Below are 121,896 nucleotides of genomic sequence, written 5' to 3'. Positions count from 1 at the left end.
CTGGAGAAAATAAATGTGGAAGATCATTGCGAAGAAGCCGGGGTACTATCTAGTATCTACAACCAATTTTAGAGCGACACCAAGTGATATTGATAGATGGACCATCTCAACCAAAACCTTAAGGTGATGGTTAAAGTCCAACTATTATAATTATTCCTCCCTCACTCAAATGCCCATTGTGCTTGAAGAATGGTTAGTTGTGCACTCGCTCCCCCGTACGGCCGTACCATGTGCTGAATGTCCACTTATTAAGTTTTTGAGGTTGTTAGGATTCGAACTTGTGACCAAAGGTCACGATGACTCTTATCAAATACCGAGATCACAAATTATCATTTAAGACTGGTATATCTGTTTTAATCTTTAAGCCTGAGTAAGTCTCCCGAGAGACGGTCTCTCAATAAGTTTATTGAAAGACCATTTTACAATTTCAAGAAAAAATGGTACTAAAGATAATAAAATAGATATACAAATCATGATTACAAATAAAACAGGTACATTATTATGTAAAATAGGTACGAGGTTACAATATCACGATCGATAATAAAAGGGTCACGAAAAGCAGGTAAATTGGTACAAAAAATTAGTCTCTCAATAATTTAGTAAGAGATCGTATCTCCCAAGTTTTAGTAAATCTTTAAGAACAAGTCAAATAAGAGTTAGTTTTATTTATTTATTTATTTATTTTCTTTCGAAATGAAAATACAAGTTGGTTGAAATTCACTTAAATCCAAATTTATTACTCCGTATGTTGGTTGAAATTCAGTTAAATACAAGTTGAGCATTTCCCAGTTCTCAAACTCAATTCTTTTCTTTCGAAATGAAAATTTAATTTAAAATTTCCACAACTTCATTCAAAAACTTCATCCCCTTTACTTCCCCCACAAAACTCGTGTAAAACGGTTTTATACAAGAATTGTTGTGTACTTCGAAGTTTTACATTTACAGAGTGCAGTCTACCTGTTCGACGAAATTCCTCAGAGAAAATGATACCCGATTGCAAGAAATCAAAACCTGGGCAGTTGAATTCTAAAAAAATTTATCCCATGTTTTCAGATTTAGGGTGTGCACACCATCTGTTCGACGGAATTCCTGAGTGAAAATGATACCTGATTCCAAGAAATGAAAACCTGGGTAGTTCAATTCTAGGGATAGGCTCGCAGATTTGCCGGATTTAATTATACATCATATCATTTCTCATCTGGGTACGAAAGAGGCGTATAGAACAGCGTCTTGTCGAGAAGATGGACTCAAATTTCGGCTACTAGCCCAGTTCTAGAATTTCATCATGATAATTTTTCTAATGGTGATACTGCGAAACTTTTGGAATATATAGATGCTAGAATGCAAAGGTACTCGAAAGAAAACCCGTGTATATTGACGCTCAAACTTGAATTCCCAACTACTGATTTAGAATTGGCTTGCAAATTCGATGAGTGGCTAGAGATGGCCTCGCGGAACCAAATTGCGAAATTTGATTTCACCGGTCCTGCTAACAGTAACTACAAAGTGCCATAAATTCTGTTTTCTGCTAAGTCGTTAAGACGTCTTGATTGTTCTAAAGTTAAGATACCCTACTATGAAGCCGTGGAACATATGTCTCTCGAGTATTTGGGTTTAAGTAATGTCGTTGTAGACGAGTGTATGCTGTTTCATATGGTTAGTTCCTGTCTTTTACTGACAGAATTGAGCATCTCAGATTGCTCTGGCTTTAAAAATTTAGTGATTCCACGGTTTAGTAAACTGGAGTTCTCGATATTGATGGAACCCTACCTGTAGACGGAATAGTCATTCTCGAGACTTCTAGTCTTGGGAATTTTCAGTGTTTTGGGCTGTCACATGCTCGAATCATCATCACCTGAGGTATCGCAATTCGCAAATAAGCTGCATATAATTGTTTAGACTGAGTTGATGTTTACATTAGCTTTGCTAACAAACTCTTATGATTGTGTTCTTGAAGTCCATAGGTGATGATATCGAATTTGAAGACGATGAAAGCGGAAATGCTGATCTTGGACCCCCTTGTTATACCAGAGAGCCGAAGTTAAACCTGTTGTAGTGGGACTTCTCAATTTCCTCGCTTTCAGCTTTGGTAAATGGTTTATTCTAGACTTGCCACTCTTATATAATTTCTTTACGAGTTGATTTTGGCCGCCATAATTTGACAATTGAGGTATGCTCATGTTTTTGCTTTGTGTGTTACTTTCAGTCTTTGTTTCCGGGGCCTGTATGCTAGGAGCTTTTCTTTTCCGTGATCTCTTTAGTATGCCCAATTCAATACACATTCAAATATTACGGAAATCTTAAGCGTTTGGGGCTGTATATCTCTACTTGCAGAATACGATTGAAAACTACTGCATACCTATATTCGTGATTCAATTTATAAATTTCTACGTCTCAAATCATATTTAAATTTATAAATTTCTACGTCTCATATAATCTTCGTGATTTAATTGTTGTCCTCCAAGACCAATTGAAAGGTAAGTTAAATGAAACAGCGGAAGTAAATTTTAACCGCAACAGCGAAAGGAATTTTTGAAATTGACTCGGCTTGGTTTAAACTCGTAAACTTTATAACGAATTTACCTTTTTCAGTCTCGGGTAAAATTGAAATCAGCTAGTTTCCATATCTTGTGCGGAGATGATGAGAATCCTACCTAGCTTCCATATCTTGTTTTTAGATATTATTTCCAATTCACTTTCCTATTTTAATTGTAATCACTTTCCTTATTCTAGAATTCTTGTATCTTATAACTATAGTATATTTTTGCTCAACCCTAATTGACTCCCCTATATATATTTACCTCTTCTTTCATTGAATACACACATTCAATCATCTTCTTCAACTCTTAGTCTCGAGTTTTTGTTTGAAGTTTTACACTCTACCCGTTCGACGAAATTCCTCAGAGAATATGATGAAGGATTGCAATAACCCGAAAGACGGGCGGTTTAATTCTACGGATAGGCTCTCAGATTTACCGGATTCTATTAGACGTCGTATTGTTTCTTATCTAGATACGAAAGAGGCATATAGAACTAGTGTCTTGTCGAAAAGATGGAATCAAGTCTGCGTTACGAACCCAAATCTGGATTTTTATCGTCCAAAATTTACAGTGGAATATATAGATGCTAGAATGCAAAGATATTCGAAAGAAAACCTGCCTATAACGACGTTCACACTTGATCATCCAGCTACTGATTTACCGTTGGGTTGCAAAGTTGATGAGTGGCTTGAGATAGCTGTGCGTAACCAAGTTGCGGAAATTAATCTTGGAGGTCTTGCTGATTACAAATTACCCCGTTTTCTGTTTTGTGCTAACTCGTTAAGACACCTTCATTTTTCTAATGTCGAGATACCCTACTATGAAGCTGTGGATCTGGTGTCTCTCGAGACTTTGGTTTTAGGTCAAGTCGTAGTAGAGGAACGTATGCTATTTCATATTGTTAGTTCCTGTCTGAACCTGAAAGACTTGCGTCTCTCATTTTGCCCTGGCATAAAAAGTTTAGTGATTCCACGTCATAGTAAACTGGAGTATCTCTATATTGATGGAGACGTACCTCTAGACGGGGGAGTCATTCTCGAGACTTCTAGTCTTAGGTCATTTCTGTACAATATCCAGGACGAGAACCCATGGCCGATTATCTCAAATCATGGTTTATTGAGAAATTTGAGGCATTTGCTTGTAACTTGTCTTTCTATTACGGCCGAGGCTCTTGCTGAACTACTACTTGAACTCACCTCGCTAGAGAAATTGGTGTTTATTGGCTGTGATATGCTGACGAGTATCAAAATATCGCATACCCAATTAAAACATATTGGCTTTTATGATTGCGACAATTTGTTAAATGTTGTGATTGATGCTCCAAATTTGAAGAAGTTCAAATTTCATGGCGAAATAGTCCCGCCCTTATCTATCACCATTCATAGTCAAGCTAATTGTACCATCCATGTCCATACAATGGCTCGCTATTTTGATACGGACGGATTTTTCATATTGAAGAAGCTCTTGAAAGGACTAAACAGCTGCAATGTTTTGAAAATCATGTTGGACGGCGAACAATTTGAGGTATGGGAAATGAGCTGCGTATAATTGTTTAGATTAGAATATGAGTTTATGTTTTCATTAACTTTGCCAACAAACTCTTATGATTGTGGTCTTGTAGTTTGATCATGATGGTGCCGACGAAGAAGAAGAAGAAAGCGGAAATGCTGAACTTGGACCCCCTTGTGATATCGGAGAGCTGAAGTTAAACCTGTCATATTGCGAATTCTCAAGCTCCTCGGTTTCAGCTTTTTTAAATGGTTTATTCTGGACTTGCCGCCCTACTATAATTTCTTTGCGAGTTAAGTCTGACCATCATAAATTGAAAGTTGAGGTATGTTATGTTTTTGCTTTGTGTTACTTCAGTCTAATTAGGGGCTGATTTTCCTTTATGCAAATTGTTTTGGCACTAGTCATGGTAACGAGTGAGTCTCGAGGACTCACCAAACACAGATTCTTTGTTTTGATGAAGAGATTCGGTAGAGAAGGGATGGTCATGGGAGTAACTGTTCTGTTAGTCTCGTCCCTTCTTAATGTGTATCCTTTGCTTTCGTTACAAGGTTAATAAACGAATGTCGAACATTTATAAGTTCACACAGTAGCATTGTAATATCCAACCTTCAGAATCGTCACAAACTAACTTCTAATTTGAGTTTGTTAGACATTGATCAGCGAAGGAAATTTGGGTCAATATATATATGCTTGGTAACGGGTTTTACAATAAACTGTGTATTTGACTCTATCTCTGTTATTGAACTCCCGGTTGTTGTTTTGCAGCCTTTGCTGAATAAGCTGGCGGATATGGTCAAATGTTTGGAACATCCTTTGAAACAGATTGAAGTTGAAGAGACTAATAATGACTCTCAGTACCTCGACGTACAGTTGAGACTATGTTGGTGAAGAATTACAGTCTCTCAGTCTCGAGTTGCTGGCGTTGTTTCGACCAGGATATTCCTATTCAAGACACAGTTTGGAAGGCTATTTGATTTGTTATTTTTTTTTTGTTTTAAGGTTATTTGTCAAATTATTTATCGTTTTGTTACACGTCTGAAACTAATTGTCGTCAATGGGTCTATATTAGTTTGATATTTATCATTTAGTTTGATAAACTCTCACTCCGATAAGTTCACTTAAGATTGCCGCGGTTGTTGGTTGGTGAATGTGTTATCCTTTGTTGCCTATGTATGCTTTTCGTTTGGTTTTCAGGCTACCAGATTTTCTTTCTACCTGTTTGTACCCTTTTTGGTGAATATTGTTGTCGACAAAACGAAATATATGTCTAGTTTTAGTTTCCTGAAAAACAAAATGGAGACATTATAGTTGCGGACAACAACACGGGTGTCCGCATCACCAAGGTCTCTACTATTCCAATACATTTAAGTCGTAAATTTCAACATTAGTATATCAAATGCCTCCCAGGCAGCCATTACTTGCAGTCTTACAGAGTTCAAGTCATCGACCGAAGATCAAATTCTAAACCTGGTGGCAACAAAAGACTTAAAGTTAAGACGGTTTTAAACAAGATTAACTATGACTTCGATAGACAAAAACTCATACAAGACTATGTCGTTATACTTGGTGTCGGTGACTACTAAGACAACCTGAGCCTAAGCTGGAGCTCAGACGAATATGAAAGTAATCAAGGGGATTCAATGCTCTTCAAAGGATCCTTCCAACAATCAACTTTTTTCCCGAGGATGCTCAAGATCGACTAACAAAAAAAAAAGCGGGAAAATTAGGGTTTCAAGGAGCTCAAGGTTTTGTACTACTGTACTAGAGAAGAAAAATTCAACACAGTCTGCAATGAGTATATAACCCCATATCCTCAATCTCTAAGGGCAACAACAAAGTTTACATAACATAGCCATCTTTAAGATATTTATACATTTGATCAGACCGAGATTATTAGCATGAATTACTCATATGTCTCAGAAATATGCTTATATCACACTGAGGTATCCAGGTTTGAATGACTCGGTAAATCGACAAGGCAAGAAGTACACTCATTCCAGCTAGGTCACACATATCACCTATAGATACAATCTATATAAACGAGAAGACCAACAAGTTTTGAGACACATACAAGTGTACTCGGATCCAAAAGGCGGAATTGTGGAGATAATGGTCGTAGAAACATGCGAGACTCCATCTAGGAACATCTAGGTATGTTTGATTTCTGTTTAGTCATTTGGATTCGAGTAAGTTACGAGTGATTTTGGTCATACAACTAATACCACAGCCATAAAACTATGCAATATAGCATACCTTAGTAGCCGAAATCTCTGAATTAGTTGTAATTGACAGCACATCAGGGTGGCAACACCAAAACAGTGCATCCAGAAAGGTCGTAAGTGAAGATTCCATATACAGCGTAGAGTCCCAAAGGCATGTTTCAACCAGCTTTAGCTCACTGAGTTTGTATGGTCGGCCAGTATTAAAACTTCTCAGTTGGTCCTCTTCTACCACAATCTACATGGATACAAACATACTCTTCATTATTTACATCCATAGTTCCGTTAGTAGGTAAGAACGCATGACCCCAACAGAAAATACACAACCACGGAACATCTACGTAAACATAATAACAAAATCATGAAAGGGAATACATTCATACCGGATCAACATGCCACAAGTTCATCTCTAGAGATTTGAATAACTTTGTATCCTTGAGAAACTGTTTTAGCTCAACAAACCAATCAGTGGTTAAAATATCAATATCAAACATGAATGGACTGAATTGAGCATTACAACGATCTAGCACTCTGATCAACGACAAGGAGGTCTCCACTTTACAATTGTACTTAAACTCAAGCAAGTTAGGGGTGTCAAGTGTAACCTCTAGTAATTCAGCCATGAAGTCTGGGGAATCGTGAATTTGAAAATCCTTCAACGAAAGGCTTGAGATCTTAACGTATTTCAGCCGTACGCATGAATTCAATGCTAACTTTTCAAGCGATATAAGCTCATAAACAATGTCATCTGTAATAGTCGCACAACTAATCTCTACCGTCTTCAAGTTTTTCAATGGCATAGCATTCATTTTCCATGGCCATGGCAAATATACACGATTACTACAAAAAACAAACTTTTGAAGGGGAGATTCTTGGAGGTTGGATTGCATTGTTCCACTACCACAGCCTTCGACTCTTCCATCAACTTTTCTCATCCAAGGAAGTGAAACTTCATCAAGGTATTCATGTGTGATATCTAATTCAACCAAAGGGCAGTAAGAGATAATTCTTTGAAGCATATCCTCATCTACAGATATCGGCTCTAAAGTTAAATGTGTAAGAGAGACAAGCTCCATTATCTCATAATACGGTAGCTCAATGCGACGACATTTCAAAACTTTTAGCGATTTTGCACAAAACAGAAACTCAGGCAGCACGTAGTCAATATTACCATGAATCTGGATTTCTAATTCCTCGATTTGGTTTAGCACAGCGATCTTTATCCATGTATCAACCAAATTTACTAGCTCTTCATCAACTATCAGAACCTCTAGATACATCTTTCTTATTTTAAACTCGAGAATGGAATATCTTAGCATGGTCCCATCCACAAACTTCACAAAACGTTGAAGTTTATCTTTATCATCCTCGCTCTCATCATTACGAGCTTTACACACGTCTATCTTAAAGTATCGAGGCTGAAAAACCAGAACCGGAATGGAAGACCAAGCTCTATACCACCTCTTAGACAATACACTAGTGCGACCCGCCTCTTTGGTATCGAGGATTAAGAGAATGTCATGTAGGATAAAATCCGGAAGGTCCGAAATTCTATCAACATTACCCCTTTGCATCTCTGCTGTCTTTTTCCCAACATTCATGATTTTTTCTCAGAGTAATTTCATCAAACACTTGGCATGCACAACTAAATTTCTAATCTTTCGCAAATATAACAAATACCCAATTCACATAATCACCATTCCAGTTTATATTCATGCTACAAACTATAATTCAATCAATTATGTACCAAATTTACGCAACATAATTATAAAAAAAAAAAAAAATCGGAGATGGAAAACAGGGAGAGTATACCGCAAGGATTTGAATCAATTGAGCCAATAACTTCCAGAATTGAACTGTTGCAGTTTCTGGGAAAATACACTCAATTCACTCGATTCCCTCCATATTTTCTGGGTAAATTTGCAGTTTTGGAAATGTTGAGCAGTAATTGTATTTTTTTGGCGCCAAAAACTGTGTTCATTACCTTTCTTTGGGTAAGATTATTGGTAGTCTTGAAACAAGATTTTGGTAAATTGTAGGACAAAAGTCACTCAAAATTACCAATAATCTACTAAAGTCTTAACAAAGTCTTTAAGTTGAGTCTTGGAATCGAAGACTGAACTTAAGACTTTTGTTGAGTCTACTCTTGACCCCACCGTAAAGTAAAATTAACTAATGAGTGAATCCTATGTGTTATTTACTTTTTGTGAAAAAAAAAGAGTAAAGTGGAAAAGTAGAGTCTGAGATGAGTCTACGGATAATGTATAAAGTATGAGCTGAGTTTGAGGTGGGTCTGAATAATAAAAAAATAATAAAAGTTAGTGGAAAGTTGATGTAGCAGAGTCTTAAGATTCGGGAGAATCTTACTGATAATAGTTTAAAACGGATTCGAATACAATTTTATAAGTGGGTAAACCCGTAAAAGTAATTATTATGAGAAACTATTAGCATATAAAAATATTGTGTGTATATTTTTGTAATTATTCTGTTTCCTATGATTTTGTAATTGATTATTCTTCCCATATATTTAGGCCACAATCAAGGCAATCAGCTAGCCTGATTGATGTACTGATAAGTTGTATATATACGTTTGAGAAGCAAGGATAATGCAAGCAATTAAGTTCTTTCATGGTATCAGGTTCAAAGATCCTATAACCACCTTGCTTCAATCTTCTCCTTCTTCTTCTTCCCTATTGTTTTGATTCCCACCATGGCTCCCACAAATGAAACTCCAAAAACCACACCTTTCCACCCTGCTTTCTCTGTTTCTAATATCAAAAATTATGTGCAAATCACCTTAGAAACTGAGCATGTCCATTATGCGTCATGGGCCGAATTGTTCTTGAACACGGCTCGTGCCTTCGATGTCGCTGATCATGTCGCCCCTCCCAAGGGCGCTGTCCTCAAGAAAGACGATCAGTGGAATCGCCTCGACGCCATTGTCAAACAATGGATCTATAGCACAATTTCTCTTGATCTCCTTCATACTATTTTGGAACCCGGAGCCACGGCTCAGGCCGCGTGGGATCGTCTCAAAGATATCTTCACCGACAATCAGAACTCAAGGGCTGTGTTTCTCGAACAACAGTTCGCTCAAACACACATGGATAACTACCCTAATGTCTCTTCTTATTGTCAGGCATTGAAGATGATTGCTGATCAGTTAGCCAATGTCGGTGCTACGGTATCGAATAATAGGCTTGTTCTCCAATTGGTTGCTGGACTCTCCGATGGGTATGATGGTGTCACTACAAAAAAAACGCGGCTTACTGACGGCCCTACCGACGGAAAAAAGAGGCCGTCAGAAAACACGGGTTACTGACGGATGTGTGACGGAATTTCCGTCAGTAAAGTTTCCTGACGGATATCCCGTCAAGTATATATTGGCGCGTTGACCCGATCAAAGGCGCAAAAAAGAATGTGGACGGAAATTCCGTCAGAAACGTTATCCGACGGAAAATCCGTCAATGCTCTTTTGCGCGTTAAAGTGGATGACAATTTGGAAAACATCGATTTACCCGTCGACGGAATATCGTCGTTTTTCAAAAATCGACGGAATATCCGCTCACTTGGTCAATTATTAGTGGGTGGTGGTGTGTGACAGGGTGTCACAATAATTGACCTAGTGACGGATATTCCGTCAGTTTTTTGAAAAAACTGACGGATATTCCGTCAGGAGTATTACTTTAACTGACGTGTACAGTCCTTGCATTATTTTTCTGATAAAGTGAGCAGTGACGGATTTTCCGTCAGTTTAATGAGAATACTGACGGGATTTCCGTCAGGATTTCTATTTAACTGACGGAATTTCCGTCAGTGGTTTCTATTAACTGCAACACGCGATAATTTCCTCCTTCACTTTACTAAAATTCCCCAAATCAATTAAAATCGCCTCAACCCCTTACCTCCATAAAACCCGACACCACCACCACCCTCCTCCACTTCCGGCGCCACCACCACCACCACCAACACCACCACGCCGTCGCCATCACTATAAGGTAATTAACTTTATCTTTTTTTTCTATTTTCTTTATCTTTTTCCTTCTCCTTCATCCTTTTCCTTCTCCTTTTCTTATTTATCTTTTTTTTTTTTTTGTTAATAGTAGGCCGCCGCCGTCGCCCGCCGCCGCCCCGCCCCGCCGCCGCCGCCCACCCCGCAGCCGCCACCACCGCACTTCCTTTTTCATTTTTTTTGGTCAAGTTAATTAGGTATTACTCCTTTTAATTAGTTTAATTAATTTAGATTATTAGTTATTGTTTTAATCCCTCGAGGTTTCTATCGACGGATATTCCGTTAATTGTGAAAAACTCGACGGATATTACTCTTTTTAATTTTTTAATTAGTTTAATTAATTTAGATTATTAGTTATTATTTTAATTGTTGTTGAAAAATGGTTGGTGTTGATGCATGTTGACTTAGGATAGAAGCCAATGTTGTGACGGATGTATGTTGTTAATGTATGTTGTTAATTTAGATTATTAGTTATAATTTTTTTTTTATTTAATGTATGCATGTTGAGTTAAGATAGATATTTAATTTTATTATTAAAAATTAGATTATTGTTAAATGTTAATTAGAATAGATATGAATTAGACTAGATATGTAAAATGAAAAGTAAATCATGTTAGTTTTTGTTAATTGAAAAAGTAGTCATTGTTGTATGTTTTGTTTTTAATATTGTTAAAATTATTGTTCATATTGACCTAGTACCCGTTCAAAAATTACTCACTAGGAGTAATTTTTGAATAGTCCCCGTTTTGGGACTGTCTTTGTACGTTTTAAGTCACTTAGGTAGTAAACATGTGCTTGTGATTTGTTAATGAGAAAAGAGTTTGGTAACAATTCCTTTAATGTTCTCTAAATGCATATGTAGAGTAATTATTTATTCTATATTGTGTATTTGGAGAACGGATGGGAATTGCTTTGCGAATTTTTTTCTCATTAATAAATCACAAGTACATGTTTGCTAGTGACTTAAAACGTACATTGATGGGTTTAGGTTGGAGTGATAAGGACCCAATTCAAAGAAATACAATATTTATATTGGTTAAAATGTTAAATTATTGTTTATTATGCTTGATTTTGATTATTGTTAGGTTATTATCTTTTTTAATGATATATATAAATGTGTAGATATATAATAACATGATGTTCATGAAGACGAAGAAAAATAAGAAGGGCGAGTGGGTTAACCCTCGAGCGGCTGATGTTGAGGTAAATTCTTGAATTTAATTTAATATTTATTTTTATTACAAAGAACGATAATCTCTTTCTTATAAAGATAGGTATATATATATATCATTTCTGACGATTTTCTATTTTTTCAGCGTGATTTCCAAGAGGAGATGAGGCAGCCATTGCCACCTGGACAGTCTCCCGACGAGATTCAGGCCTACTACAAGGTTTGTAGGAGGATTTGATGAGAAGAACCAGGATGTTTGGGACGGGACCTACGGGGGCCCAAATATGGTATGATCTTCCTCCTAACAAAGCTGGCCGACGGTCTTTATCTTATGCTCCTAGCATAATTTCTGACTTTCCACCCAAATGAATGATGAGCGATCCGCTCGAGTTGCTCTTGAAAGACAGGTTCGTGAACAGGCTGAAGAAATGGCGGCAATGAGAAAGGCTTGGGCTGATTTGCAAGCATCTCAACCCCCAAACACGTGTTCACAATTTACTCCACATAGACGGGATGACTTTGGGGGTGGTGATGACGGGTTTGGAGGTATTGGTGGTAGTTTTATTGACCCTATAAACTCTTAGAGCCTTTAAGTTAGAGCCTTTAGGTTAGAGCCTTTAGGTTAGAACTTTAGTTTAGTTAGTATTGTCGTCTAGTAAGTATGAAAGACATGGTAAAACAATTCTCTGTTTAATTTGTAAGACAATGTACAAATTTGACTATGTTTTTATGTAAAACAATTTGCGTCCCCTTCTCTTTTGTTGTGTATTGATTCCCGCATTAGCGGTCGACGTGAAAATGGATTCCCGCTTGGCGGTCGACGATTGGATGTGTTTTGCAGGTTTTGTTTATATTGGAAACGATGCAAATAGGCATCGGTCGGGCCGGGCAAAGAAGTCAGTATTTGAAACGATGCAAAAACGCATCGTGGGGGCAAAGCAGCAAATTCTCTTGTTTCTGGTCTCGTTATTTAATACTACCGACGGAAATTCCGTCAGTAATATCAAAATACCGACGGAATTTCCGTCACTGCGTTTCCCTCCCCATTTTCCAGATTTAACTAGAAACTGCCACGTGTCCCATACACTGACGGAATTTCCGTCAGTAAACGAAAAAAACTGACGGAAATTCCGTCACTACCCTCTGTTAATGTGATTTCAGAAACCTACGTGGAATGCCACGTGTCAGAAATAACTGACGGAAATTCCGTCAGTAATGCTAAACACTGACGGAAATTCCGTCACTATTGGCCTATAAAAAAGGACGGATTTTCCGTCACATATCCGTCAGTTTTTTAGAAGACTGACGGAATTTCCGTCAGTACAGGTTTTTTACTGACGAAATAAGCTGACCCCTGGTTACTGACTGAATTTCCGTCAGGAAAGGGAAATACCGACGGAAAAACCGTCAGTATAGGCTTTATTTTTCCGTCAGTTTCCCGCGTTTTTCCTGTAGTGTGTGGCCACTATCATCCAACAATCAGACCCACTCCCTCCGTTCTACAAGGCTCGATCGATGCTTACGCTCGAAGAGTCTCGTCGGGCAAAGGCTTCTTCAACATCCACTGAATCTGCCATGGTTGCTTCCCAAAACGACTCTCCTGGTGACAATAATTCTCGATCTACTGGGTCGAATAATAGTCGCAATAATAATAATAATAACAGCAATAACAACAGAGGTAATTATAAAGGGAAAGGAGGTCGTTATCGAGGCAATTACAAAGGCAAAAACAATGGTAATGGAGGATCCAACAGCAGGAATGGAGGAGGCAATGAGCAGCAACAGGTACAAGGGCAACGGGCTTGGACTTGGGTCCCCTTCTCCCCATGGCAGAATCAGCAGGGGTGGACCGCTCCCCCTTGCCCTTATCCAACAGCAGCATGGACTGCACCTGCAAACAGTCGTGGGGCAGGAGTACTTGGGCCTCGACCCCAGCAGGCCCCACAGGCTTTTATCGCTCAACAACCAACCATCGGGACACCACAAGGGGCGTTCGTGCCCACTGATATTGCAGCTGCGATGCAGACGATGACGCTGCAACCTCCTGATGACAATTGGTATTTGGACACTGGTGCCTCCTCTCACATGACGTCGTCACAAGGTAACCTTTCGTCCTATTTTAATTTGAGCGGAAATCGAAATATTGTAGTCGGAAATGGTACCGAGATTCCAATTCTTGGCTGTGGTGTCAAAACCTTATCGCCTCCCCATCCCCCTCTTATTTTACGTAATGTCCTTCATGCACCCAATTTAATCAAAAACCTTGTGTCTGTCAGAAAACTAACCACCGATAATAATGTTTCTGTCGAGTTTGACCCATTTGGTTTTACTGTGAAGGATTTACAGACGGGGACGCGCCTAATGAGATGCAGTAGTTCGGGTGATCTTTATCCTATTTTACCCACATCAAAATCTGCCTCTCCTCAACAACATGCTTTTGTCACCACCTCTTCCCCTACATGGCACGGACGTCTTGCACACCCGGGCCACGCCATTTTTAATGTTTTATGTCGTAATAAATTTATCAATTGTTCCCGTTTGAAGGACTCTTTTATTTGTCAATCGTGTCAATTAGGCAAGCATATTAAACTCTCTTTTTCGTCTTCTAATTCCAGTACGTTATTACCGTTTGATATTGTGCATAGTGACTTGTGGACGTCACCCGTTTTAAGCTCTATGGGTCATAGGTATTACGTGCTATTCCTAGATGACAACACAAATTTTCTATGGACTTATCCTCTCACTAATAAAACTCAAGTTTATTCTATCTTCCTAAAATTTTACAACCTAATTAAAACACAATTTGACAAAACAATAAAAAGCCTTCAATGCGATAACGGCCGCGAGTATGATAACTCCAATTTTCACGACTTATTCACTAAAAATGGCATTATTTTTCGTTTTTCTTGTCCACATACCTCTCCCCAAAATGGTAAGGCGGAAAGAAAAATTCGAACCATTAACAATATGGTTCGAACTCTTCTCATACACGCCAATATGCCTCCCTCTATGTGGCACCATGCTCTTGAAATGGCTACCTATATACATAACATCTTACCAAGTAAAGCTAACAATCTGATCTCTCCAACTTCTAGCTTGTACCATCGCATTCCGTCCTACGGTCACTTACGAACATTCGGTTGTCTATGCTATCCACATTTCCCGTCTTCCTCCGGTCATAAACTTGCTGCCCGTACTACTGCTTGTGTATTTTTGGGTTACCCGTCGAACCATCGAGGATATAAATGCCTTGATATTACTTCACGTAAAATCTATATTGCTCGACATGTTACATTCGACGAATCGGTCTTTCCTTACGCCAAAAACCCATGTAACACACCCTCCTCCTATTCCTTTCTTGAGTCAGACACAACCAGTATGTCTCCCTATATATCCAATCAAATACATGGCCAGCAACTTGACCCGACCACCACAACGACAACCCCCCAACCAGTGAGTCCTAGGACTCCAGCGGCTACCTCTCCACAAACAAACAGCCCTGTGTCCTCCCCTCCCTCGACACCACAGTCTTCTCAAAACAGTCCCGTGACTTCCCCTGAAACCACGGCCTCCCCTGCCACCACTGCTGCCCGACCATCTCCCTCACCCCAGATGGCAACACGAGCTCAACACGGTATATTTAAGCCCAAACCGTTATTCGACCTCAATGTCACTACTACGGCTAAGCTTTCCCCTATACCAAAATCACCAATTACCGCACTCCAAGACCCGAATTGGAAACTCGCCATGACTGATGAAATTGATGCTCTAATTAAAAATAAGACGTGGGTCCTTGTACCTCGTCCCCCAAATACTAATGTCACTCGGTGTATATGGCTTTTTAAACACAAATTCAAGTCTAATGGTGATTTAGAGCGATACAAAGCTCGTTTGGTTGTTAATGGCAGGTCTCAACAGGTGGGTATCGACTGCGATGAGACTTTTAGTCCCGTTGTTAAACCAGCTACTATCCGTACCGTACTTAGCCTGGCCGTTTCCAAAAAATGGTCAATTCATCAACTCGACGTGAAGAATGCTTTCCTCCATGGTAATCTTGCTGAAACCGTCTACATGTATCAGCCACCCGGATTTCGTGACACAAAATTTCCGGACCATGTATGCCTTCTTCAAAAGTCATTGTACGGCCTCAAGCAAGCTCCGAGAGCATGGTACCAACGGTTTGCTTCTTTTGTCTCTACTATTGGTTTTCATCATAGCAAGTCGGATAATTCGCTATTTATATTACGAAATGGTAATAACATTGCATATCTTTTATTATACGTCGATGATATCATCTTGGCTACTTCATCTGACAACTTGCGAAATACCATTATTGATAAGCTACGTTCCGAATTTGCTATGACCGACCTCGGTCCATTACATTATTTTCTTGGTGTCTCTGCCATTCGACACCCTCATGGGCTCTTTCTTCACCAAAAGAAATATGCAAGTGAAATAATTGCCCGTGCCAATATGTCATCATGTAAACCTGCCCAAACACCGGTTGACACAAAATCAAAACTCGGTGCCAATTCCGGTAAACCAGTAGCTGATCCGTCACTTTATCGGAGTTTAGCGGGTGCTCTTCAATATTTAACCTTTACACGCCCCGATATTTCATACGCCGTGCAACAAGTCTGCCTATATATGCATGATCCTCGGGAAGCCCATTTTAGTGCTCTCAAGAGAATTATTCGATACATACAGGGGACATCACATTTCGGCCTTCACATCACCTCCTCGTCCACCAATACTTTAACCGCTTATACCGACGCCGATTGGGGTGGGTGCCCAGATACACGACGCTCAACTTCTGGATATTGTGTGTATTTAGGTGATAATTTAATCTCTTGGTCCTCTAAGCGACAAGCCACTATATCACGCTCAAGTGCCGAGGCAGAATATCGCGGCGTTGCCAACGTAGTTGCCGAGTCTTGTTGGCTTCGCAACTTACTTCTTGAACTTGAATGTCCGCTGTCCAAAGCCACTATCGTCTATTGTGACAATATCAGTGCTATCTACCTCTCCGGGAATCCAGTAAATCATCAACGTACCAAACACATTGAGATGGATATCCATTTTGTTCGAGAAAAAGTCGCACTCGGTCAAGTTCAAGTCCTTCACGTCCCATCAAGATACCAATATGCTGATGTTTTTACTAAAGGGTTGCCTAAAGCCCTCTTCGACGACTTCCGCTCCAGTCTCTGCATACGTCCTCCTCCCGCTTCGACTGAGGGGGTGTATTAGCATATAAAAATATTGTGTGTATATTTTTGTAATTATTCTGTTTCCTATGATTTTGTAATTGATTATTCTTCCCATATATTTAGGCCACAATCAAGGCAATCAGCTAGCCTGATTGATGTACTGATAAGTTGTATATATACGTTTGAGAAGCAAGGATAATGCAAGCAATTAAGTTCTTTCAGAAACCATTTTACAATAGACTTGTGTATAACCGCCTTACACAAATATTTGTATTTCTAATAGGAAAATGAGAGATTTAAACAATTAAGTATCTTTTTTTTTTATTAGGTAAGAAAACTAGGTTGATCCTCTAGGGTATGACCAACATATCTCATCCATTCGAATGAGGGAGGTAAATTGAAGCAACCGGCTATCAAACCACCTCGAAAGAGTTGGACATGAGTGTCCAATAGAAGTCATGAAGTCAGCAACCTTGTTAGCTTCACGAAAGTAATGTTTAATTATCACTTCATCAAAAAAAATGAAGGTCTAATTTCACATCCTTGACAATACTAGAAATTTCCCAAGGAATTTGTCAAGTATCTCCAATTGAGTTAATAACACATAAATTATCAACCTCCACAATTAACTTTGAGATTCCTAAGTGTTTAGCTTCTAAAATACCTTCTTTTAAAGCGAGAGCTTCCGCAACAAGGATACTATTGGATCCGCACTTTTTTGCTCCCAACAAAACGACTTTACCATTTTGATCTCTTATAGAATATCCTAAAGCAGTTTTATTACCTTCTATTCTCGACCCGTCAAAATTTAGCTTTAGGAAACCGTTTGTAGGTTTTCCCCACCAAATCTCTTCCTTACTAGAGTTGTTTCTAGCTGACTCTTCTATTCCGGGATTGTTGAAATCCTTAAATCTAGTCACCTTCCAGGTCTTAGTGCTATTATTACATAATGTAATAAGTTTGCTGATACTTAAATTAACATTATTAAAGATAATATCATTTCTATGAAACCATGCATTCCACCAAATAAAAATAATCTTAATGAAATCATCTTTTGGGATTAAATCTTTGAGATAATTAAGTTTCGTTAGAAAATTTTGGCTTGTAATATTATCATAATTTGACAAAACTCGTTGAACTATTAATGTTCAGGTCTTGGATGACAGACCAAATCAAGGGACATTCGTAAAAGAAATGATCTTTACTTTCAATAGAATTGTTGCACAAAACACAATGAGGTGGGACATCAATATGACTCTTAAACAGTCTACTTTTCGTTGGAAGGCCATCAACACAGACTTTCCAAAGAAAAAATTTCAATTTTGGAGGAATATTCAATTTCCAAATCCACATTTGTCAAGAGCTTGATCGAACAAACCTTGCGCTAACCAAGTTGCTGTTTTGGTAGAGAAATTTTCATCTACGGACAACCCTCAAAAGAGGGTATCCGGTGGTCCAATTTCCGTGTCCCCTCACATCTCCGCCGTTTTGTACTCCCTCCTATTCACCATTTTCTTCTCTATTTCCTTAAACGGATTATTCAGGTTTTCTTCCCATTTCCTTTTTTGGAAAACCTTTACTCTTATTTTATTCATTCATCTCTCCTATCACCTGTAACACCCCGGTTTATGGAGGAGCCTTTAGCAAGACATTCCCTAATAAACCGGACTGTTACCATCTCGGTTTCCCGAGGTAGTGAATAACAAAGTACAACAATACCAAAGTACTTTAATTAAACTTAACGATTACGTGTTTATTACAAATTGTCCAACTAATACTTAATATAAGATGAATACAACCCGCAGCGGAAAATAAGTTAAGTGATAAAATCTTCTATGTGGTCTAGACTTCTAGGTAGATTGGCCAAGTCCTCACGCATCCCATAGCTCCCAAGTCAGCTAATCCTTAGTACCTGTCAAATCTGCTCCCCATTATGGTTCATCACAGGTGTTCACGAATACACAGGGTCAACCACGAGGTTGAGTAGGGAAAACAATGAAACAATAAATATGATATGCATGCTCCTCCGTCACCTCCATCTCCATCTCAACTCATATCTCATATCTCATATCTCATACCCCGGACAACCCAGCCATACCGATCCCCGGTAGACTATATATATATCGACCGTAGCCGATCTGCCAGCTCGCAGCTGAGGACACCAGGGCAAGTCCTGCAGAACCCGCCTGGGCCTTATCACAACATCACATCGTATCTCAACATCGTCACCACCACATCCTCCTCCAACTCCAATGCATATGAAATGCTCAACAGTAATTAATGCAATGCAATATGTATATAAATCACTGAACTGATAAATCATAAAATCATGCCAGTTACCCGATGTTGTGATATCATACTCAATACGATCAAATCAGTCAATCACCTTTCCGAATATAAATGATAACGTAAATCAACAACCAGGAATCAAGTCAACACAATTCAACTATGACGATAATAGGACAAGTGTATTTCCCTACCTCAAAGTGCCAGCAAATCCAATTAAGCAGTTAAGCAGTCCAGAAATAAAGCAATGAATTTGATTATCGATCCTTCACGAATTCGTCACCTAAAACAATTATAATAATTATAATTACTAACTACTAAATATAGTAATTTCCCAAAATAGAAGCTTTCCCGAAATATAATCCCGACACCAACTTATGCCCCACTGATAACTAAAATAACCCGATTAGAATCTGACCCAATTTCCCAAAATAGAAAGTTATTACAATAGAATTTCTTAAAATGGAAACTTTCCCGATATAGTAACTTTTCTCTTTTAACAAACCCGACTCAAAATCCGACTTGAATTATTGAACTGGTTCGGGAATTAAATTGGATAACCAATATGATAATTAAACGAATTATATGATTAAGAAAACCCGAATCAAACATTGAACAACTCAACAATCCCGACTCAAACCCGTCTCTAATTATATTAATTAATTCGGGAATTAATTTGAATAATTTATTTAAAAGACTCGGAACTTACATTAATTAACTAAGAATAAGATAAATTAACGAGTTCTAGCGATTACACTATGACCAAAACCCGTTTCAAAACTAAAACAACTCGACATCGACCACCGACCCTTCACACTCACTCACGCACCCCCACGCACCACCTCACCACCGTGTCAACCACCAGACCCAACCCCCAACTTGACCCAGCCACCAGCGACCACCCCCACTAGGGTCGACCGTCGCCGGCGAGTCCAACCACGGCCGCCATTTGGCCTGGTTCACCACCACGGCTCACCAAACACTCCCTTTCCTCGACTCACCACCACCGCAACACTCACCAAACCTCTGTAAAACCACCATGGTTCTGCTCGCCGCCAAACACCATACCCAGGTGATGTGGCGCCGCCGGTTCGACCTCCCCCGAGTCCACGGTGGCGCCACCCCAAAACCTAGCATTCAAACCCCCCTGAAAACCGTAACCAATACCTGTTTTGTCCTCTTAATCGATTCTGCCTACCCCTGCCACCCTAGCCGCCTACAACCACCACTACAGCCACCACGTCACTCGCCACACACCCCACTACCCATATACCCCGTCAACCACCACCATCAACATCCCTATAAGACACGAAATAACCACCAATAACTCGACAGAAAGATAAAAACAGAGGGAAGGGATTGACTCTTACCTTTTTACGCCACCACAACCGCCACCAGGGCCACCCACGGCCGTCGACACTCATCCCTATCTCTTCCTTGCAGTGCCGCCAACCACCCACTGCCACTCTCTCTCTCTCTCTATGCGGATTCGTGATGATTGGTGTGGATGAAGGAGGGAGGCGGGTTGAGGGAGGCGGGATGAGGGAGGCTGTTTTGGGTAGGTTACTATTAGGGTTAGGGTTATTGGGGTTTAGGGTTAATTGGGCTTTAGGTTTAATGGGCTGAACATATATTGGGCCAACTTAAATGGGTCAGTTCACAATTCGTATATCTTATAAACCCGTCTTAATTAACTTACGATAGATTAATGTAATTATCGACTCAAATATTTTCCCGACATATTTGCAATATAAAATGTATAATAATTAATATAAAATAATATCCGTTTAATTAATTATATTATATAAAAATACGGGGTATTACAATCTTCCCCCCTTAAAATGAACTTCGTCCCGAAGTTCGCTCCCGTACTCGAACAACAGAAGGGTATTGTATATCGTACTTACAGACGTCACGCATTTCTAACTTGGTTAGCACGCCACTTTTGACACATCAATTAAACATAACAAATACGAAATGTTACATTCTGCCCTCCTAAAAATAAACTTCGTCCCGAAGTTTAACTCATCTTCACATAACCCAACTAACTACAACTAATAACTACCTGAGAACACAAATGTATAACAACTAAATAATCATCTGCATCTAAATTCCGATCTCGAACTCAAGTAACTCAATAACCATGGTCTCACTGGACCGTAAACGTAACTCGGCACAAAGGCCCCCACAGCTCAATACTAGTGGCCAATCTCAAACTCAATATCAATAGTTTAACTACACTCTCTTTTTACACATCCACCAACTAACAGAAGTAGGAACAAAACATATAGAACTCATTTGCATAGGTACCCCACAACGAGACATCAACTTGATCAAACTACAATCTACAACAAGTGCAATTTAAGCATTAAGATTTTACAATCCTACCCGACTAGAAACATGGTTACGTCCCCGTAACCTCTTTTCAATTTTCATATACATATGCAACAAAATCATTATCAACCACATGTGACAGGAAGAACATATGATAACAGATTGCGCATTAACGTTAAGGTCGAAACAAGGTTCTATTATGGAATTAACTGATTGTCAACAAGTAACATTTATTACTTAGCTCATGTTTAACTTAAAACACAACATCAAACTAAAAGAACAACAAGAAAGGAACCAAGGTTTACACGGTTTCACAACTAAACAAATTTGATGATCAATTACAGACCATGAACGAGCGAGAGTAAAATCAACAAAACAATTTAGGAACTTCTCACATTTGTGAACATATCACCGAAAATAGATCTACCACTACCATCCATCACACTCACATGATCTTGTTGACATGTCCGTACAACCATTTACTCACTCACTGGTTTAGGTCACGAATTGGGTCGATTTAATTTAAGCAATCAACAACGGACTCATAATTCCTATTTTAAATTATAAACATTGTTTGCACGATATCAATTCTGAAACATATTTCCCAATAAAAGTAACTACATATGATCTATGACAACAACAACATCACTTTCATATCCCACGTATGTTTCACACTTTAGCAATCAGATCTTTCAATTGTGTCTAGCAACTTAGTATACTCATTTTCAGCAAAACAAAAGATATCGTATAAATAACTTAGACATATACATTTGCCATCATATACTTTGTAGAACACTAGCTATGAAAAAAAAAGTTAGCAATTTGAACAACTTCTCTGATTTGCACGATTTGAAAAATTAGGCAACTCGTAGGCTCACTTAAACGTAACTATAACGACTATCATTTAAACCAATGCATATCATGTGAATCATCCCATTATAATTGCCAACATAGTTATCATAAACAATCTTTATTAGAATATAATTGATAGTAACGACTCGAGAATATAGATATGTCAGATGTCGTGTTACGATTGCAAGAATCACCTTAGCATTTTATGACAATATAATAACGAACATATCCAATAAGAAATAACTCACTGTTTATTATCATGTTATAGGTGTAGGTCCAACTGAAATAATTTAATGCGATGAAGGTAATAAATATAATTATGGGCACCCAACTCATATAAAAGACATTAGAACTCAGATGCATCCTACATATGTGAACATTTAGACATACTCATTACTACCATCTATGTGTAAACATTTAGACATAATTATTATAATCATTCATGCGAGTATATTAGAACAATTACCTTAGCTTTTAACGCCATCAATTTTACTTAAGTATGACAATATAGTTTTATTATTCATATATATCCGACCACTATGCAAATATGATATAAAATATTACAACATGCCAAATGTATATAAAATACGCAAACAACTGGACTCGTATAACATATTTCACCCTTGATTAGGAATCAATTTAAGCTTATTCAATTTTTACTCATACTATCATGCCAACAATGTTATCAACTAAGTTTTAATTTTATCACTTGTTAAGATACATAACTACTGAACATGCGTGCTACTATCGTCATATAAAACATTATAAATTCACCTTACTGAGGCTCTTAATTTAATCAAACAATCGTATGAAAATTCAACATAGACGCACATTTTAAATGTTTTGATTCACGTTGTAATTTCCAAAGACCACGAACAAATAACCGTTCGATTAAAACTTGATTCATATTATTTTTATAAAACATGGTGAGTTCAAAATACATGGGAAAAAGAATTAGGTCTAAAGCACAAGAATTCCATTTTTAAAGAATTTTACAACTCAGCTGGTCCAAACAAACATGTGACAGCAATTGGTCCGAAACTTGGGTCAGTTTGCAAAACTTACCATTTAATATAGAGACATCAAGAATTTTCGTGGCTCATCAATTTGGGAACATATGCGAATCTTCTGATCGATGGAGTTGTAATTATGCAAGAATTATTAATACCATTTAAATGAGGATTTTTACAAAATTGTTGGTCAACCGTCACTGCACAGGAACCTCCTAACCACGACTCACTTAAAATATTTATTACTCCTAGTCTGTATATCCTATAAGCGTGAAACAAACGCCAAACGATCACTAACTCTCAAGACTATCTCTCATAAAATTTTCATCCATAGGGGGTTAACAGAAAAGAAATGACAGCAAGATCACTTAGGGAGTAAAATCAAACAAACGTGTTTCAGCACTAGGTCATTCATCTACTATGTTCCAAGCTCTTACAACCACACTATCGATACCGACTCATCCTAACTTAAATCTCACACTGTATACCTTCGTAACATCTACCCCATAGAATCCCGTTGCATCTCGATCTACTCCTTAAATCTAATCACGATTGCTATGACTAGAAACATGCAATTCAATAGTGTTTCTTATTACTATCACAAGACTATACTAGCATGGCTTTGGGATCACATAACCGCATATCACTAGACATAATAGTACTATCAGCACATCATTCAACATCCACCTAGGTAAATATCATAATTCGTAATTATTTTCACACTCACGATTACCACATTCCAACACTTCATTGATTATCAATCTGAACACGAAGATTTATTTCTCATTTCCACAACATCATATGATCACATCATCATTCATACAAAATACTTACCGTAACGTTGTCCTGTAGAATGGTTAGAACATATGGGTCTCAAGGTGTACATCCACTCGATTATATTCAAGGTTTTCCTTCTAACTACCCATTCACTCAATTTCTCTCGGGTTACCTGGTTCAAAGCTGAGAGGGCAAAAGAGCACGTATTAAGGGCGCCTTCTTAACCGCACTGTGAGCTCCTAACAGTTTATTCCCAGGGGTTCATTTTATTTAGACACATCCTACGTTCATTGGGTTCATTGGTTTAGGCCTGAGGATCGTTCGCTCTGATACCACTTTGTAACACCCCGGTTTATGGAGGAGCCTTTAGCAAGACATTCCCTAATAAACCGGACTGTTACCATCTCGGTTTCCCGAGGTAGTGAATAACAAAGTACAACAATACCAAAGTACTTTAATTAAACTTAACGATTACGTGTTTATTACAAATTGTCCAACTAATACTTAATATAAGATGAATACAACCCGCAGCGGAAAATAAGTTAAGTGATAAAATCTTCTATGTGGTCTAGACTTCTAGGTAGATTGGCCAAGTCCTCACGCATCCCATAGCTCCCAAGTCGCCTAATCCTTAGTACTGTCAAATCTGCTCCCCATTATGGTTCATCACGGTGTTCACGAATACACGGGGTCAACCACGAGGTTGAGTAGGGAAAACAATGAAACAATAAATATGATATGCATGCTCCTCCGTCACCTCCATCTCCATCTCAACTCATATCTCATATCTCATATCTCATACCCCGGACAACCCAGCCATACCGATCCCCGGTAGACTATATATATATCGACCGTAGCCGATCGCTCCTTGTTGAGGACACCAGGGCAAGTCTGCAGAACCCGCCCGGGCCTTATCACAACATCACATCGTATCTCAACATCGTCACCACCACATCCTCCTCCAACTCCAATGCATATGAAATGCTCAACAATAATTAATGCAATGCAATATGTATATAAATCATCGAACCGATAAATCATAAAATCATGCCGATTACCCGATGTTGTGATATCATACTCAATACGATCAAATCGGTCAATCACCTTTCCGAATATAAATGATAACGTAAATCAACAACCAGGAATCAAGTCAACACAATTCAACTATGACGATAATAGGACAAGTGTATTTCCCTACCTCAAAGTGCCAGCAAATCCAATTAAGCGATTAAGCGGTCGAGTAAATAAAGCAATGAATTTGATTATCGATCCTTCATTTAATTCGTCACCTAAAACAATTATAATAATTATAATTACTAACTACTAAATATAGTAATTTCCCAAAATAGAAGCTTTCCCGAAATATAATCCCGACACCAACTTATGCCCCACTGATAACTAAAATAACCCGATTAGAATCTGACCCAATTTCCCAAAATAGAAAGTTATTACAATAGAATTTCTTAAAATGGAAACTTTCCCGATATAGTAACTTTTCTCTTTTAACAAACCCGACTCAAAATCCGACTTGAATTATTGAACTGGTTCGGGAATTAAATTGGATAACCAATATGATAATTAAACGAATTATATGATTAAGAAAACCCGAATCAAACATTGAACAACTCAACAATCCCGACTCAAACCCGTCTCTAATTATATTAATTAATTCGGGAATTAATTTGAATAATTTATTTAAAAGACTCGGAACTTACATTAATTAACTAAGAATAAGATAAATTAACGAGTTCTAGCGATTACACTATGACCAAAACCCGTTTCAAAACTAAAACAACTCGACATCGACCACCGACCCTTCACACTCACTCACGCACCCCCACGCACCACCTCACCACCGTGTCAACCACCAGACCCAACCCCCAACTTGACCCAGCCACCAGCGACCACCCCCACTAGGGTCGACCGTCGCCGGCGAGTCCAACCACGGCCGCCATTTGGCCTGGTTCACCACCACGGCTCACCAAACACTCCCTTTCCTCGACTCACCACCACCGCAACACTCACCAAACCTCTGTAAAACCACCATGGTTCTGCTCGCCGCCAAACACCATACCCAGGTGATGTGGCGCCGCCGGTTCGACCTCCCCCGAGTCCACGGTGGCGCCACCCCAAAACCTAGCATTCAAACCCCCCTGAAAACCGTAACCAATACCTGTTTTGTCCTCTTAATCGATTCTGCCTACCCCTGCCACCCTAGCCGCCTACAACCACCACTACAGCCACCACGTCACTCGCCACACACCCCACTACCCATATACCCCGTCAACCACCACCATCAACATCCCTATAAGACACGAAATAACCACCAATAACTCGACAGAAAGATAAAAACAGAGGGAAGGGATTGACTCTTACCTTTTTACGCCACCACAACCGCCACCAGGGCCACCCACGGCCGTCGACACTCATCCCTATCTCTTCCTTGCAGTGCCGCCAACCACCCACTGCCACTCTCTCTCTCTCTCTATGCGGATTCGTGATGATTGGTGTGGATGAAGGAGGGAGGCGGGTTGAGGGAGGCGGGATGAGGGAGGCTGTTTTGGGTAGGTTACTATTAGGGTTAGGGTTATTGGGGTTTAGGGTTAATTGGGCTTTAGGTTTAATGGGCTGAACATATATTGGGCCAACTTAAATGGGTCAGTTCACAATTCGTATATCTTATAAACCCGTCTTAATTAACTTACGATAGATTAATGTAATTATCGACTCAAATATTTTCCCGACATATTTGCAATATAAAATGTATAATAATTAATATAAAATAATATCCGTTTAATTAATTATATTATATAAAAATACGGGGTATTACATCACCAATCCCCACTCAACTCACAATTCCTTATTTAATTCTTATTTATTCATTCCTCTCTCCTATTACCAAACCCCACCTAACTCACAATTCCTTATTTAATTCTTATTTATTCATTCATCTCTCCTATCAGAGCATCCACAATGGTAAGCTAGTTGCTACTAGCTTACCTTTGCCACATCAACTTTTTAAGCCACAACAATTTCAAGCTATAATTTGCTCCAATGGTTAAGCTAATTTACTAGTAGCTTAATTGAACCCACTTAACACACCCTCTATTTTTCTATTGGTTACATTCTTCTTGTAGGACCATTTGAGCTACTAGCTCCATGGAGCTACTAGCTCAATTTAAGCTAGTTTATGTAGAGTGCTCCAATGGTTAAGCAAATAGCTTGAAATCTTTTTTATTTGCAAGCAAGTCCTTTTAGGTAACCATTGGAGATGCTCTCACTAAACCCACCAAACTTACACAATTCATATTTTATTCTCCTCCTAAAATCTTGTGCCCACAACAAATGGGAACAAAATGGAGAATAGGAGGGAGTATTAATTGTAGGTCATTTCGAGTTTGTTGGTATCAAGTTATTTAGGAATACGGGTCATAATTACCCGACACATATAGCGTTGAAGTACGAGTCAAAAATAGTTTTGCCATATTCCAACTTTAATCTGACCCATAAGCCATAGGTATATAGCCCAATCATATTCTACCTGCCCGTCAAGATCTGACCTCCCAGATCCATTTGACAGATATACGGCGTCTAACTACTGTAGATGTACAAGAATTTTAAGGTCGTTGTATATCAATGGCGTTTTTATTAGGCTTTGTTAATTTTGGAATTTCTGAAAGAACTTCCCAATCTCGGATATATGAGGTAAATTAATCAGAAAATAAATCAACTCAAGTCGATTAAAATCTCCAATCACCAATAATCACTATAAGCGAGTACGTAGATCAATAGCATACAGAATACAGAAATGCATACAATATAATTCCATAGTCAGGTACAGACTACTATTAATACAGGATAACACGATGCCAGTTTTATACGGAATGCTTGGACAACGTCAGTCCAATCGCAAAACAAGCCAACCACTTACATCAAAAGGGAAACGGGCGATTTAGTTGGTTTTAATTATGGCATCATTAGATACATTTAGTTTCCTGGACAAACAAAATGGAGACATTGTAGTTGCGGAAACCATTTCAGATATGGAAAAACAAGGGTGTCCGCATCACCAAGGTCCCTACTATTCCAACATATAGTCTTCATTTTCCACTCGGTGGCGAGTTCACCACAGGAGCACGCATGAATCCAGGACTAGATACACATATTTAAGACTTTCTTCTGTAAGCTAAACTTGGCACCAGGATAGTCTAAACCTGGTCTCAATTTTTGATGGTTCTGGGAGTAAGCTAAACTTGGCACCAGGATAGTCTAAACCTGGTCTCATTTTTTGATGGTTCTGGGAGTAAGCTAGAGCAATCCGCACCTTCAACTTCGATGCTTGTCAGGGGATGCTTATAGCAATGCACTTTGCTCTTCAGGACATTCAAAATCAACTGTAAAAACAAAGTAGGGAAACATAAGAGGGTCTGAATGATACGATCCAGTCCAGAAAAAGATGCATTATATGGTGGAAAATGGAAATTATGTGTCAGGTACTTGAATTTGCCTAATACTTTCACGATTCAAGCTTGCTGAATAACCCAGAATATTATAAATGCACTAAGACAATCTCTTGGTATTTACTACTCGATAGATATGTAAAGCAAAAGGTACCTCAGAATCCGAATTCTGTAAACTTGTCGTTATTGACAGCACATCAGGGTGGCAACACCAAAACAATGCATCCAGAAAGGCCGCAACTGAAAATCCTGTAAGATTCAAAGCACTTATCCCACACAGGCAATACAGCTTTAACTCACTGAGTTTGTATGGTAGGCCAGTACCAGTATTCCTCAGTACGTCCTCATCGACCAGAATCTGTATAGATGCCAACATAGTCGCCATTACTATCATCAGACAATTCAGTACACTAGGTAATAATGTATGATCCCGTGCTAAAAAAAAATACAGAATCGCGATACAACTGTACATGGTCATTAGTGGATAAGAAAATTACACCTAATAAAGAAATCATGAAATGTACTTTATATAAATTCATACCTTATGAGGGATAGGCAACTCAATCACTAGAGATTTGAAGAAGTTTGTTTCTACAAGAAACTTCTTTAGCTCAACAAGCCAAACAGTGGTGAGAGGATCCGGTTCCACTGGAAGGAATTGGGCATTACAATGATCTGGAACCCTAACTAACGACAGGGAGGTCTCTATTTCAGTGTTGTATGAAAACTCGAGCAATTTAGGGGCATCAATCGTTACCTCAATGAAATGTAATTCATTGGCAATTCGAAGTTGCTTAAGTGAATTGCTTGAGATCTTAATGCATTTCAGATTTAAGCACTGCAATAGTACTAAACTTTCTAAAGCTACAAGCCCACATGCCAGCTCAGAAACAATATCATCAGTAATAGAAGCAAAACCGAACTCCAATTTTCTTAAATTTTTCAATGCAACTATATTCATATTCCATGGCCACGGCATATAGGGACCAAGACAACTGTAAACAAACTTTTGAAGCGGAGATTCTTGAAGTTTGGATTGCATTTTTCCACTAGTAGTACATTTGTCTCCTCCATTACCTTTTTCCATCCAAGGCAGTGAAATATTTACAAGGGAGTAGCCACGTTTAATATCTAACTCAACCAAGGGGGAGGAAGAGATAATTCTTTGGAGCATATCCTCATCAACAGTGTCCAAGTAAATAGTTAAGTATTCGAGAGAGACGAGCTCCATAGTCTCATAATATGGCAATTTGACGCGCTCACATTTCAAAACTTTAAGCGATTTTGCACTAAATAGAATCTCGGGCAGCCTGTAGTTAAGAACCCTGATTTCGAAATTCTCGATTTGATTTTGCACAGCGATCAATATCCATTTGTCAATCAAAGACACTAGCTTTTCATCAATCTTAGGAAGCCTAAGGTGCATTTTTGTTATTCTATACTTCTGCATAGAGTATCTTTGCATCGTCTTATCTATGAATCCCACAAACCGTTCCAGTGTATTGACACTACAGTTATAGAGAGAATCCCCATATTTCTGGAAGTACCGAAGCTTAAATTCCAAAACCGGAACAGAAGACCAAGCTCCATACCATCTCTTAGACAATACACTAGCGCGACACACCTCTTTAGTATCAAGCATTGAGAGAATAATATGCAGAATAAATTCCGGAAGCTCCGAAATTCTATCAATTGTACCCCTTTGCATCGTTGCTACATTTTCCCCAAACCCCATTATTTTCTCACAGGAATTTCGTCGAACAGTTGGCGTGCACTATCTAAATTCTTAATCTTTAACTAAACTAACAAATACCCAATTCACAGTTTATGTTCATATCTTTACTGCTAATTAAAATTCAGAAAAACCCAACTCAAATTACTAGATACCAACTACCATAGTTATGCAACATGCTAATTAAATAAATAGAAGAAAAGAAAACATATACCCGGTAAATTCAGTTGGATCCCTTCATAATTTCTGGGTCAATTTTGCAGAAAATAGTTACTTATTTGCTTGAACAATGGGTAGACCTAATAAATTGGGGATAAATTGTGGAGTACAGCAGTTTTTTTTGGCGCCAAAAATTGAGTAGACAGGTAAATAAGACATGTCACGTGTGTACTGTGTAGACGTGCAGTGGATATACTTTGGGTTAAATTATAGACTTGACAAACTGGTCAATTGGATTGGTTCGGTTTGAGTCTGGTCAGTCGAATGTCATATTATCGGGACGGGTTGTTTTCGGTTTCGGCTGTTTTTCTGGTATGTAGGTCGGTTTATTTTCGAGTCAAGCTGGTCAGGTTATTTTGCGCCGGGACATTTTTGGATCAATGATTAAGAAGGAAAAAAAAGTGGGTTGATTAGTTCGGGTGTGGATCCGTTTAGGGTTTGCTAGGTACTAGATTGACATATGAGGCATTTGGGTTGGGTTCGGGTTTTGTCACTTCAGGTCAAATAATTATCGAATCGAGTCACTTCAGGTTAAATAATCATTGGGGTCATTTTCGGAACGGTCATTAAGATTAGGGTCGGGTCGTTTTGAGTCGTTTAGATAGTTTCGGGTCAGGATTTTACCTTAAAACTTAAGGGGACCCGTAAGTTGTACTTCGGTTTTTAAAATCGTTTTAATCTTTATTCTCGATCTAAATTCTATGTTTTTATAAAAGAATTATGGACTTCGATTTTAAAACCTATAAGTTTATCTTGATTTTTGTATTATGTTTCACCCCCTTTTGTTTTTCAATTTTCCTTTTCTATCATTTCGCATTTTGAGGTGTGCGTTCACACATGGACGGTTCTAAATGATGATTCATGTCAGCCGACCCCAAATCATTTTGAGATTAAGGCTATGTTGTTGTTGTTATTCATTTTGGTCATTTCGGGATTGAGTCGGGTTGAGTCTATCAGATCACAATTTTTGAATCATTACTAGGCCACTTTGTGAGGTTTAGTTAGTGCTAATGTGCTCTGTCAATCTGTTGTCATTAAATTACATAGAGTTAATAACGAGTATTCCTTGAGGTTTGTCAATTGGCTTATAGTGGCTCAATTTCGAGATCAATGGGCTTGACGGGGAAATAGAGGAAACAATATAATACTCCCTCCATTCAACTTCACAAGCCCCTTTTCTTTTTTCCATTCATATGTCAAAGGGGTATAAATGTGCTATCGAGCTTTTTTTTTTTCAATTTTCGAAATAGTTCAGCTTCATGTAAAAAGATAAAATTTGTGTAAAATCGCTTTTACATAAGTTGTTATAACAGAGGTAAGAAAGAACAAATAAAAAATAAAACGCACAGATATATGTGGTTCAGTAATGGTATGTTAACTACGTCCACATGGCAGAAGGGAGAGAGTTTTATTAATATGTGGGGAGTTTTCAGATTACAGATTTAGACGGTATGATAAGCATGACTGCTAGGTAGAGACTTCCGCATAGTCGTTTGAAGCGGCGACTAACAGAATCAAGGCACAAATTCAACACAAGTATTTACAATAAAGGTAAAAATATGTGTACAATATGTCAATATGCAATGAAGAGAAGTTAAAAGGTAAAAAGAAATGATGGTTTACTATACATACAAAAATTTGAAAAAATAATCTAGTTTTCATTTTCTAGTCGAAATTGTTTTGGGTGATCGGAATTCATATTTGAAATATTTTTTCAAACGGACCCAAATTTACAATTTTATCTTTTTTGAAAAAAATAAGGTAGACATTGGTTTTGTAAAGAATCATTGTCCGAATCAATGATTCATGGGTTTAAATATTAACTAGATCATTTATTCGCAAAAAAATAATTGATCCTATTTAACAACATTAACTCACAGCCTCAATGTCTCTCGCAATTTACGTGGTAAAGATCAAGGAGAGTTGGATGTACCGCAGGCCGCAACCTAACCCTTGTTATAACAACCCAACACTGAAGCTTAACAACTTATCTAAAGTATCTATGCCAAAATTCGGGCATAAAAGTTCAAAATAGACCATCGTAATATGTCGTCAAGACGGTTTCATATATATAAACTAACAGCGATACAACTATGCTTACCCTATTTTTTTAGACTGAAATTGTCTTAACTGAACTGAAATAATAATAATAATAAGGGATAATTCACGTGGTGCCCCTGAGGTTTGGCTTAATTCACGTGGTACCCCTGTCTTTAAGAATGTGCACATGGTGCCCCTGAACTTTCAGTTTAGTGCACCATCTACCCTTATTTATTTTTCTGTTTTTTTTTTTGGTGCGAATATTCAATATTTATTTTTCTGTTATAACGGTGTTAAGTTCCTTGCCTTTCCCCTCATATCCTTACCTTTCCCTCTTATTTCCCTCATAAACTAATAAACTAAATACAACTCTACCACTTCCTCATATAAAGACAAAACAAAACTACAATGATTATTCAATCCATTCCAAATCGCCCCTGAAGAACAATTAAATCGCTTTCGTTGTCAATTTCCTATTTTAATTTGTACACTTTCCTTTTTCTATAGTTCTTCTATCTCTATTGGCTCTACTATATAACAAAATCATATTGTATTTTTTTTACTCAGCCCTAATTTTTATTTTACTATTTATTTACCTCTTTATTATTCATTAATGAAATATACACATTCAATCAACTTTATATAGAAGTTTTACAATCTGTTTTGGCGGAATTCCTCGGAGAAAATGATGAGCGATTGCAATAACCCAAAACATGGGGAGTTTAATTCTACGGATAGGCTCTCAGATTTGCCGGATTTTATCATACATCATATAATTTCTTATTTGGATACGGAACAGGCGTATAGAACTAGCGTCTTGTCTAAAAGATGGAATCAAGTCTTCGCTACGAATCCAATTCTCGATTTTGATCATTATTATAACTATAAGTTTCCTATGGAAACGCTTCCAAGACTTTTGGAATATATAGATACTCGAATGCAAAAAATTTCAAAACAAAACCTCCGTATAACGAAGTTCATACTTGCACTTCCGGCTAATGATTTACTGTTGCCTTCCAAAGTTGATGAGTGGCTTCAGATAGCCGTGCGTAACCAAGTTACGGAAATTTTCCTTAGAGGTCCGGCTAACTACAAATTACCCAGTTTTCTGTTTTGTGCTAAGTCATTAAGAGATCTTGATTGTGGTAAAGTCGAAATACCCTACTATGAAGCTTTGGAACTTGTGTCTCTCAAGATTTTGCTTTTATATGATAATGTCGTTTTAGAGGAGCGTATGCTATTTCATATTATTAGTTCATGTCCGAACCTGAAAAAATTGGTTCTCTCATTTTGGCCTGGCTTCAAAAATTTGGTGATTCCACGTCATAGTAAACTGGAGGATCTCTGTATTGATGGAGATGTACATGTAGACAGCGGGAAAGTCATTCTCGAGACTTCTAGTCTTACGACTTTCGAGTACAATTCCGATGGCGTGAACGACGACCCTTGGCCGATTATTGCAAATCGGGGTTTATTGAGAAATTTGAGGCATGTGCTTGTAAGTGGTCTTTCTATTACAGGTGAGGATCTTGCTAAACTACTACCGGAACTAACCTCGCTAGAGAAATTGAAGTTTAGTGGCTGTCAGATGCCGACGAATACCAAAATATCGAATACCCAACTAAAAATAATTTGTTTTTCTAAATGCGACAATAATTTGTTAAATGTTGTGATTGATGCTCCAAATTTGAAGAAATTCAAATTTCGTGGCGACACAGACCGGTCCTTATCTATCACCATTCGTAGTCAAGCCAATTGTAACATCCATATCCACACGTACGCTTTGTATTTTGACACGTACGGATTTTTCAAATTGAAGAAGCTCTTGAAAGGACTAAATAGTTGCAATATTTTGAAAATAATTTTGCGCCTCGAATCACCTAAGGTACCCGCCACTACTGATGGTGATGGCGATGAAGATGGTGAAAAAAGCGGAAATGCTGGACTTGGACCCCCTTGTGATATCGGAGAGCTGAAGATTAACATGTACTCATATGGGGAACTATCAAGCTCGCCGCTTTCAGCCTTTTTAAATGGTTTATTCTGGACTTGCCACCCTCGTATAATTTCTTTACGAGTTGAGTCTCGCTATCGTAAATTGGCAGTTGAGGTATGGTCTTGTTTTTGCTTTGTGTTACTTTCAGTCGAATTTGGGGCTGAAATGGCGTCACAAATTAACTTATTGAACTAATGTTGTTGTTTTGCAGCCTTTGCTGAATAAATTGGTGGATATGGACAAATATTTGAGACATCCTTTGAAACGGATTGAAGTTGAAGAGACTACTAGTGGCTTTGATTTCCTCGACGTACAGATGAGACTGTGTTGGTGAAGAAATCCAGCCTCTCCGTCTGTAGTTGATGGCGCTGCAAGTGTGATGGACATAGCAGTACGACAGAACATTATTGATTTCATGCAGTACGACATTGACAATCATTTGACAGGCTGACAGAACGTTGATTTCAAGCACACTATTTTTCTAACTGTATCTATACGCACTATATCAGTTCGGTTTTTCTTGATTTCTTTTGATACCGGAAATATTCTTAATCTGGTAAACGCCCAAATTAACGCCGTGTGTGTTTACTAAGAGCAATTGCTTATATATTTGCACTAATTGTTTTCATTGGTTTGTTCAAACCAAAAAGAAAAAACTGTTTATTATTTTTTTCTGCACATACGCCCAAATTAACATCGTGTGTGTTTATTAAGAGCAACTCGGCTCTATCTATCCAAATTAGTAGTCAAGCGAGTTGCGATATCTCTCTGCACATACGACCTTTTAATCTTGATACTGAAGGATTTTTGAAGCTGCAACGTTTTGAAAATCTTATTACTCGATCAGTTTAATCAGGTACCGTGTATGGGGTACTGGTTTTGACATTGAGTGTGAATCTTTGACTATAGTATCTATTTTGCATTATCGTCCTCTCATACAAAGTTTGCTACGGACTGCTTTAGTTTGATGCTTTAAGGACCCATGTCGTCCTGCAAACCGGAGTTTCTTACCTAGTTTTGCCCAAAATGCAGTGACGTTTATCTTTGAAACCCTCACAAATCGGTCTTAATTTTCTTAATTTCTTGTGATACCATATGACATTTACTTCGTACAAAATATCCAAATTCCAAGTCAATTGTAAAAAAATCAGGCATAAAAAGTTAAAATACACGAAACACGAAACACGAGCTCACAAAAACCGAACGCGTGTTAGAGTAGAGGCTTAGAAAGTGATAACCTGATAAAATAAGTCACATGTTCGAATTCAACCGAAAATAAAAATACAGTATATAAATACTAAAAATTATGGTTAAAATACCGCATTGAAAACGGGAGAAAATAAATGTGGAAGATCATTTCGAAGAAGCCGGAGTACTATCTAGTATCTACAGCCAATTTTAAAGGGACACCAAGTGATATCGAGTTCATAAATTATCATTTAATACGGGTATATCTCTTTTAACCTTTTAAGGACAGGTCAAATAAGAGTTAGATTTATTTATTTATTTATTTTCCGAAAATCCAAATTTAATACTTCGTATGTTGGTTGAAATTCAGTTAAATACAAGTTGAGCATTTCCTCCCAGTTCTCAAACTCAATTCTTTTCTTACTATTAACCATATCGACTCAACTAAGGAAAAGATTATTCCTCAAGATCCTGCCTTATTCTCCAAGACAAAGATTAAGTAAATATTGTACCTTTGGAAAGTGTATATTTCTTATATCTCTATAATTAGGTCAAGTTCTCCTCATTGTAATACATATAAATACATGTATCGATCTTTCGTAAATAATACATTCGATTAACAATCAAACCTAAGTCTTATATGGTATCTAAAGGCCATCGATCCAACCTCCTTCTTCGTCCACGCCGAGCAACATTCAAACGCTCCACCACCTTATCTTCCGCCATCACCATGACTGCACCACACACCGACACCAATGTTCCCAACCCACACGAAAACACCAAACCCTTAACCTCTCTCAACCTCAACCATTGTGTCAAATTGAACCCTCTTAACTACACCGCTTGGCGCTTTCAACTACTCAATATCCTCTTCGGCTTTAGTCTCCTTGGCTTTGTCGATGGAACCGAATCTCCACCACCACCAACAATCACCACTGCCGACAAAAAAGACCAACCCAACCCGGCCTACTTGACTTGGCTTAAGCAAGATGGTCTAATCCTTGGTGCCCTCATGGGTACCCTCACCTCTGCCATCCAACCCTTAATTGTTCGCGCCAAAACCGCACGTGAGGCATGGGACCTCCTTGCCCAAACATACGCTAACCCCTCGAGAGCTCACATAATGCAATTAAAACAACGCTTTGATTCTCTCGCGAAAACAACCGATCAAACCATCTCTGAATACATGAATTCTATCAAAATTTGTGTCGACCAACTAGCGCTCATGGGTAAAACCATCGACCCTGAGGACGTTATTGCACAAGTACTCAAAGGTCTCGATTACGAGTCCTACAAACCTGTCATAACTAATGTCCGAGCTCGAGACACACCAATTACCTTCGAGGCTCTTCACGAAAAACTCCTCCAACATGAGATTCTAATGAAACATGAACCCACCTCGAATCACTTTGCTCCATCCGCCAACCCCGCCTATTGCCACAACCAAACCTACACCCGTGGCCAGCAGCGTCCCAACACCACACCCCCTACTCTTATAACTCCAACCAACCCAATCCCGCCAATACTGCTGCCCCTCACCCTTTTAAAGGCCGATGTCAGTGGTGTCGCGAAACCGGTCATGTAATCTCTAACTGCCCTCTCTTTCGCAAGCTATTCCCAAACCTCGTGTTTCCCGAACCCGCCTATCGCCAACCCCAAAACCAGCCTCACGCTCATCTCGCCAACTATGGCAACCCCCACCCCAACCAAAATTTTCTACTAGACAGTGGTGCCTCCCATCACCTTACCCATGATCTCGACACCTTGGCCTTTCATTCACCTTATGACGGCCTCGATGACTTAGTTATTGGTGACGGCTCCACTCTCAACATTGCTAATACAGGTTCTTTTACTCTTCATAATCTCAATTTTTACAACGTTCTTCATGTGCCAAAAATTTCGCGCAATATTATCTCAATTTCCAAATTATGCAACGACAATAATGCTTATGTTTTATTTACCCACAATTCGTTTTTTGTAAAGGGCCTGCAAACCGGGAAGCTTCTCCTTCAGGGCCGAGCAAGTCAGGGGACGTATGAATGGTGTCCCCCCCAACCCGTGAATCTCGCGGCTATCAAAAAAGGAACCACGCAAAAATCGTGCCATCATAAGTTAGGGCATCCCTCAAACATGTACTCAAACTTATCAATAAAAAATTATTTTCGCAAACGAATGATTTAGATTACTGTCATGCTTGTTGTATTTCAAAGAGCAAGAAATTGTCATTCAACGCTTCAACACTCACGTCGAATGCACCATTGGACCTATTATTTTCTGACCTATGGACTAGTCCAATTCCATCTCGCGACCACTACAAATATTACGTCATCTTCGTAGACCATTATACAAAATATGTATGGCTATATCCATTAAAAAGAAAATCCGAAACTACGCAAGTATTCAACCAATTCAAGGCACTCGTTGAAAAATATTTCAATCGACCCATACGTCGCTTCTTCTCAGATAATGGCGGCGAATATATCAAATTAAATCACTCACTTCTAAATGACGGCATATCACACCTCACTACCCCACCCCATACCCCAGAACATAATGGCTATGCCGAAAGACGACATCGTCACATTGTCGAAACCGGCCTTGCCTTGCTACATCACGCGGCCCTACCCCTATCCTATTGGCCGTTTGCATTTAGCACGGCAGTGTATCTCATCAATCGTCTACCAACCAAAACCCTACAAGGCGACTCACCATTCTTTAGGTTGCACAACCTAAAACCCGACTACAATAAACTACGAAATTTCGGTTGTCTTTGTTACCCGTGGCTTCGACCTTACACCAAACACAAGCTCGAAGATCGCTCCATACCTTGCATATTCATTGGCTATTCGACAACCCAAAGTGCCTATCACTGTCTAGATCCCAAAACCCATAGAATTTATACGTCTCGCCATGTGAAATTTATCGATGATGAATATCCACTTCGAAAAACCGACCCGTCTCCATCACCTACAACTAAACTGGATGACTGGTGCTCGCTTCATATTCCTCTCCTTCCTCACCCCGACACTCCACCAACATCACCATCACAGACCACTATTCGCTCCTCCAAACCCGTCACTATTGTCTACACTAGGCGCACTCCTAGAAACTCCACACCTGCATCAAATCCAACCACAATTACACACTCCACTCCCATTCCCGCACCCTCTTCTTCCGCTGACCCCACCACCTCGGCACAACCCTCAACTTCCGCTGCACCAACTACTGTCGACCCATCCCCATCGACAAACACAACCTCCTCACAACCACCTGTTCGAACCATCACTACTCGCCTAGTGAATAATATTCGAAAACCCAACCCTCGCTATGCCAACAATCTAGCTCATGTTTCGACCCATGACCATCTTCCCAATACCGTCAAGCAAGCTTTAATTCTTCCTCAATGGCGTCACGCTATTCAAGAAGAATTCAATGCTCTTGAACGAAACCAAACGTGGCTTCTTGTCCCACGATCCTCGACCCAAAATGTCATCGGTTGCAAATGGGTCTTTCGAAATAAGTTCAACCCTGACGGGACTCTTAAGCAACATAAAGCCCGACTAGTTGCGAAGGGGTTTCATCAAAGACCCGGCATTGATTATGTTGGAGCTTGTGTCCTCCACAAATTAGTGTGATAACATTTGTAAATCTCTTACAGGTTCACAAGGGTATACTTCGTATATTTAATCAGTTGATTAACGTTTACCTAATAACGGTTGGCTTGCTAGAAAGTTTGACGTTATTATCATACAGATGGCGGTGATCAACTGGTCCCTAAAGGTCACACCTATAGGACGTGTTTGAGAAATGTGGTTATAGAAATATAATTACATTGATGCCCAAAATGACTAAAAAGTTAGTCGATGTGTTGATGAGATAATTATTTAATGAAAATTAAATAATATTAGTTGAGACGAATTAACTGTCAATTCGTAAATTAAATATAATAAGTTATATTTAATTAAATATATATAATGTTAGCTTGGACGAATTAATCTGTTAATTCGTAATTAAATATAATCAGTTGTATTTAATAATCAACAAGTTGAATGTGTCATAGTGGTAATAGTGAGGGTACACATACCAAGAGGTCATGGGTTCGATCCTCACTAGATGACAATTCAACACATATTATATATTTTTGGAAAGACCAAAAATAAGGAAATTTTTATTCCTTATTTCGGTCCATATTGGCCGAAAATTAGGAAAGTAATATCTTTCCTAATTAAATTGGTAATTCGGTCTATATAAGAGAAAAGGGGAGAATTATTTCTACCCTAATGCTTTTTCTTGACCTTGCCTCATCTCCCTCATCACAAGAACACAAAAACAACTAAATTTTACAGAAAATTTTAGATCGATTCTAGCATAATCGAAGGGCATATCTCAGATCGTCTTGGGTGCAACTAATAGGCGAATATCAATTTTGATATTGTTCTTAGGCCATATTTGCTAGTAGACCTGGCAAAAGTTAACACGACACGAAAACACGACACGAACCCGACACGAAATTAATGGGTTTGGGTCAGGACTTAATGACCCATTTAAGTAAGTGGGTCGACACGGACACGACACGAAAATTAATTGGGTCGGGTTAGGGTTGAGGTATAAAAACACGAACCCGACACGAATAACCCGTTTAATTAAACGGGTCATAATCAGGTCGGGTTAACACGAAAACCTGTTTAACACGTTTAATTAAACGGGTCATAGTCATAGTCTCATATTGGGCCTAACACAAATACCCATAATTCATTTCCTAATTTTTCTACTGCGGCTAGATGAAACAAAATCACAATAATATCTTTTTAACCCTAGAATGATCTATTTATTTACCTATTAAAATTCACTTTTAACCTACCTAACTTTTCTTATTCCATCGCCTCTCTACACTCCAATTCACAAATCACAGTATCAAATTTCTTGTCTCATATCTATCATCTTCATTCTTCTCCTTACTCAGTAAGTTACTCCATCCAAGCAATTTAATTAGTTTATCATTCGTGTGCCATATTTTCATCTTGCTTTTTTTTTTTTTTTATTGTTTTGCTTCTTTTCATCATAATTGTCATCATAATTGTTTATATTGTTAATAGAATTGATTTGCATGTAATGGATGATATTGTCAATCTGGATGACTATTGTGTATAGGGTCGTTGAACAATTTGATTATGCTTCTCAAACATTGTCATTGGCTGTATATTTTTTGGATGTCTAATTGTTTTGTCTGGAATTCACCATATTTTGGATGTCACTAGCAAATAACGGTGAAGTTATGGTGAGTGCAACAATTTGAGTTGCACTTTGCTTGTGTTGGGTCGATTCCCTCCCGTCTCTTTAGCCATTCATTACTTACTGTTGAATGTGAAATAAGCAAAGTGGCATCAGTGATTTGTATGATCAGGAACAATACCATCTCTAAATCTGAGTAACAAATCGTGAACTTTTACCCTCTGTTTACATCCTTTTATTAATTATTTTCCAGAATTATTAATCTTGTGTCCTTCTGATTTGGTGATCACTTGTTTCTATTATTTGTATTGGTAAATTGGTCAGTTCTTCAATCCGTAATTCATCTATTTGTTGCTTCTTCCTTTTTAATTTCTAAATCTGAGTAAAAATATGTGAACTTTTACCCTCTGTTTATGTTCTTTTATTAATTATTTTCCAGATTTGTTTATCTTGTGTCATTGTGATTTGCACGATCATTTTTCTTTTTGTTCACTTAGTTAATTCTGTTTTCATTTGTTAATAGGATGGACGGTTCAATGGAAAATGCTTCGAACCCTATCGATGTTCCCTCTGGTGATGAGATGGATGAGGCGACAATAAAAAGGCAGAAAATGTCCAGAATTCATAAACCCAAGGTATCTGGTAAAATTTTTAAGCGTCAAAGAAGACTAACTTCTCCTGTGTGGAGTCGATTTGAAATACTTGATGAACCTGATGCTAGTGGTAATCTTGTTTGTAAGTGCAAATCATGTGCTAAAACCTTTATTGCTGAAAGTAAGAATGGAACTGGAAATTTGATAAGACATTTGAAGTCATGCAAAGGGAAATCATATAGAGATATTGGGCAGTTTATTTTACAAAACAATTCTGTCTGTTTGGCTTCTAGGACTCCTAAATTTAATTCTGATGAATTTCGTGAGTTGTTGGCTGTTGCCATTGCTAAGCATAATTTACCTCTTCAACTTGTAGAGTATGAAGGCATAAGAAACTGTTTTTCTTACCTGAACCCAGATGTTAAGTTTTTTGTTAGGAATACAATAAAGTCTGACATCTTAAGGATGTATAGAACTGAGAAAGAGAAACTTATTGGGTTGTTAAAAAGAACAAAGGGAAGAATTTCCCTTACTTCGATTCTTTGGAGTTCTGTCACCACCGATGGCTATATGACCCTCACTGCCCATTTTATTGATGAACATTGGCAACTTCAAAAGCGTGTTCTGAACTTCAGTTTCCTACCCCCTCCCCATACTGGTGCTGCTATGTCTGTTAAGATCACTTCTTTACTAATCGAATGGGGTATTGAAGATAGAATAATGTCCATAACTTTGGATAATGCATCTTCTAATGATTCTATGGTTGATTTCTTAAAGCCTGATTTGAATTTGATGTGTAATGGTGAATATTTTCATATTCGTTGTTGTGCTCACATATTAAATCTAATTGTCCAAGAGGGATTAAAAGGTATGGACGATGCAATTGTTAAAGTCAGGGAGAGTGTCAAATATAGCAAAGGATCTCAATCTAGGAAACATAGGTTTTTGTCTTGTGTCCAACATGTTAACCTAGAGTCAGTTCGGGGATTAAGGCAAGATGTTCCAACACGTTGGAATTCCACATTCCACATGCTTGAGAATGCACTATACTATCGGAGAGCTTTCAACAATCTTGCGAAAACGGACTTGAACTACTTGCATTGTCCGACCGAAGTTGAGTGGGAGAAGATTGGTAAAATTTGCAAGTTCTTGAAAGTTTTCTATGATGTCACTTGTGTTTTTTCTGGCACCAAGTTTCCTACTGCAAATTTATATTTCACTCATGTGCTGAGAGTGAGATTGTTACTTAAAGAAGAAATGGGAAGTAAAGATAAATTCATAAGAGACATGGCTGCTAAGATGTTTGTCAAATTTGACAAATACTGGTCGACTTTTAGTACAATTATGGCAATAGCCGTGGTCTTTGATCCTAGATATAAATTTAACGTTGTTGATTGGGCTTACAAAAAAACTTTTGTTGAGTCATATAATCTTGAGTTGGAGTTGTTCAAGGACAAACTGTTTGAGTTGTACAACCAATATGCTTCCTTTGCAAGCGACTACACTCCATCGGCTAGTAATGGTGTTAATGGTAATGCTGCCAATATTCATGGGGATTCATCTTCAGACATCTTTATGATGGTAAGTCTGGTATATTTAAATCTGATATTTTTTTCTAGTTTTTTAGTCTTTAACTTCTCCAAGTTACAGCATTGTTCAAATTTGGCCTATATACTCTTACATATTCCGTATTTAATGTATACAGGATTACGATTCTTACTCGAGCAATGCTTTTACCTCTGCTGGAAAAACTGAGTTAGAGCTATACTTGGAAGAACCTATATTGCCTCGTAGTGCTGATGTCAATGTGCTTGAGTATTGGAGGACACATTGTGTGAGGTATCCCGTTCTTTCTCAGATGGTTCGGGATATTTTGGCTATTCCTATATCCACAGTAGCGTCCGAATCAACTTTCAGCATTGGAGGTAGAATTCTTGATCCATATAGAAGCTCTTTAAAGCCTTCTACTGTTGAAGCTCTTGTATGCCTTAGAGATTGGGCATTTAATCAAGGTATTTCTACCTAGTTCTATTCAACCTGTTGTTAACTCTCTTAACTTATCAGCTTGTTTCCATGACACGTAATAATCTTTTATGTTTTGTTTCATAGTATATTAAAAGAATTTACTACAATTGCAGGTTGCATTGAACCTGAGATAGACGAACTTTGTACCGAAATTATGAAGATAAAGGTTGGCGATGAGTCGGGAGATTTGGAAGATGAGCCAGTACCTGAGACATCTCATGATTAAGGATTGGCACCAACAAAGAAGTGAAGAAATCAAGCTACTGATTTTTTGTTTTCTCTTAAGTATGCTGCTAATAAAAGTACTGTCATCTCCAGTACCCTTAGGCCTTAGCTTCAAGTTTGCTTATTACTGAACTCTTTTTTTTAGCATGTTATTTGGAATTTGGGCTATGTAATCTTTTGGATTAATCTTTTGGATTTCCACTGGTTAGTGGTTATGCATGGTTTTGATATTTTGGGTTTGTTTCTTAGATAGGAATAATATTAGTTGGGTTACACAGCTCTAATTGGGTTATTTGGGTTATCGGGTTGAACGGGTTAAACAGGTTAAACAATAGAGTTGTCTACTGGAATCGGGTTGAGCAGATCAGGTCAGGTCATTGATAATGTAAACAGGTCGGGTTCAGGTGAGGGATGCTGACCCGTTTACTTAAACAGGTCGTGTTCAGGTCAGAGGGTTTGTGACCCGTTAATGTGGGACACGGACACGAACCCGACACGACCCGATCTGTTTGCCAGGTCTATTTGCTAGGACCAAAGGTTATTTCTAATTATCTACCTTTTGTTAATGCAATTTAATTTTATGACTAGTTATCATCATTGTTAATTCGTTATAGTCCTTAAAATTAAAGGGATGCATACAGATAAATCTCACAGATTATAGTGAAACCTTCAGTCCAGTAGTCAAGCCCACCACAGTTCGTTTAATCTTAGCTATCGCTGTAACCAAGTCTTGGTCTCTACGCCAACTCGATGTCAATAACGCCTTTTTACAAGGTAATCTGACTGATAATGTCTTTATGACCCAACCACGTGGCTTTGTTGACCCAACGAAACCCGATCATGTCTGCAAATTAAGCAAAACTATATACGGTTTAAAACAAGCTCCTCGAGCTTGGTACAACGAGTTAAAATCATTCCTTCTCACCTATGGTTTTCGCCAATCACTATCTGACTCTTCCCTATTTACCTTTTATTCTCCAACCTCTTGTATCTACATTTTAGTTTATGTTGACTATATTATCGTCACTGGACCCCATCCTAACCAATTACAAACCTTCATCGCTACATTATCCAACCGTTTTTCCATAAAGGACCTTGGTCCACTCTCTTACTTTTTAGGCATCGAAGTTACTCCAAATTCGCTTGGATTGCACTTAAACCAATCAAAATATATTACCGATATTCTAGACAAATATCACATGTTAGAAGCAAAACCAAATTCTACCCCTATGGTTGTCGAACCTCGATTGAACCGTGAGGACCACAACCCAATTCACAACCAACCCGACTATCGTGCTATAGTCGGGAGCTTACAATATTTGTCCCTAACCCGACCTGACATTGCCTTCACTATAAATCGTCTTCCCCAGTTCCTCCATCATCCTACCATCACCCATTGGACTGCGCTCAAACGGCTATTGCGCTACCTCCATGGAACAATTGACCTTGTCATTCAACTTTATCGCTCAACCCCACTTCGACTCCATGCATTCTGCGATGCTGATCATGGTGGCGACAAAGACACCTCCCTATCAACCTCTGGCTACATTGTCTATCTTGGACGAAACCCCGTTTCATGGTCCTCCAAGAAACAGAAAGGCGTTGCTCTTTCCACCACTGAGGCAGAGTTTCGCTCTATCGCAACCGTCACAACCGAGCTCATTTGGCTTTGAAACCTGCTGACTGAGCTTCACATCGATGTCACGGCACCACCAGCAATTTTCTGTGACAATATCTCAGCCACTCTTTATGCTCGCAATCCAGTCTTTCACTCTCGCATGAAGCATATGGCCATTTCCTTCAACTTCGTCCGTGAACATATCCAGCTTGGTACGATCCGCATTCAACACGTTGCCAGCAAAGATCAGCTAGTTGACGCTCTCACCAAGCCCCTGTCCCGAAGTCATTTTCAAGAATTACGTGGCAAGATTGGCCTCCTTCCTAGGACGTCCATCTTGAGGGGGCGTATTAACCATATCGACTCAACTAAGGAAAAGATTATTCCTCAAGATCCTGCCTTATTCTCCAAGACAAAGATTAAGTAAATATTGTACCTTTGGAAAGTATATATTTCTTATATCTCTAGAATTAGGTCAAGTTCTCCTCATTGTAATACATATAAATACAGGTATCGATCTTTCGTAAATAATACATTCGATTAACAATCAAACCTAAGTCTTATACTTATGAAATGAAAATTTAATTTAAAATTTCCACAACTTCATTTAAAAACCCGTGTAAAACGGTTTTATACAAGAATTGATGTTTAGTTAGAAGTCTTACATTTACAGAGTGCAGTCTACCTGAAGTTAAACCTGTTGTACTGGGACTTCTCAATTTTCTCGCTTTCAGCTTTGGTAAATGGTTTATTCTCGACTTGCCACCCTTATATAATTTCTTTGCGAGTTGATTTTTGCCGCCATAATTTGACAGTTGAGGTATACTCATTTTTTTTTTTTTGCTTTCTGTGTTACTTTCAGTCTTTGTTTCCAGGGCCTGTATGCTAGGAGCTTTTCTTTTCCGTCATCTCTTTAGTATGCCCAATTCAATACACATTCAAATATTACGGAAATCTTAAGCGTTTGGCCGGGGTTGGATGACTTGGATCATATAAACCTGGATCTAAAACTAGAGAGTAATGAAGCAGTCATTCTAATTGTATCTATATGCACTTTATCTGTTCCATTTTCTTGATTTCCTGTGACACCGGAAATTTTCGAGTTCTATTTACATGAACAGCCTCTCTACTTGTGAATTGCGAGTCAATTATGTTAAAACTTTATTGAGCTACGGAGTACAAATATATACAGAGCTCGGTACTTTGCTTTTGCTTATTAAGCTACGACTCTAGGAATGATATTTATTGAGCTACGGAGTACAAATATATACAGAGTTCGGTACTTTGCTTGTGAATTGTGAGTCAATTTTATTGAACTGCGTTTTACATTACGAAAATGTATATCTCTACTTGTAGAATACGATTGAAAACTAAGAATTACTGAATAATTATATTCGTGATTCAATTTATAAATTTCTACGTCTCAAATCATATTTAAATGTATAAATTTCTACGTCTCATATCATCTTCGTGATTCAATTGTTGTCCTCCAAGATCAATTGAAAGGTAAGTTAAATGAAACAGCTGAAGTAAATATTAACCGCAACAGCTAAAGTAATTTTTGAAATGGACTCGGTTTGGTCTAAACTCGCAAGCTTTATAACGAATTTACCTATTTCGGTCTCTGGTGAGATCGAAATCAGCTAGTTTCCATATCTTGTTTTTAAATATTATTTCCAATTCACTTTCCTATATTAATTGTAATTAACACTTTCCTGGTTCTAGAATTTTTGTATCTTTAGGTTATTATATTGACTCTATTTAATAAAACCGTATCGTATATTTTTGCTCAACCCTAATTGACCCCACTATATATATATATATATATATATATATATATATATATATATATATATATATATATATATATATATATATATATATATATATATATATATATATATATATATATATGTGTGTGTGTGTGTGTGCGCCTTTTTTTCATTGAATACACACATTGAATCAACTTCTTCAACCTGTTCGACGAAATTCTTAAGAGAATATGATGAAGGATTGCAATAACCCGAAACACGGGCAGTTTAATTCTACGGATAGGATCTCAGATTTACCGGATTCTATCAGACGTCGTATTATTTCTTATCTGGATACGAAAGAGGCATATAAAACTAGTGTCTTGTCGAAAAGATGGAATCAAGTCTGCGCTACGAACCCAAATTTGGATTTTCATCGTTATAAATTTCCAGTGGAATATATAGATACTAAAATGCAAAAATATTCGAAACAAAACCTACCTATAACGAGGCTCGGACTTGATCTTCCAGCTACTGATTTAGTGTTGGGTTGCAAAGTTGATGAGTGGCTTGAGATAGCCGTGCGTAACCAAGTTGCGGAAATTGTACTTGACGGTCCTGCCAACTACAACTTACCCCGTATTCTATTTTGTGCTAAGTCGTTAACACATCTTGATATTGCTAATGTCGAGATACCATACTATGAAGCTCTGGATCTTGTGTCTCTCGAGTTTTTGCTTTTACGTCATAATGTCGTTTTAGAGGAGCGTATGCTATTTCATATTGTTAATTCATGTCCGAACTTGAAAAAATTGGTTCTCTCATTTTGCCCTGGCTTCAAAAATTTGGTGATTCCACGTCATAGTAAACTGGAGGATCTCTATATTGAGGGAGACGTACCTGAAGACGGCGGGAAAGTCATTCTCGAGACTTCTAGTCTTAAGTATTTTCAGTACAATACCAACGGCGTGAACCATTGGCCGATTATCTCAAATCGTGGTTTATTGAGAAATTTGAGGCATCTAAGCGTAACTAGTCTTTGTATTACAGGGGAGGATCTTGCTAAACTAGTACCGGAACTCACCTCGCTAGAGAAATTGAAGTTTATTGGCTGTCACATGCTGACGAATATAGAAATATCGCATACCCAACTAAAACAAATTTTCTTTCTTGAATGCCGCTATTTGTTAAATGTTGTGATTGATGCTCCAAATTTGAACAAGTTTAAATTTTATGCCTACATAGACCCGTCCGCATCTATCACCATTCGTAGTCAAGCCAATTGTAACATCCATATCTACACATACGCTTGGTATTTTGATACCGACGGGTTTTTCAAATTGAAGAAGCTCTTGAAAGGACTAAATTGTTGCAATGTTTTGAAAATCTTGTTTCTCGGCGGATCATCTAAGGTATCGTAAATGAGCTGCATATAGTTGTTTAGACTATGAGTTTATGTTTTCTTTAGCTTTGCTAACAACTCTTATGATTGTGTTCTTAAAGTATTATGGTGATGGTGATGGTGATGGTGATGGTGATGGTGATGGTGATGAGGATGGTGGTGAGGATGGTGATGATGGTGATGGTGGTGATGGTGATGGTGGTGATGGTGATGATGATGATGATGATGGTGATGGTGATGGTGATGGTGATGGTGATGGTGATGGTGATGGTGATGAAGATGAAGATGAAGAAGATATCAAATTTGAAGAAGAAAAAAGCGGAAATGCTGAACTTGGACCCCCTTGTGATATCGGAGAGCTGAAGATAAACATGTACTCATATTGGGAACTTTCAAGCTCCTCGCTTTCAGCCTTTTTAAATGGTTTATTTTGGACTTGCCACCCTCCTATAATTTCTTTACGAGTTGAGTCTGGCTATCGTAAATTGGCAGTTGAGGTATGGTCATGTTTTTGCTTTGTGTTAGTTTCAGTCGAATTTGGGGCTAAAATGGGGTTACAAATTAACTTAATTATAACTTGAGTTTATTAAAGATGAATCAACAAAGGAAATTTGGGCTTAATATGCTTGATAACGGTTTTTATGATGAGTAGTGTTTTTTGATCTCTCTCTTTTATTGAACTCACTGTTGTTGTTTTGCAGCCTTTGCTGAATAACTTGATGGAGATGGTCAACTGTTTGAGACATCCTTTGAAACGGATTGAAGTTGAAGAAACTAATAATGGCTCTGATTTCCACGACGTACAATTGAGACTCTGTTGGTGAAGAATTACAGTCTCGCGTTGATGGCGCTGCAAGTTTCGTGTAGTACGACATTGACATGTTGACGACCAGGATATTGCCATTCAAGACACATTTTGGAAAGCTTTTTTTTTGTTTTTAAGATTATTTGTCAAATTATTTATCGTTTTGTCACTCATCTGAAACTAATTGTCGTCAATGAGTCTATGTTAGTTTGATATTTACCATTTAGTTTGATAAACTTTCACTCGGATAAGTTCTTTTATGATTGCCGCGGTTGTTGGTTGGTGAATGTGTTGTCCTCTTTTTGCCTATTTGTACCTCCATTATTGTATTTCAATGCGACGTATTCAGTCGGTTTTTTTTTCTATTCTTTTTTTTTTGCAGCTGTACAGGACTACAGTCGGATTGTTAGATTGACTGAATCATGATGAAAGACTTCATCGTTCTTTCAACGATTTGCTACGAACCGCTTTAGTTGGTGCTTTAAGGACCCATGTCGTCCTGCAAACCAGAGTTTCTACCCTAGTAATAAGCGGGCTGAACGGACAGACCTAATGAACGGGATGACTCATAAAGAGCTATAGACTATTGCCCATACATCATCAATATGCAGTCACGTTTATCTTTGAAACCTTCACAAATTGGTCATCCACTTCCCTCTTTCACATTCACCAATTAATTTTATGAAACGTCTGATTGATATGGGTCTCTAAGAAAAAAAGGGTATATCTTAATCTCTTAAGTGATATTGGTGTCCATTCTAATTTTTATGGGTCTCTCGTGTACTCCTTAACTTTTTCATTTCTAAGATATACCCCTTTTTTCTTCCAAAAAAAATTTGACCGTCAATAATTCTTGGCTATAAGTTCAGAATACGATAAAAACATTTTTTTTCAAATTGATCATCTTTAAGAGGTCTTCAGTTTGAAAAAGAATTCACTGATGTCTCAAGTCGTAGTCGGGAATTATGGTCAGTCAAAGTTTATTCGTTACAAAAGTTCAACCAACCATAACTATCGGCGACGAGTTCAAAAGTGGTGATTTTTTTTTTCTTCAAATTCAAAGCCTTGACGAGATAATTGTTGAAAAAAAAAATTACCGTTTTCTGAACTCGTAGCAGAGACTTATTGTCGGTCAAAGTTTTTGTAAAAAACGATGGGTACACCTTAGAAAACGAAAAAGTTCAGGGGTAAACGAGAAATATCCGAATTTTATTACAAGACTCAAGGAAGACGACATATCTATCACAAACTCAAGACGGGTCAAGTAATAACAAGTGAGTAGATAAGACAAAAGCAAAATGTGTAACATTCTTTTGTCTTATCTAGTCACTTGATACAGTACTAGTTTAGATCCCGCGCAATGAATGCGCGGCATTTATAGAGTTACTAATATATACCCCGTGCAATATATGCATAGTATTTATAGGGTTTTAATTTTTATTGTATTATTTATAGAACTTAAATTAACAATTAACTTATTTTTCATGTTTCTCCTTAATGTCTTTTCATTAAAAAAATACAGTAAATCGTAAGAAGTAATAAAATGAGTATTTTTTTTTGGTTTTTTTACCAAAAAATTAATGATGTTAATTAACAAATATTTACTAATAACCTATTTTTTAGCTGCAAATTTTTATCATTAAAAGTCAATGAATTTTAACAAATATTTACTAATACCAAATTTTTTAGCCGCAACTTCTTATCATAAAAAGTTTTTTTACCAATAAGTTCTTTAAAAAAAATCCTTACCTAAAAAGATTGGAGATAAATATTAAATGCAATAAATATTTAAATACAAAAGATTATATGCATTTATAACTTGACCCGTTTCAACTTGTGACGGATATATCCTTGTTCAATGAGAATTTGTGTTTTTATTAAGCTATCAGTTTGAAGCATTAATTGTTTAGAAAACTTGCCCTGTTAACCTTAACAAAGAGCAGTTATTTGTGTCCATTCTACTCTCATATTTCATTACCTCTGATCTTTACTCCTGGACAGAAGTTTTATTCAGGTAAGCTTCAATTACCTTCAATTTGTTTCTGCCTTTTTCTTTCTAAAGTTAGTGTGTGCACACCATCTGTTCGACCTAATTCCTCACTGAAAATGTTGCCTGATTCCAAGAAATTCTAAGGATAGGTTATCGAATTTACCGGATTTTATCATACATCATTATCATTTCTTATCTGGGTACCAAAGAGGCGTATAGAACTAGCGTCTTGTCCAAAAGATGGACTCAAATTTCTGCTACTAACCCAGTTCTTGAGTTTAATCATTATGGTTTTTCTTACGCAACTACTGAAGCATTACTGGAATATATCGATATCAGAATGCAAAAATATTCTGAAGAAAACCTGCGTATAAAGAGGAGCACACTTGGATTTCCGAGAAGTTGCATAGAATTGGCTTTCAAAGTCTATGAATGGCTTGGAATAGCAGCATGAAACCAAGTTGAGAAATTTGTTCTGACCAGTGTTGCTGATTCTTGAATGGTCGAGATACCTTACTATGAATCCATTGATCTTTGGAATTAAGTGATGTCGTTATCGAGGAGCGTATGTTGTGTCACATTGTTAAGTCTGGCTTGTTACTGAAAGATTTGCGGCTGTCAGATTGCTCTGGCTTGATTCCTCAGTGTAGTAACTACTAGTAAGCTGGAGTTGCGCGACATATCTCAAACTTTACCTACAGATGGGAAAGTCATTCTCGAAACTTCTAGTCTTAAGGTGTTTTGTTACATACTCAAGCATTCTAATCGCTCAAGCCCTTGGCCGATTACATCAAAGGGTGGTTCGTTGAGAAATTTGAGGTGTATAAACATCGCTACTGTTGATATTACATACGAGGCTTTTGTTGAACTACTACCTGAACTCACCTTGCTAGAGAATTTGGTTCGTTGAGAAATTTGAGGTGTCACAAGCTGACGAGTATCATGCTATCAAGTACTCAGATAAAGGATATTTGCTTCAATGATTGCTGCAGTTTTTGCGATGTTTTGATTGATGATGCTCCAAGTTTGACAAAGTTCAAATTTAATGGCGAACTAGACTCGTCCTTATCTATCACCATTCATAGTGAAGCCAGTTGTAACGTCTCTTTCCACGCGCTACCTGTTTATCTTGATATTGACGGGGTTTTCAAACTGAAGAAGGTTTTGACAGGAATAAACGACTGCAATGTTTTGAAACTCGTACTGCTCAAAGAGACAATTAAGGTATTGCATTCTGCAAATGTACTGCTTATGATTGTTTAGACTAGAAGTATATTTTTATTTGTTCTAATAAATTTTTATTTACTATGAAGAACGATTGTGATGACGTTGAATTTGATGATGAAGAAGAAGTCAGAAATGCTGATCTTGGACCTCCATGTGTTATCAGAAAGTTGAAGCTAACTCTCTCATCTTATATACTCTCGGAATCCTCTCTTTCAGCTTTACTAGATGGTTTATTCTGGACCTGTCATCCCGAAATAATCTTTTTACGAGTTCATCATTTAAGATCTTATAGCTTGACAATCGAGGTATGGCCATGTTTTTGATTTCTCTTATTTTCAGTAGAATTGGGAGTAAATCGTTGTTTATTTCTAGTAAAGCAAAGTTTTTCTTTCTATTATTTGCGCCTCTTATGTTATGAATTACCAGTCGGTTCAGTACTGCGTATTATATCCTTACTCCTACCTCGCCTTGGATGGGATCCTTTATTGCATTAATCGTCTAAATCATACATCCAGCTGCCTGTCTCTGCATTCAAATTTATACAACTGGTCATGTTTTCGTTTTGTTAGGTTAGCAAACTTTATAATGAGTTTACTTTTTTTTTTTTCAAGCTCGGCTGAGATCGAAATTAGCTAGTTTCCATATCTTGTGTGGAGATGATGAGAATCCTACCTTGCTTCCATATCTTGGTTTTAGATATTTTTATTACCAATTCAATTTCCTATTTTAATTGGTACACTTTCCTTGTTCTAGAGTTCTTCTGTCCTTGGGTTATTCTATTGGCTCTATTATATAACAAAATCGTATCGTATTTTTTCTCAGCCCTAATTTATTCTACTATATATATTTACCTCTTTATTATTCATTAGTGAAAATACACACATTCAATCAACTTTAGATAGAAGTTTTACAACCTGTTTCGACGGAATTCCTCGGAGAAAATGATGACCGATTGCAATAACCCAAAACTTGGGGAGTTTAATTCTAGGGATAGGCTCTCAGATTTACCGGATTTTATCATACATCATATAATTTCTTATTTGGATACGGAAGAGGCGTATAGAACTAGCGTCTTGTCGAGAAGATGGAATCAAATCTTCGCTACAAACCCAATTCTCGATTTTTATCATCATAGGTTTCCAATGAAAATGCTTTCAAGACTTTTGGAATATATAGATACTAGAATGCAAAAAATGTCAAAAGAAAACCTACGTATAACGAAGTTCAGACTTGATCTTCCGGCTACTGATTTACTGTTGCCTTGCAAAGTTGACGAGTGGCTTGAGATAGCCGTGCGTAACCAAGTTGCGGAAATTGCACTTAAACGTAGTCTTGCTAACTACAAATTACCCAGTTTTCTGTTTTGTGCTAAGTCGTTAAGACATCTTGATTGTGATAATGTTGAGATACCCTACTATGAAACGGTTGATCTGGTGTCTCTCGAGTTTTTGTTTTTACGTGATAATGTCGTTTTAGAGGAGCGTATGCTATTTCATATTGTTAGTTTATGTCTGAACCTGAAAGACTTGCGTATCTCATTTTGCCCTGGCTTCAAAAATTTGGTGATTCCACGTCATAGTAAACTGGAGTTTCTCTATATTGAGGGAGATGTACCTAAAGACGGCGGGAAAGTCATTCTCGAGACTTCTAGTCTTACGACTTTCGAGTACAATACCGACGGCGAGAACGACCCTTGGCCGATTATCGCAAATCGTGGTTTATTGAGAAATTTGAGGCATGTGCTTGTAAGTAATCTTTCTATTACAAGTGAGGATCTTGCTAAACTACTACCGGAACTAACCTCGCTAGAGAAATTGAAGTTTATTCGCTGTCAGATGCCGACGAATACCAAAATATCGAATACCCAGCTAAAAATAATTTGTATTTCTAAATGCGACAATAATTTGTTAAATGTTGTGATTGATGCTCCAAATTTGAAGAAATTCAAATTTCGTGGCGACACAGACCGGTCCTTATCTATCACCATTCGTAGTCAAGCCAATTGTAACATCCATATCCACACGTACGCTTTGTATTTTGACACGTACGGATTTTTCAAATTGAAGAAGCTCTTGAAAGGACTAAATAGTTGCAATATTTTGAAAATATTTTTGCGCCTCGAATCATCTAAGGTACCCGCCACTGATGGTGATGGCGATGAAGATGGTGAAAAAAGCGGAAATGCTGGACTTGGACCCCCTTGTGATATCGGAGAGCTGAAGATTAACATGTACTCATATTGGGAACTATCAAGCTCGCCGCTTTCAGCCTTTTTAAATGGTTTATTCTGGACTTGCCACCCTCGTATAATTTCTTTACGAGTTGAGTCTAGCTATCGTAAATTGGCAGTTGAGGTATGGTCTTGTTTTTGCTTTGTGTTACTTTCAGTCGAATTTGGGGCTGAAATGGCGTCACAAATTAACTTGTTGAACTAATGTTGTTGTTTTGCAGCCTTTGCTGAATAAATTGGTGGATATGGACAAATATTTGAGACATCCTTTGAAACGGATTGAAGTTGAAGAGACTACTATTGGCTTTGATTTCCTCGACGTACAAATGAGACTGTGTTGGTGAGGAAATGCAGCCTCTCCGTCTATAGTTGATGGCGCTGCAAGTGTGATGGACATAGCAGTACGACAGAACATTATTGATTTCATGCAGTACGACATTGACAATCATTTGACAGGCCGACAGAACGTTGATTTCAAGCACCCTATTTTTAGGACATACCAGGCAGTCTTTCTAACTGTATCTATACGCACTATATCAGTTCGGTTTTTCTTGATTTCTTTTGATACCGAAAATATTCTTAATCTGGTAAACGCCCAAATTAATGCCGTGTGTGTTTATTAAGGGCAATTGCTTATATATTTGTTCAAACAAAAAAAAAACTGTTATTGTTTTTTTTCTGTTGGTCCGCAGTATGAACCAATGTTGAAAACCGGAATATCTTCCCAAGTTTTGCCCAAACAGCATCAAAATGCAGTGACGTTTATCTTTGAACCCTTCACAAATCGGTCGTAATTTTCTTGATTTCTTGTGATACCATATGACATATACTTTGAATAAAATATCCAAATTCTAAATCGGTTATAAAAAAAGTCAAGCATTTCTCTAAGGAGAGAAAGCCGAAACGTAAACCATAGTCCATACCTCGATTTGTATTTTTCCGCCCTTAAAAAATTAAAATATGTATTTCTAAATGTCGACCAGCTTAGTTGATGCCAAAAAAAAAAAAAAAAAAAAAAAAAAAAAAAAAAAAAAAAAAAAAAAAAACAAAAAAACTAGCTTAGTTGAGACAATACACGAGCTCACAAAAACTGAACTCGTGTTAGCCTAGAGGCTTAGAAAGTGATAACCTGATAAATAGGTCATATGTTCGAATTCAACCGAACATAAAAATACGGTATATAAATACTAAAAGTTATGGTTAAAGTACCGCATTGAAAATTGCAGAAAACAAATGTAGAGGATCATTGCGAAGAAGCCGGAGTACTAAAATATCATTTCATAGTCACGGATTAATTATAAATGACCAATAACTCCAGAGAGACGGTCTCTCATTATTGAGAGACCTCTCACATGATGGTGTGAGGGACCACTGAATTTCTTTTTTCCCTATTATGTCTCTCACTAAATTAGTAGAAGACCTACTGAAAAATTAATAAATCGGTGGTGAAATGTTTTGTGTGTAGATTTTCGCAGTACGCATTTTACTCAACACAGTACACTTTTTCCCAAATTACCCCTCATTTTTTCTCACCTAATTCATGTCCCGTTTTGTACTACATTGAAAATAAATTAAAAACAAAAAAAAAAAGTTAAAGAGTACATCAATATCAGCCACTGATTCAAGACGAACAACAATCACAAGTTTGATCATCGATTCATCGTTGTGGGCTTCCGACGGTGAGCAAAGTGGAAGACTGCGACAACTTGACTCCGTATTGTGGAGATGGCTAATCTACCGTCGCCAACATGTATCCTTTTTTTTTTTTTTTTTTTTTTTTTGATGACGAGGGGTTGAATCCCCCCGGGTCCATGCATTTCCGCACCACCACATGTACCATGTAAGCCACTCCCTTCGGGAGCATGTATCTTCTTTCTTAAGAACAACAAAAACACGATTTCTAATATGAAAGGAGGTAACTTGGAGCTTCGTCTGGCACGAGGAGAATCAAGCAAAAGGCAAGGGGGAAGATGCGATGCAAAATCACAATCCAGAAGCTTGATTTAGGTGGTAATATCCATGATGCCACCAAACATTATCGTCCAAATATCAAACCCTAATTAAAAAAAACAAAAATACTAAAAAACATAAAAACAAATATTAGTTTGAGCAATTAATTGTAATTTAGAAGTTAAGTACATGTAATTTAATCAAATTATGATTCATAATTGAGATTTTTTGTTGTAATTTGATCGATTCGCAAGGTTCTAATTTTGGGATATGAGAGAATTAGATTTGTGTTTGTTAGTAACATAAGGGTAGGTAAATGGAAAATATTGCGCAAAAAGTACTGTAATAAGTAAAAAAACGTATTGCGAAAATAAATTACGGATGTTTTTTATGTTATGTTTGTTTTTTGTGGTGTTGATCAGGACTATCTCCTACCGACAATTGTGGTAATCTGTTTTTTTTTTGTGTTGACCAAGACTATCCCCTACGGTTGGGGCAATCTCCTTCAAAAACTATACTTATAAATTTAATTAATTTTGAAATTTGCCATCAAAAAATTATTATAGAACTTATAAATTTTAAATGCTCAAAAAAATACATATAAACTCAAAAAATTGGAAGGATATGAGATAATACATCCGATACGTATTCCTTTTTCTCCTGGTAATGTGGTATACTATAAAGCCCGTTTTAATCTTAAGACGAGACTTATTGGACCGAAATTGGAGCCACCATTTGGCGACACTCGACAGTTGTGCTTTTTCACATACGCATTTTACTCTTTCACATACGCTTTTTACGATTTTACCCTTGTCATTTTTTTCTCATCTCCACTCATCCAAAACCACTTACCCACCCACCGGCCTACCATCCCTACGGCCAACTCACTAAGCCGGCCACCACCAACCAGACCCCACCCGTACCAATACCAAACAATCAGGGGATTCATCAATCTAATGGAACCTGCTGCCAAAAAAAAAAAATCAATCTAATGAAAGCAAATCAAAGAAATCTGAAATCAAACAAGTTGGGAAATATTTCATTGGTGTATTTGTTTCTCTAGCCAAAATGATTATGCCAAATTTGTATCGGCTATTAATTATGGAATTCCAATTGCTGCAAATTCATAATGGTTGACTTAAATCTTGTCTGCATCACGCATGAGGGCATGACGGTGTTTGTTACTTCCTTCTTGTTAATTTCAAGTACATCCTCTAAAGCATCCTTCAACTTTTCGAATTTTAAATACTCATTTTCATTGTTAAATTAAATGAAACTCAACGACTAATATTAATCATTGATAAACATGTAAATTACTTCATTAATTTGCGAATTAGAATCCATTGTTCAAGTTATTGGAACAATTAGATTAAATTTTAGGGAAAAGGGTTAAATAGGGGTTTTAGGTAAGAAGGCCAGAAGGGTATTAAATGGAAAACTAATGAAAAAATGTATGTGAAAAAGTAAAATCCGTATGTGAAAAAGTAACTCCGTTATTTATTTACGAAGTATTTATTTATTTTCCGAAAATCCAAATTTATTATGTTGGTTGAAATTGAGTTAAATACAAGTTGAGCATTTCCCAGTTCTCAAACTCAATTCTTTTCTTTCGAAATGAAAATTTAATTTAAAATTTCCACAACTTCATTCAAAAACTTCATCCCCTTTACCTCACCACAAAACTCGTGTAAAACGATTTTATACAAGAATTGTTGTTTAGTTAGAAGTCTTTACATTTACAGAGTGCAGTCTACCTGTTCGACGAAATTCCTCAGAGAAAATCATACCCGATTGCAAGAAATCAAAACCTGGGCAGTTCAATTCTAGGGATAGACTCTCAGATTTGCCGGATTTTGTTATACATCATATCATTTCTCATCTGGGTACGAAAGAGGCATATAGAACTAGCGTCTTGTCGAGAAGATGGACTCAAATTTCGGCTACTAGCCCAGTTCTAGAATTTCATCATAATAATTTTTCTAATGTTGATATTGCAAGACTTTTGGAATATATAGATGCTAGAATGCAAAGGTACTCGAAAGAAAACCTGCATATATTGACGCTCAAATTCCCAACTACTGATTTAGAATTGACTTGCAAAATTTGATTTCCCAACTACTCGAAAGAAAACCTGCTAACAGTAACTACAAAGTGCCACAAATTCTGTTTTCTGCTAAGTCGTTAAGACGTCTTGATTGTTCTAAAGTTAAGATACCCTACTATGAAGCCGTGGATCTTGTCTCTCTCGAGTATTTGGGTTTAAGTGATGTCGTTGTAGACGAGCGTATGCTGTTTCATATGGTTGGTTAGTTCCTGTCATCTGTTACTGAAGTTAAACCTGTTGTACTGAGACTTCTCAATTTGCTCGCCTTCACAAATCGGTCTTAATTTTCTTGATTTCTTGTGATACCATATGACATATACTTTGAATAAAATATCCAAATTCTAAATCGGTTATAAAAAAAAGTCAAGCATTTCTCTAAGGAGAGAAAGCCGAAACGTAAACCATAGTCCATACCTCGATTTGTATTTTTCCGCCCTTAAAAAATTAAAATACGTATTTCTAAATGTCGACCAGCTTAGTTGATGCCCCCGAAAAAAAAAAAAAAAAAAAAAAAAACTAGCTTAGTTGAGACAATACATGAGCTCACAAAAACTGAACTCGTGTTAGCCTAGAGGCTTAGAAAGTGATAACCTGATAAATAGGTCACATGTTCGAATTCAACCGAACATAAAAATACGGTATATAAATACTAAAAGTTATGGTTAAAGTAGCGCATTGAAAATTGCAGAAAACAAATGTAGAAGATCATTGTGAAGAAGCCGGAGTACTAAAATATCATTTCATAGTCACGGATTAATTATAAATGACCAATAACTTCAGAGAGACGGTCTCTCATTATTGAGAGACCTCTCACATGATGGTGCGAGAGACCACTGAATTTCTTTTTTCCCTATTATGTCTCCCACTAAATTAGTAGGAAATGGTCTCTTATGAGACCTACTGGAAAATTAATAAATCGGTGGTGAAATGGAAAATCACAATCCAGAAGGCAAGGGGGGAGATGCGATGCAAAATCACAATCCAGAAGCTTGATTTAGGTGGTAATATCCATGATGCCACCAAACATTATCGTCCAAATATCAGAATTTTTTGGCAAATTGGTGTTTATTAGCAAAATAATTAGGGAGTTGGGGTTGGTTTGAAACTATTTAGACTTATGGTGTCCACGTCATCGGTTTCATTTTTTTTTCCAAATTTTAAGCAAAGCCGCTAAGTTTCTTAGCGGCTTTGTCTCTTTGTCATTTTTTAGATAATAAATGTCATAAGCTTATGAAAAATAGAGAAATAGGGAAGCCGCTAACTTTCTTAGCGGCTTTGGTGGTTATTCATTTCTAAAATAGGTTGTCATCAGTGTTAGAAGGTTACGGTTTTTGAAAAAAAAAATGAATAGTAAAGCCGCTAGGTCCTAGCGGCTTTACTATTCACTTTTTTTTTTTTTTTTTTCAAAAAAAAAAAAAAAAATTTAAAAAAAAAAAAAAAATAGTAAGCCGCTAAGAAACTTAGCGGCTTACCATAATAACTGGAAAAAAAATAAAAACTGATGACGTGGACACCATAAGTCTAAATAGTTTCAAACCAACCCCAACTCCCTAATTATTTTGCTAATAAACACCAATTTGCCAAAAAATTCCAAATATCAAACCCTAATTAAAAAAACAAAATACTAAAGAACATAAAAACAAATATTAGTTTGAGCAATTAATTGTAATTTAGAAGTTAAGTACATGTAATTTAATCAAATTATGATTCATAATTGAGATTTTTTGTTGTAATTTGATCGATTCGCAGGGTTCTAATTTTGGGATATGAGAGAATTAGATTTGTGTTTGTTAGTAACATAAGGGTAGGTAAATGGAAAATATTGCGCAAAAAGTACTGTAATGAGTAAAAAACGTATTGCGAAAATAAATTACGAATGTTTGTTTTTTGTGTTGTTGATCAGGACTATCTCCTACCGACAATTGTGGTAATCTGTTTTTTTTTTTTTTTTTGGTGTTGACCAGGACTATCCCCTACGGTTGGGGCAATCTCCTTCGGGGTACTGAAGGCAATTTAATGGGTTGATAACTCGCAAGTTTGGCTTTTTCATTCGCAAGAGTGCGGAATCGAACCTCTGACCACTTGGTTAAGTGATAAGAGCCCTTACCACTCACACCAGCCAACTTTGGTGGTGGTGAAATGTTGTTGTGAGCTAAGTTTTTACTATCTACGGCCAATTTTAGAGCGACGCCAAGTGATACCGAGTTTACAAATTATCATTTAAGATTGGTATATCCGTTTTAAACTTTAAGACATGTCAAATAACATACCACTTGTCTTATCTATGTAGGTGGTAATGTCAGTATAAATTTTTAGTATAAAGCTTTTGAGCTCATCCATTAAAACATTAAGCGAAAAAAATACAACATTGCTCAAAAACTATACTTATAAATTTAATTAATTTTGAGATTTGCCATCAAAAAATTACTATAGAACTTATAAATTTTAAATGCTAAAAAAAATACATATAAACTCAAAAAATTGGAAGGATATGAGATAATACATTCGATACGTATTCCTTTTTCTCCTGGTAATGTGGTATACTATAAAGCCCGTTTTAATCTTAAGACGAGACTTATTGGACCGAAATTGGAGCCACCATTTGGCGACACTCGACAGTTAGTTTTATTTATTTATTTATTTTCCGAAAATCCAAATTTATTGTGTTGGTTGAAATTGAGTTAAATACAAATTGAGCATTTCCCAGTTCTCAAACTCAATTCTTTTCTTTCGAAATGAAAATTTAATTTAAAATTTCCACAACTTCATTCAAAAACTTCATCCTCTTTACCTCCCCACAAAACTCGTGTAGAACGGTTTTATACGAGAATTGTTGTTTAGTTAGAAGTCTTACATTTACAGAGTGCAGTCTACCTGTTCGACGAAATTCCTCAGAGAAAATAATACCCGATTGCAAGAAATCAAAACCTGGGCAGTTCAATTCTAAATAATTTCATCCCATGTTTTCAGATTTAGGGTGTGCACACCATCTGTTCGACGAAATTCCTGAGTGAAAATGATACCTGATTCCAAGAAATCAAAACCTGGGCAGTTCAATTCTAGGGATAGGCTCTCAGATTTGCCAGATTTAATTATACATCATATCATTTCTCATCTGGGTACGAAAGAGGCATATAGAACTAGCGTCTTGTCGAGAAGATGGACTCAAATTTCGGCTACTAGCCCAGTTCTAGAATTTCATCATAATAATTTTTCTAATGTTGATATTGCAAGACTTTTGGAATATATAGATGCTAGAATGCAAAATTCCCAACTACTGATTTAGAATTGACTTGCAAAATTTGATTTCCCAACTACTCGAAAGAAAACCTGCTAACAGTAACTACAAAGTGCCACAAATTCTGTTTTCTGCTAAGTCGTTAAGACGTCTTGATTGTTCTAAAGTTAAGATACCCTACTATGAAGCCGTGGATCTTGTCTCTCTCGAGTATTTGGGTTTAAGTGATGTCGTTGTAGACGAGCGTATGCTGTTTCATATGGTTAGTTCCTGTCATCTGTTACTGAAGTTAAACCTGTTGTACTGAGACTTCTCAATTTCCTCGCTTTCAGCTTTGGTAAATGGTTTATTCTCGACTTGCCACTCTGATATAATTTCTTTGCGAGTTGATTTTGGCCGCCATAATTTGACAGTTGAGGTATGCTCATCATGTTTTTGCTTTTCTGTGTTACTTTCAGTCTTTGTTTCCAAGGCATAATTATATTCGTGATTCAATTTATAAATTTCTACGTCTCCTATCATATTTAAATTTATAAATTTCTACGTCTCATATCATCTTCGTGATTAAATTGTTGTCCTCCAAGATCAAGCGAAAGTAATTTTTGAAATTGACTTGGTTTGGTTTAAACTCCCAAGCTTTATAACAAATTTACCTTTTTCAGTCTCGGATGAGATCGAAATCAGCTGGTTTCCATATCTTGTTTTTAGATATTATTTCCAATTCACTTTCCTATTTTAATTGTAATTTGTACACTTTCCTTTTTTTAGACTTCTTGTATCCTTAGGTTATTGTGTTGGCTTTACCATATAACAAAACCAACCCTAATTGACCCCACTATATATATATGTGCCTCTTTTTTTGAATACACACATTCAATCAACTTCTTCAAACTGTTCGACGAAATTCCTTGGAGGATATGATGAAGGATTGCAATAACCCGAAAAACGGGCAGTTTAATTCTACGGATAGAATCTCAGATTTACCGGATTCTATTAGACGTCGTATTGTTTCTTATCTGGATACGAAAGAGGCATATAGAACTAGCGTCTTGTCGAAAAGATGGAATCAAGTCTGCGTTACGAACCCAAATCTGGATTTTTATCGTCATAAATTTACAGTTGAATATATAGATGCTAGAATGCAAAGATATTCGAAAGAAAACCTGCCTATAACGACGTTAAGACTTGATCTTCCGGCTACTGATTTACCGTTGGGTTGCAAAGTTGATGAGTGGCTTGAGATAGCTGTGCGTAACCAAGTTGCGGAAATTAATCTTGAAGGTCCTGCCGATTACAAATTACCCCGTTTTCTGTTTTGTGCTAACTCGTTAAGAGACCTTCATTTTTCTAATGTCGAGATACCCTACTATGAAGATGTGGATCTCGTGTCTCTCGAGTCTTTGGTTTTAGGTGATGTCGTAGTAGAGGAGCGTATGCTATTTCATATTGTTAGTTCTGTCGAACTCGAAAGACTTGTGTATCTCATTTTGCCCTGGCTTGAAAAAATTAGTGATTCCGCGTCATAGCAAACTGGAGTATCTCTATATTGAGGGAGACGTACCTCAGACGGGGAGTCATTCTCGAGACTTCTAGTCTTAGGTCATTTAAGTACAATATCCAGGACGAGAACCCTTGGCCGATTATCTCAAATCATGGTTTATTGAGAAATTTGAGGCATCTGCTTGTAACTTGTCTTTCTATTACAGGTGAGGATCTTGCTAAACTACTACGGGGAGGAACTCACCTCGCTAGAGAAATTGGAGTTTATTGGTTGTCAGATCCCGTCGAGTTTCAAAATATCGCATACACAACTAAAACAAATTTGCTTATATGATTGCGACAATTTGTTAAATGTTGTGATTGATGCTCCAAATTTGAATAAGTTCAAATTTCATGGCGAAATAGAACCGCCCTTATCTATCACCATTCATAGTCAAGCCAGTTGTACCATCCATGTCCATACAATGGCTCGCTATTTTGATACTGACGGATTTTTCATATTGAAGAAGCTCTTGAAAGGACTAAACAGCTGCAATGTTTTGAAACTCTTCTTGTTTGACGACGAATGCGATGAATCATCTGAGGTATTGCAAATGAGCTGCATATAATTGTTTAGATTAGACTATGAGTTTATGTTTTAATTAACTTTGCTAACAGAGATTGTGTTCTTGTAGTATGATGATGATGATGATGATGATGATGATAACGATGAAGAAGAAAGCAGAAATGCTGAACTTGGACCCCCTTGTGATATCGGAGAGCTGAAGTTAAACCTGTCATATTGCGATTTCTCAAGCTCCTCGCTTTCAGCTTTTTTAAATGGTTTATTCTGGACTTGCCGCCCTACTATAATTTCTTTGCGAGTTGAGTCTGACCATCATAAATTGAAAGTTGAGGTATGTTGATGTTTTTGCTATGTGTTACTTTCAGTCGAATTAAGGGCTGGTTTTCCTTTATGCAAATGGTAACGAGTGAGTCTCGAGGACTCATCAAACACAGATTCTTTGTTTTGATGGAGATTTGGTAGAGAACGGATGGTCATGGGAGTAGTTCTGTTAGTCCGTCCCTTCTTAATGTGTATCCTTTCGTTACAAGGTTAATAAACCAATGTCGGAACATTTATAAGTTCACACAGTACCATTGTAAGATTCCGCCTTCAGAAACGTCACAAACTAACTTCTAATTTGTGTTTGTTAGACATTGATCAGCGAAGGAAATTTGGGTCAATATATATGCTTGGTAACCGGTTTTACAATAAACTGTGTATTCGACTCTATCTCTGTTATTGAACTCACTGTTGTTGTTTTGCAGCCTTTGCTGAATAAGCTGGCGGATATGGTCAAATGTTTGGAACATCCTTTGAAACGGATTGAAGTTGAAGAGACTAATAATGACTCTCAGTACCTCGACGTACAATTGAGACTGTGTTGGTGAAGAATTATAGTCTCGAGTTGATGGCGCTGCGCTGCAAGTTTCATGTAGCACGACATTGACATGCTGACGAAACGTTGTTTCGACCAGGATATTGCTATTCTAGACACAGTTTGGAAGGCTTTTTGGGCATAGCACTAGCCACTACAGCAGGCTGTTTGATTTGTTAATTATTATTTTTTAAGGTTATTTGTCAAATTATTTATCGTTTTGTCACTCGTCTGAAACTAATTATTGTTAATGGGTCTATGATAGTTTGATAAACTTTCACTCCGATAAGTTCACTTATGATTGCCGCTGTTGTTGCTTTGTGAATGTGTTATCCTCTTTCTGCCTATTTGTACCTCCATTATTATATTTTTTTTTTGACAGCTGTACAGTCGGATTGTTAGATTGACTGAATCATGATGAAAGACTTCATCTTTCTTTAAACTAGATTTGCTACGAACCGCTTTAGTTGGTGCTTTAAGGAGTATTAGAAACATCTTAATCTCTTAACTGATATAGGTGTCCATTCTAATTTTTATTTTATGGGATATTTTCTATTGTACCCTTCAACTTTTTCCGTTTTAAGATGTACTTTTTTTTTTTCTTGCAAAAAAAAATTTGAACTTTAATAACTCTTGCCTACAAGTTCAGAATAAGATAAACATTTTTTTCAAATTGATCGGTCAAAGTTTGAAAAAGAATTCACCGACGTCTCAACTCGTAGTCGGGAATTATGATCGGTTAAAGTTTATTCGTTACAAAAGTTCGACCACCTGGCAAAATCAACTCGACCCGATTGATCGATCCGAAAAGGTGACCGAAATAGAATGGAAGTGCCGCACCGAATGACACTCGAAGCTGAATTAACCCGACCCGACTCGAAAATGACCCGAGCTTTCATAGACCTATATTAACCCGACTCGAAATGACCCAATCCGAAACTATCCAACCCGAAAATGACCCGACAAAACATAACTTTAATTGGACCCAAAAGACTTGAAATGCCTTTTTACTTCGTAATCATTGACCCGAAAATGACCCGACTTGAAATGATCCAATCCGAAATAACCCGACCAACAAATCCGAAACAGACCCGTATACCCGAAATGACCCGACCCGAATATTTTAGAAACCCTAAATGACTCGTCCCGAATTGGCCCGACCCATTGATAATTGGTTGAAAAAAAAAATTACCATTTTCTAAACTCGTAATGTAGATTTATTGTCGGACAAAGTTTTTTTTTGTGAAAAACTATAGCTAGACGCTAGAAAACGAAAAATTTAGGAGACGCGAGTTATCTCCCGCAATTTTTATTAAGCTAGGAGTTTGAAATCTTCATTGTTGATTAAGTAATACACGAGAAAACTTTCCCTCTGATTCTCGTCCTGTTAACTTTAACAAAGAGCAATTATTTGTGTCCATTCTACTCTCACATTTCATTGCCTCTGATCTTTATTTACTCCTGGACAGAAGGTTTATTCAGGTAAGCTTCAATTACCTTTAATTTGTTTCTGCTATTTTCTTTCTAAAGTTAGTGTGTGCACACCATCTGTTCGACCTAATTCCTCACTGAAAATGTTACCTGATTCCAAGAAATTAAAGACTGGGCAGTTCAATTCTAAGGATAGGTTATTGAATTTACCGGATTTTATCATACATCATATCATTTCTTATCTGGGTACCAAAGAGGCGTATAGAACTAGCGTCTTGTCCAAAAGATGGACTCAAATCTCAGCTACTAACCCAGTTCTGGAGTTTAATCATTATGGTTTTTCTTACGCAACTACTGAAGCATTACCAGAATGCAAAAATACTCTGAAGAAAACCTGCGTATAAAGACGATCACACTTGCATTTCCAAGAAGTTGCATAGATTTGGCTTGCAAAGTCGATGAATGGTTTGGAATAGCAGCACGAAACCAAGTTGAGAAATTTGTTCTGACTAGTGTTGCTGATTACAAATTACCCCAAATTTTGTGTTCTGCTAGCCGCTAGGTCGTTAAGGATTCTTGAATGTACAAAGGTCGAGATACCTTACTATGAATCCTTTGATCTTGCATCTCTCAAGTCTTTGGAATTAAGTGCTGTCGTTATCGAGGAGCGTATGTTGTGTCACATTGTTAAGTCTGGCCTGTTACTGAAAGATTTGCGGCTGTCAGATTGCTCTGGCTTCAAAAGTATTGTGATTCCTCAGTGTAGTAACTACTAGTAAGCTGGAGTTGCGCAACATATCTGAAACTTTGCCTACAGATGGGAAAGTCATTCTCGAAACTTGTAGTCTTAAGGTGTTTTGTTACATACTCAAGCATTCTAATCGCGATAGCCCTTGGCCGATTACATCAAAGGGTGGTTCGTTGAGAAATTTGAGGTTTATAAACATCGCTACTGTTGATATCACATACGAGACTTTTGCTGAACTACGACCTGAACTCACCTCGCTAGAGAATTTGGTGTTTTGGGGCTGTCACAAGCTGACGAGTATCATACTATCAAGTACTCAGAAAAAGCATATTCGCTTCAATGATTGCTGCAGTTTGTGCGATGTTTTGATTGATGCTCCAAGTTTGAGAAAGTTCAAATTGAATGGCGAACTAGACTCGTCCTTATCTCTCATCTTATATACTCCCGGAATCCTCTCTTTCAGCTTTACGAGTTCATTATTTAAGATCTTATAGCTTGACAATCGAGGTATGGCCATGTTTTTTATTTCTCTCATTTTCAGTAGAATTGGGAGTAAATCGTTGTTTATTTCTAGTAAAGCAAAGTTTTTCATTCTATTATTTCCGCTTCTTAAGTTATGAATTACCAAAGTGGGTTCAAGATCTTTTTGCTAATTTCCGTCATGTGTCAGCCGAACACACATCGTTGTGCTTTAAAAAGGGCAGGACTGCGTATTATCCTTGCTCCTTTATTGCATTAATCGTCTAATCGTACATTCAGCTGCCTGTCTCTGCATTCAAATTTATACAACAGGTCATGTTTTCGTTTTGTTAGTTTAGCAAGCTTTATTATGAGTTTACTTTTTTTTATCAAGCTCGGGTGAGATCAAAATTAGCTAGTTTCCATATCTGATGTGCTTCCATATCTTGGTTATAGATATTTTTATTACCAATTCAATTTCCTATTTTAATTTGTACACTTTCCTTTTTCTAGAGTTCTTCTATCTTTCGGTTATTGTATTGGCTCTACTAATATAATAACAAAATCGTATTTTTTTACTCAACCCTAATTTATTCTACTATATATGTGCCTCTTTATTATTCATTAATGAAATACACACACATTCAATCAATTTTAGATAGAAGTTTTATAACCTGTTTCGACGGAATTCCTCGGAAAAAATGACGCTCGATTGCAATAACCCAAAACCTGGGGAGTTTAATTCTACGGATAGGCTCTCAGATTTACCGGATTTTATCATACATCATATAATTTCTTATTTGGATACGAAAGAGGCGTATAGAACTAGCGTCTTGTCGAAAAGATGGAATCAAGTCTTCGCTACAAATCCAATTCTCGATTTTCATCATTATTATAAGTTTCCTATGGAAACGCTTCCAAGACTTTTGGAATATATAGATACTCGAATGCAAAAATTTTCAAAAGAAAACCTCCGTATAACGAAGTTCATACTTGCACTTCCGCCTAATGACTTACTGTTGCCTTCCAAAGTTGATGAGTGGCTTGAGATAGCCGTGCGTAACCAAGTTACGGAAATTTTCCTTAAAGGTCCAGCTAACTACAAATTACCCAGTTTTCTATTTTGTGCTAAGTCGTTAAGAGATCTTGATTGTGATAATGTCGAAATACCGTACTATGAAGCTTTGGATCTTGTGTCTCTCGAGATTTTGTTTTTACATTATGGTGTCGTTTTAGAGGAGCGTATGCTAGCTCATATTGTTAGTTCATGTCCGAACCTGAAAGAATTGGTTCTCTCATTTTACCCTAGCTTCAAAAATTTGGTGATTCCATGTCATAGTAAACTGGAGGATCTCTATATTGAGGACGGCGGGAAAGTCATTCTCGAGACTTCTAGTCTTACGACTTTCAAGTACGATACCGATAGCGTGAACAACCCTTGGCCGATTATCGCAAATCGTGGTTTATTGAGAAATTTGAGGCATGTGCGTGTAAGTGGTCTTTCTATTACAGGAGAGGATCTTGCTAAACTACTACCGGAACTCACCTCGCTAGAGAAATCGGAGTTTATGCGCTGTCACATGCTGACGAATATAGAAATATCGCATACCCAACTAAAACATATTGCTTTTTATGATTGCGACAATTTGTTAAATGTTGTGATTGATGCTCCAAATTTAAAGAAGTTCAAATTTCATGGCGACACGTAACCGTCCTTATCTATCACCATTCATAGTCAAGCCAATTGTAACATCCATATCCACACATACGCTTGGTATTTTGATATCGACGGATTTATCAAATTGAAGAAGCTCTTGAAAGGACTAAATAGTTGCAATGTTTTGAAAATCTTGTTCCTCGGCAGATCATCTCAGGTATCGTAAATGAGCTGCATATTTATAGTTGTTTAGACTATGAGTTTATGTTTTCTTTAGCTTTGCTAACAATTCTTATGATTGTGTTCTTGAAGTATGATTATGATTATGATTATGATTATGATGATGATGCTCATGATGATGATGGTGGTGGTGGTGGTGGTGGTGGTGGTGGTGGTGGTGGTGGTGGTGGTGGTGGTGGTGGTGGTGGTGGTGGTGGTGGTGATGGTGATGGTGATGGTGATGGTGAAGGTGATGGTGAAGGTGAAGGTGAAGGTGATGGTGAAGGTGAAGGTGAAGGTGAAGGTGATGGTGAAGGTGATGGTGATGGTGAAGGTGAAGGTGAAGGTGAAGTTGAAGGTGGTGGTGATGGTGGTGATGATGGTGATGGTGATGGTGGTGATGGTGATGGTGATGGTGATGGTGATGGTGATGAAGATGAAGATGAAGATATCAAATTTGTGAAGAAAAAAGCGAAAATGTTGAACTTGGACCCCCTTGTGATATCGGAGAGCTGAAGATAAACATGTACTCATATTGGAAACTATCAAGTTCATCGCTTTCAGCCTTTTTAAACGGTTTATTCTGGACTTGCCACCCTCCTATAATTTCTTTACGAGTTGATCGCCTATCGTAAAGTGGCGGTTGAGGTATGGTCATGTTTCGCCTTGTGTTACTTTGATCGAATTTAATTTGAAATGGGGTTACAAATTAACTTAATTATAACTTGAGTTGATTAAAGATCGATGGATCAGCAAAGGAAATTTGGGCTTATTATGCTTGGTAACGGGTTCTATGATGATGAGTAGTGTTTTTGAGATCTATCTCTCTTATTAAAGTGTTGTTTTGCGACCTTTTTGCCGACTAACCGGTGGAGATGGTCAATTGTTTGAGACATCCTTTGAAACGGATTGAAGTTGAAGAGACTACTAGTGGCTTTGATTCCCTCGACGTACGGATGAAAGCGTATTGGTGAAGAACATTATTGATTTCATGCGAGACGACATTGACAATCATTTGACAAAGTAACGTAACGTTGATTTCATAGCTTATTGGTGCCTTAGGACATACGGGCAGCTTTTTCTAATCGTATCTATATGGTTCGGTTTTCTTGATTTCTTTTGATACCGGAAATATTCTTAACTGTAAACGCCCAAATTAACGCCTCTGTGTGTGTTTATTAAGAGCGATTGCCTATATAATTGTTTTCATTGGTTTGTTAAAACAAAAAAAAAATCTGTTAATTGTTTTTTTCTGTTGGTCCGTAGTATGAACCAATGTTGAAAATCGTGTTACTCGATCAGTCTAATCAGGTACCGTGTATGGGGTAAGTCTTGGTTTCGACATTGAATGTGAATCGTGATGCGGCGTGTTATTTACCTCCATTATTGTATTTCAATAGGACATCATTCGGTTGGATTGTTAAATTGATGAATCACAATGAAAGACTTAATCTTTGTTTGACTTTAGTTGATGCTTTAAGGACCCATGTCGTCCCGCAAACCGGAGTATCTTCCCAAGTTTTGCCCAAACAAAGCATCAAAATGCAAAGTGACCTTTATCTTTGAACCCTTCACAAATCGGTCTTAATTTTCTTGATTTCTTGTGATACCATATGACATATACTTCGTATAAAATATCCAAATTCTAAATCGGTTATAAAAATTTAAAGCATTTCTCTAAGGAGAGAAAGCCAAAACGTTATCCATAGTCCATACCTCGATTTGTATTTTTCCGCCCTTAAAAAATTAAAATACGTATTTCTAAATGTCGACCAGCTTAGTTGATGCCCCCGAAAAAAAAAAAAAAAAAAAAAAAAAAAAAAAAAACTACTAGCTTAGTTGAGACAATACACGAGCTCACAAAAATCGAACTCGTATTAGCCTAGAGGCTTAGAAAGTGATAACTGATAAATAGGTCACATGTTCGAATTCAACCGAACATAAAAATACGGTATATAAATACTAAAAGTTATGGTTAAAGTACCGCATTGAAAATTGCAGAAAACAAATGTAGAAGATCATTGCGAAGAAGCCGGAGTACTAAAATATCATTTCATAGTCACGGATTAATTATAAATGACCAATAACTCCAGAGAGACGGTCTCTCATTATTGAGAGACCTCTCACATGATGGTGCGAGGGACCACTGAATTTCTTTTTTCCCTATTATGTCTCCCACTAAATTAGTAGGAAATGGTCTCTCATGAGACCTACTAAAAAATTAATAAATCGGTGGTGAAATGTTTTGTGTGTAGATTTCGCAAAGATGCATTTTACTCAACACATTACACTTTTTCCCAAATTACCCCTCATTTTTTTCTCACCTAATTCATGTCCCGTTGTGTACTACATTGAAAATAAATTAAAAAAAAAAAAAAAAAAGTTAAACAGTACATCAATGTCAGCCACTGATTCAAGACGAACAACAATCACAAGTTTGATCATCGTTGTGGGCTTCCGACGGTGAGCAAAGTGGAAGACTGCGACAACTTGACTCCGTATTGTGGAGATGGCTAATCTACCGTCGCCAGCATGTATCTTCTTTCTTAAGAACAACAAAAACACGATTTCTAATATGAAAGGAGGTAACTTGGAGCTTAAATCGGCACGAGGAGAATCAAGCAAAAGGCAAGGGGGAAGATGCGATGCAAAATCACAATCCAGTGTTAGTAACATAAGGGTAGGTAAATGGAAAATATTGCGCAAAAAGTACTGTAATGAGTAAAAAAAATGTATAGCGAAAATAAATTACGAATGTTTTTTATGTTATGTTTGTTTTTTGTGGTGTTGATCAGGACTATCTCCTACCGACAATTGTGGTAATCTGTTTTTTTTTTTTTTTTTGGTGTTGACCAGGACTATACCCTAGGGTTGGGGCAATCTCCTTCGGGGTACTGAAGGCAATTTAATGGGTTGACCCCTCGCAAGTTTGGCTTTTTCATTCGCAAGAGTGCGGAATCGAACCTCTGACCACTTGGTTAAGTGATAAGAGCCCTTACCACTCACACCAGCCAACTTTGGTGGTGGTGAAATGTTGTTGTGAGCTAAGTTTTTACTATCTACGGCCAATTTTAGAGCGACACCAAGTGATACCGAGTTTACAAATTATCATTTAAGATTGGTATATCCGTTTTAAACTTTAAGACATGTCAAATAACATACCACTTGTCTTATCTATGTAGGTGGTAATGTCAGTATATAGATTATACATTAGAGGTAGTACATCAAATTTTGTACTTTTCGAGTTTTATGATAAATTTTTGAGTTTTATTTAAAAAAATATAAATTTTTAGTATAAAGCTTTTGAGCTCATCCATTAAAACATTAAGCGAAAAAAATACAACATTGCTCAAAAACTATACTTATAAATTTAATTAATTTTGAGATTTGCCATCAAAAAATTATTATAGAACTTATAAATTTTAAATGCTCAAAAAAATACATATAAACTCAAAAAATTGGAAGGATATGAGATAATACATCCAATACGTATTCCTTTTTCTCCTGGTAATGTGGTATACTATAAAGCATGTTTTAATCTTAAGACGAGACTTATTGGACCGAAATTGGAGCCACCATTTGGCGACACTCGACAATTAGTTTTATTTATTTTTTTATTTTCCGAAAATCCAAATTTATTACGGAGTATGTTGGTTGAAATTGAGTTAAATACAAGTTGAGCATTTCCCAGTTCTCAAACTCAATTCTTTTCTTTCGAAATGAAAATTTAATTTAAAATTTCCACAACTTCATTCAAAAACTTCATCCCCTTTACCTCCCCACAAAACTCGTGTAGAACGGTTTTATACGAGAATTGTTGTTTAGTTAGAAGTCTTACATTTACAGAGTGCAGTCTACCTGTTCGACGAAATTCCTCAGAGAAAATAATACCCGATTGCAAGAAATCAAAACCTGGGCAGTTCAATTCTAAATAATTTCATCCCATGTTTTCAGATTTAGGGTGTGCACACCATCTGTTCGACGAAATTCCTGAGTGAAAATGATACCTGATTCCAAGAAATCAAAACCTGGGCAGTTCAATTCTAGGGATAGGCTCTCAGATTTGCCAGATTTAATTATACATCATATCATTTCTCATCTGGGTACGAAAGAGGCATATAGAACTAGCGTCTTGTCGAGAAGATGGACTCAAATTTCGGCTACTAGCCCAGTTCTAGAATTTCATCATAATAATTTTTCTAATGTTGATATTGCAAGACTTTTGGAATATATAGATGCTAGAATGCAAAATTCCCAACTACTGATTTAGAATTGACTTGCAAAATTTGATTTCCCAACTACTCGAAAGAAAACCTGCTAACAGTAACTACAAAGTGCCACAAATTCTGTTTTCTGCTAAGTCGTTAAGACGTCTTGATTGTTCTAAAGTTAAGATACCCTACTATGAAGCCGTGGATCTTGTCTCTCTCGAGTATTTGGGTTTAAGTGATGTCGTTGTAGACGAGCGTATGCTGTTTCATATGGTTAGTTCCTGTCATCTGTTACTGAAGTTAAACCTGTTGTACTGAGACTTCTCAATTTCCTCGCTTTCAGCTTTGGTAAATGGTTTATTCTCGACTTGCCACTCTGATATAATTTCTTTGCGAGTTGATTTTGGCCGCCATAATTTGACAGTTGAGGTATGCTCATCATGTTTTTGCTTTTCTGTGTTACTTTCAGTCTTTGTTTCCAAGGCATAATTATATTCGTGATTCAATTTATAAATTTCTACGTCTCCTATCATATTTAAATTTATAAATTTCTACGTCTCATATCATCTTCGTGATTAAATTGTTGTCCTCCAAGATCAAGCGAAAGTAATTTTTGAAATTGACTTGGTTTGGTTTAAACTCCCAAGCTTTATAACAAATTTACCTTTTTCAGTCTCGGATGAGATCGAAATCAGCTGGTTTCCATATCTTGTTTTTAGATATTATTTCCAATTCACTTTCCTATTTTAATTGTAATTTGTACACTTTCCTTTTTTTAGACTTCTTGTATCCTTAGGTTATTGTGTTGGCTTTACCATATAACAAAACCAACCCTAATTGACCCCACTATATATATATGTGCCTCTTTTTTTGAATACACACATTCAATCAACTTCTTCAAACTGTTCGACGAAATTCCTTGGAGGATATGATGAAGGATTGCAATAACCCGAAAAACGGGCAGTTTAATTCTACGGATAGAATCTCAGATTTACCGGATTCTATTAGACGTCGTATTGTTTCTTATCTGGATACGAAAGAGGCATATAGAACTAGCGTCTTGTCGAAAAGATGGAATCAAGTCTGCGTTACGAACCCAAATCTGGATTTTTATCGTCATAAATTTACAGTTGAATATATAGATGCTAGAATGCAAAGATATTCGAAAGAAAACCTGCCTATAACGACGTTAAGACTTGATCTTCCGGCTACTGATTTACCGTTGGGTTGCAAAGTTGATGAGTGGCTTGAGATAGCTGTGCGTAACCAAGTTGCGGAAATTAATCTTGAAGGTCCTGCCGATTACAAATTACCCCGTTTTCTGTTTTGTGCTAACTCGTTAAGAGACCTTCATTTTTCTAATGTCGAGATACCCTACTATGAAGATGTGGATCTCGTGTCTCTCGAGTCTTTGGTTTTAGGTGATGTCGTAGTAGAGGAGCGTATGCTATTTCATATTGTTAGTTCCTGTCTGAACCTGAAAGACTTGTGTATCTCATTTTGCCCTGGCTTGAAAAAATTAGTGATTCCGCGTCATAGCAAACTGGAGTATCTCTATATTGAGGGAGACGTACCTCTAGACGGGGGAGTCATTCTCGAGACTTCTAGTCTTAGGTCATTTAAGTACAATATCCAGGACGAGAACCCTTGGCCGATTATCTCAAATCATGGTTTATTGAGAAATTTGAGGCATCTGCTTGTAACTTGTCTTTCTATTACAGGTGAGGATCTTGCTAAACTACTACAGGAGGAACTCACCTCGCTAGAGAAATTGGAGTTTATTGGTTGTCAGATCCCGTCGAGTTTCAAAATATCGCATACACAACTAAAACAAATTTGCTTATATGATTGCGACAATTTGTTAAATGTTGTGATTGATGCTCCAAATTTGAATAAGTTCAAATTTCATGGCGAAATAGAACCGCCCTTATCTATCACCATTCATAGTCAAGCCAGTTGTACCATCCATGTCCATACAATGGCTCGCTATTTTGATACTGACGGATTTTTCATATTGAAGAAGCTCTTGAAAGGACTAAACAATTTGCAATGTTTTGAAACTCTTCTTGTTTGACGACGAATGCGATGAATCATCTGAGGTATTGCAAATGAGCTGCATATAATTGTTTAGATTAGACTATGAGTTTATGTTTTAATTAACTTTGCTAATGAGAGATTGTGTTCTTGTAGTATGATGATGATGATGATGATGATAACGATGAAGAAGAAAGCAGAAATGCTGAACTTGGACCCCCTTGTGATATCGGAGAGTGAAGTTAAACTGTCATATTGCGATTTCTCAAGCTCCTCGCTTTTTGACTTTTTTAAATGGTTTATTCTGGACTTGCCGCCCTACTATAATTTCTTTGCGAGTTGAGTCTGACCATCATAAATTGAAAGTTGAGGTATGTTGATGTTTTTGCTATGTGTTACTTTGGTCGAATTAAGGGCTGGTTTTCCTTTATGCAAATGGTAACGAGTGAGTCTCGAGGACTCATCAAACACAGATTCTTTGTTTTGATGGAGATTTGGTAGAGAACGGATGGTCATGGGAGTAGTTCTGTTAGTCCGTCCCTTCTTAATGTGTATCCTTTCGTTACAAGGTTAATAAACCAATGTCGGAACATTTATAAGTTCACACAGTACCATTGTAAGATTCCGCCTTCAGAAACGTCACAAACTAACTTCTAATTTGTGTTTGTTAGACATTGATCAGCGAAGGAAATTTGGGTCAATATATATGCTTGGTAACCGGTTTTACAATAAACTGTGTATTCGACTCTATCTCTGTTATTGAACTCACTGTTGTTGTTTTGCAGCCTTTGCTGAATAAGCTGGCGGATATGGTCAAATGTTTGGAACATCCTTTGAAACGGATTGAAGTTGAAGAGACTAATAATGACTCTCAGTACCTCGACGTACAATTGAGACTGTGTTGGTGAAGAATTATAGTCTCGAGTTGATGGCGCTGCGCTGCAAGTTTCATGTAGCACGACATTGACATGCTGACGAAACGTTGTTTCGACCAGGATATTGCTATTCTAGACACAGTTTGGAAGGCTTTTTGGGCATAGCACTAGCCACTACAGCAGGCTGTTTGATTTGTTAATTATTATTTTTTAAGGTTATTTGTCAAATTATTTATCGTTTTGTCACTCGTCTGAAACTAATTATTGTTAATGGGTCTATGATAGTTTGATAAACTTTCACTCCGATAAGTTCACTTATGATTGCCGCTGTTGTTGCTTTGTGAATGTGTTATCCTCTTTCTGCCTATTTGTACCTCCATTATTATATTTTTTTTTTGACAGCTGTACAGTCGGATTGTTAGATTGACTGAATCATGATGAAAGACTTCATCTTTCTTTAAACTAGATTTGCTACGAACCGCTTTAGTTGGTGCTTTAAGGAGTATTAGAAACATCTTAATCTCTTAACTGATATAGGTGTCCATTCTAATTTTTATTTTATGGGATATTTTCTATTGTACCCTTCAACTTTTTCCGTTTCTAAGATGTACCTTTTTTTCTTGCAAAAAAAAATTTGAACTTTAATAACTCTTGCCTACAAGTTCAGAATAAGATAAACATTTTTTTCAAATTGATCGGTCAAAGTTTGAAAAAGAATTCACCGACGTCTCAACTCGTAGTCGGGAATTATGATCGGTTAAAGTTTATTCGTTACAAAAGTTCGACCACCTGGCAAAATCAACCTGACCCGATTGATCTGATCCGAAAAGGCTGACCCGAAATAGAATGGAAGTGCCGCACCCGAATGACACTCGAAGCCTGAATTAACCCGACCCGACTCGAAAATGACCCGAGCTTTCATAGACCTATATTAACCCGACTCGAAATGACCCAATCCGAAACTATCCAACCCGAAAATGACCCGACAAAACATAACTTTAATTGGACCCAAAAGACTTGAAATGCCTTTTTACTTCGTAATCATTGACCCGAAAATGACCCGACTTGAAATGATCCAATCCGAAATAACCCGACCAACAAATCCGAAACAGACCCGTATACCCGAAATGACCCGACCCGAATATTTTAGAAACCCTAAATGACTCGTCCCGAATTGGCCCGACCGCCTGATAATTGGTTGAAAAAAAAAAATTACCATTTTCTAAACTCGTAATGAGAGATTTATTGTCGGACAAAGTTTTTTTTTTTTGTGAAAAACTATAGCTAGACGCTAGAAAACGAAAAAATTTAGAGACGCGAGTTATCTCCCCGCAATTTTTATTAAGCTAGGAGTTTGAAATCTTCATTGTTGATTAAGTAATACACGAGAAAACTTTCCCTCTGATTCTCGTCCTGTTAACTTTAACAAAGAGCAATTATTTGTGTCCATTCTACTCTCACATTTCATTGCCTCTGATCTTTATTTACTCCTGGACAGAAGGTTTATTCAGGTAAGCTTCAATTACCTTTAATTTGTTTCTGCTATTTTCTTTCTAAAGTTAGTGTGTGCACACCATCTGTTCGACCTAATTCCTCACTGAAAATGTTACCTGATTCCAAGAAATTAAAGACTGGGCAGTTCAATTCTAAGGATAGGTTATTGAATTTACCGGATTTTATCATACATCATATCATTTCTTATCTGGGTACCAAAGAGGCGTATAGAACTAGCGTCTTGTCCAAAAGATGGACTCAAATCTCAGCTACTAACCCAGTTCTGGAGTTTAATCATTATGGTTTTTCTTACGCAACTACTGAAGCATTACCAGAATGCAAAAATACTCTGAAGAAAACCTGCGTATAAAGACGATCACACTTGCATTTCCAAGAAGTTGCATAGATTTGGCTTGCAAAGTCGATGAATGGTTTGGAATAGCAGCACGAAACCAAGTTGAGAAATTTGTTCTGACTAGTGTTGCTGATTACAAATTACCCCAAATTTTGTGTTCTGCTAGCCGCTAGGTCGTTAAGGATTCTTGAATGTACAAAGGTCGAGATACCTTACTATGAATCCTTTGATCTTGCATCTCTCAAGTCTTTGGAATTAAGTGCTGTCGTTATCGAGGAGCGTATGTTGTGTCACATTGTTAAGTCTGGCCTGTTACTGAAAGATTTGCGGCTGTCAGATTGCTCTGGCTTCAAAAGTATTGTGATTCCTCAGTGTAGTAACTACTAGTAAGCTGGAGTTGCGCAACATATCTGAAACTTTGCCTACAGATGGGAAAGTCATTCTCGAAACTTGTAGTCTTAAGGTGTTTTGTTACATACTCAAGCATTCTAATCGCGATAGCCCTTGGCCGATTACATCAAAGGGTGGTTCGTTGAGAAATTTGAGGTTTATAAACATCGCTACTGTTGATATCACATACGAGACTTTTGCTGAACTACGACCTGAACTCACCTCGCTAGAGAATTTGGTGTTTTGGGGCTGTCACAAGCTGACGAGTATCATACTATCAAGTACTCAGAAAAAGCATATTCGCTTCAATGATTGCTGCAGTTTGTGCGATGTTTTGATTGATGCTCCAAGTTTGAGAAAGTTCAAATTGAATGGCGAACTAGACTCGTCCTTATCTCTCATCTTATATACTCCCGGAATCCTCTCTTTCAGCTTTACGAGTTCATTATTTAAGATCTTATAGCTTGACAATCGAGGTATGGCCATGTTTTTTATTTCTCTCATTTTCAGTAGAATTGGGAGTAAATCGTTGTTTATTTCTAGTAAAGCAAAGTTTTTCATTCTATTATTTCCGCTTCTTAAGTTATGAATTACCAGTGGGTTCAGATCTGCTAATTTCCGTCATGTGTCAGCCGAACACACATCGTTGTGCTTTAAAAAGGGCAGGACTGCGTATTATCCTTGCTCCTTTATTGCATTAATCGTCTAATCGTACATTCAGCTGCCTGTCTCTGCATTCAAATTTATACAACAGGTCATGTTTTCGTTTTGTTAGTTTAGCAAGCTTTATTATGAGTTTACTTTTTTTTATCAAGCTCGGGTGAGATCAAAATTAGCTAGTTTCCATATCTGATGTGCTTCCATATCTTGGTTATAGATATTTTTATTACCAATTCAATTTCCTATTTTAATTTGTACACTTTCCTTTTTCTAGAGTTCTTCTATCTTTCGGTTATTGTATTGGCTCTACTAATATAATAACAAAATCGTATTTTTTTACTCAACCCTAATTTATTCTACTATATATGTGCCTCTTTATTATTCATTAATGAAATACACACACATTCAATCAATTTTAGATAGAAGTTTTATAACCTGTTTCGACGGAATTCCTCGGAAAAAATGACGCTCGATTGCAATAACCCAAAACCTGGGGAGTTTAATTCTACGGATAGGCTCTCAGATTTACCGGATTTTATCATACATCATATAATTTCTTATTTGGATACGAAAGAGGCGTATAGAACTAGCGTCTTGTCGAAAAGATGGAATCAAGTCTTCGCTACAAATCCAATTCTCGATTTTCATCATTATTATAAGTTTCCTATGGAAACGCTTCCAAGACTTTTGGAATATATAGATACTCGAATGCAAAAATTTTCAAAAGAAAACCTCCGTATAACGAAGTTCATACTTGCACTTCCGCCTAATGACTTACTGTTGCCTTCCAAAGTTGATGAGTGGCTTGAGATAGCCGTGCGTAACCAAGTTACGGAAATTTTCCTTAAAGGTCCAGCTAACTACAAATTACCCAGTTTTCTATTTTGTGCTAAGTCGTTAAGAGATCTTGATTGTGATAATGTCGAAATACCGTACTATGAAGCTTTGGATCTTGTGTCTCTCGAGATTTTGTTTTTACATTATGGTGTCGTTTTAGAGGAGCGTATGCTAGCTCATATTGTTAGTTCATGTCCGAACTCGAAAGAATTGGTTCTCTCATTTTACCCTAGCTTCAAAAATTTGGTGATTCCATGTCATAGTAAACTGGAGGATCTCTATATTGAGGACGGCGGGAAAGTCATTCTCGAGACTTCTAGTCTTACGACTTTCAAGTACGATACCGATAGCGTGAACAACCCTTGGCCGATTATCGCAAATCGTGGTTTATTGAGAAATTTGAGGCATGTGCGTGTAAGTGGTCTTTCTATTACAGGAGAGGATCTTGCTAAACTACTACCGGAACTCACCTCGCTAGAGAAATCGGAGTTTATCTTGTTTGTCACATCTTGTGAATATAGAAATATCGCATACCCAACTAAAACATATTGCTTTTTATGATTGCGACAATTTGTTAAATGTTGTGATTGATGCTCCAAATTTAAAGAAGTTCAAATTTCATGGCGACATAACGTAACCGTCCTTATCTATCACCATTCATAGTCAAGCCAATTGTAACATCCATATCCACACATACGCTTGGTATTTTGATATCGACGGATTTATCAAATTGAAGAAGCTCTTGAAAGGACTAAATAGTTGCAATGTTTTGAAAATCTTGTTCCTCGGCAGATCATCTCGAGTATCGTAAATGAGCTGCATATTTATAGTTGTTTAGACTATGAGTTTATGTTTTCTTTAGCTTTGCTAACAATTCTTATGATTGTGTTCTTGAAGTATGATTATGATTATGATTATGATTATGATGATGATGCTCATGATGATGATGGTGGTGGTGGTGGTGGTGGTGGTGGTGGTGGTGGTGGTGGTGGTGGTGGTGGTGGTGGTGGTGGTGATGGTGATGGTGATGGTGAAGGTGATGGTGAAGGTGAAGGTGAAGGTGATGGTGAAGGTGAAGGTGAAGGTGATGGTGAAGGTGATGGTGATGGTGAAGGTGAAGGTGAAGGTGAAGTTGAAGGTGGTGGTGATGGTGGTGATGATGGTGATGGTGATGGTGGTGATGGTGATGGTGATGGTGATGGTGATGGTGATGGTGATGAAGATGAAGATGAAGATATCAAATTTGACGAAGAAAAAAGCGAAAATGCTGAACTTGGACCCCCTTGTGATATCGGAGAGCTGAAGATAAACATGTACTCATATTGGAAACTATCAAGTTCATCGCTTTCGACCTTTTTAAACGGTTTATTCGGACTTGCCACCCTCCTATAATTTCTTTACGAGTTGATCGCCTATCGTAAAGTGGCGGTTGAGGTATGGTCATGTTTACGCCTTGTGTTACTTTGATCGAATTTGGGGCTGAAATGGGGTTACAAATTAACTTAATTATAACTTGAGTTGATTAAAGATCGATGGATCAGCAAAGGAAATTTGGGCTTATTATGCTTGGTAACGGGTTCTATGATGATGAGTAGTGTTTTCAGATCTATCTCTCTTATTAAAGTGTTGTTTTGCAGCCTTTGCTGACTAACCTGGTGGAGATGGTCAATTGTTTGAGACATCCTTTGAAACGGATTGAAGTTGAAGAGACTACTAGTGGCTTTGATTCCCTCGACGTACAGATGAAACTGTATTGGTGAAGAACATTATTGATTTCATGCAGTACGACATTGACAATCATTTGACAGGCCGACAGAACGTTGATTTCATAGCTTATTGGTGCCTTAGGACATACCGGCGCTTTTTCTAATTGTATCTATATGGTTCGGTTTTCTTGATTTCTTTTGATACCGGAAATATTCTTAATCTGGTAAACGCCCAAATTAACGTCTGTGTGTGTTTATTAAGAGCGATTGCCTATATAATTGTTTTCATTGGTTTGTTAAAACAAAAAAAAAATCTATTAATTGTTTTTTTCTGTTGGTCCGTAGTATGAACCAATGTTGAAAATCGTGTTACTCGATCAGTCTAATCAGGTACCGTGTATGGGGTACTGGTTTCGACATTGAATGTGAATCTGTGATGCAGCGTGTTATTTACCTCCATTACTGTATTTCAATAGGACATCATTCAGTTGGATTGTTAAATTGACTGAATCACAATGAAAGACTTAATCTTTGTTTCAGCTTTAGTTGATGCTTTAAGGACCCATGTCGTCCTGCAAACCGGAGTATCTTCCCAAGTTTTGCCCAAACAGCATCAAAATGCAGTGACCTTTATCTTTGAACCCTTCACAAATCGGTCTTAATTTTCTTGATTTCTTGTGATACCATATGACATATACTTCGTATAAAATATCCAAATTCTAAATCGGTTATAAAAATTTAAAGCATTTCTCTAAGGAGAGAAAGCCAAAACGTTATCCATAGTCCATACCTCGATTTGTATTTTTCCGCCCTTAAAAAATTAAAATACGTATTTCTAAATGTCGACCAGCTTAGTTGATGCCCCCGAAAAAAAAAAAAAAAAAAAAAAAAAAAAAAAAAAAAAAAAAAAAAAAAAACTACTAGCTTAGTTGAGACAATACACGAGCTCACAAAAACTGAACTCGTATTAGCCTAGAGGCTTAGAAAGTGATAACCTGATAAATAGGTCACATGTTCGAATTCAACCGAACATAAAAATACGGTATATAAATACTAAAAGTTATGGTTAAAGTACCGCATTGAAAATTGCAGAAAACAAATGTAGAAGATCATTGCGAAGAAGCCGGAGTACTAAAATATCATTTCATAGTCACGGATTAATTATAAATGACCAATAACTCCAGAGAGACGGTCTCTCATTATTGAGAGACCTCTCACATGATGGTGCGAGGGACCACTGAATTTCTTTTTTCCCTATTATGTCTCCCACTAAATTAGTAGGAAATGGTCTCTCATGAGACCTACTAAAAAATTAATAAATCGGTGGTGAAATGTTTTGTGTGTAGATTTTCGCAGTATGCATTTTACTCAACACATTACACTTTTTCCCAAATTACCCCTCATTTTTTTCTCACCTAATTCATGTCCCGTTGTGTACTACATTGAAAATAAATTAAAAAAAAAAAAAAAAAAAAAAAAGTTAAACAAAGACATCAATGTCGCCCATCGATTCAAGACGAACAACAATCACAAGTTTGATCATCGTTGTGGGCTTCCGACGGTGAGCAAAGTGGAAGACTGCGACAACTTGACTCCGTATTGTGGAGATGGCTAATCTACCGTCGCCAGCATGTATCTTCTTTCTTAAGAACAACAAAAACACGATTTCTAATATGAAAGGAGGTAACTTGGAGCTTCGTCTGGCACGAGGAGAATCAAGCAAAAGGCAAGGGGGAAGATGCGATGCAAAATCACAATCCAGTGTTAGTAACATAAGGGTAGGTAAATGGAAAATATTGCGCAAAAAGTACTGTAATGAGTAAAAAAAATGTATAGCGAAAATAAATTACGAATGTTTTTTATGTTATGTTTGTTTTTTGTGGTGTTGATCAGGACTATCTCCTACCGACAATTGTGGTAATCTGTTTTTTTTTTTTTTTTTGGTGTTGACCAGGACTATACCCTAGGGTTGGGGCAATCTCCTTCGGGGTACTGAAGGCAATTTAATGGGTTGACCCCTCGCAAGTTTGGCTTTTTCATTCGCAAGAGTGCGGAATCGAACCTCTGACCACTTGGTTAAGTGATAAGAGCCCTTACCACTCACACCAGCCAACTTTGGTGGTGGTGAAATGTTGTTGTGAGCTAAGTTTTTACTATCTACGGCCAATTTTAGAGCGACACCAAGTGATACCGAGTTTACAAATTATCATTTAAGATTGGTATATCCGTTTTAAACTTTAAGACATGTCAAATAACATACCACTTGTCTTATCTATGTAGGTGGTAATGTCAGTATATAGATTATACATTAGAGGTAGTACATCAAATTTTGTACTTTCTGAGTTTTATGATAAATTTTTTGAGTTTTATTTAAAAAAATATAAATTTTTAGTATAAAGCTTTTGAGCTCATCCATTAAAACATTAAGCGAAAAAAATACAACATTGCTCAAAAACTATACTTATAAATTTAATTAATTTTGAGATTTGCCATCAAAAAATTATTATAGAACTTATAAATTTTAAATGCTCAAAAAAATACATATAAACTCAAAAAATTGGAAGGATATGAGATAATACATCCAATACGTATTCCTTTTTCTCCTGGTAATGTGGTATACTATAAAGCATGTTTTAATCTTAAGACGAGACTTATTGGACCGAAATTGGAGCCACCATTTGGCGACACTCGACAATTAGTTTTATTTATTTTTTTATTTTCCGAAAATCCAAATTTATTACGGAGTATGTTGGTTGAAATTGAGTTAAATACAAGTTGAGCATTTCCCAGTTCTCAAACTCAATTCTTTTCTTTCGAAATGAAAATTTAATTTAAAATTTCCACAACTTCATTCAAAAACTTCATCCCCTTTACCTCCCCACAAAACTCGTGTAGAACGGTTTTATACGAGAATTGTTGTTTAGTTAGAAGTCTTACATTTACAGAGTGCAGTCTACCTGTTCGACGAAATTCCTCAGAGAAAATAATACCCGATTGCAAGAAATCAAAACCTGGGCAGTTCAATTCTAAATAATTTCATCCCATGTTTTCAGATTTAGGGTGTGCACACCATCTGTTCGACGAAATTCCTGAGTGAAAATGATACCTGATTCCAAGAAATCAAAACCTGGGCAGTTCAATTCTAGGGATAGGCTCTCAGATTTGCCAGATTTAATTATACATCATATCATTTCTCATCTGGGTACGAAAGAGGCATATAGAACTAGCGTCTTGTCGAGAAGATGGACTCAAATTTCGGCTACTAGCCCAGTTCTAGAATTTCATCATAATAATTTTTCTAATGTTGATATTGCAAGACTTTTGGAATATATAGATGCTAGAATGCAAAATTCCCAACTACTGATTTAGAATTGACTTGCAAAATTTGATTTCCCAACTACTCGAAAGAAAACCTGCTAACAGTAACTACAAAGTGCCACAAATTCTGTTTTCTGCTAAGTCGTTAAGACGTCTTGATTGTTCTAAAGTTAAGATACCCTACTATGAAGCCGTGGATCTTGTCTCTCTCGAGTATTTGGGTTTAAGTGATGTCGTTGTAGACGAGCGTATGCTGTTTCATATGGTTAGTTCCTGTCATCTGTTACTGAAGTTAAACCTGTTGTACTGAGACTTCTCAATTTCCTCGCTTTCAGCTTTGGTAAATGGTTTATTCTCGACTTGCCACTCTGATATAATTTCTTTGCGAGTTGATTTTGGCCGCCATAATTTGACAGTTGAGGTATGCTCATCATGTTTTTGCTTTTCTGTGTTACTTTCAGTCTTTGTTTCCAAGGCATAATTATATTCGTGATTCAATTTATAAATTTCTACGTCTCCTATCATATTTAAATTTATAAATTTCTACGTCTCATATCATCTTCGTGATTAAATTGTTGTCCTCCAAGATCAAGCGAAAGTAATTTTTGAAATTGACTTGGTTTGGTTTAAACTCCCAAGCTTTATAACAAATTTACCTTTTTCAGTCTCGGATGAGATCGAAATCAGCTGGTTTCCATATCTTGTTTTTAGATATTATTTCCAATTCACTTTCCTATTTTAATTGTAATTTGTACACTTTCCTTTTTTTAGACTTCTTGTATCCTTAGGTTATTGTGTTGGCTTTACCATATAACAAAACCAACCCTAATTGACCCCACTATATATATATGTGCCTCTTTTTTTGAATACACACATTCAATCAACTTCTTCAAACTGTTCGACGAAATTCCTTGGAGGATATGATGAAGGATTGCAATAACCCGAAAAACGGGCAGTTTAATTCTACGGATAGAATCTCAGATTTACCGGATTCTATTAGACGTCGTATTGTTTCTTATCTGGATACGAAAGAGGCATATAGAACTAGCGTCTTGTCGAAAAGATGGAATCAAGTCTGCGTTATTTAACCCAAATCTGGATTTTTATCGTCATAAATTTACAGTTGAATATATAGATGCTAGAATGCAAAGATATTCGAAAGAAAACCTGCCTATAACGACGTTAAGACTTGATCTTCCGGCTACTGATTTACCGTTGGGTTGCAAAGTTGATGAGTGGCTTGAGATAGCTGTGCGTAACCAAGTTGCGGAAATTAATCTTGAAGGTCCTGCCGATTACAAATTACCCCGTTTTCTGTTTTGTGCTAACTCGTTAAGAGACCTTCATTTTTCTAATGTCGAGATACCCTACTATGAAGATGTGGATCTCGTGTCTCTCGAGTCTTTGGTTTTAGGTGATGTCGTAGTAGAGGAGCGTATGCTATTTCATATTGTTAGTTCCTGTCTGAACCTGAAAGACTTGTGTATCTCATTTTGCCCTGGCTTGAAAAAATTAGTGATTCCGCGTCATAGCAAACTGGAGTATCTCTATATTGAGGGAGACGTACCTCTAGACGGGGGAGTCATTCTCGAGACTTCTAGTCTTAGGTCATTTAAGTACAATATCCAGGACGAGAACCCTTGGCCGATTATCTCAAATCATGGTTTATTGAGAAATTTGAGGCATCTGCTTGTAACTTGTCTTTCTATTACAGGTGAGGATCTTGCTAAACTACTACAGGAGGAACTCACCTCGCTAGAGAAATTGGAGTTTATTGGTTGTCAGATCCCGTCGAGTTTCAAAATATCGCATACACAACTAAAACAAATTTGCTTATATGATTGCGACAATTTGTTAAATGTTGTGATTGATGCTCCAAATTTGAATAAGTTCAAATTTCATGGCGAAATAGAACCGCCCTTATCTATCACCATTCATAGTCAAGCCAGTTGTACCATCCATGTCCATACAATGGCTCGCTATTTTGATACTGACGGATTTTTCATATTGAAGAAGCTCTTGAAAGGACTAAACAGCTGCAATGTTTTGAAACTCTTCTTGTTTGACGACGAATGCGATGAATCATCTGAGGTATTGCAAATGAGCTGCATATAATTGTTTAGATTAGACTATGAGTTTATGTTTTAATTAACTTTGCTAACAGAGATTGTGTTCTTGTAGTATGATGATGATGATGATGATGATAACGATGAAGAAGAAAGCAGAAATGCTGAACTTGGACCCCCTTGTGATATCGGAGAGCTGAAGTTAAACCTGTCATATTGCGATTTCTCAAGCTCCTCGCTTTCAGCTTTTTTAAATGGTTTATTCTGGACTTGCCGCCCTACTATAATTTCTTTGCGAGTTGAGTCTGACCATCATAAATTGAAAGTTGAGGTATGTTGATGTTTTTGCTATGTGTTACTTTCAGTCGAATTAAGGGCTGGTTTTCCTTTATGCAAATGGTAACGAGTGAGTCTCGAGGACTCATCAAACACAGATTCTTTGTTTTGATGGAGATTTGGTAGAGAACGGATGGTCATGGGAGTAGTTCTGTTAGTCCGTCCCTTCTTAATGTGTATCCTTTCGTTACAAGGTTAATAAACCAATGTCGGAACATTTATAAGTTCACACAGTACCATTGTAAGATTCCGCCTTCAGAAACGTCACAAACTAACTTCTAATTTGTGTTTGTTAGACATTGATCAGCGAAGGAAATTTGGGTCAATATATATGCTTGGTAACCGGTTTTACAATAAACTGTGTATTCGACTCTATCTCTGTTATTGAACTCACTGTTGTTGTTTTGCAGCCTTTGCTGAATAAGCTGGCGGATATGGTCAAATGTTTGGAACATCCTTTGAAACGGATTGAAGTTGAAGAGACTAATAATGACTCTCAGTACCTCGACGTACAATTGAGACTGTGTTGGTGAAGAATTATAGTCTCGAGTTGATGGCGCTGCGCTGCAAGTTTCATGTAGCACGACATTGACATGCTGACGAAACGTTGTTTCGACCAGGATATTGCTATTCTAGACACAGTTTGGAAGGCTTTTTGGGCATAGCACTAGCCACTACAGCAGGCTGTTTGATTTGTTAATTATTATTTTTTAAGGTTATTTGTCAAATTATTTATCGTTTTGTCACTCGTCTGAAACTAATTATTGTTAATGGGTCTATGATAGTTTGATAAACTTTCACTCCGATAAGTTCACTTATGATTGCCGCTGTTGTTGCTTTGTGAATGTGTTATCCTCTTTCTGCCTATTTGTACCTCCATTATTATATTTTTTTTTTGACAGCTGTACAGTCGGATTGTTAGATTGACTGAATCATGATGAAAGACTTCATCTTTCTTTAAACTAGATTTGCTACGAACCGCTTTAGTTGGTGCTTTAAGGAGTATTAGAAACATCTTAATCTCTTAACTGATATAGGTGTCCATTCTAATTTTTATTTTATGGGATATTTTCTATTGTACCCTTCAACTTTTTCCGTTTCTAAGATGTACCTTTTTTTCTTGCAAAAAAAAATTTGAACTTTAATAACTCTTGCCTACAAGTTCAGAATAAGATAAACATTTTTTTCAAATTGATCGGTCAAAGTTTGAAAAAGAATTCACCGACGTCTCAACTCGTAGTCGGGAATTATGATCGGTTAAAGTTTATTCGTTACAAAAGTTCGACCACCTGGCAAAATCAACCTGACCCGATTGATCTGATCCGAAAAGGCTGACCCGAAATAGAATGGAAGTGCCGCACCCGAATGACACTCGAAGCCTGAATTAACCCGACCCGACTCGAAAATGACCCGAGCTTTCATAGACCTATATTAACCCGACTCGAAATGACCCAATCCGAAACTATCCAACCCGAAAATGACCCGACAAAACATAACTTTAATTGGACCCAAAAGACTTGAAATGCCTTTTTACTTCGTAATCATTGACCCGAAAATGACCCGACTTGAAATGATCCAATCCGAAATAACCCGACCAACAAATCCGAAACAGACCCGTATACCCGAAATGACCCGACCCGAATATTTTAGAAACCCTAAATGACTCGTCCCGAATTGGCCCGACCCCGCTGATAATTGGTTGAAAAAAAAAATTACCATTTTCTAAACTCGTAACAGAGATTTATTGTCGGACAAAGTTTTTTTTTTTGTGAAAAACTATAGCTAGACGCTAGAAAACGAAAAAATTTAGGAGTACGCGAGTTATCTCCCCGCAATTTTTATTAAGCTAGGAGTTTGAAATCTTCATTGTTGATTAAGTAATACACGAGAAAACTTTCCCTCTGATTCTCGTCCTGTTAACTTTAACAAAGAGCAATTATTTGTGTCCATTCTACTCTCACATTTCATTGCCTCTGATCTTTATTTACTCCTGGACAGAAGGTTTATTCAGGTAAGCTTCAATTACCTTTAATTTGTTTCTGCTATTTTCTTTCTAAAGTTAGTGTGTGCACACCATCTGTTCGACCTAATTCCTCACTGAAAATGTTACCTGATTCCAAGAAATTAAAGACTGGGCAGTTCAATTCTAAGGATAGGTTATTGAATTTACCGGATTTTATCATACATCATATCATTTCTTATCTGGGTACCAAAGAGGCGTATAGAACTAGCGTCTTGTCCAAAAGATGGACTCAAATCTCAGCTACTAACCCAGTTCTGGAGTTTAATCATTATGGTTTTTCTTACGCAACTACTGAAGCATTACCAGAATGCAAAAATACTCTGAAGAAAACCTGCGTATAAAGACGATCACACTTGCATTTCCAAGAAGTTGCATAGATTTGGCTTGCAAAGTCGATGAATGGTTTGGAATAGCAGCACGAAACCAAGTTGAGAAATTTGTTCTGACTAGTGTTGCTGATTACAAATTACCCCAAATTTTGTGTTCTGCTAGCCGCTAGGTCGTTAAGGATTCTTGAATGTACAAAGGTCGAGATACCTTACTATGAATCCTTTGATCTTGCATCTCTCAAGTCTTTGGAATTAAGTGCTGTCGTTATCGAGGAGCGTATGTTGTGTCACATTGTTAAGTCTGGCCTGTTACTGAAAGATTTGCGGCTGTCAGATTGCTCTGGCTTCAAAAGTATTGTGATTCCTCAGTGTAGTAACTACTAGTAAGCTGGAGTTGCGCAACATATCTGAAACTTTGCCTACAGATGGGAAAGTCATTCTCGAAACTTGTAGTCTTAAGGTGTTTTGTTACATACTCAAGCATTCTAATCGCGATAGCCCTTGGCCGATTACATCAAAGGGTGGTTCGTTGAGAAATTTGAGGTTTATAAACATCGCTACTGTTGATATCACATACGAGACTTTTGCTGAACTACGACCTGAACTCACCTCGCTAGAGAATTTGGTGTTTTGGGGCTGTCACAAGCTGACGAGTATCATACTATCAAGTACTCAGAAAAAGCATATTCGCTTCAATGATTGCTGCAGTTTGTGCGATGTTTTGATTGATGCTCCAAGTTTGAGAAAGTTCAAATTGAATGGCGAACTAGACTCGTCCTTATCTCTCATCTTATATACTCCCGGAATCCTCTCTTTCAGCTTTACGAGTTCATTATTTAAGATCTTATAGCTTGACAATCGAGGTATGGCCATGTTTTTTATTTCTCTCATTTTCAGTAGAATTGGGAGTAAATCGTTGTTTATTTCTAGTAAAGCAAAGTTTTTCATTCTATTATTTCCGCTTCTTAAGTTATGAATTACCAGTGGGTTCAGTACTGCTAATTTCCGTCATGTGTCAGCCGAACACACATCGTTGTGCTTTAAAAAGGGCAGGACTGCGTATTATCCTTGCTCCTTTATTGCATTAATCGTCTAATCGTACATTCAGCTGCCTGTCTCTGCATTCAAATTTATACAACAGGTCATGTTTTCGTTTTGTTAGTTTAGCAAGCTTTATTATGAGTTTACTTTTTTTTATCAAGCTCGGGTGAGATCAAAATTAGCTAGTTTCCATATCTGATGTGCTTCCATATCTTGGTTATAGATATTTTTATTACCAATTCAATTTCCTATTTTAATTTGTACACTTTCCTTTTTCTAGAGTTCTTCTATCTTTCGGTTATTGTATTGGCTCTACTAATATAATAACAAAATCGTATTTTTTTACTCAACCCTAATTTATTCTACTATATATGTGCCTCTTTATTATTCATTAATGAAATACACACACATTCAATCAATTTTAGATAGAAGTTTTATAACCTGTTTCGACGGAATTCCTCGGAAAAAATGACGCTCGATTGCAATAACCCAAAACCTGGGGAGTTTAATTCTACGGATAGGCTCTCAGATTTACCGGATTTTATCATACATCATATAATTTCTTATTTGGATACGAAAGAGGCGTATAGAACTAGCGTCTTGTCGAAAAGATGGAATCAAGTCTTCGCTACAAATCCAATTCTCGATTTTCATCATTATTATAAGTTTCCTATGGAAACGCTTCCAAGACTTTTGGAATATATAGATACTCGAATGCAAAAATTTTCAAAAGAAAACCTCCGTATAACGAAGTTCATACTTGCACTTCCGCCTAATGACTTACTGTTGCCTTCCAAAGTTGATGAGTGGCTTGAGATAGCCGTGCGTAACCAAGTTACGGAAATTTTCCTTAAAGGTCCAGCTAACTACAAATTACCCAGTTTTCTATTTTGTGCTAAGTCGTTAAGAGATCTTGATTGTGATAATGTCGAAATACCGTACTATGAAGCTTTGGATCTTGTGTCTCTCGAGATTTTGTTTTTACATTATGGTGTCGTTTTAGAGGAGCGTATGCTAGCTCATATTGTTAGTTCATGTCCGAACCTGAAAGAATTGGTTCTCTCATTTTACCCTAGCTTCAAAAATTTGGTGATTCCATGTCATAGTAAACTGGAGGATCTCTATATTGAGGACGGCGGGAAAGTCATTCTCGAGACTTCTAGTCTTACGACTTTCAAGTACGATACCGATAGCGTGAACAACCCTTGGCCGATTATCGCAAATCGTGGTTTATTGAGAAATTTGAGGCATGTGCGTGTAAGTGGTCTTTCTATTACAGGAGAGGATCTTGCTAAACTACTACCGGAACTCACCTCGCTAGAGAAATCGGAGTTTATGCGCTGTCACATGCTGACGAATATAGAAATATCGCATACCCAACTAAAACATATTGCTTTTTATGATTGCGACAATTTGTTAAATGTTGTGATTGATGCTCCAAATTTAAAGAAGTTCAAATTTCATGGCGACACAGAACCGTCCTTATCTATCACCATTCATAGTCAAGCCAATTGTAACATCCATATCCACACATACGCTTGGTATTTTGATACTGACGGATTTATCAAATTGAAGAAGCTCTTGAAAGGACTAAATAGTTGCAATGTTTTGAAAATCTTGTTCCTCGGCAGATCATCTCAGGTATCGTAAATGAGCTGCATATTTATAGTTGTTTAGACTATGAGTTTATGTTTTCTTTAGCTTTGCTAACAATTCTTATGATTGTGTTCTTGAAGTATGATTATGATTATGATTATGATTATGATGATGATGCTCATGATGATGATGGTGGTGGTGGTGGTGGTGGTGGTGGTGGTGGTGGTGGTGGTGGTGGTGGTGGTGGTGGTGGTGGTGGTGGTGGTGATGGTGATGGTGATGGTGAAGGTGATGGTGAAGGTGAAGGTGAAGGTGATGGTGAAGGTGAAGGTGAAGGTGAAGGTGATGGTGAAGGTGATGGTGATGGTGAAGGTGAAGGTGAAGGTGAAGTTGAAGGTGGTGGTGATGGTGGTGATGATGGTGATGGTGATGGTGGTGATGGTGATGGTGATGGTGATGGTGATGGTGATGAAGATGAAGATGAAGATATCAAATTTGACGAAGAAAAAAGCGAAAATGCTGAACTTGGACCCCCTTGTGATATCGGAGAGCTGAAGATAAACATGTACTCATATTGGAAACTATCAAGTTCATCGCTTTCAGCCTTTTTAAACGGTTTATTCTGGACTTGCCACCCTCCTATAATTTCTTTACGAGTTCAGTCTGCCTATCGTAAAGTGGCAGTTGAGGTATGGTCATGTTTCTGCCTTGTGTTACTTTCAGTCGAATTTGGGGCTGAAATGGGGTTACAAATTAACTTAATTATAACTTGAGTTGATTAAAGATCGATGGATCAGCAAAGGAAATTTGGGCTTATTATGCTTGGTAACGGGTTCTATGATGATGAGTAGTGTTTTCAGATCTATCTCTCTTATTAAAGTGTTGTTTTGCAGCCTTTGCTGACTAACCTGGTGGAGATGGTCAATTGTTTGAGACATCCTTTGAAACGGATTGAAGTTGAAGAGACTACTAGTGGCTTTGATTCCCTCGACGTACAGATGAAACTGTATTGGTGAAGAACATTATTGATTTCATGCAGTACGACATTGACAATCATTTGACAGGCCGACAGAACGTTGATTTCATAGCTTATTGGTGCCTTAGGACATACCAGGCAGTTTTTCTAACTGTATCTATATGGTTCGGTTTTCTTGATTTCTTTTGATACCGGAAATATTCTTAATCTGGTAAACGCCCAAATTAACGTCTGTGTGTGTTTATTAAGAGCGATTGCCTATATAATTGTTTTCATTGGTTTGTTAAAACAAAAAAAAAATCTGTTAATTGTTTTTTTCTGTTGGTCCGTAGTATGAACCAATGTTGAAAATCGTGTTACTCGATCAGTCTAATCAGGTACCGTGTATGGGGTACTGGTTTCGACATTGAATGTGAATCTGTGATGCAGCGTGTTATTTACCTCCATTACTGTATTTCAATAGGACATCATTCAGTTGGATTGTTAAATTGACTGAATCACAATGAAAGACTTAATCTTTGTTTCAGCTTTAGTTGATGCTTTAAGGACCCATGTCGTCCTGCAAACCGGAGTATCTTCCCAAGTTTTGCCCAAACAGCATCAAAATGCAGTGACCTTTATCTTTGAACCCTTCACAAATCGGTCTTAATTTTCTTGATTTCTTGTGATACCATATGACATATACTTCGTATAAAATATCCAAATTCTAAATCGGTTATAAAAATTTAAAGCATTTCTCTAAGGAGAGAAAGCCAAAACGTTATCCATAGTCCATACCTCGATTTGTATTTTTCCGCCCTTAAAAAATTAAAATACGTATTTCTAAATGTCGACCAGCTTAGTTGATGCCCCCGAAAAAAAAAAAAAAAAAAAAAAAAAAAAAAAAAAAAAAAAAAAAAAAAAACTACTAGCTTAGTTGAGACAATACACGAGCTCACAAAAACTGAACTCGTATTAGCCTAGAGGCTTAGAAAGTGATAACCTGATAAATAGGTCACATGTTCGAATTCAACCGAACATAAAAATACGGTATATAAATACTAAAAGTTATGGTTAAAGTACCGCATTGAAAATTGCAGAAAACAAATGTAGAAGATCATTGCGAAGAAGCCGGAGTACTAAAATATCATTTCATAGTCACGGATTAATTATAAATGACCAATAACTCCAGAGAGACGGTCTCTCATTATTGAGAGACCTCTCACATGATGTGTGCGAGGACCACCTTTGAATTTCTTTTTCCCTATTATGTCTCCCACTAAATTAGTAGGAAATGGTCTCTCATGAGACCTACTAAAAAATTAATAAATCGGTGGTGAAATGTTTTGTGTGTAGATTTTCGCAGTATGCATTTTACTCAACACATTACACTTTTTCCCAAATTACCCCTCATTTTTTTCTCACCTAATTCATGTCCCGTTGTGTACTACATTGAAAATAAATTAAAAAAAAAAAAAAAAAAGTTAAACAGTACATCAATGTCAGCCACTGATTCAAGACGAACAACAATCACAAGTTTGATCATCGTTGTGGGCTTCCGACGGTGAGCAAAGTGGAAGACTGCGACAACTTGACTCCGTATTGTGGAGATGGCTAATCTACCGTCGCCAGCATGTATCTTCTTTCTTAAGAACAACAAAAACACGATTTCTAATATGAAAGGAGGTAACTTGGAGCTTAAATGCGGCACGAGGAGAATCAAGCAAAAGGCAAGGGGGAAGATGCGATGCAAAATCACAATCCAGTGTTAGTAACATAAGGGTAGGTAAATGGAAAATATTGCGCAAAAAAAATCGTAATGAGTAAAAAAAATGTATAGCGAAAATAAATTACGAATGTTTTTTATGTTATGTTTGTTTTTTGTGGTGTTGATCAGGACTATCTCCTACCGACAATTGTGGTAATCTGTTTTTTTTTTTTTTTTTGGTGTTGACCAGGACTATACCCTAGGGTTGGGGCAATCTCCTTCGGGGTACTGAAGGCAATTTAATGGGTTGACCCCTCGCAAGTTTGGCTTTTTCATTCGCAAGAGTGCGGAATCGAACCTCTGACCACTTGGTTAAGTGATAAGAGCCCTTACCACTCACACCAGCCAACTTTGGTGGTGGTGAAATGTTGTTGTGAGCTAAGTTTTTACTATCTACGGCCAATTTTAGAGCGACACCAAGTGATACCGAGTTTACAAATTATCATTTAAGATTGGTATATCCGTTTTAAACTTTAAGACATGTCAAATAACATACCACTTGTCTTATCTATGTAGGTGGTAATGTCAGTATATAGATTATACATTAGAGGTAGTACATCAAATTTTGTACTTTCTGAGTTTTATGATAAATTTTTTGAGTTTTATTTAAAAAAATATAAATTTTTAGTATAAAGCTTTTGAGCTCATCCATTAAAACATTAAGCGAAAAAAATACAACATTGCTCAAAAACTATACTTATAAATTTAATTAATTTTGAGATTTGCCATCAAAAAATTATTATAGAACTTATAAATTTTAAATCTCAAAAAATACATATAAACTCAAAAATTGGAAGGATATGAGATAATACATCCAATACGTATTCCTTTTTCTCCTGGTAATGTGGTATACTATAAAGCATGTTTTAATCTTAAGACGAGACTTATTGGACCGAAATTGGAGCCACCATTTGGCGACACTCGACAATTAGTTTTATTTATTTTTTTATTTTCCGAAAATCCAAATTTATTACGGAGTATGTTGGTTGAAATTGAGTTAAATACAAGTTGAGCATTTCCCAGTTCTCAAACTCAATTCTTTTCTTTCGAAATGAAAATTTAATTTAAAATTTCCACAACTTCATTCAAAAACTTCATCCCCTTTACCTCCCCACAAAACTCGTGTAGAACGGTTTTATACGAGAATTGTTGTTTAGTTAGAAGTCTTACATTTACAGAGTGCAGTCTACCTGTTCGACGAAATTCCTCAGAGAAAATAATACCCGATTGCAAGAAATCAAAACCTGGGCAGTTCAATTCTAAATAATTTCATCCCATGTTTTCAGATTTAGGGTGTGCACACCATCTGTTCGACGAAATTCCTGAGTGAAAATGATACCTGATTCCAAGAAATCAAAACCTGGGCAGTTCAATTCTAGGGATAGGCTCTCAGATTTGCCAGATTTAATTATACATCATATCATTTCTCATCTGGGTACGAAAGAGGCATATAGAACTAGCGTCTTGTCGAGAAGATGGACTCAAATTTCGGCTACTAGCCCAGTTCTAGAATTTCATCATAATAATTTTTCTAATGTTGATATTGCAAGACTTTTGGAATATATAGATGCTAGAATGCAAAATTCCCAACTACTGATTTAGAATTGACTTGCAAAATTTGATTTCCCAACTACTCGAAAGAAAACCTGCTAACAGTAACTACAAAGTGCCACAAATTCTGTTTTCTGCTAAGTCGTTAAGACGTCTTGATTGTTCTAAAGTTAAGATACCCTACTATGAAGCCGTGGATCTTGTCTCTCTCGAGTATTTGGGTTTAAGTGATGTCGTTGTAGACGAGCGTATGCTGTTTCATATGGTTAGTTCCTGTCATCTGTTACTGAAGTTAAACCTGTTGTACTGAGACTTCTCAATTTCCTCGCTTTCAGCTTTGGTAAATGGTTTATTCTCGACTTGCCACTCTGATATAATTTCTTTGCGAGTTGATTTTGGCCGCCATAATTTGACAGTTGAGGTATGCTCATCATGTTTTTGCTTTTCTGTGTTACTTTCAGTCTTTGTTTCCAAGGCATAATTATATTCGTGATTCAATTTATAAATTTCTACGTCTCCTATCATATTTAAATTTATAAATTTCTACGTCTCATATCATCTTCGTGATTAAATTGTTGTCCTCCAAGATCAAGCGAAAGTAATTTTTGAAATTGACTTGGTTTGGTTTAAACTCCCAAGCTTTATAACAAATTTACCTTTTTCAGTCTCGGATGAGATCGAAATCAGCTGGTTTCCATATCTTGTTTTTAGATATTATTTCCAATTCACTTTCCTATTTTAATTGTAATTTGTACACTTTCCTTTTTTTAGACTTCTTGTATCCTTAGGTTATTGTGTTGGCTTTACCATATAACAAAACCAACCCTAATTGACCCCACTATATATATATGTGCCTCTTTTTTTGAATACACACATTCAATCAACTTCTTCAAACTGTTCGACGAAATTCCTTGGAGGATATGATGAAGGATTGCAATAACCCGAAAAACGGGCAGTTTAATTCTACGGATAGAATCTCAGATTTACCGGATTCTATTAGACGTCGTATTGTTTCTTATCTGGATACGAAAGAGGCATATAGAACTAGCGTCTTGTCGAAAAGATGGAATCAAGTCTGCGTTACGAACCCAAATCTGGATTTTTATCGTCATAAATTTACAGTTGAATATATAGATGCTAGAATGCAAAGATATTCGAAAGAAAACCTGCCTATAACGACGTTAAAACTTGATCTTCCGGCTACTGATTTACCGTTGGGTTGCAAAGTTGATGAGTGGCTTGAGATAGCTGTGCGTAACCAAGTTGCGGAAATTAATCTTGGAGGTCCTTCTGATTACAAATTACCTCGTTTTCTGTTTTGTGCTAACTCGTTAAGACGCCTTCATTTTTCTAATGTCGAGATACCCTACTATGAAGATGTGGATCTCGTGTCTCTCGAGTCTTTGGTTTTAGGTGATGTCGTAGTAGAGGAGCGTATGCTATTTCATATTGTTAGTTCCTGTCTGAACCTGAAAGACTTGTGTATCTCATTTTGCCCTGGCTTGAAAAAATTAGTGATTCCGCGTCATAGCAAACTGGAGGATCTCTATATTGAGGGAGACGTACCTCTAGACGGGGGAGTCATTCTCGAGACTTCTAGTCTTAGGTCATTTAAGTACAATATCCAGGATGAGAACCCTTGGCCGATTATCTCAAATCATGGTTTATTGAGAAATTTGAGGCATCTGCTTGTAACTTGTCTTTCTATTACAGGTGAGGATCTTGCTAAACTACTACAGGAGGAACTCACCTCGCTAGAGAAATTGGTGTTTATTGGCTGTGAGATCCCGCCGAATTTCAAAATATCGCATACCCAACTAAAACATATTGGCTTATATGAATGCGACAATTTGTTAAATGTTGTGATTGATGCTCCAAATTTGAGTAAGTTCAAGTTTCATGGCGAAATAGAACCGCCCTTATCTATCACCATTCATTGTCAAGCCAGTTGTACCATCCATGTCCGTACAAAGGCTAGCTATGACGGATTTTTCATATTGAAGAAGCTCTTGAAAGGACTAAACAGCTGCAATGTTTTGAAACTCTTCTTGTTTGACGAACTCGATGAATCACGTGAGGTATGGCAAATGAACTGCATATAATTGTTTAGATTAGATCATTAGAATATGAGTTTATGTTTTCATTAACTTTGCCAACAAACTCTTATGATTGTGTTCTTGTAGTTTGATGATGATGGTGACGACGAAGAAGAAGAAAGCGGAAATGCTGAACTTGGACCCCCTTGTGATATCGGAGAGCTGAAGTTAAACCTGTCATATTGCGAATTCTCAAGCTCCTCGGTTTCAGCTTTTTTAAATGGTTTATTCTGGACTTGCCGCCCTACTATAATTTCTTTGCGAGTTAAGTCTGACCATCATAAATTGAAAGTTGAGGTATGTTGATGTTTTTGCTTTGTGTTACTTTCAGTCGAACTACTTTCAGTTTTTCTTTATGCAAATGGTAACGAGTGAGTCTCGAGGACTCACCCAACACAGATTCTTTGTTTTGATGAAGAGATTCGGTAGAGAAGGGATGGTCATGGGAGTATTTCTGTTAGTCCCGTCCCTTCTTAGGGTTTGCTTGGGATGGGAGTAATTATTAAGGGAGTAATGGGAGCTAAAATAAGAATAAATAGGAGGGGATTGGTGGTTAGTGGTGGTTGTGGAGTGTGGAAATAAGAGTTAAGGGAGGAATTATTACCTCCACAAGGAGGTAATGCATTACTTGAGGAGGGAGGGGAGTAACAATTACTCCCTTAATGGAGGGATTTTACACTATATTTCCTCATTTCTATCCATTTCCTCCATTTTTAGTTCATTTTAGCTCTATTACTTCCTTAATAATTACTCTCATCCCAAGCAAGCCCTTAATGTGTGTCCTTTCGTTACAAGGTTAATAAACGAATGTCGAAATTTATAAGTTCACACCGTACTATTGTAAGTCCCACCTTCAGAATCGTCACAAACTAACTTCTAATTTGAGTTTGTTAGACATTGATCAGCGAAGGAAATTTGGGTCAATATATATATGCTTGGTAACGGGTTTTACAATAAACTGTGTATTCGACTCTATCTCTGTTATTGAACTCCCTGTTGTTGTTTTGCAGCCTTTGCTGAATAAGCTGGCGGATATGGTCAAATGTTTGGAACATCCTTTGAAACAGATTGAAGTTGAAGAGACTAATAATGACTCTCAGTACCTCGACGTACAGTTGAGACTATGTTGGTGAAGAATTACAGTCTCTCAGTCTCGAGTTGCTGGCGCTGCAAGTTTCATGTAGTACGACATTGGCATGCTGACGAAACGTTGTTTCGACCAGGATATTCCTATTCAAGACACAGTTTGGAAGGCTATTTGATTTGTTATTTTTTTTTTTGTTTTAAGGTTATTTGTCAAATTATTTATCGTTTTGTTACTCATCTGAAACTAATTGTCGTCAATGGGTCTATATTAGTTTGATATTTATCATTTAGTTTGATAAACTCTCACTCCGATAAGTTCACTTAAGATTGCCGCGGTTGTTGGTTGGTGAATGTGTTATCCTCTGTTGCCTATGTATTCTTTTCGTTTGGTTTACTTTCTGCCTATTTGTACCCTTTTTCGTGAATATTGTTGTCGACAAAACGAAATTTAGTTTCCTGAAAAACAAAATGGAGACATTATAATTGCGGAAAACAACACCGTGTGTCCGCATCACCAAGGTCTCTACTATTCCAATACACAAGTCGTAAATTTCCACATTAGTATATCAAATGCCTCTCAGGCAGCCATTGCTTGCAGTCTTACATTGTTCAAGTCATCGACTGAAGATCAAATTCTAAACCTGGCGGCAACAAAAGACTTAAAGTTAAGACGGTTTTAAACAAGATTAGCTATGAACTCGATAGACAAGGACAGGAAGCATTATTTGTCATTTCTATCCCTAAAGACAACTCATACAAGACTATGTCGTTATACGCATACATCTAATCATCTCTTGTAGCATACCTCATAGATACTTTTATACTTGGCAACCTGAGCCTAATCTGGAGCTCGGACGAGTATGAAAGTAATCGAGGGGATTCAATGCCTTCAACTTCAATGCTCTTCAAAGGATCCTTCCAACAATCAACTTTTTTCCCGAGGATGCACTAGATCGACTGACAAAAAAAAAAGCGGGAAAATTAGGGTTTCAAGGAGCTGAAGGTTTTCAACATAGCCTGCAATGATAAAACGCCAGACAAGAAGCCTGCAGTCCCATTCCTCAATCTCTGAGGGCAACAACAAAGTTTACATAACATAGCCAGCTTTAAGATATTTATACATTTGATCAGACCGAGATTACAACAACAACGACAATAACAACAACAACAACAACAACAACAACAACAACAACAATAGCAACATCAGAGTCTTGATCCCAAAATGATTTGGGGTCAGCTGACATGAATCATCCTTTAGAACGACGTCTATGGGTGAACGCACACCTCAAAATGCGAAAATATAGAAAAGAAATATGTCACAGAAATATGCTTGTATCACACTGAGGTATCCAGGTTTGAATGACTCGGTAAATCGGCAAGGCAAGAAGTACACACTCAATCCAGCTAGGTCAAACATATCACCTATATATACACAATCTATATAAACAAGAAGACCAACAAGTTTTGAGACACATACAAGTGTACTCGGATCCAAAAGGAGGAATTGTGGAGATAATGGTCGTAGAAACATGCGAGACTCCATCTAGGAACATCTAGGTATGTTTGATTTCTGTTTAGTCATTTGGATTCGAGTAAGTTACGAGTGATTTTGGTCATACAACTAATACCACAGCCATAAAACTATGCAATATAGCATACCTTAGTAGCCGAAATCTCTGAATTAGTTGTAATTGACAGCACATCAGGGTGGCAACACCAAAACAGAGCATCCAGAAAGGTCGTAAGTGAAGATTCCATATACGGCACAGAGTCCCAAAGGCATGTTTCCACCAGCATTAGCTCACTGAGTTTGTACGGTGGGCCAGTATTAAAACTTCTCAGTTGGTCCTCTTCTACCACAATCTACATGGATACAAACATACTCTTCATTATTTACATCCATAGTTCCGTTACTAGGTAAGAACGCATGACCCCAACAGAAAATACACAACCACGGAACATCTACGTAAACATAATAACAAAATCATGATACGGGCATACATTCATACCGGATCAACATGCCACAAGTTCATCTCTAGAGATTTGAATAACTTTGTATCCTTGAGAAACTGTTTTAGCTCAACAAACCAATCAGTGTCTAAAATATCAATATCGAACATGAATGGGCTGAATTGAGCATTACAACGATCTAGCACTCTGATCAACGACAAGGAGGTCTCCACTTTACAATTGTACTTAAACTCAAGCAAGTTAGGGGTGTCAAGTGTAACCTCTAGTAATACCTCTAGTAATTCAGCCATGAAGTCTGGGGAATCGTGAATTTGAAAATCCTTCAATGAAAGGCTTGAGATCTTAATGTATTTCAGCCGTACGCATGAATTCAATACTAACTTTTCAAGCGATATAAGCCCATTTGTCAGCTCATAAACAATGTCATCTGTAATAGTCGCACAACTAATCTCTACCGTCTTCAAGTTTTTCAATGGCATCGCATTCATTTTCCATGGCCATGGCAAATATACACGATTACTACAAAAAACAAACTTTTGAAGGGGAGATTCTTGGAGGTTGGATTGCATTGTTCCACTATCACAGCCTTCGACTCTTCCATCAACTTTTCTCGTCCAAGGAAGTGAAACTTCATCAAGGTATTTATGTGTGATATCTAATTCAACCAAAGGGCAGGAAGAGATAATTCTTTGAAGCATATCCTCATCTACAGATATCGGCTCTAAAGTTAAATGTGTAAGAGAGACAAGCTCCATTATCTCATAATACGGTAGCTCAATGCGACGGCATTTCAAAACTTTTAGCGATTTTGCACAAAACAGAAACTCAGGCAGCACGTAGTCAATATTACCATGAATCTGGATTTCTAATTCCTCGATTTGGTTTAGCACAGCGATCTTTATCCATGTATCAACCAAATTTACTAGCTGTTCATCAACTATCAGAACCTCTAGGTACATTTTTCTTATCCTAAACTCGAGAATGGAATATCTTAGCATGGTCCCATCCACAAACTTCACAAAACGTTGAAGTTTATCTTTATCATCCTCGCTCTCATCATTACGAGCTTTACACACGTCTATCTTAAAGTATCGAGGCTGAAAAACCAAAACCAGAATGGAAGACCAAGCTCTATACCACTTCTTAGACAATACACTAGTGCGACCCGCCTCTTTGGTATCGGGGATTAAGAGAATGTCATGTAGGATAAAATCCGGAAGGTCCGAAATTCTATCAACATTACCCCTTTGCATCTCTGCTGTCTTTTTCCCAACATTCATGATCTTCTCAGAGTAATTTCATCAAACACTTGGCATGCACTACTAAATTTCTAATCTTTCGCAAATCTAACAAATACCCAATTCACATAATCACCACTCCAGTTTATATTCATGCTACAAACTATAATTCAATCAATTATGTACCAAATTTACGCAACATAATTAAAGAAAATTGAAGATAAGAAAACATTAGGGTATACCACAAGGATTTGAATCAATTGAGCCAATAAATTCCAGAATTGAACTGTTGCAGTTTCTGAGAAAATTCACTCAATTCACTCGATTCCCTCCATATTTTCTGGGTAAATTTGCAGTTTTGGAAATGTTGAGCAGTAATTGTATTTCTTTCTGGCGCAAAAAACTGTGTTCATTATCTTTCTTAGTCGGGTGTAAGGCGGTTTTACACTAGTAACACTGATAGTTTAAAACGGATTCGAATACAATTTGTTAAGTGGGTAAACCCGTAAAGTAATTATTAGGAGAAACCGTTTTAGAATAGACATGTGTAAAGCCGCCTCATACAAGTATTTGTATTTCTACTAAGGGGGAGATTTAAACTAGAGTTGTTCATGCGCCGTCCCGTCCATTGAACCCAGCTCATCCCGCCCGCTAATAAAGCGGATAAGGACAAGGCATTTTAAGAAAAATACAAAGGCCCAGCCCACGAACCCGTCCCGAACCCCCCACTAACCTGCTTGTCCGTGGGCCAAAAATTAAATGTGAGACCGGCCCATGTCAGACTCAAGCCCGCATTTGAACACCTCTAATTTAAACAATTAAGTATCTTTGGTCCAATTTTCGTGTCCCCTCACATCTCCGCCATTTTGTATTAATTGTGGTTATGTGTAACCTGATAAACGAGTCAATCAGGTCATTACAAATTTGTGGGTATCAAGTTATTTAGGAATACAGGTCATAATTACCCGACATATATAGCGTTGGAGTAGGAGTCAAAAATAGTTTTGCCATATTCCAACTTTAATCTAACCCATAGACCATAGCCATATAGCCCAACCACTCAACCAGGCAACCATATTCTACCTGCTCCTCAAGATCTGACCTCCGAGATCCATTTGAAAGGTATACGGCGTCTAACTACTGTAGATGTACAAGAATTATAAGGTCGTTGTATAAAAGAAAATAATAAAAATTAGTATTTGGCGACTTCAAGGCGATTGAATGGGCGGTATTGATGGTAGGAGGTTGTGATGGAGATGGGTCGCGATGGGTGGGTAATGATGGGGGTAAAGAGTCGGGTAAGGTTACGAGAAGGGTAAGGGGCCACACATGGGAAGGGGGAGGGGTTATGCTGGAGGTACGGCTGGAGGCGTAGGGGATGACAGAGGTAAGATGGGGTAAGGTAGTTATTGGAGGATGTAGGATATTAATTGCAGGGTGGTGGTTAGTTGTGGGGCTGATGAGATAAGAGTTGAGAGGGACATCGTGGTTCGAGATGTTGGGTGTAATCACCTATGAAGGTGGAGGGTCTCGAGTTAGTCAGACGGTGATGACAAACACTGCTTTCATGCGTCGAGGAGATGGTGGGTGGGAGAGGAAATGAGAGAGAATTGAGAAGAGAACAAACAAAAAGGATAATATGAAAAAAAACGTACAACGATGAGTAAAATAAAATTTATATTGTGTAAATAAACATTTTATGAAATCTACAATAATTTTATATCCACTTTTCATATATCACCTATCATAAATTAAAAAGGTGAGGAAAAAAAGTAGAGTATTTCGAACAAAATTAATCAACATAAAATAATCAATATTGTGTGGCTACACAACGTAAAAATTTCAAAAATTTAATAATTTACTAAATATAAAAAACACGTAATTTGTTACTTTTAATAATACTTTTCGTTACCACCCGTACAATGCACGGGTTGGAGAAGTAGTTTAGTAATCAATAGCGCATGAAAAAAGATGGGTACTGGATTTAATCGAAATCACCAGCTTTGATAAAAGGTCGTTAATGATGTTTTTGAGAGGTAAAGTAGAGTAAAGGAGAAGAAGGTGGGTTTACTTAGTTTGGACTTTGGAATATGAAAAAAAAATTATAAGAAAGGTAACCTATTTAATAAAAGAATAAGGGCAAAATCGTCATAAATTTAATGTTTTAAACAAAAAAATTTGAATTTTGACGGAAAATTGGCCTGAAAATGTTATTGGGTGCAAAATGTAACCTGAGCAAATAATTTGGGTGTAATTTAAAAAAAATTGACGTGGGAGTAAATATAAAAAAGTGGATTAAGCGTGGGTGTAATTGATAATTTATTCTTTTGAAAATTAATAAATCGGTAATCGGAGAAGACATACGAAACCAAGTGATACCGAGATCACAAATTATCATCCCCTACTAGTAAGAGAATAAAAATTCTCTTAGTTTTCCCTCCAAAAAGTATCTAGCTAAATAAGGTAATAAATAAAATTTTCTTCAATTACATTATTATCTTTTCAATGAATATATTCTTATAAATAAACTCTAATTTTTTAAATAAATTCATAATTATGATTTTTTAATTAAAATAAAATTAAATTGATATTAAACTATAAAGTATAACTTGCTAAATTTTTTAGTAATGCAATAATTATTATTGTAGAGAATAATTTGACACGTGCTTACTAGTAGCTTTGTGACAAAAAAAACATGCACTAAAAAAATTTCACAACTTAAATAATTTTTTTTATTAGTTTTTCATTTCATTTATTTGTTTCATATCAAAATACAATTGAGTGAACTGATAAATATTAATGAGATGCAAATTTAAAAAGTATATAAATCCTCCTATATACTAAGATAATACAACTTCTCTAAAGCTTTACCCTCCAAACTGCTCAAATTTATATATGGAAACAAATTACATTTTCAATTATTAAACTAATTTTCCATTTAAATTAATCTATACATAAAAATTGTATCTTATAGGAGTATTATTAACTTCGTGACGAAAAAAAAAATTTTAAAAATAATTTGATGTAATTAAAATTTTTTTTAAAAAAATTCATGGAATTATAAAATTCTTTTGATTAATTTTAATTTTAGCTATTTCTTATAAAACATTGTGAGATATAAATCTAAAATCTATAACTAATATACTAAAAATTAAAAGGCCTATATTTACCACGCATTTGCACGGCTCTACACTAGTTTAAGAATTAAAACGTGTATATTCGTCTTAACCCTAAAAACGGGTCAAATAACATACCATGTCTTATCTATGTAGGTGGTATGCTATAAGGCCCGTTTTCAAACTCTCAGTTTTATTTCTTTATTTATTTATTTTCTGAAAATCCAAATTTACTGCATTTCCCAGTTCTCAAAATCAATTTTTTCCTTTTGAAATGAAAATTTAATTTAAAATTTCCACAATTTCATTCAAAAACTTCATCCCCTTTACCTCCCCACAAAACTCGGGTAAAACGGTTTTATACAAGAATGGTTGTGTACTTAGAAGTTTTACATTTACAGAGTGCAGTCTACCTGTTCGGCGAAATTCCTCAGAGAAAATGATGCCCGATTGCAAGAAATCAAAACCTGGGCAGTTCAATTCTAGGGATAGGCGATGATATCGAATTTGATGAGTTGATGTTTACATTAGCTTTGCTAACAAACTCTTATGATTGTGTTCTTCAAGTCCATAGGTGATGATATCGAATTTGATGAAGAAGAAAGCGGAAATGCTGAACTTGGAGTTGGACCCCCTTGTTATATCAGAGACCTGAAGTTAAACCTGTTGTACTGGGACTTCTCAATTTCCTCGCTTTTAGCTTTGGTAAATGGTTTATTCTCGACTTACCACCCTCATATAATTTCTTTGCGAGTTGATTTTGGCCGCCATAATTTGACAGTTGAGCTATGTTCATCTCTTTTTTAACCGCAACAGCGAAAGTAATTTTTGAAATTGACTCGGTTTGGTTTAAACTCACAAGTTTTATAACGAATTTATATTTCAGTCTCGGATGAGATCGAAATCAGCTAGTTTCCATATTTTGTTTTTAGATATTATTATTTCCAATTCACTTTCCTATTTTAATTGTAATTTGTACAACTTTCCTTATTCTAGAATTCTTGTATCTTTAGGTTATTGTATTGACTTTATTATCTGAGTTTTTCTAACGTGTGCCCTATATGTTGATAATCTTATCATATATGGGTTATTAATGTGTGCCCTAAGGGTTAGAAAAACCCTTATATGACAAAACCGTATCGTATATTTTTGTTCAACCCTAATTGACTCCACTATATATATCTACCTCTTTTTTTATCGAATACACACACATTCAATCAACTTCTTCAACCTGTTCAACGAAATTCCTTGGAGAATATGATGAAGGATTGCAATAACCCGAAAGACGGGCAGTTTAATTCTAAGGATAGGCTCTCAGATTTACCGGATTCTATTAGACGTCGTATTGTTTCTTATCTGGATACGAAAGAGGCATATAGAACTAGCGTCTTGTCGAAAAGATGGAATCAAGTCTGCGTTACGAACCCAAATCTGGATTTTTATCGTCATAAATTTACAGTGGAATATATAGATGCTAGAATGCAAAGATATTCGAAAGAAAACCTGCCTATAACGACGTTAAGACTTGATCATCCAGCTACTGATTTACCGTTGGGTTGCAAAGTTGATGAGTGGCTTGAGATAGCCGTGCGTAACCAAGTTGCGGAAATTGTACTTGAACGTAGTCTTGCTAACTACAAATTACCCCGTTTTCTGTTTTGTGCTAAGTCGTTAAGAATTCTTGATATTGCTAATGTCGAGATGCCCTACTATGAAGATGTGGATCTTGTGTCTCTCGAGTTGTTGCTTTTAAGTAATGTCGTTTTAGAGGAGCGTATGCTATTTCATATTGTTAGTTCATGTCTGAACCTGAAAGACTTGCGTCTCTCATTTTGCCCTGCCATAAAAACTTTAGTGATTCCACGTCATAGTAAACTGGAGTATCTCTATATTGATGGAGACGTACCTCTAGACGGGGGAGTCATTCTCGAGACTTCTAGTCTTAGGTCATTTATGTACAATATCCAGGACGAGAACCCCTGGCCGATTATCTCAAATCATGGTTTATTGAGAAATTTGAGGCATTTGCTTGTAACTTGTCTTTCTATTACGGCCGAGGCTCTTGCTGAACTACTACTTGAACTCACCTCGCTAGAGAAATTGGTGTTTATTGGCTGTGATATGCTGACGAGTATCAAAATATCGCATACCCAATTAAAACATATTGGCTTATATGGATGCGACAATTTGTTAAATGTTGTGATTGATGTTCCAAATTTGAAGAAGTTCAAATTTCATGGCGAAATAGTCCCGCCCTTATCTATCACCGTTAATAGTGGAGCTAATTGTACCATCCATGTAAAGACTCGCTATTTTGATACTGACGGATTTTTCATATTGAAGAAGCTCTTGAAAGGACTAAACAGCTGCAATGTTTTGAAAATCATGTTGGACCACGAACCATTTGAGGTATGGGAAATGAGCTGCGTATAATTGTTTAGATTAGACTATGAGTTTATGTTTTCATTAACTTTGCCAACAAACTCTTATGATTTTGGTCTTGTAGTTTGATCATGATGGTGACGACGAAGAAGAAGAAAGCGGAAATGCTGAACTTGGACCCCCTTGTGATATCGGAGAGCTGCAGTTAAACCTGTCATATTGCGAATTCTCAAGTTCCTCGGTTTTAGCTTTTTTAAATGGTTTATTCTGGACTTGCCGCCCTACTATAATTTCTTTGCGAGTTAAGTCTGGCCATCATAAATTGAAAGTTGAGGTATGTTGATGTTTTTGCTTTGTGTTACTTCAGTCTAATTAGGGGCTGATTTTCCTTTATGCAAATTGTTTTGGCACTAGTCATGGTAACGAGTGAGTCTCGAGGACTCACCAAACACAGATTCTTTGTTTTGATGAAGAGATTCGGTAGAGAAGGGATGGTCATGGGAGTAACTGTTCTGTTAGTCTCGTCCCTTCTTAATGTGTATCCTTTGCTTTCGTTACAAGGTTAATAAACGAATGTCGAACATTTATAAGTTCACACAGTAGCATTGTAATATCCAACATTCCAACCTTCAGAATCGTCACAAACTAACTTCTAATTTGAGTTTGTTAGACATTGATCAGCGAAGGAAATTTGGGTCTATATATATATGCTTGGTAACGGGTTTTAATTTTTCAATGAGGCGTGTATTCGACTCTATCTCTGTTATTGAACTCACATACGATTGTTGTTTTGCAGCCTTTGCTGAATAAGCTGGCGGATATGGTCAAATGTTTGGAACATCCTTTGAAACGGATTGAAGTTGAAGAGACTAATAATGACTCTCAGTACCTCGACGTACAATTGAGACTGTGTTGGTGAAGAATTACAGTCTCGAGTTGATGGCGCTGCAAGTTTCATGTAGTACGACATTGACATGCTGACGAAACGTTGTTTCGACCAGGATATTCCCATTCAAGACACAGTTTGGAAGGCTATTTGATTTGTTTTTTTTTTTCCGTTTTTAAGGTTATTTGTCAAATTATTTATGGTTTTGTCACTCGTCTGAAACTAATTGTCGTCAATGGGTCTATGTTAGTTTGATAAACTTTAACTCGGATAAGTTCACTTATGATTGCCGCGGTTGTTAGTTGGTGAATGTGTTATATCCTCTCTTGCCTATGTATGCTCCTCGTACAAATGCCTGCCAGGCAGCCATTATACACTGGTGCGACTGGCCTCTTTGGTATCGAGGATTAAGAGAATGTCATGCAGGATAAAATCCGGAAGGTTCGAAATTCTATCAACATTACCTCTTTGCATCTCTGCTATTTTTTTCCCAACGTTCACGATTTTCTCGGAGTAATTTCATCAAACACTTGGCATGCACTACTAAATTTCTAATCTTTCGCAAACATAACAAATACCCAATTCACATAATCACCATTCCAGTTTATATTCATGCTACAAACTATAATTCAATCAATTATGTACCAAATTTACGCAACATAATTTAAAAAAAAAAAATCTAAGCTAGGAAAACAGGTAGAGTATACCACAAGGATTTGAATCAATTGAGCCAATAAATTCCAGAATTGAACTGTTGCAGTTTCTGGGAAAATACACTCAATTCACTCGATTCCCTTCATATTTTCTGGGTAAATTTGCAGTTTTGGAAATGTTGAGTAGTAATTTGTATATTTTTGGCGCCAAAAACTGTGTAAATTTGCGGTTTTACACTAGTAAACACTATAGTTTAAAACGGATTCGAGTACAATTTCTTAAGTTGGGTAAACCCGTAAAAGTAATTATTAGGAGAAACCGTTTTACAATAGACTTGTGTAAAGCCATCTCACACCAAGTATTTGTATTTCTACTAAGGGGAGATTTAAACAATTAAGGGTTTGCTTGCATTGAGAGTAAAAGGAGGGGAATGAATATGGGAGTAATAATTAAGGTGCATTTTCCATGTTTCTATTACCCTCATGGAAGGATAATACATTACCCTCCCTCCCCCCTGAGTAATGATTAAGGGAGTAAAACATCTACAGAGTAATTATTACCCTTATGCCAAACCTATCATCAATGAAATCATTACCCAAGTAATTGACCCGGTAATTATCACCCAGTTAAAATTTACCCCCGAATTATTCCTTGGATTCCAGCCAAGCCCTAAGTATCCTTGGTCCAATTTCAGTGTCCCCTCACATGGCCGCCGTTTTGTATTAGTTGTGGTTATGTTTTAACTTGGTAAACGGGTTAATCAGGCCATTTTGAGTTTGTTGGTATCAAGTTATTTAGGAATACGAGTCATAATTACCCGAGTACAAGTCAAAAATAGTTTTGCCATATTCCAACTTTAATCTGACTCATAGGCCATAGCCAATTAGCCATATAGCCCAAGCCATATTCTACCTTCCCCTCAAGATCTGACCTCCCTGATCCATTTGACAGGTATACGGCGTCTAACTACTGTAGATGTACAAGAATTATAAGGTCGTTGTATATCAATGACGAGTCAAAAATCGTACCCTCACAATTGCGTGGAACACCGTTATGAAAGAACTTCCCAATCTCGGATATGAGGTAAATTAATCAGAAAAATAAATCAACTCAAGTCGATTAAAATCTCCGATCACCAATAATCAATATAGGCGAGTACGTAGATCAATAGCATACAGAAATGCATACAATATAATTCCATAGTCGGGTACAGACTACTATTAATACAGGATAACAAGATGCCAGTTTTATACGGAATGCTTGGACAACGTCAGTCCAATCGCAAAAGAAACCAACCACTTACATCAAAAGGGAAACGGGCGATTTAGTTAGTTTTAATTGTGGCGTCATTAGTCATACATTTAGTTTCCTGGACAAACAAAATGGAGACATTGTAGTTGCAGAAACCATTTCAGATATGGAAAAACAAGGGTGTCCGCATCACCAAGGTCCCTACTATTCCAACATATAGTCTTCATTTTCCACTCGGTGGCGAGTTCACCACAGGAGCACGCATGAATCCAGGACTAGATACACGTATTTAAGACTTTCTTCTGTAAGCTAAACTTGGCACCAGAATAGTCTAAACCTGGTCTCAATTTTTGATGGTTCTGGGAGTAAGCTAGAGCAATCCGCACCTTCAACTTCGATGCTTGTCAGGGGATGCTTATAGCAATGCACTTTGCTCTTCAGGACATTCAAAATCAACTGTAAAAACAAAGTAGGGAAACATAAGAGGGTCTGAATGATACGATCCAGTCCAGAAAAAGATGCATTATATGGTGGAAAATGGAAATTATGTGTCAGCTACTTGAATTTGGCTAATACTTTCACGATTCAAGCTTGCTGAATAACCCAGAATATTATAAATGCACTAAGACAATCTCTTGGTATTTACTACTCGATAGATATGTAAAGCAAAAGGTACCTCAGAATCCGAATTCTGTAAACTTGTCGTTATTGACAGCACATCAGGGTGGCAACACCAAAACAATGCATCCAGAAACGCAGCAACTGAAAATCCTGTAAGATTCAAAGCACTTATCCCACACAGGCAATACAGCTTTAACTCACTGAGTTTGTATGGTAGGCCAGTACCAGTATTCCTCAGTACGTCCTCATCGACCAGAATCTGTATAGATGCCAACATAGTCGCCATTACTATCATCAGACAATTCAGTACACTAGGTAATAATGTATGATCCCGTGCTAAAAAAAAATACAGAATCGCGATACAACTGTACATGGTCATTAGTGGATAAGAAAATTACACCTAATAAAGAAATCATGAAATGTACTTTATATAAATTCATACCTTATGAGGGATAGGCAACTCAATCACTAGAGATTTGAAGAAGTTTGTTTCTACAAGAAACTTCTTTAGCTCAACAAGCCAAACAGTGGTGAGAGGATCCGGTTCCACTGGAAGGAATTGGGCATTACAATGATCTGGAACCCTAACTAACGACAGGGAGGTCTCTATTTCAGTGTTGTATGAAAACTCGAGCAATTTAGGGGCATCAATCGTTACCTCAATGAAATGTAATTCATTGGCAATTCGAAGTTGCTTAAGTGAATTGCTTGAGATCTTAATGCATTTCAGATTTAAGCACTGCAATAGTACTAAACTTTCTAAAGCTACAAGCCCACATGCCAGCTCAGAAACAATATCATCAGTAATAGAAGCAAAACCGAACTCCAATTTTCTTAAATTTTTCAATGCAACTATATTCATATTCCATGGCCACGGCATATAGGGACCAAGACAACTGTAAACAAACTTTTGAAGCGGAGATTCTTGAAGTTTGGATTGCATTTTTCCACTAGTAGTACATTTGTCTCCTCCATTACCTTTTTCCATCCAAGGCAGTGAAATATTTACAAGGGAGTAGCCACGTTTAATATCTAACTCAACCAAGGGGGAGGAAGAGATAATTCTTTGGAGCATATCCTCATCAACAGTGTCCAAGTAAATAGTTAAGTATTCGAGAGAGACGAGCTCCATAGTCTCATAATATGGCAATTTGACGCGCTCACATTTCAAAACTTTAAGCGATTTTGCACTAAATAGAATCTCGGGCAGCCTGTAGTTAAGAACCCTGATTTCGAAATTCTCGATTTGATTTTGCACAGCGATCAATATCCATTTGTCAATCAAAGACACTAGCTTTTCATCAATATTAGGAAGCATAAGGTGCATTTTTGTTATTCTATACTTCTGCATAGAGTATCTTTGCATCGTCTTATCTATGAATCCCACAAACCGTTCCAGTGTATTATAGAGAGAATCCCCATATTTCTGGAAGTACCGAAGCTGAAAGTCCAAAACCGGAACAGAAGACCAAGCTCCATACCATCTCTTAGACAATACACTAGCGCGACACACCTCTTTAGTATCAAGCATTGAGAGAATAGTATGCAGAATAAATTCCGGAAGCTCCGAAATTCTATCAATTGTACCCTTTTGCATCTTTGCTACATTTTCCCCAAACCCCATGAGTTTCTCACAGGAATTTCGTCAAACAGTTGGCATGCACTATCTAAATTCCTAATCTAACTACCACAAATTAAAATTCAGAAACATACCTCAAATCACTTGTACAAGTAATGAGTATATGACAATAAACATTTGGGTCGAGTGCACGGATGAATGTGAAAAAGAAAAAGGGTTTATAGTGGGGCTACATTTTATCAACTGTACCCCTTTGCATCTTTGCTACATTTTCCTCAAACCCCATGATTTTTTCACAGGAATTTCGTCGAACAGTTGGTATGCACTATCTAAAACCCTAATTTTTAGCTAATCTAAAAAATACCCAATTCACAGTTCTTGATCATAATTCATATCTTTACTACAAATTAAAATTCAGAAAACATACCTCAAATCACTTGTACAAGTAATGAGTATACGACAAAAAACATTTGGGTCGGGTCGGATCGGATGAAAACATAATTCGGAAGATTGTGAAGAATAAAAAGGGTTTATAGTGGGGCTTCCATTGTTTAGAAAATAATTATATGATTGTACAATTATCAATTGGCGCCAAATATGTTTATCTATTGGCGCCAAATAAGCCCCAAGACACCCATAAAAGACAAAACCGTGCAATCGGGTCAATCGGGCCGAGTGTAACTTTGTAGATTGGGTTCGTTTTCGGTTGAATTGAGTCAGTTTAAGGTCAAGTGCATGTTATCGAGTTATTTACGGCGGCCCGTGATTTTATAAAAATAAATATTTAGGTCAGATTAAAGAAGGGTCATTTCAATTAGGGTATGCAAGTAAATTCGGATTCTATATTTATATACTCCCTCTCGTCCACTTTAAAGGTAACATGGATCCACTTTTTATAAGGAGAAAAGTGAGTCCATGTTACCTTTGAAATGGATGGAAGGAAGTATAAGTTAGTGCATTTTAGATAATTTCGTGCGGATTTGGTTAGTTTTGTAGGTCTAAAGTCTAAACTAAATCCATTCATGTGTCAAAGGGATATAAATTTGATACAGAGCCCTCTTTTTTCAATTTTCAAAATGGTTTAGCTTCAGGTAAAAAGATAAAATTTGTGTAAAATCGCCTTAACACAAGTATATTTACAATAAAGGCAAAAGTATGTGTACAATATGTCAATATGCAATGAAGAGAAGTGAAAGGTAAAAAAAATAGTAGAAAAAAGTGAAAGTAAATCAAGAGAATGAGGAATTAAAGAGAATGAGGAATTAAATGATGGTTCATTATAAATACAAAAATTTGAAAAAGTTACAAAATAATCTTGTTTTCATTTTCTAGCCAAAATTGTTTTGGGTGATTGGAATTCATATTTGAAATAATTTTTTTGGAACGGACCCAAATTTACAATTAATCTTTTTTGAAAAACTTAAGGTAGACATTGGTTTTGTAAAGAATCATTGTCCCAATCAAATGATTAATGGGTTTAAATATTAACTAGATCATTTATTCGCAATTTAAAATAACTGATCCTATCTAACAACATTAACTCAGAGCCTCAATGTCTCCCGTAATTTATGTGGTAAAGATCAAGGAGGGTTGGATGTACCGCAGCCTAACCCTTGTTATAGGGTTGTCATAAATTCACGGGGTGAATCTACTGGTACACGGATTTTCTTTGTACATGGACAAGATAAGTGGGCCCTACTATGCTCAGATTTAAGCCGCAACAAAGAATATTAAGGGTACAATTGTCAAGTTCAGTGTCCTAGTACCATTATAGGCCGTGTATTTATGGCTACCCTTGTTATAACAACACAACAATGAAGTTTAACAACTTATCTAAATTATCTATGCCAAAATTCGGGCACAAAAGTTCAAATTAGACCATTGTATATATGTCCGTCATTGATAAGTAGCATTTTAGTCATATTTTACCCCTCATTTATAGCTTATTCCGACTCGATTTTGTGTGCCTTAATCGTTAAATAGCTCATTCATTAACTAATTTATAATAATTAGTCGTTTTAGTTATAATTAATAATTAATTGTATTTTTATATAATATTAGTATTATAATTACTTTATTATTATTATTATTTTATTATTCTAATTTGATAGGCAGGCGAGACGGAATGACAAGACGGAAACCGGAGCTGGAGGTGAAAATCAAACAAAGAAGATAGAAGTCAAGTTTGACTTTTGTCAATTGGTTGACCCGTCATCTCCATCCACCATTTCACCCCTGCATCATATCATCCAAATCAACTCCCCTGCATCACCACTTCAATCCCTGCGTTCATCACCATCATTAAACCCGTCATTCATCATCATCAAAACCATCTGCTCCTCCATTTCGTAACAATCACTCACACAAGTACCAGCCCGACATTCATCATCATCACCATTTCCGTAACAATCACTCACAGCATACCACTCCCATCATCATCTCCATTTCGTCATCATCAAAACCATCTGCTCCTCCATTTTGAACTCGACATCTGCCACGACTCCACCATTAACCACCATGTCGTCCCCTTCATTTTCGACCACCATCTCACCTGCAAACCACCATTCACACGACAAACGAGCAAGACGGTCTGATATATATATAAATTAACAGCGGTACAACTATGCTTAGTCATTTTATCAACCATTATACAACCAAATTACCCCTGAACTTGTTAGATATCATGGGTCACAACCTCACAAGCATTTGAACAAAAGGTTAGCCATGAACTTTTTATGCTCCACAAAAACTTCCTTAAATGTAGCCTCGGAACGAACATGTGAGTGATGAAGACAAACGAGTCCTCTTCAAAACGCATCTCGCTGTTGTTATCACTCGATTCCTAAAAAAACATCATTGTTGGAAGACATTCTGAAATGTAACTCGTAAGCTAAATAGATATGATCTCAAATACACGGCCAGAGCTTTTATTAATTACAAAGATACCTGTGTATGGCTGAAAACGCCAACGAGATGCTAAGGTAGTCTTTAATATAAGTTGTACTCCGTATTAGTTTGATCTCAAGCTCATATGGAGGTGAAATTAATCGAGGGGATTCGAAGCCTTCAACTTCAATGCTTTTTAAGGGATCCTTCCAGCAATGCATTTTTTTCCTGAGGATGCTCAAGATCAACTACCAAAATAAAACGATTCACAATTTTAGCACAACGAGATCGTCAGCATGGAAGTGTAATCACATGAACTACTCTATATTTTATTTAAGAAAAAATGGCCAAATAAAAGTGAGATCTCTTGGTTTTTACTACTCAGTAGATATATAGGCGAGGCAAGAATACACTAGCTCCAGTCCGGGTCACAGACATCACCAATATATTATCGCCAATTCATAATATACTAGCACACCCATTTTCCTACCGCAAGTAACTCACCATATAAGGGAACTTGAACTCAGAATAGAGGAATTGTGGAGATAATGATCGTAGAGGAGGAACGGGAGTAGACCTAGAAAATGGGTCGGTATGAGTTGGGCCAATTCTAATCCAGGTCATTTAGGGTACGTTTGAATTCTGGTTGGTCATTCAGATTCAAGTAACTTGGGAGACTATTATTTCTTCCTTGTAAAAGTAATGGTAAATTTAGGATAAGCAAAATCAAGATCGATTTGGGTCGGTTAGAGTGAGGAGAAATATTTGTGTTTGTCTGTTAGTTCATGAGTTGGGTCACTTTCGATCAGTTTTGACAAGGCAATAGGAGAGGGGTAATAGTCACCAAGCTGCTCCCTAGGGTACTGCATTATCCAAAGGTAGAACTGGCAAACCCGACCCGACCCGAGTGACCCGAACAAACCTGACCCGCCAGGGCCCGAAAATATTGCGATCCGAAACCAACCCGTTACCCCGACACGACCTGATGATCAGTAACCCGAACCCGACCGAGCCCCGACCCGATATTGACCCGACCCGATATCAACCCGACTAAAATGATAATCTAACAATTAAGCGAAGTATTTGGCAAATTGGTGTTTATTAGCAAAATAATTAGGGAAATGGGGTTGGTTTGAAAATATTTAGACTTATGGTGTCCACGTCATCAGTTTTTATTTTTTTTTCCAATTTTTAGGCAAAGCCGCTAAGTTTCTTAGCGGCTTACTATTTTTTTTTTTTTTTTTTTTTTTTTTTTTTTTTTTTTTTTTTTTTTTTTTGAAAAAAAAAAAAAAGTGAATAGTAAAGCCGCTAAGAATCTTAGCGGCTTTACTATTCATTTTTTTTTTCAAAAACCGTCACCTTCTAACACTGATGACAGCCTATTTTAAAAATGAATAACCACCAAAGCCGCTAAGAAAGTTAGCGGCTTCCTTATTTATCTATTTTTCATAAGCTTATGACATTTATTATCAAAAAAATGACAAAGAGACAAAGCCGCTAAGAAACTTAGCGGCTTTGCCTAAAAATTGAAAAAAAAATGAAACTGATGACGTGGACACCATAAGTCTAAATATTTTCAAACCAACCCCATTTCCCTAATTATTTTGCTAATAAACACCAATTTGCCAAAAAATTCCAATTAAGCTGAATAATGGTCGAAAAATCGCTAGACCCGATAGTGACCCGACCCAACCCGACCCGACACATCATTTGACCTGAATGGCCCGACCCGATAATGACCCGAACCCGACAAGACTTGACCCGACTGGACTAACCCGATTGCCACCTCTGGACCAAAGGGGTAAAGTTCCCCATCACCCCTTTTTCCAACTTCCCTCCTATTCTCTTTCACTTTGGTCTCCATACCGTTATACTTCTTCCCTTCAAATCCAAGTGCCCGATACCATTACGTCGTGAGAGGAATTTAAACTAAGGCCGCTCCACCACTATACGGCTATACCCATCCATACACAAGATAACAAAAGTTGTCAATTGAATTTAATAGGCTATCAAACTATCAAAGCATATATAACAGACAGAACATACTTGTTATTGAAAGCACATGCAACATAGCATACCTGGATGACTGAATTCTGGAAAATTGTTGTTATTGACAGCACATCAGGGTGGCAACACCAAAACAGTCCATCCAGAAACGCCTTAAGTGAAGATTCTGTAGAATTCCATGCACGTGTTTCACGCAGCTTTAACTCTCTGAGTTTGTATGGTGAGCAAGTAACAACATTGTTCAGTTGGTCCTCCTCTTCTACCATAGTCTATAAAGATGCAAACATAATCTTCGTTAATTTCATCCATAGTTACATTACTACGTAAGACTGTAAGAGTGTATGACCCCACTAGAAAATACACAACCGCGATAAAACTATGGTTAGTCAGTTGGACATAGGACAATTAAACATAATAAATAAATCATAAAGTGGGCAAAAATTCGGACCTGATTACAGTGAGACACGTCCATCACTAGAGATTTGAAGAAGTTTGTTTCAGTGAGAAACTTCTTCAGCTTAACAAACCAAACAATGGTTAAAGCATCTTCCACCAATGGATAGAAGTGAGCATTACAATGATCTAGCACTCGGATCAACGACAAAGAAGTCTCCAATTTACAGTTGTATGAAAAATCGAGTAAGTTAGGGGCGTCAATTGTAACCTTCATCAAGTCTAGGCCATCTTCAAATGGAAATTCGTTATTCTTCATGTCTAGGTCATCTCCGATTCGAAATTCCTTCAATGAAACGCTTGAGATGTTAATGCATTTCAGCATTATACATGACTCCAATACTAAACTTTCTAATGCTATAAGCCCAGATGCCAGCTCAGAAACAATATCATCTGTTATGGAAACCGAACAAATCTCCAGCTTTCTCAAGTTTTTCAATGCAACCACATTCATCTTCCACGGCCACGAGAAATCAAAACTACTACCAGTAAAAACAAATTCTTGAAGCGGAGATGCTAGGTAGGATTCCGTTGTTCCACTACCACAGCCTTTTATCATTCATACTAACCATAAGATACATCTCTCTTATTCTATACTTCTGCGAAAAGTATCTTTGCATGGTCTTGTCTACAAACCGAACAAAACATTGAACTGAATCATCATCGTACACGGAAGTAGAATACTGAAATTCCCTAAAGAACTGAGGCTGAAAATCCAAAACCGGAATGGACGACCAAGCTCCATACCACCTCTTAGACAATACGCTAGCACGACCAGCCTCTTTGGTATCGAGCATTGAGAGAATAGTATGCAGGATAAATTCCGGGAGCTCCGAAATCCTATCACTTGTACCCCTTTGCATCTTCGCTACATTTTCCCCAAATCCCATGATTTTCTCACAGGAATTTCGTCTAACAGTTGGCTTGCACTATCAAAATTCCTAATCATTTTCCTCAAACCCCAATTCACAGTTCTTGATCATATCCTTATCCTTATAACAAATTAAAATTCAGAAATACCCAACTCAAATTACTAAATACCATAGTTATGCAACATAATTAATTAAAAGAAAAAGAAAAAAAGAATGGAAGATTAGATATATGATGTAGTACATCATAGTTTGTTGAATTTTACAATTCTCTTCTATACTTTTCTCTCTAAATTCTCTAACAACAATAATCACAAAATGAGCACTCTTACTTAGCCTATCAACCACCACAAATATGACCTCCTTTCCATTAGATTTAGGAAGCCCAGTTATGAAGTCCATAGATATGTCCACCCATACTTCCTCTGGTATTGGAAGAGGTTGTAACAAACCTGGATAGGCTGCACAGTCAGCTTTAGCAGCCTGACAAATTATGCATTTTCTTACAAATCTAGCTACATCCTTTGACATACCCTTCCAATGGAATAAAGCTTTCACTCGTTTAAGAGTGACATCCCTCCCAGAATGTCCTGCTTCTCCTGAAGCATGAAGCCACTGCAATATCTGTTCTCTTAACTGCACTGTATCTCCAACTACAATTTTCCCTTTTCTTCTAAGGAAGCCATCATGGAGAGAATAGTGTGACACAGCTTGTTGTTGATTTATCTTTTGAAGAATGGTGGAGAGGTGCACATCAGTTGAGTAGCTATTAATAATGAGTTGCTGAAGATCAGAAGACAACACAGATATAGCCATCAATAATATTTCTGCCCCTTGAACCCTGGACAAGGCATCTGCAGCCAAATTTTCAATGATATCCCTTTGTTTCAAAGGATACCTATATGGTCTAATGCTCACTGGGTTTGCTCCAGGTTCTAATGGAATTTTATGGTCAAATACCCCTCTAGGTGGAGGAAGACTTTTAGGTTCTTCAAAGATTCCATTATATTTAGACAAAAGAATTGGAAGTTCAGGGTAGGACTGTAGTTCAGATGTTGTGGACATGGATAGGTGATTAAATTCCATATCCATGTTGTTAGTTGGAGAAACCAACTGCAGCAAGCACAATTGAGATGCCTGGGAGACAAGTTTTTGAGAAATCTCTCCCTTATGAACTTTAAATTGGGTTGCAGGCACCCCTTGCAACTTTACTGACTTACCCTTCCACTGAAACTCCATAACCAACCTCTTAAAATCCCACTGCACAGGTCCTAAAGTACTCAGCCATTGTACTCCTAAGACCATATCACAACTGCCTAATGGAATTAATAGGACATCTGTGGTGAATTTTTGGCTATGTAAATCCCAAGTGAAGTTCTTGCACATGTATTGACAAGCCAAATGATTGCCATCTGCTACTGCCACAGCCTGAGGTGGTATCTTTTCTAGCTGACACCCCAAGTTTTGAGCCAAAGTCAGGTCCATGAAATTGTGGGTACTACCCGAATCCACCAAAATATGCAGAGGCTTGCCCCGTATTTGCCCACCACCCTCATAGTCCGATAACTCGACTACCGGACAAAGCATTCATTGAAATACATGGTTCAAACAATGATTGCTCATCCATCATTTCCTCATCCTCCTCGCCAAGTCCAACAACTCATCTCGCTAAGTCATCCTCACCCAAAATCTCAATCGTAAACAATTGGGTTCTTTTAAATTGACAATTATGGTTTTTATCATAGGGTTGATTACAGTAATAGCATTCACCCTTAGCCATTTTTTCGGCTCTTCTTCAAGCAGAATGTAAGTTCTTGGGTTAAACTTGGAACCGACGGATGAGACGGGTGGTTTTGAAGAAATGTTTTGAGTAAAA

General features: G+C 37.1%; 12 protein-coding genes across 19 annotated transcripts; 7 read left to right on the top strand and 5 right to left on the bottom strand.

Annotated features, from left to right (window-relative positions):
* The first annotated feature begins 768 nt into the window (after positions 1-768).
* Positions 769-65,057, top strand: LOC141606697 (uncharacterized). Its single transcript, XM_074425938.1, has 4 exons — positions 769-1,860; positions 1,958-4,064; positions 64,120-64,341; positions 64,757-65,057. The coding sequence occupies exons 2-4, from the start codon at positions 2,910-2,912 to the stop codon at positions 64,877-64,879; spliced, it is 1,500 nt and encodes a 499-aa protein (XP_074282039.1). The 5' UTR covers positions 769-1,860; positions 1,958-2,909; the 3' UTR covers positions 64,880-65,057.
* On the bottom strand, positions 5,329-8,457 carry LOC141609474 (FBD-associated F-box protein At5g56370-like). Of its 4 annotated transcripts, none has more exons than XM_074428526.1 (4): positions 6,877-8,456; positions 6,655-6,714; positions 6,306-6,509; positions 5,329-5,751 (listed from the first exon to the last, which is right to left on the bottom strand). In XM_074428526.1, exons 1-4 carry the CDS (start codon positions 7,870-7,872, stop codon positions 5,680-5,682), a joined length of 1,332 nt encoding a protein of 443 aa, XP_074284627.1. In that variant the 5' UTR covers positions 7,873-8,456; the 3' UTR covers positions 5,329-5,679. The 4 variants fall into 4 exon arrangements, with proteins under 4 accessions (XP_074284627.1, XP_074284625.1, XP_074284626.1 ...); XM_074428524.1 differs by having other exon boundaries at positions 5,329-5,519; positions 5,642-5,751; positions 6,655-8,455; XM_074428525.1 differs by having other exon boundaries at positions 5,329-5,519; positions 6,655-8,457.
* LOC141606695 (uncharacterized) lies at positions 27,635-30,509 on the bottom strand. The gene is made up of 4 exons (XM_074425937.1): positions 28,922-30,509; positions 28,535-28,738; positions 28,196-28,314; positions 27,635-28,134 (listed from the first exon to the last, which is right to left on the bottom strand). Exons 1-4 carry the CDS (start codon positions 30,113-30,115, stop codon positions 28,107-28,109), a joined length of 1,545 nt encoding a protein of 514 aa, XP_074282038.1. The 5' UTR covers positions 30,116-30,509; the 3' UTR covers positions 27,635-28,106.
* A 3,148-nt stretch (positions 65,058-68,205) lies between the features above and the next one.
* On the top strand, positions 68,206-69,213 carry LOC141608777 (F-box/LRR-repeat protein 25-like). Its single transcript, XM_074428120.1, has one exon. It carries the CDS (start codon positions 68,206-68,208, stop codon positions 69,211-69,213), a length of 1,008 nt encoding a protein of 335 aa, XP_074284221.1.
* Positions 69,214-74,522: 5,309 nt separating this feature from the next.
* LOC141608775 (FBD-associated F-box protein At5g22730-like) lies at positions 74,523-75,865 on the top strand. The gene is made up of 2 exons (XM_074428119.1): positions 74,523-75,659; positions 75,782-75,865. The coding sequence occupies exons 1-2, from the start codon at positions 74,523-74,525 to the stop codon at positions 75,863-75,865; spliced, it is 1,221 nt and encodes a 406-aa protein (XP_074284220.1).
* A 3,996-nt stretch (positions 75,866-79,861) lies between these two features.
* LOC141608774 (F-box/LRR-repeat protein 25-like) lies at positions 79,862-80,797 on the top strand. Its single transcript, XM_074428118.1, has one exon. It carries the CDS (start codon positions 79,862-79,864, stop codon positions 80,795-80,797), a length of 936 nt encoding a protein of 311 aa, XP_074284219.1.
* Positions 80,798-85,502: 4,705 nt separating this feature from the next.
* Positions 85,503-88,478, top strand: LOC141609473 (uncharacterized). The gene is made up of 3 exons (XM_074428522.1): positions 85,503-87,351; positions 87,442-87,657; positions 88,073-88,478. Exons 1-3 carry the CDS (start codon positions 86,404-86,406, stop codon positions 88,193-88,195), a joined length of 1,287 nt encoding a protein of 428 aa, XP_074284623.1. The 5' UTR covers positions 85,503-86,403; the 3' UTR covers positions 88,196-88,478.
* A 9,268-nt stretch (positions 88,479-97,746) lies between these two features.
* On the top strand, positions 97,747-100,463 carry LOC141609472 (F-box/FBD/LRR-repeat protein At5g56420-like). The gene is made up of 3 exons (XM_074428521.1): positions 97,747-99,003; positions 99,109-99,318; positions 100,032-100,463. The coding sequence occupies exons 1-3, from the start codon at positions 97,846-97,848 to the stop codon at positions 100,152-100,154; spliced, it is 1,491 nt and encodes a 496-aa protein (XP_074284622.1). The 5' UTR covers positions 97,747-97,845; the 3' UTR covers positions 100,155-100,463.
* A 121-nt stretch (positions 100,464-100,584) lies between these two features.
* On the bottom strand, positions 100,585-103,876 carry LOC141606694 (FBD-associated F-box protein At4g13985-like). Of its 3 annotated transcripts, XR_012526786.1 has the most exons (4): positions 102,117-103,876; positions 101,767-101,970; positions 100,913-101,064; positions 100,585-100,748 (listed from the first exon to the last, which is right to left on the bottom strand). XR_012526786.1 is itself a non-coding variant. In XM_074425935.1 (3 exons), exons 1-3 carry the CDS (start codon positions 103,356-103,358, stop codon positions 101,056-101,058), a joined length of 1,455 nt encoding a protein of 484 aa, XP_074282036.1. In that variant the 5' UTR covers positions 103,359-103,876; the 3' UTR covers positions 100,585-101,055. The 3 variants fall into 3 exon arrangements, 2 of the variants coding, with proteins under 2 accessions (XP_074282036.1, XP_074282037.1); XM_074425935.1 differs by having other exon boundaries at positions 100,585-101,064; XM_074425936.1 differs by having other exon boundaries at positions 100,585-101,064; positions 102,351-103,876.
* Positions 103,877-107,656: 3,780 nt separating this feature from the next.
* LOC141609471 (uncharacterized) lies at positions 107,657-109,957 on the top strand. Its single transcript, XM_074428520.1, has 3 exons — positions 107,657-108,841; positions 108,939-109,148; positions 109,611-109,957. Exons 1-3 carry the CDS (start codon positions 107,690-107,692, stop codon positions 109,731-109,733), a joined length of 1,485 nt encoding a protein of 494 aa, XP_074284621.1. The 5' UTR covers positions 107,657-107,689; the 3' UTR covers positions 109,734-109,957.
* A 1,493-nt stretch (positions 109,958-111,450) lies between these two features.
* Positions 111,451-114,550, bottom strand: LOC141606693 (uncharacterized). Of its 3 annotated transcripts, none has more exons than XM_074425933.1 (4): positions 112,669-114,550; positions 112,452-112,485; positions 112,282-112,376; positions 111,451-112,061 (listed from the first exon to the last, which is right to left on the bottom strand). In XM_074425933.1, the coding sequence occupies exons 1-4, from the start codon at positions 113,848-113,850 to the stop codon at positions 111,915-111,917; spliced, it is 1,458 nt and encodes a 485-aa protein (XP_074282034.1). In that variant the 5' UTR covers positions 113,851-114,550; the 3' UTR covers positions 111,451-111,914. The 3 variants fall into 3 exon arrangements, with proteins under 3 accessions (XP_074282034.1, XP_074282035.1, XP_074282033.1); XM_074425934.1 differs by having other exon boundaries at positions 112,282-112,485; positions 112,669-113,725; positions 113,940-114,548; XM_074425932.1 differs by having other exon boundaries at positions 112,282-112,485; positions 112,669-114,549.
* Positions 114,551-116,416: 1,866 nt separating this feature from the next.
* On the bottom strand, positions 116,417-119,725 carry LOC141606691 (uncharacterized). The gene is made up of 4 exons (XM_074425929.1): positions 119,147-119,725; positions 118,770-118,967; positions 116,752-116,939; positions 116,417-116,647 (listed from the first exon to the last, which is right to left on the bottom strand). The coding sequence occupies exons 1-4, from the start codon at positions 119,708-119,710 to the stop codon at positions 116,560-116,562; spliced, it is 1,038 nt and encodes a 345-aa protein (XP_074282030.1). The 5' UTR covers positions 119,711-119,725; the 3' UTR covers positions 116,417-116,559.
* Positions 119,726-121,896: the final 2,171 nt, after the last annotated feature.

The sequence above is a fragment of the Silene latifolia genome, chromosome 10 (assembly GCF_048544455.1).
Source record: "Silene latifolia isolate original U9 population chromosome 10, ASM4854445v1, whole genome shotgun sequence".
Taxonomy (NCBI): domain Eukaryota; kingdom Viridiplantae; phylum Streptophyta; class Magnoliopsida; order Caryophyllales; family Caryophyllaceae; genus Silene; species Silene latifolia.
This window is presented reverse-complemented; position numbering and strand designations above follow the sequence as displayed.

Coding starts and splice junctions, on each gene's coding strand:
- LOC141606697 (XM_074425938.1), top strand. CDS start 2,910: ATGATGAAGGATTGCAATAACCCGAAAGACGGGCGGTTTAATTCTACG. Junction 4,065..64,119: donor TGGACGGCGAACAATTTGAG/GTATGGGAAATG, acceptor GTGTTCTTGTAG/TATGATGATGATGATGATGA. Junction 64,342..64,756: donor ATCATAAATTGAAAGTTGAG/GTATGTTGATGT, acceptor GTTGTTTTGCAG/CCTTTGCTGAATAAGCTGGC.
- LOC141609474 (XM_074428523.1), bottom strand. CDS start 7,872: ATGAATGTTGGGAAAAAGACAGCAGAGATGCAAAGGGGTAATGTTGAT. Junction 6,510..6,654: donor ACTTGTGGCATGTTGATCCG/GTATGAATGTAT, acceptor GTATCCATGTAG/ATTGTGGTAGAAGAGGACCA. Junction 5,752..6,305: donor CAGAGATTTCGGCTACTAAG/GTATGCTATATT, acceptor TTTTTTTGTTAG/TCGATCTTGAGCATCCTCGG.
- LOC141606695 (XM_074425937.1), bottom strand. CDS start 30,115: ATGGGGTTTGGGGAAAATGTAGCAACGATGCAAAGGGGTACAATTGAT. Junction 28,739..28,921: donor AGTTGCCTATCCCTCATAAG/GTATGAATTTAT, acceptor GCATCTATACAG/ATTCTGGTCGATGAGGACGT. Junction 28,315..28,534: donor TACAGAATTCGGATTCTGAG/GTACCTTTTGCT, acceptor TTGTTTTTACAG/TTGATTTTGAATGTCCTGAA.
- LOC141608777 (XM_074428120.1), top strand. CDS start 68,206: ATGACGCTCGATTGCAATAACCCAAAACCTGGGGAGTTTAATTCTACG.
- LOC141608775 (XM_074428119.1), top strand. CDS start 74,523: ATGAAGGATTGCAATAACCCGAAAAACGGGCAGTTTAATTCTACGGAT. Junction 75,660..75,781: donor AATGTTTTGAAACTCTTCTT/GTTTGACGACGA, acceptor GTGTTCTTGTAG/TATGATGATGATGATGATGA.
- LOC141608774 (XM_074428118.1), top strand. CDS start 79,862: ATGACGCTCGATTGCAATAACCCAAAACCTGGGGAGTTTAATTCTACG.
- LOC141609473 (XM_074428522.1), top strand. CDS start 86,404: ATGCAAAGATATTCGAAAGAAAACCTGCCTATAACGACGTTAAGACTT. Junction 87,352..87,441: donor AATGCGATGAATCATCTGAG/GTATTGCAAATG, acceptor GTGTTCTTGTAG/TATGATGATGATGATGATGA. Junction 87,658..88,072: donor ATCATAAATTGAAAGTTGAG/GTATGTTGATGT, acceptor GTTGTTTTGCAG/CCTTTGCTGAATAAGCTGGC.
- LOC141609472 (XM_074428521.1), top strand. CDS start 97,846: ATGATGAAGGATTGCAATAACCCGAAAAACGGGCAGTTTAATTCTACG. Junction 99,004..99,108: donor AACTCGATGAATCACGTGAG/GTATGGCAAATG, acceptor GTGTTCTTGTAG/TTTGATGATGATGGTGACGA. Junction 99,319..100,031: donor ATCATAAATTGAAAGTTGAG/GTATGTTGATGT, acceptor GTTGTTTTGCAG/CCTTTGCTGAATAAGCTGGC.
- LOC141606694 (XM_074425935.1), bottom strand. CDS start 103,358: ATGAATGTTGGGAAAAAGACAGCAGAGATGCAAAGGGGTAATGTTGAT. Junction 101,971..102,116: donor ACTTGTGGCATGTTGATCCG/GTATGAATGTAT, acceptor GTATCCATGTAG/ATTGTGGTAGAAGAGGACCA.
- LOC141609471 (XM_074428520.1), top strand. CDS start 107,690: ATGATGAAGGATTGCAATAACCCGAAAGACGGGCAGTTTAATTCTAAG. Junction 108,842..108,938: donor TGGACCACGAACCATTTGAG/GTATGGGAAATG, acceptor TTGGTCTTGTAG/TTTGATCATGATGGTGACGA. Junction 109,149..109,610: donor ATCATAAATTGAAAGTTGAG/GTATGTTGATGT, acceptor GTTGTTTTGCAG/CCTTTGCTGAATAAGCTGGC.
- LOC141606693 (XM_074425932.1), bottom strand. CDS start 113,850: ATGGGGTTTGGGGAAAATGTAGCAAAGATGCAAAAGGGTACAATTGAT. Junction 112,486..112,668: donor AGTTGCCTATCCCTCATAAG/GTATGAATTTAT, acceptor GCATCTATACAG/ATTCTGGTCGATGAGGACGT. Junction 112,062..112,281: donor TACAGAATTCGGATTCTGAG/GTACCTTTTGCT, acceptor TTGTTTTTACAG/TTGATTTTGAATGTCCTGAA.
- LOC141606691 (XM_074425929.1), bottom strand. CDS start 119,710: ATGATAAAAGGCTGTGGTAGTGGAACAACGGAATCCTACCTAGCATCT. Junction 116,940..118,769: donor TCCAGAATTCAGTCATCCAG/GTATGCTATGTT, acceptor TTATTTTGGTAG/TTGATCTTGAGCATCCTCAG. Junction 116,648..116,751: donor GCGTTTTCAGCCATACACAG/GTATCTTTGTAA, acceptor ATGTTTTTTTAG/GAATCGAGTGATAACAACAG.